The 144,179-nt window shown below is 36.3% G+C and overlaps 2 protein-coding genes and 2 pseudogenes across 4 annotated transcripts in view; 1 reads left to right on the top strand and 3 right to left on the bottom strand.

Annotated features, from left to right (window-relative positions):
- Positions 1–28,171: 28,171 nt before the first annotated feature.
- LOC309822276 (transmembrane protease serine 11F-like) lies at positions 28,172–87,433 on the bottom strand (the record flags this gene model as incomplete). Its single annotated transcript, XM_082654014.1, is given in 7 exon segments — positions 28,172–28,330; positions 32,387–32,529; positions 33,750–33,835; positions 33,837–33,868; positions 33,872–34,007; positions 37,753–37,954; positions 87,370–87,433. Coding segments are annotated over 7 exon segments (822 nt in total).
- Positions 87,434–87,639: 206 nt separating this feature from the next.
- LOC309822275 lies at positions 87,640–88,618 on the bottom strand (annotated as a pseudogene). Its single transcript has one exon. The product of its transcript is annotated as an uncharacterized misc_RNA (transcript).
- A 5,645-nt stretch (positions 88,619–94,263) lies between these two features.
- Positions 94,264–127,651, bottom strand: LOC309822000 (transmembrane protease serine 11E-like; the record flags this gene model as incomplete). The annotated part of the gene is made up of 10 exons (XM_082653590.1): positions 94,264–94,425; positions 100,472–100,614; positions 101,221–101,480; positions 102,334–102,511; positions 103,989–104,027; positions 111,949–112,112; positions 115,585–115,652; positions 117,832–117,950; positions 122,528–122,652; positions 127,569–127,651. The coding sequence occupies 10 exons, from the start codon at positions 127,649–127,651 to the stop codon at positions 94,264–94,266; spliced, it is 1,341 nt and encodes a 446-aa protein (XP_082509716.1).
- A 10,167-nt stretch (positions 127,652–137,818) lies between these two features.
- Positions 137,819–144,179, top strand: part of LOC309822274 (vacuolar protein sorting-associated protein 45-like) — a 13,253-nt pseudogene continuing 6,892 nt past the window's right edge. The window contains exon 1 of the transcript in view: positions 137,819–137,827. The product of the transcript in view is annotated as a vacuolar protein sorting-associated protein 45-like (transcript). The remainder of the gene's footprint in view (positions 137,828–144,179) is intronic.

The raw sequence follows: 144,179 nt of genomic DNA, 5'->3' as shown, positions 1-144,179 counted from the left end.
CCCATAGAATAGCTCCAGAGACAGCATAGTCCCAACAAGAAAGCAATATTTCTTTTTTTGGTATTGACTAATTTTGTTAAAGGAGAAGGAACTGGTTTCAGGGATTTGAATGAGAAATACTTTAAGAATGCACTAGGATTAAGAGTTTAAAGAAGATTATTGGCAGGTATACAAATATCTTAAAGAAACCTTCACATAAAAAGCTCTCAATAAAAACAATTAGATATTCTTAAAACCGAGATTCATAATATGACTCGGGAAATACTCCTTAAATTTTTGTTGAACAACAGCTATCTCCATGTATCAGGGGTATAGTGAGTTTATTAATACATAATCATTTTACTTTTTAAAAATACCTATTTCTCAGAGTACATACAAATAAATTCATATCAAACCAGATTTTTCCCCTAAATGTCTTAATGTAATAAGTGTAATTTAATTTATATAATATATATTTATACATATATATATCTATATTTATATACATATATGTGTGTGTACACACACACACACACAGAGGGGGAGAGAGGGAGAGAGAGATTTATTATAATGAAGAAAATAAAAAGAGAAGATAAGGGAAACAGATAATATTTTCAATTAGACAACATGAATACCAACTCTTTGTGAATATTAAAACATTAGAAATGAGGCTGAAACTCTGTTTGACCATGTCCTTATCATGATTTATTTCCTTCTCCTCAGAAGCAACCATTGTTATTAGGGTCCATCTTTTCATGGAACATACTAAGCATTTACGGGCACAGACACATACACACATATATTCGAGAAAAATATATATGAATGTTAATTAAACAATGTCATGATGCAAACACCCTTGGGCAACCCGCTCTTTCTTTACTTAATATTTAGAAGATCTTTCTGTGTTTGGAGACACAGATCTACCTACCTTATTCTTTTTAACAGCTACATGAAATATGAATATACTTAGTGTTTAGCCTTGATTATAATCTTACAACCCAGTGATACCCATTTAAAGGGAAACACTACTTTAAATAAAGGTTTTCAGCAGTCATTGCTTCTAACACTTAAGGAAATTGCTTCTAACACTATTGAAATAATCTTAGTACCACATAGTGCTTTAAGTGCATAGACTCTAGAATCAGAATGCCAGGGTTCAAATCTTAGCAGTTTCCATGTCTGTAAAATAGGAATAATGCTAGTGAGTACCTTGTAGGGTTTTTTGAAATGTAAATATGTTAATAAATGTAAAATGCTTAGAATAGTGCTTTGTGCAATCACAGCACCACAGAAATATTAAGCATTATTATTATTAGGCCTGTAGTTTATATGCATATATTTTCTTACTATTTAAGAGAGAAACACTTAATGGAGCATATTCTATTGAACTATACAAGGAGTATACAGTTTCATTCATCCCTTTCTTTTCTTTTCCTTTCTTTCCCTTCCTTCTTTTCCCTCCTTTGTTCTTGACAGAGTGCTTCACTTCGGTGAAATGGGGCCTGACTTAAAATGGAATTCTGACACTCTGAAAGTTATGTGGACCTGGACAGCCTACTTAGATCTTTTGAGCATCAGTTTCCTTCTATATGAAATGAGCTGATACCATTTATGTGCAATACTTTTATGAGAATTAAACAACATAATGTGTGTGGAACTGCCTAGCACGATATCTGGTAATAAATCACAGCTTCCATTGTTGGTGGAAGAAGGCCTGGTAGACAGAGCCCAGACTTGGAGGGAGATACACCTGACTAAATCCTGGCTCCCCACATAGCTGCTGCTTAGCTCTTCTGCATCTTAGCTTCCCTGTCTGTACATGACATTAATAACAGCTTTCCAGGCTATTGTAGGAATGAATGTAACAGTACATGTAATATGTCACCCACACTAACTGGCATATATAAGAACTGAACGGAGAAGTGTACTGAGATCAAAAGATGACTACCCTGAATGTCAGCATGGCAGAACATGGCAAGAAGTTTGCTTCGAACTTTTCTATAGGCCCTGACGTCATCTGGCTTCTTAGGTTTCTGGGTCTTTGTTTACCAGTTAGAGGACTAACTGGTTGAATATGAAATACTGAAATATGAATACTAAAAACTATTATAATGCATAAGGATTATATCATGAGACAATAGCAATATACCTTTCTTGAGTGAGATGTAAGATATTTCTCTGAATGATATTTTTTTTCAACTGATATTTTTGTCCTCTCTCTGCTAAGGGGAAATTACAGGACTGATACCAGGTGACAAACAAGTGTTGTCATGTTGGAAATGAACAGATGGAAGGCATCACATAGCTTAGGAGTCATTGTACATAGTAGCTCAGACTCCATTGTGTGATGGTTATTTCAGAGAAGCCTAACACGGTAACGTCATGGCATTCAGTAATTCATTAAATAGATATTTTCCCAGTTCCTATGATGTGCCAGGGTACGTTTTGGGTACTTGGAAATTAGAGCAGTTAAAAAAATTTATTAAAATTACTTCCTTACATACATCGTCAACTCCTTTACTTCTCTTTTACTTTGTACTCTCTTGATGAAAAGATAACCTTGGATAAAGCCAACTTTTTATGATTCCTCACCTGTACCCTTGTGCAGATAAACCGGCCTCTAGAAAAACACACAAACTGATTGATCTAATTTTAAACTCCTGTCCGTGATCCTAAAGTGGGCTCCTGGTGCTGCAGACAGTCATTTTATAGTTCGTAGCCTGTTCCCTTTCCCACACTCCTGGTCAACAATTTCTCACCTCTCCTCTTTTCTCAAACCCCCTCACTTCTCACTCTTAGCTGATGACCTTGCTTCCTACATCATTGTGTTAGGTTCCAGAGGCTGCTGTAACAAATTACCACAAACACAGAAATGTAATCTTTCACAGTTCAGGAGACCAGAAGTCTGAAATTAAGGTGTCATCAGGACTGCACTCCCTCCAAAGGCTCAAGGGAGCCAGGGAGCCCTTCCTTGCCTCTTCTAGTTCTGGTGGCTTCAGGAGTTCCTTGGCTTGTATTTAAAAACTCCAATTTCTGTCTCAGTCTTGACATGAATATCTTCTTTGTTCTCTCTTTGTTCCTTCCTTTTCTGTCTCTCTTTTTTAATGTGATAAAATATACAGATCACAAAATTTACCATCTTAACCATTTTTAAATGTACAGTTCTTTGCCATTAAGAACATTCACATTGCTCTGCAACTATCACCACCATCCATCTCTAGAAATTTTTCATCTTCCCAAACTGAAACTCTGTACACATTACACACTAACTCCCCATTTCCCCCTTCTCCCAGCCTCTGGCAACCACTATTCTACGTTCTGTCTCTATTAATTTGACGACCCTAAGTACTTTATAGGTACTTCATGTAAGTGTAATCATATAGTATGTCTTTTTGTGACTGGCTTATTTCACTTAGCATAATGTCCTCAATGTTCATCCATGTTGTAGCATGTGTCAGGATTTCTTCTTTTTAAAGGTGGAATTATATCCCATTTTATGTACATACATATGACATTTTGTTTATTCATCTGTGAACGGTGAATTTCTTCCACATTTTGGTTATTGAGAATAGTGCTGCTATGAACATGGGTATACAAATATCTGTCCCTTTTTGGAGATAGAAGGTGAAATCATTCATGATTCTAAGGTTGAAATTAATGATGTAGTTGTTTATTGCCCTAGACACTGATGTGTGAGCTATTACTACATTTTAGATAAGAGAAATCTCTACTCCATCACTACTGGAGGTATTACATTGCCTATTCTGTACATTTTCTGTATGAAAATTTTCATGAGAAAGGTTATGTAACTGGTCACTCATTTTGTTTTCCCTTGCTATAAAGGAATGAAAAAAGACTTTGTTAATTTCTTGGCAATATTGCATCATTAGTCCTAGCAAAGTATGGTTTTATGGTTTTCTTACCTTGCATTCCTCCATTATTTTAGTGACCTCATTAATGATTTATTATAAGAAGACAACATGCTTTAATGATAAAATCAAGAGAAAAGAAGACAGGATACTAAATTGCAACTTGATTTCACTGCAGAATGAAGCAAATCCTTTCCTTGTTCCTGCTATCAATTCTCTTCTAGAAGCTATAAGTTCAGTGGTACCAAACTCATCCCCTGCTCAGTTATTCAGCCAGCTGTTCTGGATCACAGCAGAGAGCCAGGCATCTACTTGCTCACTCTGAATCCAAAACACAGTTTGCAAAATCCACACACTGAAGTGTTGTCGTTTTACTAATCAGTGATTCCTTACTCCATGGGTGTGTCTCATGCTTTAAACCCTAATCTAACCAGCTGGGATGTCAGCTCTTCAAGCCTAGAGCAGATTCACAGCCACATATTAGGTGCTTAATAAATAGCTATTGATTCAATAAGCTGAACTGAGAAGAGAGGAAGGGAGAAGGCTGCTGGTTGTAGTAATAGCAATGGTAATAACGAGTAAGAGAAGAGAGAAAAGAAGGTGTAACGGGAAAAAAGTACAGCTACCAGTTTCAAACTCAATAAAGGAAAAGAGTCCTAAACAACCTCCCAACCCTTGAAGGGTCAGTGTTTTAGAGAATATGTAATAATCTGGACACCACAATGAACTTCCTCCATCTTTTATCATAAAGATTTTCTTCAGGGAATATTACTCAGCCATAAAAAAGAATGAAATAACACCATTTGCAGCAACATGGATGGACCTAGAGATTATCATACTAAGTGAAGTCAGTCAGAAAGAGAAATACAAATACCATATGATACCACTTATATGTGGAATCTAAAATATAACACAAATGAACTTATCTATGAAACAAAAACAGACTCACAGACATAGAGAACAGACTTGTGGTTGCCAAGGTGGGGTGGAGGAGGGATGGGTTGGGAGTTTGGGGTTAGCAGGTGCAAACTATTATATATAGAATGGATAAACAGCAAGGTCCTACTGTATAGTACAGGGAACTATATTCAATATCCTCATATAAACCATAATGGAAAATAATATGAAAAAGAATATATATGTATAACTGATTCACATTACTGTACAGCAGAAGTTAACACAACATTGTAAACCAGCTATACTTCAATAAAATAGATTTTTTTTAAAAAAAGAAAAACAAAAAATACCCAAAACAAATATCTGTCCCTGCTTTCAGTTCTTTTGGATATGTACCCAGAAGTAAAATCATTGGTCATATGGTAATTCTATGTTTCACTTTTTTTGAGGAACAACTTGTTATGGACTGAATGTTTGTGTTTTCTCAAAATTCATATGTAGAAATACTAACCCCCAATGTGATGGTATTAAGAGGTAGGGCCTTTGGCAGGTGATGAGGTCATGAGGGTAGAGCCATCATGAATGGGATTAGTACCCTAATAAAAGAGACCCCAGAGAACTCTCTTGCCTCTTCTGCCATGTCAGATCACAACAAGAAGATGGCCATCTAAGAATCAGGAACCAGGCTTTCACCAGTCACGGATTTGCCTGCACTTTGACCTTGAACTTCCCAGCCTCCATACTGTGAGAAATAAATGTTTATTTGTAAGCCACCCAGTCTATGATATTTTTGTTATAGCAACCATAATGGACTAAGACACTTCCATACCATTTTCCATTACAGTTATATCATTTCATATTCCACCAACAGTGCAGAAGTGTTCCAAGTTCTTCACATCTTTGTCAACTTGCTATTTTCTGTTTTTTGTTTTTTGTATCCTGATGGATGTGAAGTGGTATCTCACTGTGGTTTTGATTTGCATTTCCCTAATGATTAGTGATGTTGAGCAACATATCACGTGTCTATTGCCATTTGTGTATCTTCTTTGGAGAAATAGCTGTTTAAGTACTTTGCCCATTTTTGAATTTGAATTTAGTTGTTGAGTTGTAGAGTTTCTTTATATATTTCTGGCTACTAACCCCTTACAGTTATATGACTTTCAAATATTTACTTTCATTCTGCGGGTTGTCTTTTCACTCTGTCAATAGTGTTCACTGATACACAAATTTTTAAATTTTGACGGAGTCCAGTTTATCTGTTTTTTCTTTTGTCACCTGTTCTTTTGGTGTCATGTCCAAGAAGTCATTTCCAAATTCATATCATGAAGTTTATCTTCTGTGCTTTCTAATCCACTGTGACAGATTTAAATATCATATGTGTGCATTTGACCCACAAGTCTTTTTAAATATTTGTTATAATTCTTCTGACTTAAAGTTCTGCCTCCTGGAATAGTCCTATGTGGATCTGTTTCTGATATCTCAAATTCAATATGCCCAAACAAGATATTGTTCTCTAATTCCCCTCCATCCATTCCTGGGTCTCCCACATCCATTGAATTTTTATGACTTGCATTTATTCTCTTCAAAATCACCTTCTCATTTTATAAGAATCTATACTCCAACTCTACTAAGTCACAAAATATAACAAATGTCCTCCTAAAACAAGGAATTACAACGGTTATTGGGGGTGGGGGAGAGAAAGCAGTGGAACTATTTGCTGTAAATGAATTTTATGCTGAAGCTAAATACATGAAACAAATCACACTGAAGCAGTTCTGGTTGAGGTGAGCAGGGCATAACTGGAATCCCACTTACTTAGAATCTCCATCTCCTGAGAGATGGTCCCCATGAAAGCTATTGCCCTAGAGGTTTCAGGAGACTGTTTACCCTGTTCTGTGGAAAGGAAAGGACCTGGCTTAGATTATAATCTAGGAATATCATAGGCATAGATATCATACTGTCTATACTTTGCATTAAGTAGAACAAAAAGAAGAAAATGTGTTAATGTATTTATTTCAATCAATATTGCCAGTTAGTGCAGTTAGTTACAGGTATTAGTTATAAATATGAGAATCTATTTAAATTAAGAGTAATGTATAAAAACCTTTCTCCTTCTACTCCCTGCACCTCTGAGAGATGTAATATATGTCATTTGTTTTGCACAGAATGCTAGGGTCATCCTTTACTGCCTACTCTAACAACCTAGGGAAGTTTATTCTGAGAAAACACTCTCTGTCCTTCAACAATTACATAGAGATGGGTCATCAATTCTGAAGACTGTGAAGGTTGACAGCATCACTTGAGAATGTGTGTTTTTCCTTCTGCTGTAAGTCTCCTATTCTCATAGCTAAACTATTATGAAATGAAAACTTCCTGTGTTTTTGATTTCTGGCTTGCACTTGAAATTATACGGGAAATTAAAACCTTTCCAGCTAATCTGATCTGAAGAAGATGTAGAAGGAAACAATTTGAAATTCACTTTGTGCATGATATGATAGATTATAGAATTTGGGTGTCAGAGGACATGTGTATACATAATTTAACTAAAATTGACTGATAACATCCGTAGTCATGAACGGTGTACATCCTTGCTTGCACTTTGCCATTATTCTACTTGCTTATTAGGTATAAAATGATGCCTTACTTTTGTTTTCATTGTATTTCTCTGAACACTAATTCTTTGAGCATTTGTTTTATATGCTTACTTCTTTTTTAAAAATTGCCCTTTTGTATTATTTTCCCAAATTTCTAATGTGGTTGTTCCTTTCCTTGTTGATTTGCAAGAGTATTTTGTATATTTTGATAAGGTTATCACTACCTTTTCAGTTTTAAATATTTTAAATATCTACTTCCATTCTATCCATACTGTTATTTACCTAACAGAAGCAGTGAACAGTCACATGTATTATTTATTTATTTTTTTGCCTTATAGTTAATATTCCCTGTGTTTAACTTTAACAATCTATTCTTTATCCTAGGTCATAAAGACATTCTCCCTTTTTTTTTGTATTCGTCATTTTTTTTCCCTCTCACTTATGTTTCTACTCCATTTCTGGAGTCTACCTTTGTGCATAGTTTTAGGCAGGGATCCATGGTTGTGGTGATGGTGGAAGTGTGCTTCTTCTGAGATCTCCCATCTAGGAGAATGTAACTGACAGATGGCCCCAGCTTCTGTGCTCTGAGCCCTCCACAGCACTCATACTGAGACCATGCTTCCCACAGGCTTCTCCTGGCCTTGGACCAACACAGCAGGCTTGCTAAGGCAGGAATATTCCTAGGAAATGTGGGTCTTCTCTGATGGGTGACTTTAACTTGAGGACTCCCCATAGGCTTGGCCAAATTTTCTTGGACCTGCACTGCCATGTGAGACTGTTTCTAACTCTTCTCCCTTTCTCCTCTCCTGTACAAGTGTTGGACTTAAACTGCATCCTGAGGGGTCTCTTTGCCTCCTCCAACATGTATCTCATTTTCTTCACAGAAATTTTCCCCAATAAATCTCTTGTACCTCAAATCCAACTTTTGGGTCTGATTGAGTGATCTCAGAAAATTGAGGACCAACAAACTCATTCCCCTGCCTATTGGGTAAAGAGGACATTCTGAGTGGCATGCAGGGCACAGATAATCCCTAGCATAAGGTGACAGCTGAATTGCTAAAGACTTCACCAATGGTGATCTGGGAAAACTTCCTGGTGGAGGGGACCCTGTTGCAGGATGATGGTTCAGGCAATTAAAAGAGATGAGAAGGAAGAATGCCTACAAAAATAGTGGAATTGGCTGGTTACTGCTAAATTGTATTGTTGCCCCACAGAGAGATAAGGAGAAATGAGGATTGTTTAAAATCAGTTAAAGGCTAAGCATGAGAGCCAGTTACAGAGAGACGCTTACCTCCTGCAGAGGAAGAGTATACTAAAGATTTAATAGTTAGTTTCCCAGAGTTTGAATACTTAGTCAAAGCAGATCTGCTCTGCTTAGGTTGGGACTTGGTAGAGAAAAATCTGGGACCTTGAAATGTAAAATGGAGACAGGTGGATAGATATTGGTATTGGTCCTGCAGATTCCTTGAACCTCAGAGTTTGTAGAAGTAGTCCCTTGTTCCTTAGTAAGAGCTAGCCCTTCTCCCATGGTGGAAGATGCTGCAGAGCCCTCTCCCCCACAAGGCAACAGATGCCTCCTCAAGAGATATTCTCTCCTCCTCAATTGACAATCAGGCCAGTAACTCAGCTAGGAATGTGCTGAGCCTTCAAGGTAATACAGGGCAAGTAAGGGTGCTGGGGGACAGAGTAAAACTTAAAAAGCTTTTCCTTCAACTTTACTCTCATTAAATTCTAGGCTTCAGCCACTCACCCTTCCTACATACTCCCATTCAAGATGGCCCCATCTCCCAGTATCTCACTTTTGTTATGATTTCCTGATCTAGAATCCATGTTTACTTCTTTATTCTTAGTTTATATGATTTGATTGATTTGGAGAAGGGAGTAAGTATCCTATGCTAGTTTACCATTTTGGCAGAAACAAAAGCCCAGATATACTCATGTGATTGTGTGTGTATGTGTGTGTGTGTGTGTGTATGCACACTATGTGAGTGTAAAAAATAATGCCATTTTTGAAAAATAAAAAGTGGGTAAGCCCTTTATAAGCAAACAGATATATCTGTTTATGTTTTTATACAGAAGGAACGATATGAAGGGATATATGACATTTTAAACTTGGGTTATTTTAAGAGGAGATTGGAGAGAGGTCGCCAGAGTTTTCTTTATACTACTCTATGTTTAGAAAACAGCTCCTGTAACTTCATCTCCTGAAATGAAATTACAATAAAATATATTTTAAAAATAACATGGGGCTTCCCTGGTGGCGCAGTGGTTGAGAGTCCCCCTGCCGATGTGGGGGACACGGGTTCGTGCCCCGGTCTGGGAGGATCCCACATGCCGCGGAGCGGCTGGGGCCTTGAGCCATGGCCGCTGAGCCTGTGCGTCCGGAGCCTGTGCTCCACAACGGGAGAGGCCACAGCAGTGAGAGGCTCGCGTACCACACAAAAAATAAAAATAAATAAAAATAACATGGACCAGGAGGTGGCAGCATATTAACACCTTTGGCCTAAGTTTCTTAGTGCCTTGCAGCATTTAAATGAACATAGGTGTGGGTCACAGTGATCTGTTGTTTCTGTATTTCTTAGATTCATCTATAATAAATCAATATTAACTGATTGCACAATCCAATCCTTGTTTTCTTTGGGTTGGCTTCTTGCTTAAATTATCATTTGATGTTTTTTACCTTTGTGACTAAGTCACTCTGATACTCCTCCACTATTTGCTACTCTTGTGTTTGGTTGTCATTAACATAGCTTTTGGGGTTACAGGAAATTCCCTGTTGATTTAAAAAGCAACCAGAAACACTCGTTGATTCTTTAATATACCATTACTTGGGGAAGTTCTGGGATCTTTGTCTGAGGGAGATAGAAAAAAACAATTTCTACCTGTGGGTCCCTGGTGGGCCTTCTGTAGCTCATACAGATCCTGTCTCCACTAGTGGACCAGCACCCCCAGAGGAAGGAGAGTTGTAAAGTGGTCATGCTATGCCTGGCTAACCACACTCTCCAAAGGGTCTGCTACTTTTAACAGCAGTTATCAAAAACACTTTTGGCTCTTTATGTAGTCTTGAGAAAGGACTCAGTTTTATACAAAACTGTATACCCATTGTCTAGAATACCCAATGTCTGACACATAGAGGTTTAAGAAATGTTTGTTAGATGAATAGCTGATTATGCAAGTAGTTGTGTAGAATCCTCTGGGTCAGTGATGTCCAATAAAACTTTCTGCGATGATGAAAATAATGTATATCTGTGCTACCCAATATGGTAGCCACTAGCCACATGTAGTTATTTTGTGTTTAAAATGTGATTTGTATGACTGAAAAATAAATTTTTAATTGTATTTAATTTAAATTAATTTATATCTAAATAGCGCCATCTAGCTAGTGGCTACCATATTGGACAGTACAGATTTTAATATACAGTCATGCTACATGATTTTCTATTCTCCACACTGAAATGTTAGTGAATGATGGACTGAGCCATTCTGCCTCAGTTGATTATGTAATACTCTTTCAAATAGTATCTGTTTATGCATTTTGAGGATACTGAATAAATAAACATGAGGCAATTATGCAGGATTTATGTGCTTGACATTTATTTCACTAGCTACATATTTATATAGACATATCTCTACATAATCTCTCTGTATCTCTATATAGATAGATCTCTCTATCTACATCTATATCTATCCATACATACATACATACATACATACATTCATCCATCTAGAGATGAATTATTTGCTTGTAGCAACTCAGTCTTCAAACTGCCTTCTTTCTCCAACAAGGTTCAGTTTCCAAATGATCTTAATTTGGCTAGGATTTTTTAGATATGAGTGTGATCATGATAGATGGCCTTTTAGAGTTCTCAGTGCATCAGCATTACATAAAAGGGGAGAAGAAAGACATTTTCAAACTCATGTAAAGAAATTGTGGGTGCAAGATTTTTAAGAGTGACTCTTTTCCTCTGATTACTGACACGATGGCAGTGGTTCTCAACTTGGGGTGATTTTGCCCCTCAGATGACATTTGACAATGTCTGGATACATTTTTTTTTCTTTTTTGATAGCTTTAGGTTTTTATTGATGCCCTGTATGAGGCTGAAGAAGTTCCTTCCTGTTTCTTTGTTTGTTGAGGAGGTTTTATCCTGAATGTTTTTTTTTTCCTGAGTTGATTACATTTATTGACATAATAAAACTTTGTAGGTATGCATAAAAACATTTATTAAAATCTGAATCAGAAAAGGTATGTCATCATTTTCTAAATTTGTTGACTGTTATGTTTTTTGTTTTTTTTTTGAATTTTAATCTATTTTTTATACAGCAGGTTCTTATTAGTTATCCATTTTACACATATTAGTGTATACATGTCAATCCCAATCTCCAGATTCATCACACCACCACCGCCACCACTTTCCCCCTTGGTGTCCATACATTTGTTCTCTGCATCTGTGTCTCAATTTCTGCCCTGCAAAACGGATCATCTGTACCATTTTTCTAGGTTCCACATATATGCGTTAATAAGACATATTTGTTTTTCTCTTTCTGATTTACTTCACTCTGTATGACAGTCTCTAGATCCATCCACGTCTCTACAAATGACCCAATTTCATTCCTTTTTATGGCTGAGTAATATTCCATTGTATATATGTACCATATCTTCTTTATCCATTCATCTGTCGATGGGCATTTAGGTTGCTTCCAGGTCCTGTCTACTGTAAATAGTGCTGCAATGAACATTGGGATGCATCTGTCTTTTTGAATTATGGATTTCTCTGGGTATATGTCAAGTAGTGGGATTGCTGGGTCATTCTATTTTTAGTTTTTTAAGGAACTTCCATACTGTTCTCCAGAGTGACTGTATCAATTTACATCCCCACAAACAGTGCAAGAGGGTTCCCTTTTCTCCACACCCTCTCCAGCATTTGTTGTTTACAGATTTTCTGATGATGCCCATTCTAACTGGTGTGAGGTGATACCTCATTGTAGTTTTGATTTGCATTTCTCTAATAATTAGTGATGTTGAGCAACTTTTCATGTTCTTCTTGGCCATCTGTATGTCTTCTTTGGAGAAATGTCTATTTAGGTCTTCTGCCCATTTTTGGATTGGGTTGGTTGCTTTTTAATATTGAGCTGCATGAGCTGTTTATATATTTTAGAGATTAATCCTTTGTCCGTTGATTCATTTGCAAATATTTTCTCCCATTCTCAGGGTTGTCTTTTTGTCTCGTTTATAGTTTCTTAGCTGTGCAAAAGCTTTTAAGTTTCATTAGGTCCCATTTGTTTATTTTTGTTTTTATTTCCATTACTCTAGGAGATGGATCCAGAAAGATCTTGCTGTGATTTATGTCAAAGAGTGTTCTTCCTATGTTTTCCTCTAAGAGTTTTATAGTGTCCAGTCTTACATTTAGGTCCCTAATCCATTTTGAGTTTATTTTTGCGTATGGTGTTAGGGTGTGTTCTAATTTCATTCTTTTACATGTAGCCATCCAGTTCTCCCAGCACCACTTAGTGAAGAGTCTGTCTTTTCTCCATTGTATATCCTTGCCTCCTTTGTCATAGATTAGTTGACCATAGGTGTGTGGGTTTATCTCTGGGCTTTCTATCCTGTTCCATTGATTTATATTTCTGTTTTTGTGCCAGTACATATTCTCTTGATTACTGTAGCTTTGTAGTATAGTCTGAAGTCTGGGAGCCTGATTCCTCCAGCTCCATTTTTTCCCCTGAAGACTGCTTTGGCTATTCGGAGTCTTTTGTGTCTCCACACAGATTTTAAGATTTTTTGTTCTAGTTTTGTAAGAAATGCCATTGGTAATTTGATAGGGATTGCATTGAATCTGTAGATTGCTTTGGGTAGTATAGTCATTTTCCCAATATTGATTCTTCCATTCCAAGAACATGGTATATCTCTCCATCTGTTGGTATCATCTTCAATTTCTTTCATCAGTGTCTTATAGTTTTCTGCATACAGGTCTTTTGTCTCCCTAGGTAGGTTTATTCCTAGGTATTTTATTCTTTTTGTTGTAATGGTAAATGAGAGTGTTTTCTTAATTTCTCTTTCATATTTTTCATCATTAGTGTATAGGAATGCAAGATATTTCTGTGTATTAATTTTGTATACTACAACTTTACCAAATTCATTGATTAGCTCTAGTAGTTTTCTGGTGGCATCTTCAGGATTATCTATGTGTAGTATCATGTCATCTGCAAACAGTGACAGTTTTACTTCTTCTTTCCCTATTTGGATTCCTTTTATTTCTTTTTCTTCTCTGATTGCTGTGACTAGGACTTCCAAAACTGTGTTGAATAATATTGGTGAGGGTGGACTTCCTTGTCTCCTTCCTGATCTTAGAGGAAATGCTTTCAGTTTTTCACCATTGAGAATGGTGTTTGCTGTGGGTTTGTCATATATGGCCTTTATTATGTTGAGGTAGGTTCCCTCTATGCCCACTTTCTGGAGAGTTTTTATCATAAATGGGTGTTGACTTTGTCAAAAGCTTTTTCTGCATCTATTGAGATGATCATATGGTTTTTCTTCTTCAATTTGTTAATATGGTGTATCACATTGATTAATTTGCATTTATTGAAGAATCCTTGCATCCCTGGGATAAATCCCACTTGATCATGGTATATGATCATTTTAATGTGTTGTTGGATTCTGTTTGCTTGTATTTTGTTGAGGATTTTTGCATCTATATTCATCAGTGATATTGGTCTGTAATTTTTTTTTTTTTTTTTTTTTTTTTGCGGTACGTGGGCCTCTCACTGTTGTGGCCTCTCCCGTTGTGGAGCACAGGCTCCGGACGCGCAGGCTCAGCGGCCATGGCTCAAGGGCCCAGCCGCTCCGCGGCATGTGGGATCTTCCCGAATCAGGGCACGAACCCGTTTCCCCTGCATCGGCAGGCGGACTCTCAACCACTGCGCCACCAGGGAAGCCCTGTAATTTTTTTTTTTTTTGTAGTATCTTTATCTGGTTTTGGTATCAGGGTGATGGTGGCCTCATAGAATGAGTTTACGAGTGTTCCTTCCCCTGCAATTTTTTGGAGAAGTTTGAGAAGGATGGGTGTTAGCTCTTCTCTAAATGTTTGATAGAATTCACCTGCGAAGCCATTGGGTCCTGGACTTTTGTTTGTTGGAAGATTTTTAATCACAGTTTCAATTTCATTACTTGTGATTGGTCTGTTCATATCTTCTATTTCTTCCTGGTTCAGTCTTGGAAGGTTATACTTTTCTAAGAATTTGTCCATTTCTTCCAGGTTGTCCATTTTATTGGCATAGAGTTGCTTGTAGTAGTCTCTTAGGATGCTTTGTATTTCTGCGGTGTCTGTTGTAACTTCTCCTTTTTCTTTTCTAATTTTATTGATTTGAGTCCTCTCCCTCTTTTTCTTGATGAGTCTGGCTAATGGTTTATCAATTTTGTTTATCTTCTCAAAGAACCAGCTTTTAGTTTTATTGATCTTTGCTATTGTTTCCTTTGTTTCTATTTCATTTACTTCTGCTCTGATCTTTATGATTTCTTTCCTTCTGCTAACTTTGGGTTTTGTTTGTTCTTCTTCTTCTAGTTCTTTTAGGTGTAAGGTTAGATTGTTTATTTGAGATATTTGTTGTTTCTTGAGGTAGGATTTTATTGCTGTAAACTTCCCTCTTAGAACTGCTTTTGCTGCATCCCATAGGTTTTGGATCGTCATGTTTTCATTGTCATTTGTTTCTAGGTATCTTTTGATTTCCTCTTTGATTTCTTCAGTGATCTCTTGGTTATTAAGTAGTGTATTGTTTAGCCTCCATGTATTTGTGTTTTTACGTTTTTCTCCCTGTAATTGATTTCTAATCTCATAGCATTGTGGTTCAGAAAAGATGTTTGATATGATTTCAGTTTTCTTAAATTTACCTAGGCTTGATTTGTGACCCAAGATGTGATCTGTCCTGGAGAATATTCCTTGTGCACTTAAGAAGAAAGTGTAATCTGCTGTTTTCGGATGGAATGTCCTATAAATATCAATTAAATCTACCTGGTCTATTGTGTCATTTAAAGCTTGTGTTTCCTTATTAACTTTCTCTTTGGATGATCTGTCCATTGGTGTAAGTGAGGTGTTAAAGTCCCCCAATATTATTGTGTTACTGTCAATTTCCTCTTTTATAGCTGTTAGCATTTGCCTTATGTATTGAGGTGCTCCTATGTTGGGTGCATATATATGTATAATTGTTATATCTTCTTCTTGGATTGATCCCTTGATCATTTTATAGTGTCCTTCCTTGTCTCTTGTAACATTCTTTATTTTAAAGTCTATTTTATCTGATATGAGTATTGCTACCCCAGCTTTCTTAAATTTCCATTTGCATGGGATATCTTTTTCCATCCCCTCACTTTCAATCTGTATGTGTCCCTAGGTCTGAAGTGGGTCTCTTGTAGACAGCATATATATAGGTCTTCTTTTTGTATCCAGTCAGAGAGCTTGTGTCTTTTGGTTGGAGCATTTAATCCATTCACATTTAAGGTTAATTATTGATATGTATGTTCCTATGACCATTTTCTTAATTGTTTTGGGTTTGTTTTTGTAGGTCTTTTTCTTCTCTTGTGTCTTCCACTTAGAGAAGTTCCTTTAGCATTTGTTGTAGAGCTTGTTTGGTGGTGCTGAATTCTATTAGCTTTTGCTTGTCTGTAAAGCTTTTGATTTCTCCATCGAATCTGAGTGACACCCTTGCCAGGTAGTGTAATCTTGGTTGTAGGTTCTTCCTTTTCATCACTTTAAATATACCGTGCTACTCCCTTCTGACTTGTAGATTTTCTGCTGAGAAATCATCTGTTAACCTTATGGGCGTTCCCTTGTATGTTATTTGTTGTTTTTTCCATGTTGCTTTTAATAATTTTTCTTTGTCTTTAATTTTTGTCAATTTGATTACTGTGTGTCTTGGCATGTTTCTCCTTGGCTTTATCCTGCCTGAGACTCTCTGCCCTTCCTGGACTTGGGTGGCTATTTTCTTTCCCAAGTTAGGGAAGTTTTCAACTATAATCTCTTCAAATATTTTCTCATCTCTTTCTCTCTCTCTTCTCCTTTTGGGACCCCTATAGAGCGAATGTTGGTACATTTAATTTTGTCCCAGAGGTCTCTTAGGCTGTCTTCATTTCTTTTCATTCTTTTTTCTTTATTCTGTTCTGCAGCAATGACTTCTACCATTCCGTCTTGCAGGTCACTTATCCGTTCTTCTGCCTCAGTTATTCTACTATGGATTCCTTCTAGTGTACTGTTCATTTCAGTTATTGTCTTGTTCATCTCTGTTTGTTTGTTCTTTAATTCTTCTAGGTCTTTGTTATACATTTCTTGCATCTACTCAATCTTTGCCTCTATTGTTTTTCCGAGGTCCTGGATCATCTTCACTACAATTATTCTGAATTCTTTTTCTGGAAACTTGCCTATCTCCCTGCATTTAGTTGTTTTTCTGGAGTTTTATGTTGTTCCTTCATCTGGTACATAGTCCTCTGCCTTTTCATTTTGTCTATCTTTCTGTGAATATGTTTTTCATTCCACAGGCTGCAGTGTTGTAGTTCTTCTTGCTTCTGCTGTCTGCCCTCTGGTGGATTAGGCTGTCTAAGAGGCTTGTGCAAGCTTCCTGATGGGAGGGACTGGTGGTAGGTAGAACTGGGTGTTGCTCTGGTGGGCAGAGCTCAATAAAACTTTAATCTGCTTGTCTGCTCTTGGGTGGGGCTGAATCCCATCCTTGTTGGTTGTTTGGCCTGAGGTGACCCAGCACAGGTGGGGCTAATGGTGCACTCCGGGAGGGCTTAGGTCAAGGAGTACTTCCCAGATCTTCTGCTGCCAATGTCCTTGTCCCTGCGGTTAGCCACAGCTGCAACACCCCACCTCTGCAAGAGACTCTCCAACACTAGCAGGGGGGTCTGGATGAGTCTCCTATGGGGTCACTGCTCCTTCCCCCTGGGTCCTGATGTGCACACTACTTTGTGTGTGCCCTCCAGGAGTGGAGTCTCTGTTTCCCCCAGTCCTGTCAAAGTCCTGCAATCAAATCCCGCTAGCCTTCAAAGACTGATTCTCTGGGAATTCCTTCTCTCGTTGCTGCATCCCCAGGTTGGGAAGCCTGACATGGGGTTCAGAACCTTCACTCCAGCAGTTGGACTTCTGTGGTATAATTGTTCTCCAGTTTTTGAGTCACTCACCCAGCAGTTATGGGATTTGGTTTTATTGCTCCTACTGTCTCATTGTGGCTTCTCCTTTGTCCTTGAATGTGGGGTATCTTTTTTGGTGAGTTCCAGTGTCTTCCTGTTGATGATTGTTTAGCAGCTAGTTGTGATTCCAGTGCTCTCGCAAGAGGGAGTGAGTGCACATCCTTCTCTGCCATCTTGAACCAATATCTTTAATATTGTTCTTTAATTTTTTTATTTTAAAAGGCAAAGAATTTCTCAAAGGACATTAAACTCTTATTATTTTTTGATATTTTAATTATATTTATGAATTTCAGAAGGGGGTTAATATATAATACTTCTTATACAACATATATTTTGTTTTCAGTGTATCAACTAAATGCATAATTTAGAAAGATCACAAACAGCCTTATATATTCTAAACTGGGATGAGGGTGAGAAAACACTTTCTTACTTGCTCCATCTTTCCATGCCTGCAAACTTACACAATTTTACCTCAGGCTCTATGTTTTTCCTCCCTTTCTCTGTAATTATGTCATTTTCACATTAAATTTTCCAATTAAAATCCAACATGTTAAACTTTTCAAATCTTAAATAAAAAATTGTTAACATGGTTTCCTGAAATAAAGAATATTAACATTACCAAGTTAATATTTTCTCCAGTGGTAGAGAAAAAAAAACTCTTAAATTCACAACTCAAAATAATTTCTGGAATTGGAAACCACAAATCTGAAACAGATATTTTAAACATGAAATAAAATTAAACTTACTGATACATCACCCACTGTTGAGAATGCACACTCTTCCACCTCTATGCTTCTTTGTGATTTCTCATCAAATGAGTAGCATCTGGACATTCTTTCAGACTTGTAAGGTGACTAAAGCAAGAATATACTTAAGGATTTAAAATAAACTAGTTTAACAAGTTTGGATGGTAAACTTTAACCAATAGTATGGTTTGAGGTGAAGAATCACTTGATAATCTTTGTTTTAGGAAGTAAATATTTCCTGATTCTGGCTAATTAAATGAGAAACAATATAATGTCCAAAACCTAAGCAAAACCCTTGAATACTTGGAGCAGTTTTGTGTTTGTCTTTCAAGAGATGGCACTGTTTGTTCTGAGTCAGTACGTTCTGGTCTTCAGGCTATGCCTTTTCTCCTTTTAGAGGCAAGTGTGAAACAAGATCAGAGATTTTCATAAAAGGTTTGATAGCCCTTGACTTGCTTTTCTTAGTGCAATGGTACCTGTCTGGGTCTGGCGCAATAATTCTTTTGTATCTGCTTAAAGGGGAATCCAGCTTTAAGGTGGGAAAGTGAAAATGTATTTGTGCCAACTGCCATTTTCAAGGACTTCCCCAACTCTCCTTGTGATTTCCTTTGTAGCTACAGCAGTGCCTACTTTTATTGACTTTGAGTTTTCTTTTCTGTCCATCAGATCTTTTTTTTTCCCCACTGTGTCTTTGCCCACATGCCTAGAATATTGTTTTCCTTCTTTGTAATACAGTTCTCAATTAAAAATCCACTTCACTGTAAGATTCAAGACATTTAGTTAGAATCTTATTACACAGAGTCCTGGATGTTTTCCTGTAATTTCCCTACTGTCCAAATAGCCCTTGACCCATGTTTTCCCTTCAAGCAGGAACCTAGTTTTAGTTTTCTTTAGTTTCAAAATATTCCTCCTTTTAGACAGTGGAAGATTTGAGGCCAGAAACTGTGACATCTTTGAATGAATGCACTTATTATCACCTCTGTAAACACTTTGACATTAAATGTTTACTGAATCTTTCTTTTAGTCAATTTGACAATCAACATTTAAATTCATATTTCAATACCTCTTTTGAGAAGAAGTTTTTGGCAAAACAGGCACATAAAATTACAATGGATAAATTAACATATGGGAAAATGTTCAAATTGGCTAATAAATAAAAATTCTATACCTTTGTCAACTTTTTACTAATGTTTGACAAGTTACTACAATCTTAACCACTTAAAATGACAGCCATTTATTATTTGTTTTTATTCTGTTTGTCAGAAGTCCAGGTGGGCCCAACTTTGTTCTCTGCTTAGTGTTTAAAGGCTAAAAGCAAGAAGTGGGCTCAGTTGGGTTTCTATCTGGAGGCTGTGATAAAGAATCACTTGCTAGCATATTTAGTCTGTTGGTAGAATTAAATTCATTTCAGAAGGACTAAGGTCCCTGTTTTTTTGCTCCCTATCATCTTGGGCTTCCCTCAGTTTCTGGAGGCTAACTGAATTCCTTGGTAAATGGTCCCCTTCATTTTCAAGCCAACAGTGGTGCATCTTCTCACACTTGGAATCTCTTTGATTTTTCTACTACCAAGAAGAGAAAATTCTCTGCTTCTAAGGGACTCTCCTTCTAAAGGATTAGACTTAAACCCACCTGGAAAAATCTCCAACTCAAAGTCAGGTGATTAGTAACCTTAATCATATCTACAAAACTCCTTTTGCCATGTAATGTAACATAAGCATGGGTATGATTTCTCATTATATTCACAGTAAGATTAGGGCAGAAGATCTTGGAGGACCATTAAAAAAAAAAAAAGAATTCTGTCTACCACAATACTAAAAAATAAAAAAGATTGTTTTCCCCCTTTTAAACTATATGTTTAATAATGTTAGATATTTAGTAAAAATTCAACATTCACATACTCTGGGGCTATAGTCAGTTGGTACAACTCTTTCAAGAATGGAAACTTATTAAAGTAGTAAGGAGGGAAGAACTTTTATGTGAAGGGATTCATGTGTACATGCAACATTATAGTGTGTTTAGAGCACTAGAATACCTCTTTAAAAAATGAAAATTAAGAATAGCAAAAGGAAAGAAGCCAAGATGAGAGATTAAAATGGAAAATAGGAAGGGGATAATCATGGAAGTTTTGTACATCTAGAAACTATGTTTTGTCTTTACCCTATAGGTTAAGGTCTCATTTCTTTTTATGCCATGTCCATGGTCATCTTTGGCTGTCTGGTGAAGACTATGGACCCCTTCTCATAATAATGTTTTTAGATGCATAAAATAAAATACATAGAATTATACTAAAACCAGTATATGGTGATGTGGTTATCAAAATAGTTTTGAAATTTTTGAATAGAAATAAATATGCTTCTCTTTTAACATATTAAATAACAGGATTTAGCAATGAGTCTAGTAACAATTTCAAAGTTGCAATGAGAATAAATATATTTTGATACATATGCAACAACTATTAAATGAAATTAAAATATCTATGATTTCTCTTGGTGACAAAGTCACTGATACAACTTATGTTACTGGGTTGTTGGGTTTTTTTTTTGCCTATTTTATAATGGAAAGAAAAAGTAAGTTTCTGTTAAAAGTTAGTGAAGATAAAGAAGATTATTTTTTTCCTATCCAAGTTGTGCTCTAGATTAAGTACATCTTCTGTAGGAGTTTTCTAGATTAAGTACATCTTCTGTAGGAGTTGGAGAAATTAGAGGTATTTGAAATTAGAAATGCAGGGACATGGACTATAGGACTTCAGGATTAGAGAAAGAAGATCATTTTGAGGTTCTTCCAACAGTTAGAAGGAGATGATGGAAGTGGAAAAGAAGTTAAGATCATTTGGATTTATGAGTTCAAAGAATTGAGGCTGGGTGTGGATTATCTACTTGGATGTTGAAACTGACAACAATGAAGATAGGAGTCAGATACATAGGTCCATTCTGAGCAGGTGCCTAGTACCTCAGTTAATGTAGGGGGTGTCCAGAGCTTGGAAGTGATTAGGAGGGGCAATATGTGGTACAGTTAGAGGCATGAGCCTATATACTAAAAATAGTTTATATTTTTATACTATTGTGCAGCAGTAATTGTTGGAAGACTACACGAATATTTGGAAGCTTTTAAATGGGTGTTGGAAGAATTTTGACTTAGTATTAGAGCCAGGGAGAAAGAGCAATCACTTGAGAGGGTTACAATGAAAGGGTGTGTTAGATAGGGACATCCAGACTTGAGTAAGAGGTTGAGGGAGCGTTCTGTGAAAGGTTGAAGGTATAGGAACATTCTGATAAAAAAAAAAAAAAAGAAAGAAAGATTAAGTGGAATCAGCTGAGAAAAAGGGTAGTAGTGAGGTGTTAAGCCAGTGGGAAAGACAATGAGCAGTGTGGTGAGAGGGAAAAGAAACCACAGGCATTATGAGAAAGAAGCAAAGCAGAGGTAAGGATACGTGATCACAGTGGTCTTCATTTGGTGCAGTGCAAGAGGGTTCATGGAGTGAGGAAGGGTAAGACACCATACTTTATGATTCATGACCCTGGTGAAAAATTTAGTTGCTAGCAGGCTATCCTAATGTTCTGGGCAAGGTCTATGTGGTGTAACTATTTAATGTATCGACTCAAAGATAGCCATTAGAAGTGATAATAATACCAAACATGTGGTCATTGGAAAATATATAGTGTCAGATGGAGAAATACATAATTTTATATATGCTATTATGTCAATTTTGTCAAATATATGTAGGTATATATACAAGAATAGGAAGGTAAAAAATAAAAATAGTTGTAAGTTGATAAAATTGTGTGCCCTCTCCTTCTAAAAAGTATTAGTTATAATGTTCGCACAGGGGTTTTTTTGTGTGTGTAGTGGGATAAGTAAATCCCATTAATTTCCTTTAATTAAAAAAAAAACTTTTATTCTGTAATGCAACTATGTTTTTCCTACGAAACTTTTATAAAGTGGCTGTGGCTTAATATTTGTCTTTCCAATGGTCTTAACTTTCAGGTTCTATTTATTTCTCCTCTCCACTTTTAAATTATTCTTTTCTTCAAAGTGCCTTTCAGCCTATTCATTCAACTTCCTAATCCTCTTTCCCTAAGGATTATTACTTGTAGGACAAACACTAGAGGATTTAAAAAATTATCCCAAGAATTCAGTAATCTCCACCTAGATCTAAACAGGAAAATATGGGTTTGAGGTTCAGCAGAAAGTACTAGTTTTTAACACAGATGAAGGGTAGCTGAAACCATTAGGAAGGTAATCCTATGCATTTCTGAAATTTCTCCTCCTGAAAACATTTCTTAGGGGGGCATCTGAACATCTTTCATGGAGAGCACTGACATTTGGGAATGGAAAGAGAAGAAAGATCTAACAGGGTGATCGCCTCATCTCCAAAACTAAATTTTAAATAAAAGTTGGGACATAGATTCTGACAATGGAACAAAATGTATAAAAATAGAACTTCACAGGAAACCTATGACATCTGGTTAGCATACTCACAATTACATAGCTCTGTGACTTAAGTTAAAGAATCTTTAATAATTCAGAATGTAGACTAAGATATTGCTAAGCAGAGTCTTTAAAATATACTTTGTTAAATTCTGACTTTGGAATGATTTTGGTATTTTCCATTGTCAGCTATGTAATAGCTTTAACAATGTTCCCGGTTGATTTTTTCTTTTTTTTAATTTTTATTGGAGTATAGTTGATTTACAATGTTGTGTTAGTTTCAGGTGTACAGCAAAGCAAATCAGTTATACATATATATAATATATTATATATAAATATCTCCACTCTTTTTTAGATTCTTTTCCCATATAGGTCATGACAGAGTATTGAGTAGAGTTCCCTATGCTATACAGTGATTGATTATAGAGTTCTCCAACAAGTTGTCATAAAATATGCTGTAAATAAAATGAGTTGGGACTATATTCAGTCTTAAAGCTATCAAGTGAACAACAATTAATTTGATTTGCTTGGTACTTTTCTTTTTGTGATAAGTTAATATTAACCATATGAGCTGTATTATATATTATTTCTCTTCAAGAAAATGCTAAATATAATTTCAACAAAACAGTGGTGTTTGCAAAATACATAAAGCAATACTAATGATAATGCTGACATTGTATAAAAACAATGACAATCTTAGTGCATGTGCAGCATCAGCTGTGCTGATACCAATTTATAATAATATACTTTGCACTTTTCAAACAGTTTGAAACGTTCTCTGAATTTGGACTTTAAGTTATTATTCAAGAGGAAAGCCTCATAACATCGTGAGGAGGTAGATTAAGTTCCATTTAACAGGATAAGGACAGTTGGGAGTAAAGATGTATTTCTCTTCTTAATTGTGTGACAAGATTACAATTTTCTCATTTCTTATTAGCCATAGTTAAAACTTTCAGGCAAGAAAAATACTGAAACCTGTAAAAGAATGTTTATTGTAAGTATTTACAAAATCATCTTAATCAAAACTTTTTAGTTTGCTGCATTTTAGTGTGCTTCCTGTAGTTTTGTTTATAAAACAGATTTTCTAATAAGGCATTAAAAAGAGCAAAGTTCAAAACAAACTTTTGTTGTTTCAGCAGGGTTTGAACTATTTTGCTGCTCCTTATTTTAAAATATGGTATATAATTTACACAACATCAAGTCTTTAAATTACTTCATAAGCTTAGTGTGGAGGGTGAGAAAGGGATGGGGTAAGATATAGATTTGGAGGTTAAACTTTCCATGGAGTGTTCTGACCTGCCAATTTAATTGGCTCTGCAGCTTTGCCTATGTTAAAATCATCCTTCATTTCCTTAGGTATAGTTGGATATAGTTTTAAGTGGTATTATTTGTCTTAACCATAAAACTGGTTTGGTTAAATAATATACTTGCTAATATACATGCTAAACACCATGTGAGTTTAACTTACATTTTTTCCAAGGAGAAACATCTGTTTGGCAACAATCATTTAATCCCAGTGACTTCTAGAACGGCAATATCCCTGGCTAGTGAATGTGCATAACACAGAGTAGTGCAGAGAAGACTGAACTGGATGAAAGAGCTCCTGGATTCTGTTCCTCTACTGGCTATCACCTACTGTATTCTTCGGGGAAATTCTCTTGGCTTTGATTTCACATGAGTCAAAAAAGGAGGTTGATATAGACAGTCTTTTAGGTCTCTCCCAGCTCTAACAGCTATAATTCTGGCATTAACTTCAATAATTTGTAACAAGTTTATTTTTCATTTCCATGATGGCATGAAGGAATGCCTTGCACACATCCCCTCTCTGTCAAATAAATATATGAACAAAGCAATAAGTTCACTGGGTGATTGCTATTAATATATTTTTGTTTTTATTGTTATTGAATCATGAAGATTTAACTGAGAGGTGGTTAAGCATTACAATAAGTTTTGTTCAATTCTTACTCTAGTATTAAAAACTAACCCTTTAGTTCTCATGGCATTCCACAGAGATTATGTGCTGTATCATTTACTGTCAACCTAATGAATTTGACCTGTCTTTTTTTTTTTTTTTTCGGTACACGGGCTTCTCACCGTTGTGGCCTCTCCCGTTGCAGAGCACAGGCTCCGGGACGCACAGGCTCAGCGGCCATGGCCCACGGGCCCAGCCGCTGCGCGGCATGTGGGATCTTCCCAGACCGGGGCACGAACCTGTGTCCCCTGCATTGGCAGGTGGACTCTCAACCACTGCACCACCAGAGAAGCCCTGACCTGTCTTTTAAAACGAGTCAAATTGTAGAGTTTTTTACCTATGAAAAGATATATCATTATAGCATTCACAGCATAAGAGACAAAACCCAGGGGGTTTTTTTGTTGTTTTTTGTTTTCTTTTTGCGGTACGCGGGCCTCTCACTGTTGTGGCTTCTCCCGTTGCGGAGCACAGGCTGCAGACACGCAGGCTCAGGGGCCATGACTCACGGGCCCAGCCGCTCTGCGGCATGTGGGATCTTCCCGGCCCGGGGCATGAAACCGTGTCTCCTGCATCGGCAGGCAGACTCTCAACCACTGCGCCACCAGGGAAACCCCCCAGGTTTTTTTTTTTTAACCACAATATATATGTAAAATTCACCAAGCAATAATACTGATAAATAAAAATGCTAACACTAAAAAACAAAAAAGTCACCTTCTTTATAATCTTAATGCATTTGCAGCATCATCTGTACTGATATCAGTTTGCAATAATATACTTTGCAGTTTTTGAGCAGGTTTTAAATATTTGACTTTTCAACTTTATTATTCAACAGGAAAGCCTCACAACAATACCATGGGGTAAATAGCTTAATGTCCCTTATGGTAGATGGAAAATATGAGTCAAAAGTTATCGCATGATTCCCATAACACCACTCAATAAGTCAGGATCAAACTAGAAATAGGATACATAAATCCTATTTTAAAATCTACTTTTCCATTTCTTAGATTTTCCTGTAGCCTTTTGCATTTCTCATTTGTGTTAAAATGTCATTGAGTTGAATTAAACTAATCATATAATTATTTAAATAAGTATATAGTTTCACAGAGATTTGCAAAAAGTTATCACAGTCTTCTGAAATATAAATAGAGGTACACAAAAGCACATATCCATTCTTATAGAAATTAATTAGTAGAAAATAATTTTTTTGTAGGCAGATTTGTTTTCTTGTTTTTACCAAATGATGCATTAGGCTTTAACATAAAAAAAGATATATCATCAGTCAAACACATCTTGAATATGCTAAATATTCTCCAGAAAGCTTTGGCTTTTTCTCTACGTACAAAAGGAAGCATAAGAATTTAAATTTTTACTCTGTTTTTCCTGTTGATACTTAATTGTTAGTAGTCATCAACTCAGAAATTTGATGACCTTTTCTTTTCAAAAGTGTGTATGATGACCCTTTCATGTTTATTATATCTTAATATTGATATTAAATAATAACTAGGAGTTTTTTAGTTATATTTATCTTGTTTGCATATATTACATATAACACATATACATGTAAATTAAAAGTTTTAGTTATTAAAGAAACTAAGAGGCTAAATTTTTCTCCAGTAAATCAGAGCAACAAGTCTAGTGTTTGAGGTCTTACATTTGAGACCTGGATGTGAAAACAGCTGCATCTGTAGTCACAACCCTGGTGACAGATGACCTTGTATCCTATGACTACTTGTGTATAAGAAGCCTTGGTTCAACTTACATTAATGAGACATAAAAAGTGATTTTGAAAACCTAGTAATTCACCTAATTGTTTTTACAATGTAATTTTAAGTATTCTGAAATCAAGTACATGATTTTAAAGAAGAAAGATACAGTTTTTAAAAAGTATATTGTTTTATTGAGTCCTAAACAAATGAATAATAGTTGATAGCCCCTAGTCTGTATTGAGAGCCTGCTGTGTACAGACACCGTTCCAAGTAATTTACTTGTAAGCATGCATTTAATCCTCATGATGATCTTAGGTAGGTACTATTTTTATTCTCACTGCAGAAATGAAAGAACTAATGCACAGAGATGTTAAGGACACAACTTATACGTGGCAAAGCCAATGTTCAAGCTCAGGCAGCCTGGTGCCAAAGCCTGTGCTCTCCACCCCTAGACTTGGGGCTGGTTTAAGCCCCAACGTCATTCACTCATTTGACAAATTAAGTTTATTTACATTAAAACTCATAGAGACATTCCTTTCCATTATAACAAACCTTTATATAATGTATAATATATGCCAGGCACTATCCTAAGTGCTTTGTACAAATCAACTCTCCTAACCTGACATTCTGGTAGGCATCTGACTTGACAGAGAACTGAAGACTTATAAAAGCACCATATGCTAATGTAGGTATATCTTAATAAATAATTGGATGTCTCATCCCAACAAAAATCTAGAGTGCTTGTTTTTTTTTTTTTTTTTTTTTTTTTTTGCGGTATGCGGGCCTCTCACTGCTGTGGCCTCTCCCATCGCGGAGTACAGGCTCCGGACGCACAGGCTCAGCAGCCATGGCTCACGGGCCCAGCCGCTCCGCGGCATGTGGGATTTTCCCGGACCGGGGCACGAACCTGTGTCACCTGCATCGGCAGGTGGACTCTCAACCACTGCGCCACCAGGGAAGCCCTAGAGTGCTTGTTTTGTTATTAATCATTTGAAACTCAACTCTTCTAGCCTTGGTCCCATTGGTTCCTTTTATCTTCTACCCATGGAAGAGTGTTCCCAAGAGTTGTCTTTATTCTCCTTTTTGGTCTAACTCCAAATGATGCATGGATGGCAAGATGCTGTTAGAGAATAAATCAGAAATGCTTAGTAACAATACAACATGCATCCTGAAGCTAGTGCTTGTGTGTATAACCCAATGTTAACAGCAAGTTCAGATACATTTAAACATCTTCTAAATGGTGACTCTCATGGTTAATGATAATGATCTGTATTACTATTTATAAACCCAGGTTAGAGTTCAAATTATATTACAAATCCCACACTTCTCCATTCTAGCCATTGAATGTCCAGTCATCAGTCCTAGAATGTTGAAGCCCTGAATCCTCAGGGATGATTGCTGTTTGATATTTTGCTATATGAATCCCAAGTGCTCCAAGTAGTGTATGAGGTAAGATTTTGACAGCCCTGGCAGCTCTTCATATCCTGTGGAAAGTGATGTTCCCCATCTTCACTTGGGGGAAACCATTTATAAATATTCATCTGATTAATAAGATCACAGTTTCTCTTGTGAGTGAGGAGTTGGTGCTATTTGTCATTTGCTGTGTCTTCTTTGCTTAGGGTAGAGAAATACTTCTGTCACGTGTATACAAAGTCCACCTCATGATATTAGATTGGTCTGACTCTGAAGGACTTCTTGACATCCAGCACAAGCACTGATTCAAACCACAAGAATATAAATAATACACAATATGCAGGAGTTTTAGCTCTGTGTGCCGTGGATAAAATTCATGGTCAATTCACACTAGATACCAGTCTTTGAGGCAATCCAGCCTCGATACTGACTCACTCTTGTGTAGACCCCAGGTTTTTTGGGAAGAGCACATGATTGTCCCCAACTTACTATACTGACAAGGTACCAGATGTCATGATTATCATAAACCAGAGGTCCACCACAATCTCCCTAGAGAAAAAAATATATTTAAAATTGTTAACATCAATAGAAAGGTCACTGCAGTCATCTCTCTTCCACAGGAAAAATGGAAACTGGTACACAGAACATGCAGCCAAACTAGAGATAGATTATATGATGTTTCTCTCAACTGAGTTAAAATTTTGTGCTAAACTTTAAAGTGAATTGTTTTCTAGAAAGACTAACATTCATTCATATGGAATGGTTACATTATTTCTGGTTCAGCATCCCTAGATTTTTTTGCTAGTTTTATTAGACCCTTTAAGCATGGGGTTTAGTAAGCATTTATCTAAAATATTTAACATGAGGTTGGTATTTGTGCCTAGGTAGAAATTTTCTGTGATCTCTTCTGAATGTCTTAGCTTGACTGTATTTTATGGACCTAATTTTGGTCTCCTTTTCTGTTACTCACCTAGTTCTAATTTATGTTTGCTTTCTGAATTTTATATAGATTAAATCTCTTTTGGATCAAGGAAGATTAAGTAAATAAACAGTTGTAAGTGTAGAGGTTAAAATTGTGGTCTCACTAGTTGAACTGCCCAAGTTTCAGGTCTAGTTCTATTAATTACTGGTTGTGTGACCTGAGGTAAGATACACAGGATAACCTCTCTGTGCCTCTTCCACCTCCTTCATTTATTTTTTCTTTTATCAGCTATTTATTGAATTCCTATTATGTGTCCCAGGCATTCTGATGGACATTGAGGATAAAACGATGACCAAAAATGAACGGTCCCTATGCTCATAGAGCTTGACATTTAGGTTTAAAAAAACACAATATTAAATAAGCCTACAAATATGCAAAATGACAACTGTGATAAGTGCTATGGAAACATACAACGGGGGATTCGACTAGTCAGGGAGGAAAGGGATGTTTGCCTTGATGAGATGTAATTGAGCTGATATCTAAAAGAAGAGGAGTAAATCATGAAAAGAAAGGTGTGGATAAAATGTGTTCTAGACAGAGGGAACAGCATGACAAATGCTCTGGGCATGAAGGAGCCTGGCATATGCAAAGGCCTGTAGAAAGGGGGACTGGAGAGAAGACAGCAACGGGGCAAGTGGTACATAATGAGGCCATAGAGGTAAGGAGAGACTAGTCTATATGTAGCCCTATGGGTCTTTTACAGACGGTTTTGATTTTTATCATAAGATAAAAGCAAAGGTAAACCACTGAAGTTTTAAGTGTTTTAAGGAGGGGGTTGACATGATCAGATTACATCTTGTTAGAAACTGTCCTGGCATTCATTTGACTAATGCACTAAAGGAGCATAAGAATGAATATAAGGGAGATAAACTAGATGGTTAATGTGGTTGGGGGTTGGAGGGAAGGGAAGGGGAGGAGAGAGAGGTTGAGAGAAGAGAGAAAGGCAAGAGATGGTGGAGAGAGATTTTAGGAGGTAAAACCCATGGGATTAGGTAATCAATTGGATATGGGATAAAGAGAGAAATTAGAATGATTTCTAGACTCTGGCTTATTTAACATAATGAAAGGGGATTCCATTCATAGAGATACAAAACATAGGAAGAAGATCAGGTGGGGAGGGGAATAAGAACAGAATCATGTACAACATTTGAATCTGAGATGCCTTTGAAACATCCAACTGGAGCTGCCAAGTAGGAATAGAATATATAAGTCTGGAGATCAAAAAGGAGGTTAGGACTAAAAGTATAAATGTATGAAACATCAACAAAAAGATGATAATTGAAGGTATGAGAGAGAATTAGATTCTCTGGGGAGAAAGTATAGAGTGAAAAAAGAAACAGGCATAGGATAGATTAACATGTATTAGATGGGATTAAGAGAATGAGCCTGAAAAGGAGACAGAGAAGGAGCAGACAGATGTAGGATGAAAATCATTACAAGCCAAGGGAAGACGATATTTCAAGAAAGAGGGAGTGGTAAGCATTATTAAATGCTGTTAAGAGGTTAAAAAAAAAAAAAAGAAGACCAAAAAATTTGTATAACGTCATTAGTGGTTCATTGAAAACATCAGGAAGAGAGATTTTGATGAAGTAATAGGGCAAAAACCATACTGAAATGGTTTGAGGAGTTAGTGGGAGGTGAGGAAATTGAGACCATGGGTAGAGACATTTTCACAAATATTTGGTGGTAAAGAGATAAGATGAGAAGCTAGCTGGAGGCATTATGGGTCAAAAAAGAATTGGCTATTTCTTTTTTTCCCTAACTTAAGAGATCTGAATAGAGAAGGATCTAGTTACAAGAGAAACGTTGAGTCTGAAAAGAGAGAGAGAGGACTTAATTGCCAGTGTAAAGTTCCCCAGAGGCCAGCAAGAAGAAGAAATGGAGCAAAGGAGAAGGGACCAGCCTTAGCGAAGAGGCAGCTCCTCTGTTGTGATCTAAGCTGAAGGTGGATGACAAGGGTCCGGATGAAGGCATGTCTGTATGCTTGGTGCTGGGAAGATGGGAAACTCCCCTCTTTTGACTTATATTTTTCTTTGAAAATTGGGAAACAAAATCATCAGTTGAGAATAAACAGGCAGGAGAAACTGAAAGTTAAGGAAAGTAGAAAATGGCGGAAGAATTCAGAGGAAGGTAGATTTAGAAAAAAACAAACTGACAAAAAGAGTAAGGTTGTCAGTTTTGTTATCTGGAACCTATAGTGGAACCATGGGTTCTCTTGTATTTTTTCCAGGAGCATTTGACTTTCCAGATACAGGCAGAGAGAGAGAGAGACTAAATAATTGAGTTCTTCCAGGTTTGGGACTTTGTCAGACAGAAATACTGGGAAGAGAGAGCATCAGGTGGACTTGGGGTATTAGCAAAAGTGTTTAAAAAATGATCACAGGGACTCCCTGGCGGTCCAGTGGTTAAGACTCCATGCTTCCACTGCAGGGGGCAGGGGTTTGATCCCTGGTGGGGGAACTAAGATCCCACATGCCACAAGGCGTGGCCAAAAAAAAAAAAAGATCACAGTGAAATCTAAATTGGACAAGTGGATGGTAGATGAAAGGAAAGGATTAATGGGATGTGAAATAGCAGAGAAGCTGTGCTCTACAGGTCTCTATGAAATTGAAGGATGATATTCAGCCAACAAATATTTGTGCCAGGCACTGTTTTAGGTGTTGGTAATACAGCAGTAAAATAAAATAGATGCTCTAAAATGTGTGCCTTCATGGAGCTCACATTCTAGGTTAGCGAAAGAGACAGATAATAAGCCAGTTAAATAAAATATATTGTGTGCTGAATGGTACAAGAGCTAAAGATAAAAATAAAACAGAGAAGGGACACAAAGAATATATGTGTAAGTTGTGTATGTTGGGGGGTGAGGGTTGGAAGGTTGGGGTGTAACAGAGTGTGGCCAAAGAAACAGAAGTAGTTGAAAAGCAGGCAGAAGGATGGAGGATTGTTGTTAAATAGGATGACTTGGGGATTTAGTGTTGCTGGAAATGGAATAGTTTTTGGTGACAAAGCTCAAGGTGTGACCCTAAGTATAGGTGACTGAGGAGGAGTGAAGATCACTGGAGATTAGGAGATCTAGGAACTAAGAATCCAGCATTTAAATGAGTTGACGTTAATATTGCAGGCCTTGGGATGGAGACAAAATCTGTTTCAGGTGTCAGTCGTGAAAGAATGAAAGGGACAAAGAGAGATTTGGAGGTGGGGGAATAAAAACAAGATGCATGAGAGATGATGATAGAGCTGAATAAAGTGGTCTTCAGAGGAGAGGTTTCTCTGTCTTTTGATTCCAAATTTGCTTAAGAAAATAACAATAGACCATAAGAGTTATTGTGTGAACCAGAAATTTAGAGCAATAGACTTTAATTTCCTAATTTGTAAAATAGGGATAATTATAGTAATGCTTCAATCTCATTATATTAAATGAACTAATGTATAGAAAGTGCTTAGCATTGTTTTGGCATAGTAAACACTCAGTACAATCATTTTTGTTATCATGTCTATTTAAGCAAACTGTGTCTTTGGTAAAATTCATGTCATTTTTTTCTCCCAGGTAAAGTATATGCCCAAATTAGAAACAGTTAATGGAAACTTTCCTTTTAAAGTTTTGACCTTGACTTTGGACTTACCTTACATGCATCTACTTTTCCATCCATGAATCCAGCACATAACATTCCTGAAGTTATCAGGCCATCATACACATCCTTTCTGTTACACACATCGGTGCTTATGGTTTCCACCCTGGCTTGCTGAAGTCTATTTTGTGTAGGTCCTATTACAAAAACAAATGTAAAAATGAAAAACATGTTCTTTGAATAGAGTTATATCTAAGACTCAGAAGACACATAAATTGTATATTCCTAGGAACAAAAGCATTAAGATTTTTATTATTTAATTATTGCCTAATTTTATTTTCTGTGTCAAAAATGCCTACGTGCAAGGAACAATACACATACATGACCCAATATTATATCATATTTGTGGCTCTTCAAGAGTTATTGGAACCCTCAAAACTACATGCAATATTGTGTGTGTATGCCCTTTTTTTTCATGAGAAGAGGGTTCATCACACTGATCTTGTCCAGCTTCACATTTTTCCATGTAAGGGAATTGAGGCTCAGAGGAGTTCATTGATTTTCCAAAAGCTACTCAAGAAGAAACCAGGGTACAAGCTGCACAGGTCTATTTGTCCTACTCTATGATGTATAGCAGCTGTCCCCAACCTTTTTGGCACCAGGGACCGTTTTCATGGAAGACAGTTTTTCCATGGACCAGTGGGTGTAAGCGTTGGTTCAGTTGGTAATGCGAGCGATGGGGGGCAGCAGATGAAGCTTCTCTCACTTGCCAACTGCTCACCTCCTGCTGTGCGGCCCAGTTCCTAACAGGCTACAGACTGCTACCGGGCCACGGCCTGGGGGTTGGGGACCCCTGCATGTTATTTCAGGTGTTTCAAAACATGAGAAACAAAACAAATGCCCAAGATACAGCAACAATATGACACCAGCAGAGAGTAAGGCCAGTGGTTAGGAGGAGAGAATACTACACAACTGAGTCTAAAAACATTTACAAAACACTTTCATGTTTATGATCATTACATATCCTCATTAAAATTAGGAAGAATTTATACCAAAAAAAGTATATGAAGTATATGCTAGCCGGGAGTGTTTACGTCTGGCAAATATACAATTTGTAATCCTTTACTCCCTTGTACTCCCATAGCATTTTGTTCCTTATAGTATCTAAAACGGTCTGTTCTGTTCATCATGTTATTGACCTCTCCCTTTCCTCACCACTGCTCCAATTAATTGTGAACTCCTCAAGGACAGGTATCTGATTCCTTTTACTTTTTAACCCACAGTACCTTGTTCTTGTCAGAGCCATACACATTAGAAACATCCACATTTTAATGAAGAGTCTAAAGCGGTATCCCCTAGATGCCTCATTAGATCCCAAGATAAAATTGTACTAAGTAAATTATGTTGAACAGCTCACCATCATCTACAATGGATCCAAACCTTGTGACGAATACACTTGTTTTAGACGGCAACTTTATGGATGAATCTGGGAGGCAAACTCTGAACTACATTTGAAAACTCAACTCGGGTAGCAAGCTAAGCCAAAGCAATGTCATTTTCATTTGTTTCTCTATGGTAATTCTCATGAAAGGTAATTTTCCTCACACTTCGTTGCACTGCGGGTGGTGTTATAGTCATGCCAAAAGTAGCAATCCATTGACTTGGGTCTTTATGTCTGCAAAATATAAAGGGTAAAATGTGTGATGCTTAACTGTATCCTTTAAAAAAAGATTGAGACCATATTCTCCCCAACTATTGGAATTATGCTCCTGAAAAATCCCTATGGTGAGAGAATTTGCAGTTGATGACCTTATGGAAAAAAGAGGTTAAAATATTGATACAAATGAGAGTATGAAAGCCCTTAAAATATTTTACATACTCTAAAATTAAAGAGAGTACAGTAACTAAATGGAATTCCATGCTATGTTTGGAATAATAATAGTAATGGCTACTATACAATTAGTTTCTAATATTTTAATTCCTTGTTTATTAGAAACTCTTCAAATTTGATTTCTTCTATAATTTCAGTGAAGTATGTAGAAATTAATTTTGATTTGTTTTGGATATTATGCACCATAAGAGATATTTTCCTTCTATATGAGACACTCCATCCATTCTTATTTTATGACTCACCTGTCAGTTCTTGTTTACTGGGTCTTACCTTGATCTTTGAGATAAAGTGCAATTTGTCTGCTTCACAAACCCTCATATGTACACAGGATTGTTTCTCCACCCAAGGCCCATACCCTGCCCCAATACTCAAGGGCTAAGCAGCCCTATTCAGTGTCATGTTGTTAGTGCTCCCACTGCCTTTGACCTGGCCTAGTCAGTCCCTCTTACTATTTTTGAGGCTCTTCCTTAACACAGATGCTTTTCTCTACCACAAGGTTACATAACAAGCAAATTCTGTCTACTCCTATCATCTCTTTACCTCCCTATTCTAATCTAAAGCCCAGTTCCCTCTTTGTCTAATTATCCCTTTCAAGAATGACTAGAAATATATAGAAACTTGAAATTCTCTATGTAGAAGAAAATTATTTAAAAGCAAATCACACAGAAGAGAATTCAGAAAGGGGAGTTCCTTGTTCATGCAGGATTACTGTGTTGGTGAATCATAACTTTTAAGTATAATGAAAAACCTGAAAGATCAGTAGTTTTCAGAGTACTCTGCACTGCCCCAGGGATGAGCAGGCAGAGCCTAGGGGTGGAGGGATTGGGATATGGGGAGGGCTCCTCTCTCATCTGTTTTTGTTTTTTAATTTCCACTTGGTTATGTATATAATTTGTTTTTTCTTTTTGTCTGCGTTGGGTCTTCATTGCTGCACGTGGGTTTTCTCTAGTTGTGGTGAGCGGGGGCTACCCTTCGCTACAGTGTGCAGGCTTCTCATTGGGGCAGCTTCTCTTGCTGTAGAGCACAGGCTCTAAGCACGCGTGCTTCAGTAGTTGCAGCACATGGACTCAGTAGTTGAGGTCCGCAAGCCCTAGAGCGTGGGGGCTTCAGTAGTTGTGGTGCACAGGCTCTAGGGCATGCAGGCTTCAGTAGTAATGGCGTGTGGGCTCAGTGGTTGTGGCTCGCAAGATCTAGAGTGCAGACTCGGTAGTTGTGGTACATGGGCTTAGTTGCTCCACGGCATATGGGATCTTCCTGGACTAGGGATCGAACCCGTGTCCTCTGTATTGGCAGGCGGATTCTTAACCACTGCGGCACCAGGGAAGTGCCTCTCATGTGTTTTACTTATTTACACTTTAAAGGGAGATTTTATTCAAAGCAGAAATCTTAGGGCTGAAGCATTCATTTGAAAAATAGAATTCTGGAAGCTACAAAGACATATGTTACTTCAGTCCTTAAGGAGCTTGTAAGCTAATGGAGTGGACAAAACAGGAATACCCATCTCTTCATGCATCATCAACCAGAAAGGGAGTCTCCATTCCTAGGCACAGTTCAATATGTTTTGTGGATAAGAACACTAAGACTCACTAAGAAGTTAAATGGCTTGCCAGGTAAGTCACATATCCACCTGGTTACTGTCAGAGAGAGATGGCCTAGGTCTCATGATATCCTGTCAAGAACTTTTTCCCTACACACTCTTGTTTCACAAAGACTGGCATCATTTTTCATGGACATAAAGGTACTAACATTTGTCTTAAACAAAATTTTTTAAAATACACTAATTCTGTAGGAAAAAAACATAAAAAATTTAAAAGTATTTAGATAATTGTGAAATTGTCTTCAAAGAATCTTTATTTTTCCTTCACAACAGTACACTGTATTATGCAGTTACATGAAATTATATCACCTGCGAAATGGAACCCTTTCTCTCCAGGATCATTACCTTTCCCAACTCTTTTATATTATTATTATTACTGGCATAAAATATGCTATTACATTTCTCATATTTTAAAAAAATCCTTCCTTTGAGTCCACAACCACCCCCAACTGTCAAATTTCTCTGCTCCCATTCATTTAAAAACTCCTTGAAAATGGCATCTAAACTCACTACATCCAATCCTTCTCCTTCTTTTCTCTCTTGAATTCATTCCCATTCTCATCATATAATCACAGTTTCTTTTATCAAGGTCACCAGTTATCTCTATTTTTATCAAACTCAATGGCCGATCCCCATGTAGGTCTGCCAACACACAGAGATGGCACTGGACCTGCCGAAAATGTATCTCAGTCATTATAGCTTATATTCTTCACTAAATGCATTGACATTCTGGGCTTATTTATTTTTAATTTATATAAGCAAAGATCAGTTACAAAGCAAAATAGATGACACTCCCAAACACAAGTGTGAAGATTGGAGGAGTCTGTAAACATGAAAAAAAATCAGAAAGCCTTGAAAAATTAGTGAGACTCAAGTTTACCTAAGGCATGATGCTAGTTATTTTCAGGGTTGTGAATTTGTGTGAGTCCCTTTTCTCTTCTTTCATGAGAGAGTGACAATCACCTTAAATTCATTAGGTTATTCTCATTGCACGTCTGCTCCATAAATAAAGGCGTAGGCATCTTGAAACAATTTGGGTGTTACCACAGAAGGATGACCAAGCACCTCCTAGACACACCAAGGATAGTTTCCTCTGAAAGGGTGTGTGAACAGTGCCACTGGCCAGGGCTTTACTCAGAGCTTTTGTGTTTTAAGGGTTTAAAAGGAAAAACTTTCTGTACCCTGATAGTGAAACCTCAGGGAGAAAAGATAGTGTGTCCCTGGTCTTGGGGCAATAGCGTGCCTGTGCATGTCTGTGTATGTGAAGTGATATAGCTGAGTGTTAAGAGCTACAACTGTGAAAGCCCAAGCAGAGAGCTCCTTTTAGATTGTGTGTGATCAGTCTTACATTCTATGAGGGCAGTGATAAAGGCTGGCTGGTCTCTTTCACCATCCACACACCTCTCTGGTCCATAAAAGCCCACACAGTTCTTGGATAATGCAATTGGAAGGGAGAGCTTCAAGAGTGATACCTTTGATTTTTTTCTTTTTTCTTATTTGATGTTTTTCTCATCACTTACTAAAGTGATGGTGGATGTTGATAGTTGGAGGATAGATGGAATAATATTTTTTAAAGTGGCTGAATTTTCTCTTTAAATAGGTAGAAGAGTTTAAATTTGTTACATGTATAATAGTCTTTAAACTAAAATAATTTATGGTATAGTAGAAAAGATCACACTGGTGTCATGATGCTACAAGAGAATATGTTGTAAGAGCCATAAGAATGATGCAAACCAAACATGATAGATACGGAGAGAAGGGTGAGGGGATGAGTATGATTGGGGCATAGAGCAACCATAATGTATTTAGGGGACAGGGTCCATCCAGAATGGAGTAGAGGCTAAGCTGGTGAGATTGAACTCTTCCCAGCACTAAATTGACGGTAATTAATAACTGAGTAAGGAAGACTAGCAACAGCTCTAATAAACTTACTTGCAGAAGCAGTGAGCGGCCGTGAGCAGCCAAGTGTTACTGATAAGGCTAGCTCCGCACTGATGGCCTGCCCCTATGAGCTGGAGGCTGGCCTGCCATGGCCACTCCCCTTCCACAGCTGTTTCACTTCCTTGGACAACCCTTTCAGTAGAAGAGGATGCTGGTAATGGCATGTATGAAGATTTCATCCTTATTCCACAGTCTGTCACAGAAACGTGTTAGTTTGCTTTCATGAAAAGGAGTGGAAGAAAAGCACATCCTGATTTGCACTGTGTGCAGATGGTTAGACAGTCCATTGAACCTGCTATTCTTTAACCCATTCCTAGCACTCAGTCTCTGGGGTTATTCTGTAGGGGTCCTACTAATCCTATTGAGGTTCAGAAGAAATATTTACCAACATTTCAAGGCATCGAAACCAGGAATTAACTTCGGTCTCCATATAAAGCATATACGGATGAATAAACAGGTGGGTAGATAAATTACTGAGCATAAAAATGTATAGATCCTCTGCTAAGGGTTTCAGATACATTTATAGCAAAATACTTTTCAAATGAGAAAACTCGGCTCTGGAGGAGAATGTAAACTACTGGAGGTCACCCAGCTGGTAAATGACAGAGTTGTATATAAAATTAGAAGGATCCACATCAAAGCTTGTATTCTTACTACTGAGAGAGAGCCCAACACTGAATGTCGGTCATGATTCTGCCTTGACATGAATCTGTAGACTGTCTTTGTAAAGCCCTGATATTTAAGTCTTAAATACAATGACTTTTTTGCTTTTCTGAAATTTAAAAGACTAGTTTTAAAAAAAATTCTGATTCCCTGATAGCAAACCCTCAATTGATTAGACTTCAAATCAACCTTAAGTAATACTTGAAAGTATATTAGCATACTTTATTAATGTGCTTTTTAATTATTTATATTTTGTTAAGAATACAAGTGTTTTTTTTTCTTTACAAAAAGGGGTTTTATTCAAAAACAGGTAAAAATAGTTGCCTGAAATCATATTTACAAATTTATCATAAATCCCTTAGTGTTAAATAGCTTTAGCTTAAGGTGACCATAAAATTGAACAAATAGAGTGTCTAGGTTAATATGGTGCCATATCAGTAGTGCCTAATACTTCCTTCCCCAACTTCCCCTTAAAGTAAGCATAAAGATAATAATAATAAAAATAATATCTACTAGTTATGAGCCAGGCCCTGTACATAGTGTTACATATATTTTCCCTAATTTTTATAACAACCCTCTATGTTAGATGTTATTATCCTCATATTGCAGATGAAAAAAATTGAGTCTATGGTATTGTTCAAAGGCAAAAGGAGCAAAATCACCAGAAATTAAGGAAGGATAAGAAAAATTATAAATTCTGGTAGTAATTTTCAGTAACTGCAGTGTTCGGTTGGTTGGTTTAAAAAGCAACTTCTTAGATGACTCAAGCTATATCCCTGAACCAGAATTGTGTGGAGAACCCCAACAATTCCGACAAAGCCACTGCTATTGTGATTCCCTAGCCCAGGGAATAAAGCTAGCCAAATAGAAACTATAGTTTGAACCATCCAGTTGTGACCCATCAAGTCTTTTCTCTCTGTGTGTGTTCAAAAGAAGCCACACTGTCCAGCACACCATCCTATCTAGGGACACAGGAAAGATGAAAAGTTCTATGAAAATGTAGTTATTTTATTAAATGGTCTGAATGTGTACCCCAAAATTTATAGTTGAAATCCTAACCCTTAAAGGTGGTGGTATTAGTAGGTGAAGGTGCTTAAGTCATGAGGATGGAGCTCTCGTGAATGGGATTAGGGCCTTACGGAAGAGTGTGCACAGGGATCCCTAGCCTCTTCCACCATTTGACTATACAGCAAGATGTCTGAGTCAGAAGAGGGCCCTCACCGGACCATACTGGCACCCTGATCTCAGACTTCTAGCCTTCAGAACTGTGAGAAATATATTTCTGCCATTTATAAACTACCCCATCTATGGTATTTTGTTATCACACAAGGAATGGACTAATGAAAAGCAATTTAAACAGAGAAAGAGCACTGGCACCAGTGAATGCTGGAGCTGGTGGTACTCTAAAATGGGTGGTTGATGTAGTTTTCATATACTCTCTTTGTAAGATCAGAAATTAATCCTGCATCTAACTGTATGGCATGGTTAAGGTCCTCTAAATCAGATGATATATAAACTCAGAAGACAGACATATCTCAGAAAGTTTTCTTCAAAAAATTTTAGGACATGTGCTTGGTATCAGCAAAGATATGCAAGAAGACATGATCTTATTAAACAAAAGTAGCCAAACATGGGCTTCCCTGGTGGCGCAGTGGTTGAGAGTCCTCCTGCTGATGCAGGGGACACGGGTTCGTGTCCCGGTCTGGGAAGATCCCTCATGCCGCGGAGCGGCTGCCATGGCCGCTGAGCCTGGGCGTCCGGAGCCTGTTGCTCCACAATGGGAGAGGCCACAGCAGTGAGAGGCCCGCATACCACAAAAAAAAAAAAAAAAAAAAGTAGCCAAACATAAGGGGAAAATATGCTGTGATAAGAGTACACATAACGAAAGAGTTGTCTGTCACTAAAGAAAATTCAAAATATCACAGAAATGTCATAACATATAAAATCCACATAGAAGTAGTAAAAAGAAAAAATGACACCAAATAACAGAGATAAGTGATTTTGGGGAGTATAGATCTGATGAGATCTTTCAGAATGCAGAGGAAAGTAACCTGAGCTGGAACTAGAAATAATGATTGACATGGAGAGCAGAAAATGGACATTCAGGTAATAAATCATTTGTGTTCCTGAGGAAGAAAAAAAAAGAACAATTGGAACAGAATCAATCATCAAATTTATAGAGGAAGAACATTTTTCCAGAATGAGAACATTGAAAATGCTCATAATTTCCCAAAGTTTAGTGCCAAATGTAACCACATCTAGATCTCTTGGCAAAAAAAAAAAAAAAAAAGAAAAAAAGTTAAAGGATAAAGATTTCCTACCTTCATCCAGAAACCAAAAAGGTAACCTATATAAGAATAAAAATCACACCAGCCTTAGACTTCTACTCTATAACAAAAACACTAGAATAAAAGGCAATAATGTATATACAATTATTTGGGAAAGTTTATGGTCCAATAATCCTATAAAATGAGAAAAAGGAAGTAGAAAGAGATTCTGACATGCGAGTTCTCAGAAAATATACCATCTGTATAATTTTCTTGTTTAAAAATAACTTGAATATAGCTGATTCACTTTGTTATAAAGGAGACACTAACACACCATTGTAAAGCAATTATACTCCAATAAAGATGTTTAAAAAAAAAGAAACAGAAAAAAGAAAAAAAATAACTTGAAGATAGAGTTCAGCAAGCAAAAAGGTGAATTTAAATCAAGACTCAAGAATGAGAAATAGTAAAAATATAACAAGAGTCTTTAGTGATGGGTAAATAATTGTAATATTGGGATAAAATGGAACATGATATTTTGAAAAAGAATATTAATAGATTAATAGATTTCCTGGACATTTCACTTCTCTTCATTTAATGAGAGCTATGTATGTGGCAGAAGAAAATATATGTGGTAGAATTTTGGTTATTGAGGATGGTCATAGAATATCATTATTTTGATATTAAAACAACCTTTATAGTAAAAAGTCAGTATACATGACCAAGAAGGCCGAAAAGTGATTTTTAAAAATTGTAAAATAAGAAACTCTACAATTTTAACATTTTTTATGATGGATATTTTACTTTAGCTTATATAATCATGTATTAGGGAAATTATATTATTAGGAATTGAGATTTAGTTTGAGATTGCCATTTACAGAGTGCTGGAAAATGTCATATTTTTCTTTGGAATATAATTGATTAAAAATAAAGGTGGATACCATACTCTTCATCATTTCTAATTACTTCAGGAAGAAGTTGTCACTATTACGTGTGGAGATTCTATCTCAAAATGTATTTAAAGGATTTTCCTGATGTCTAACAATAGAGAAATTCACTTTAGATGATCTGTTTCTTCACTTCATGGCTGCTGGGAGGGGAAAAGATTCTAGGTCCAAAGGACAAGCCTTATTTTTTGGTATTAAGTCAGAAGTAACTACACTTGGAAATACTTAATTGGAAGCAATGAACAGAGCTGGAACACCTAATGCCTGTGAGACGTATACTAGAGTTCAGGGGGAGGAGTAAGAAAATAAAAAGACACAGTCCCTTACCTTGGCACTTACAATCTTATTTGAAACACATTATTTTACTTTCTCTAATTATATGCTGGCATAGAAAAATAGAAATGTCTCTCAGTTTGGTTTCCAACCAGTTGTGAGGTAGTTTTAGTTTCATAACCTTTTGAACTTCATTTTCTTCCACTTTTGGGGGAAAATAAAATGAGAACTTTTCTGAGTTTGTGTTGTGAGGAATCAATGATGAGATGAATAAGAAATTGTTTTAAATTGGAAATAAACTAGAGAACCTCTTTACAGTTCATGTCAATGGTTCTTCCAACAGGGGTCAACCTTCATAAAGGTGTCTGTTTCTTTGATACTATAGAAGCTAACCCCCATAACTGACCAGTAAAGACCTCTGGGAGTCAGAATACCTGTACTTTAATTCTTCCCCCAAGGCTTGCTAGTCCCATGTCTGACATCTTACTTGAGTCTAGCTTCCTTAAAATGGTGGAAATAATACCTACCCTTTCATGTTTTGGAAAAGATCCAACATGATAATACATGGGGGAAATTAAAAACCCATGGCAATGCCCATGAGTCTTCAGCTGAAAAGAAACCAGTGAAAATGATAAGCAAAGAAACAAGCAGCAAAGGAATGAAGAACTCAGCTCAGGGCTCATTTAGCTCTCAAAAAAAAAAAGTTCTTTATCAGTATAACAACTGACACTAGAGCATTTACATAAGGACTATCTGTGATTCAGCAAAGCATAGGAAGGACCATGACTCACAAAGTAATTGAAAAAACACCTCACAGACACAAGGGACAAGAAAAACAGGTTATGTTACTCTGATTCAAACTATTTTACTTTACTTCCTTAGTATGATGTTTTAGTTCTGTTTCCTTCTCTCCCTTAAAAAAATATTATAGACCACAAGAATGGAAATGGTGGGTCATTATGATGAGGAAGAGGTGAGGAGATGATGAGGTGGTGGAGAAGGAGGGAAATGTTCCCGAGTGTGTGGTTTTGTGTGTGTTTGTGTATATGATAGAATAATAACTCAAGGCTGGAGGGGAAGCAAAAATTATATGTTTGAATCTTGAAACATTTTGTTTTATTTTTGTTGAGTAATATTGAACTGCCAACTCTAATCAAAAGATTTGAAAAAATTCATTCCATTGGTTATATTTAGATCTGGTTAGAAAAACAGAGGAAAATCAGAATTAGTCTATCAATGGGGCCTAAGAAGTTAAGTTAACAGATAAAATGTCAGATACCTGATTAAATTTGAAATTCGTATAAACAATAAATAAATTTTTAGTATAAGTATATTTTATGCCATATTTGACATCCTCCCACATTCCACAGCTGCACAGCCCAGGTTTGAAACCCAGCTGAGCCATTTATTTGCAAGGACAAGCAATAGTTGAAATATACTTATACTAAAAAACTATTTTTTGTTTACTGAAATTCAGATTAAACAGAGTGTGATTGATCTGTGAATATATTTCTCTGGATATGTATTGTCATGAGTGTGTGTGTGTGTGTGTGTGTGTGTGTGTGTGTGTGTGCGCTTGTGTGGAGAGAGACAGGGATGAAATGTAGATGACTCCAGGTGGAGTAAGTGTAAGAAATATTATTTTAAGTTTCTAAAATAGAATTTATTTTTCTTTGTATTATAATAATATTGGTATATATGTTACACAAAATTTTGAAAATACATAAGAGTGTAAAGAAAAATTTTAAATCCACAATCTCATCACCTAGAGGTAATCGCTGTTAAAATTTTGAGTTATGCCCGAATTTTTCTTTCTCTTCACTCCTCATACCTACAAATATAAAATTATTATAAAAATTTAAAGATATACAAATGCTAACATTTATTAAGTACTTAAATATATATGCCAGGCAGCTTACTAAGTGCTTCATGGGAATTAACTCACTAAATTCTCAGTGAAAACCCTATGAGGTAGGTATTATTGTTCCTACCATTTTACAGGTGGGAGAAAAAGGCAAAGAGAAATTAAGCAACTTGTCCAAGGTCACCTAGTAAGTTAGTGGCCCCACTGGGATTCAAATCTGATTAGTGCACCCCTGGAGTATGGTTTATATGGTTCCTCCACCACTGTAATTGAAGGAATAAGCCACATCCACAACCATGCATTCATTTTATAACATTTAATCTACTAAAGATGTCAGTACCACAGACCTATTTTTTTAATTTTAATTTTTATTTGGAATTAGGAATAAGACATTACCCTATAGAAAGACAGTGCTACTGCTCCAACAGAATAAGCCATCAGCAGTTTCTGTGACCAACCAGAAGTTTATGACGGAGTGAGCTTTTCTATATGGCTCAGCACGTAACTAAGAATTTAATTTTCGGATTAGATATGTTTGTGTTTAATCCCTAGCTCTGCTGTTTACTAGCTGTATAACCTTGGGCAGGTGACTTTTCAAACCTTAGTTTTCTAATTTTTTTAAACAAGGCTACTAAGAGTCTCTATCCTACTGACAGGTTCATGAGAGTACAACTTGTATAGTCTTACAGGACACTTCCTACCAGAAGGGCTCCCACTTGGTTTAATGTTCTACTGTGCCATCTTGAAATTCTTAGTTATTTTAACTGTGAACATGTGCATGAGCAGAGGCAGTACACTGGGTAACAGTGAGCACATATGATTGTGATCAAGCAGTAGTGCCCACATCTGTAGGCTCAAGTCCCAAGGCACCACGGGCAGCATAGGTGACAAGCTGTGAGCCTCACTGTCTGGAGCACATGTACATGTCTGAGCGGGCTGCCAGAATGGGACCTTGGTTCAGGTTGGTAGTGACAATTGTGGCAGCAGCAATAGAGGTAGCAGTAGCAGTGGTAGTGGCCATTGCACAAGAAAGGTCCTCACATGGACACAGGGATGAGACGGTGGTAGAAGACCAGCTCATCCTTCTGTTCCAGAGCTCTCCCTGCAAAGTCTGCACAAATATTAACTCTCTAGCCTGAGCTTTGTCAGAAGGACTACAAGCATTCAATCAATAAACTTTCCCAGTAAATTATTACAAAATAAAGTCATACACATGGACCTTGCAATAAAGTATATCAGGAAGTTATTAGAATTCTTAAAAAGGTATAGAGTCTCCAATTTTGAAAACTGCTCCACCATTGCAAAACAAATACCTATAGTCTTAGAAATAGAAATTGTCTTTAAAGATCATTTCATTCAATGGAAAAGGAAACTATTGTCACATGGTACTTTGAATGAAGTGATTATTAATGAAAAAAATTTTAGGGGCTTCCCTGGTGGCGCAGTGGTTGAGAGTCTGCCTGCTGATGCAGGGGACACGGGTTCGTGCCCCGGTCCAGGAAGATCCCACATGCCGTGGAGCGGCTAGGCCCGTGAGCCATGGCCACTGAGCCTGGGCGTCCGGAACCTGTGCTCCGCAATGGGAGAGGCCACAACAGTGAGAGGCCCGCGTACTGCAGAAAAAGAAAAACAAACAAACAAACAAAAAAAGTTTTTTTTAATTAAGTTTTCTTTGTATAGACACTTTGAATTATATACAAATCATGATGCCACTTTCAATTTTTTGTATGGCTTCCACAAGTTACAAGAAATGTCTGAAGAAACATTAAAATTTCATTGTATAAATTTGAATTTAAAATTAATTTCAGACTTACTCAGAACTGATTTCTATGAAAAGTTAACTCTTTTTAGAAAAATCTTTTTAGTTATGTGAGAATCATCAGCTCTAGAGATACTAAAACTTATATTTTAAATAATTTATTAGAAATTTATCTAAATGTCAGATTGTATAAAATACTCTTAAGAGGTCAAGTAGCAGTCGCATCAGTGAAAAGAGCTTTCTCAAAATTAAAAATTCTCAAAAATTTTAAGACTAGAAAGATCCATGTGGTAATGTATTAGGTTTAGAGAGATAAGTATGAATTCATGTTTAGTTTAATATGGATACAAATTGCTACACAGAGAGATATTTGTAGACATATATACACTGGATATATATATATACATATACACCCATATATTTACTATGTATACACTATGCTTGTAAATATGTATACATAGTATATAACACATATGTATACAAACATATATTTACTATGTATATACTACGTATGTATATATGTAGGCATATTTCCTCCTTCTTTCAGCTGAGAGGATTTAGAAGCAAGGAAACACAGTAGCCACAAACACACTTCGCTCCCAGATCTTGATTTCTAATACCATTCTCCAATAAAAGTCACCAGGGCTCCATGGAGAAACGGCTGAGTTTAGGACTGGGACAGGAAATACATGAGATGAGCTCACAGTACCTTGTAATTCCAGAAAGAAAGTGCTAACAAACAAACAAAGCCCCCCAAAAAACAAAACAAAAAAACGTGATGGTAGTATGTCACCCAGTTTGGACACAGGAGGCAACTAAAAGAGCTTCTAGGACTTCCCTGGTGGCACAGTGATTAAGAATCCACCTGCCATAGCTAGTGGGAAGCAGCCGCATAACACAGGGAGATCAGCTCGGTGCTTTGTGACCGCCTGGAGGGGTGGGATAGGGAGGGTGGGAGGGAGGGAGACGCAAGATGGAAGAGATATGGGAACATATTTATATGTATAACTGATTCACTTTGTTATAAAGCAGAAACTAACACACCATTGTAAAGCAATTATACTCCAATAAAAATAAAGAAAGAAAGAAAAAAAAAAGAATGTAACAAGGTGGGAGGGAGAACGAAAGAGGGAGGAGATATGGAGATATATGTATATGTATAGCTGATTCACTTTGTTATAAGGAGAAATTAACACACCATTTTAAAGCAATTATACTCCAATAAAGATGTTTAAAAAAAAAAGGAATCCACCTGCCAATGCAGGGGATACGGGTTCAAGCCCTGGTCCAGGAAGATCCCACATGCCGCAGAGCAACTAAGCCTGTGTGCCACAACTACTGAGCCTGCACTCTAGAACCCGCGAGCCACAACTATTGAGCCCACATGCCACAACTACTGAAGCCCGTGTGTCACAACTACCGAGCTTGTGCTCTAGAGCCCATGAGCCGTAACTACTGAGCCCACATGCCACAACTACTGAAGCCCGTGCGCCTACAGCCCGTGCTCCGCAACAAGAGGAGCCACCACAATGAAGCGCCCGTGCACGGCAACAAAGAGTAGACCCCGCTCGCCACAACTAAAGAAAGCCGTTGTGCAGCAAAGAAGACCCAACACAGCCAAAAATAAATAAATTTACTAAAAAAAAAAAAGAGCTTCGAAGGTTAAGTTTGGAACAATTTGAGCAACAAAGTATTGGATTATAACTCAACGTACAAAATAAATATCCATGAGTGTATACTGATATAAGTAAATGCTTGGAAGAAAAAAAGAAGTGAGGGAGAAGAGAGAAATCTCTCATGTAGAAGAATTCCTAATAATTTATGTAGATACTCCATTCTCAAGGAAGTGGAATGTAACTCTCCACTCATTAAGGGAGGCTGCAAAGAGTGACTTCCTTCCAAAGAGTACCCTTTGGGAAGGTGAAGAGGAAGAGTAACTTTACAGTGGAGAAACCACACGATCACTACCTCAGCCAGTTGAACAAGGTCAACATCAACGGTAATAAATCACGTTAGTGGCACATATTGATAATGACATTGTACCTCTGTGGTATCCTTCCCCCAAACCTGTGACCCCAATCTGATCATGAGAAGAACATTAGACAAACCCTAGTTGAGGGACATTCTACAAAATACCTGACCAGTACTCTTCAAAATTATCAAGGTCATCAAAATAAGGTAAGTTTGAGAAACTGTCATAGACAAAATGATCCTAAGGAGACATGATAATTAAATATACTATGGTAGCTGGGATGGGGTCCAAGAACAGAAAAAGGACATTAGGGAAAAAAAACTGAAGTAATATGAGTAAAGTATGGACTTTATTTAATAATAATGTATTAATATTGGTTCAATAATTATAACAAATAAACCATATTAATGTAAGATGGTAACAATAGAACTGTGTGGGGACATGGACACTGCACTTTTCTGTAAACGTACAGCTGTCAAAAATTATGTTTATATAAAATAAACTTTTAACTAAATTGTTTACCTTTTAAAAAAGAAAAAAATTGTGATCTTGCCAAGAGCTACTGACATAAATTTTAATTATACCAGTTGAAAACAAGGTTGATAAAAGTATAAATTTTAATAAGCTAACAAATGAGTTTTTATAAAAGTAAACCCCAAATTTTTATAACAAATATATTACAAAGTGTTGCTATTTATTGTGATAGCAATAATTATATATTTTTCCATTTATTATTTTGTAATGTTACTCACGCAACACCAATATCCCTATTATGTTTCATCAGTAAAAAATGTTTTTAGAGGAAAAAGCTTAAGGGACCTCAAATTTTCACATTTCATTAGGCCTTACAAATTATGTAGCTGACCTGTTTCTACATCATAGGGCTACTAGGAAGTTAAATGAGATTACCTATATTAAGCACTTAGGTTACCACCTGTTACACAAGAAGTGCCCAATAAATAGTTAAGTATTGTTATTGAGGAGTTATTGTCAGTGCCCAGATATTGATGCCTGAGAACAATCATTCTTCAGAGAATGTTTGTAACACCTCAGTTGAATTTTTCACTAATTCACTCATTCAAAGCAAAATAACTAATTCATAGCAAGATCCAACCAATTAATGTCACATAGATGGTGAGAGATACTAGTATACATATTTGCATGTAAACTTAAATATTGGAGAAGAAAAAAATTTGTGACAAAATATAGTTCAGGAGCAGTTTCTGATTTAAACAAGATTTGCTGATTTCCTGTTGCTGTAATGAACATTTTCAGTACTTCGTTTCCTTTAATCCTCACATCACTGTGAAGTGTACAGCACAAAGCTGGAAAGCAAACTGAGATCAGGGAAGTTGAGTAAACTTCTCAAGCCACAATATGAGTAACAGAATTGGGACTGGAATCCAGTTTTTCTTACTTCCAAGTAGTTTTCTTTTCATTACCTCACAGTGCCTCACATTTCCCATGGTGCAGGTACTGTTTTCTTTTTTATTGAGGTATAGTTGACTTACAATATTCTATAAGTTTCAGGTGTACAACATAGTCACAATTTTTAAAGGTTATACTCCATTTATAGTTATTATAAAATATTAGCTATATTCCCTGTGCTTTACAATATATCTTTGTAGCTCATTTATTTTATACATAGTAGTATGTACCTCTCAATCCTCTCAAACTCCTATCTTGCCCCTCCCCTCTTCCCTCTCCTCACTCGTAACCACTAGTTTTTTCTCTATATCTGTCTGTTTTTTTTTTTTTGCTATATGCCCAAGTTTGTTTTATTTTTTAGATTTCACATATAAGTGATATCCTACAGTACTTGTCTTCCTCTGACTTACTTTATTAAGCATAATACCCTTCAAGTCCACCCATGATGTTGCAAATGGCAAAATTTCATTCTTTTTTATGACTGAGTAGTATTCCATCGTGGGTGTGTGTGTGCATGTATGCACGTGTGTGAGTATATTTATATATATATATATATATATATATATATATATATATATATATATATATATATATATATATACCACATCTTCTTTACCCATCCATCTGTTGATGGACACATAGGCTTCTTCCATATCTTGGCTATCATAAATAATATTGTTATAAACATTGGGGTACATATATCCTTCCAAATTAATGTTTTTATTTTTTTTCAGATATATATACCCAGGAGTGGAATTGCTGGATCATATGGTGGTTCTATTTTTTAGTTTTATGAGGAACCTCCATACTGTTTTCCACAGTGGCTGTATCAATTTGCATTCCCACCAGCAGTATACAAGGGTTCCCCTTTCTTCACACCCCCACCAACATTTATTATTTGTGGTCTTTTTGATGATAGCCATTCTGACAGGTGTGAGGTAATATCTCATTGTGGTTTTGATTTGCATTTCTCTTCTGATTAGTGATGCTGAGCATTTTTTCATGTGCCTGTTGGCCATCTGTATGTATTCTTTGGGGTACTACTTGCTTTGGTTTACATTGCCTCATTTTAGTGAATACTGCAAAATCGTTGGATATCTGTAATGAACTTAGTTTGAACAGGTAAGAATTAAGAGTGGCTTATTCCCCTACTTCTTTTATAAGCTTAATTTCCATAAATAGTGGGGTTTTTTCTTATAATGGCCGCAATACTCTTTCATGAACTTACTCCATTCCAGTTCTGTTGGGTTATGACTAGACCCAGTTTTTGTTCAACCTTTGGATTCTAGACCATAGTTTTCTCTGGTTGGTCCTAATAATCCTCCAGATTTCCTGGCACCTACACATTAACATAGACCATAGAAGAGGAATTTCAGACTTTGTTGGAGGAAAGCTTGCTGATGACTTTGTGGTAGGAGCCATGTTTTCATGGTATTCTGCTTGCTTGGCCAGGCAGTCACATTGGGGTGACTGCTCCCAGTCCCTCGTTCATGGGATTCTCAAGCAAGACTGACAACATGTTGTCTCATTCTTTACACTACACCTCATGCTTCCCATTTGGGCTCTTCCTTTGCCTGAGACACACAGGAGGTGCACTGGCTTGCCCAGCTGGGCCTGTGAGATTGAAGCCTATACATGGACAGGTAGGCAGTATCACTGACGTGCTTCTGCTCACTAGCTCACCTCATGCAGTGTGGCTGGTGTTATGAATGCTGTCACTGCTGTCTTGGGATTTAGATTTCCCATGGCTACTGGAAGGACCAGGTGGTACAACCTAAAAGTGTGTCACTGTTGATTCACTATATGGTGAACTTTGTTCAAAGGTAGATAGGAGAAGGTGGATAAACTCATCTTCCTCTCTCTCCCTGGTCAGTCTATGCAGAAACACAGTAACTCATATAGATATTCTGAAGATATTGTATTAGCTTGATATAAAGCTCTAGCCAGACTGGTAATCTTCCTCATTGCATTTGCTTTCCATACCTCCCTGCTCATTGGCCCCTTTCCCTCACTCTTTCTTCCCTAGAATTGCAAGCCCCCCAAAGTAAGGCTTTCTGCTTCAGGCTCTGTTTTCTAAGAAGTCCAGACTAAGATAGTTGGTGATCCTAAGATCCCCTGTGATTAGAGTTTCTGCCTAGAGTCAAGTCCTATTCACCTTATTAAAAAAGATCAGCAATAGTTTTAAATTGCAGAAACAGAATCTTTGTGGACTTACCTAAAGTTAATTTATTGAGAGATAAAAGAGGAACAGAAGAATCATATTTACCGGGCTCCAAGAAAGTAGATGAGATTGTCCTACTAGGAGAACCATGACAAATTTCATAGGTTAACAGATGGTTTGGTGGGTGGAAGGGAGTTATACGTGCAACTATTCAAGTCATTAGCACTGTAAAAAATCTTACTTGATTTGCAAGAGGTAGAGTTTAGGATGTTTTAGGGACAGACATATCAGAAACTCTGATGTAGTAATAGGTGAGTATATAGATAAACAGGTTATCCCATGTGTAATTGTTTATTTGATTACTATTTGATTAATATTAATGCACACCATTCATTTGTGGCCAAATAACCAGAGCAAATTTGCTAATGTAATGTGTTTAAATAATAACAGCCAGACTAGAGAGAAGAAAAGAGCGCAGCATGACCACTATTTTCACATTCTTCTCATAGGAAGACAATGAAGTGAAAACAACCCTGTCAAATTCTTGGGAGAGGAAGCTCAGTAACATAAAATACTTTAATGGAACTATCAACTTTTGCCCTACAATTAGCGGTAATCTAATTATGTCAGAATAAAGGTCAGGGAAATGAATAAACATGACCAGGGAACAATAATATGACATTTTTATTAAAAATTCAGATGCCTCCTGACATAATACTATATATTGAGTACTTTGGATCACACCAAATTTCTCATCAAATGTTCAGTATATCCTTTGATGACCCGCTTGTTTAATATATAATAACAGATCTTGTTTCTATCACGCCTTTAAACAATATCATGACATACGATCATTTTCTTAAGGTGTCTGGGGTTGCAGGACTTCAAAATGTATTGGTAATAGATGACTAGGCATCCAAGTGACAATACATATTACCTAATTTTAAATAATATGGTAGAGGTTTAACCTGTGTGAGGTTAGGGGAAACTCTGATTAATGTCTTTATCGTTTCAACACTGAAATGAATAGTTAGGTCATATACTTATATCTCAAAAGCAATATTCTTTCACATGATTAAGCTGCAGCCTCTTAGAACAAAGATTCATTTCCCTCTTATGTGTGTCATAATTGGGCCAATTCTTCTGTGGCATCTCTTATATTAATAAGAAATCGTCATTTCATGAAAAGGGCTGATGATGACTATAAAGAGGAAGTGAAGAGTCTTCTGCTGCAATTTTACTTTAAATTATTCATTGAGAAGACAAAGATGATGCATATAACATAATTTATCTGCCTTGTAGCGTGCATTTGAATCTAGTATTTTGTAGACTTGTTCATTTATTCAGCAAATATTTACTGGAAGCCCACCATGTAGAGGCATTGTTCTGGGTGCTGGTGTTTTGGTAGTGAATACGACAAAGTCCTTGCCTTCATGGTAGCTTACAAAGAGAGGAGACAGGGAGTAAACAAATAAACACATAATTCCAGGTTGGTTTTGATGCTAAAAAACAAATTAAAGCAAATGAGGGCAGAAAGTGATGAGGACCTGGGCACTATTTCAAGTAGTGGAATGAGGAGAAAAATCTCTGAGGATGTGAGATTTAAGTTGAGACCTGAAGAATGGTGTTCTTTGATAAATGTTAAAATAGCTTTAATTCAACAGTTCTTTTAAGTAAATTTATATTTTATGAATTTCAATAGCATCTATACATATTTGGAAGTGGGAAGTAATACATATTATTCACTTTAAGGCATTGTTTGGAGCACTAATAGATTTGAGGATTCCTTATAATAGCTACACATCCCACTCCCTCCTTTAGGGCTCCAAAGCTGAGAAGCCCTTCTCTAGATTAACCCCATATGCCAGATCCCATCCCTATGCTCCCTAATGTGCATTTCTTTCCTAGTGTGCTCAAATGTACCACCATTGTTGCTTTGTTCAAGTTCATTATTCACCTCACCCAAAATGCCAGCCTTTTCCCACGGTTTCTACCTGTCCAGATTCTCCCTTTCCATCAAGGCCTAAACTTCCCTAAAGCTTCTCTAACAGTAGATCACCATTTGGGGCGGGTGTGTGTGTGTGTGTGTGTGTGTGTGTGTGTGTGTGTGTACACGTATGGTGGGGCACTAGGCACTGTGTTAAATACTCTACATTCGTTATGTTATTTATGAGCCTTGGTACTATTATCATTCCTACTTTGTAGACAAGGACATGGGGACTTGTGGAGCTTAAGAAACTTGCCAAATTCATACAGCTGGGCAGCAGGGACAGAATTCCAGTTCAGGTCTGATGATTCTGACATTCATGCTTTAAATCATTCTGGGACAACTATTCCATCTTGATATGATTTTACCATCTTAGAATGCTGACAGAAAGTACACTTCCCAACTTTGCTCTGCCTTGCTTTGTCCACTAATATTTCATATAGTATTTAGTTTATACTCTCCAAGTTTGTAGGCAACAAACATATTTTGTACTTCTTCAACAGATTCAATAACAATGTTTATGGTTCTGAACAAATATAAATTCAGAAAATACTTGGTGGTAAACCTGCAATGGGGGCAGCAGGCCCTTCCTGCACACGGGTGGGTTAGAGTCTACCAGCACCTGCAGCTGCTCCCTGGCTAGCCAGGCCAGCCAATGCAGCCTGACCATCATCTGGTAGGCCAGGCAGAAGCAGCAGAAGGAGGAGTATTGCACTTACTACATCCACTTGGGCAGGTGCAACTGAGGAGAGAGCACTGCCCCTGCCTCAGGGAATTTGCCGTAACAGCTACTGTCCCTATAGGCACGTCTACGTGTCCCTCAGGCAGAGGTCTGCACGGACATCCTCAAAGATTGCTGTCCCCTGGGCATGAAGTGCAAGAAGAAACACACACCGCTGTGCCATGTCTTCTCCTGCAGGGGCGTCTGCCTCAGGGGTGTCCAGAGATATTAAATGGTATTTAGAGGTCTAAAACTGTCAGTTATTACAGCTATCTTGCATCTGAGTTTGCTGGGTATTTATACTTTATCTTCACTAGATCATGTGTTTTTTAGAACAGAATCCATTACTTAATAGATATATCTTTATTTATCATGGAACTTGATATTGTCCTTTGCAAGAGTGGATTTTAAAAAATGAACTTAACCTGTGCTTCTTCCCAGAACCATTTTTAACCTTCCCTAGATGTGATGACACCCTCATTAAAAACTGTTTGCCCTCTGGGCTGTTAGCTGTCTGTCTCCACACACTTGACGTCTGGCACAAATTGATAAGAATATGCACAAATCACCTCAGCTTATATTCCTCCTTTACCCAAAATAAAGATTTAATTTGTGAAGCATGATGCTTGGGTTGTAGTGCCCTCTGCTGGGAGAAATGATAGAACATAGGTGTTCTCTCCTGTTTGCAAAAGAAAAAAAAAAAAAAAAAGCCCAGATTTCAGAGGTAAAAATTAGATGCTTATTATCCTTTAAGCAAATATGTGTGTGTGTGTGTGTGTGTGTGTGTGTGTGTGTATCTTCTATAGAAAAATAATTCAAAATAATGCATTATTTAAATACCAAGCTATTTTGGTGATTTAAAACATAATTCAGTTTACAGAAATTGGATTAACACAAATTTCAGTAACACCTCTGTGGAGAGCAAGGATGTATGTTAAAATATATATATATACATATGTATATGTATATACACATTATATGTATGTTATGTATATATACATATATGTAAATATGTCCCATTTGCGCTTAAAGAAGAATAATTACAGCTTTTTATTTCTTTGTGGCTATGCAGCCATATGATTTTCCAAGACTGTTTAATGCAAAATTTTCAATCTTGTCAAATTTATATCAAGCCACACATCCCAATTCAAGGTGGGGGAAAGTATGATCACTGTATTAATGAAGATCTCATCTCAATATCAGACCTATTTGTAGAAAATGTTATCATTTAGATTGGCATTTTTAAAATGAAACTTAAGTTTTTCCCTTGGTTACAATGTAAACATGCTCATTATGGAAAATAGAAATATCACCAGAATTAATTGTTGAAATCATCCTGTATTTCCTTTTAGTCTTTTTATGCATATTTTACACAGTAGGGACAAACTACATAGTAGTTTAGTATAACATTTTTTCTATTAGCATTATGATATAAATTTGTGTAATTCTAGACTTCTCTCTACATAGTACCTGTTTCTCTTTCCCTCTTTAACCCATTTAAAGAAAAAAGTTAGCTCTCCAATATCAGAGGGAGATTTTGATCTTTATACCATAAAGAATCTCTCGCTTTTTATCTGATCTCCCGTCCTCTACTTATACTCCTTTTTGGTCTGAAACTGCAGTGTGGATCTTTCTACTAGTCATCATTATGGTTGATTAACAGAGGCCTTAACTCTTTACTCTTAGAAATTATGTGTGCTAGGGATCTCTTTTAAGGAAATAGGTTAAGCCATAGAAATGTAAGGCTCTCCAAATATCCAAGCCCTCTCTCACATTTCTCAGCCTCTTAAAGTTAGAAGCGGCCATTTGAGGGGTTATGGCTAATGGTCTAGGAGCATTAGCGGATATTTGTTCAGTTCTATTAGTGGAGCTATTATTAGCAGCTTTCTCCTCCTCTGCCATGGATTCTGGAGCCACATGTTCACATGGCGTAGCCACAACACAAGCCTGGGCTGCTGATCCAGTTGCCTTAGAGAGTTGTCCTACTGGTAATAGTCAATGAGGGAGAAATAAATTTGATGTGCTAAACTATGGAGATTTAGTTGTGTATTAGCACAATATGATCTAGCCTATCTTGACTAATACACGATGGTATGTCCAGTCACGGTGTTTGACAATATGTTTTCTCTGTTTTGGGTGCCATTCCCAAGCACCTCCACCCCTTTACCAGGAAGTCTTTTCCTGGATTTTTCTTGTTCATCTTCTTGTTCATCTCAGGGGCATGTCCTCTGATAAACCTTTGGTTGCCCTCATCCCCCTTTCTGGGTTAATTGCCTCTTCCACATGCTTCTGTCATACATGAGTATATAGATTAGTGATTTTTGGTTTTGTATGGATTGATAAGATTATTTTGGATATTGGTTATGTACACTTCCCTTGAGAACAATTAGCATAGATCAGTGGTTTTAAACGTGTGGTCTGTTAACCCCTGAGGGTCTCTAAGATCCTTTCAAGAGGTCTGTGAAATTAAACCAATGGTGTGAAAGCAGTAACCGCTAAAACTGCTAGTACTTTAGCAAATCAAGTTAGTGGAATCAAACTATAATAGGAGTCATTGTATCATAGTATTTTTCACTGCCACATATTCACAGGGGAAAATATCAAGTTTCATCAAGAATGCCCTGAATGAAGCATTAAAAATTATAAATTGTATAAAATCTTGACACTGAGTATCTGTCTTTGTAATATTCTAAATGACAAAATGAGAAGTACACATAAGCACTTTTGCTGCATACTAAATTAAAACAGCTATCTTGAGGGACAACACTTGAGCAATTGTACAGTTTATAAGCTGAAGTCACCACTTTTGTAATGCAACAACATTTTATTTGAAAAGAATGACTGAAAACTATGGTTATTTAGAATCAGTATTTGGTAAACATTATCTTGAAAATGTATAAAGTAAACAAGGAAAACAACAGTATTTGTTTACAACAAATACTGTTTACAACAAATTTGTTTACAACAAATACTGTTTACAACAAATTAACAGTATTTGTTGTTAATGATAAAATTTGAGATTTATTGTGAAAAATTAGAATTGTGGTAAATGTATATGTGCCCCTGTGAACTTGACAGCCCCCAGATAATGAAAGACTTTATGATGAGGTTGGTTCTGATATTGATGAATATGATTTTTTTGGTATTATATAATGAAAGCTGTCAATACTTGGAACAGCACCAAACGTTCATTGATAAGGTTAAATTCCACATTGGAAGAAACTACCACTTGTTGAGTAGTATTTTCAATGGAGAATATCTAGAAATATTATTGCCATACTCTTTCCTTTTTCAACTGCATACCTGTGTAAATGTCAGATTTTCTTCATGTACTTTAACCAAAACAAAAAGTTTAATAGAAAAGCAGATATGAGAATCCAGCTGTCTTCTATTAAGCTATATATTAAAGACATTTGCAAAACTATAAAGCAATGCCATTTTTCTCATATTTTTGTCTTGGAAAATCGAGCTATTTTTTAAATAAAAATTCTGTTATATTAACATGTAATGAGTTTATTATTGTTATTTTAAGTGGATTAAATATTTTAAATACTTTTAACTTTTAATATGATAACTATCAGTAGTTATAGCCTATATAAGCAAAAGCTCTTTGGGGTTCTTAATAATTTTGAAGAATATAAATCGATCCTAAGAGCTCACAGTTTGAGAACCACTGCTATAGATAATTTAAGATCAAGGATATGCATCTGGCAAAGCTAACATAGTAGGCTGACTACAAGAGTGCAGACAAAAGAGTTTATAGTAGAGATAAACACCCTCAAGCCCACAGGCCTCATGCAGCTCATTTATAAGTGCCTTTTTTTTTTAACATCTTTATTGGAGTATAATTGCTTTACAGTGGTATGTTACTTTCTGCTTTATAACAAAGTGAATCAGCTATACATAAACATATATCCCCATATCTCCTCCCTCTTGCGTCTCCCTCCCACCCTCCCTATCCCACCCCTCTAAGTGGACACAAAGCACCGAGCTGATCTCCCTGTGCTAGGCGGCTGCTTCCCACTAACTATCTCTTTTACATTTGGTAGTGTATATGTGTCCATGACACTCTCTCACTTTGTCCCAGCTTACCCTTCCCCCTCCCCGTATCCTCGAGTCCATTCTCTAGTAGGTCTGTGTCTTTCTTCCCGTCTTGCCCCTAGGTTCTTCATGACCATTTTTTGTTTTGCTTTTTAGATTCCATATATATAGCATACGGTATTTGTTTTTCTCTTTCTGACTTACTTCACTCTGTATTACAGACTCTAGGTCCATCCACCTCACTACAAATAACTCAATTTCGTTTTTTATTATGGCTGAGTAATATTCCATTGTATATATGTGCCACATTTTCTTTATCCATTCATCTGTTAATGGACACTTAGGTTGCTTCCATGTCCTGGCTATTGTAAATAGAGTTGCAATGAACATTGTGGTACATGACTCTTTTTGAACTATGGTTCTCTCAGGGTATATGCCCAGTAGTGGGATTGCTGGATCGTATGGTAGTTCTATTTTTAGCTTTTTAAGGAACCTCCATACTGTTCTCATAGTGGCTATATCAATTTACATTCCCACCAACAGTGCAAGAGTGTTCCCTTTTCTCCACACCCTCTCCAGCATTTACTGTTAGTAGATTTTTTGATGATGGCCATTCTGACCAGTGTGAGAAGATATCTCATTGTAGTTTTGATTTGCATTTCTCTAATGATTAATGATGTTGAGCATTCTTTCATGTGTTTGTTGGCAATCTGTATATCTTCTTTGGAGAAATGTCTATTTAGGTCTTCTGCCCATTTTTGGATTGGGTTTTTTGTTTTTTTGATATTGAGCTGCATGGGCTGCTTGTAAATTTTGGACATTAATCCTTTGTCAGTTACTTCATTTGCAAATATTTTCTCCCATTCTGAGGGTTGTCTTTTCGTCTTGTTTATGGTTTCCGCTTTGAAGTTTCATTAGGTCCCATTTGTTTATTTTTGTTTTTATTTCCATTTCTCTAGGAGGTGGATCAAAAAGGATCTTGCTGTGATCTATGTCATAGAGTGTTCTTCCTATGTTTTCCTCTAAGAGTTTGATAGTGTCTGGCCTTACATTTAGGTCTTTAATCCATTTTGAGTTTATTTTTGTGTATGGTGTTAGGGAGTGTTCTAATTTCATTCTTTTACATGTAGCTGTCCAGTTTTCCCAGCACCACTTATTGAAGAGGCTGTCTTTTCTCTCCTGTATATTCTTGCCTCCTTTATCAAAGATAAGGTGACCCTATGTGCGTGGGTTAATCTCTGGGCTTTCTATCCTGTTCCATTGATCTATATTTCTGTTTTTGTTCCAGTACCATACTGTCTTGATTACAGTAGCTTTGTAGTATAGTCTGAAGTCCGGGAGCCTGATTCCTTCAGTTCCTTCTTTCTTTCTCAAGATTGCTTTGGCTTTTTGGGGTCTTTTGTGTTTCCATACAAATTGTGAAATTTTTTGTTCTAGTTCTGTGAAAAATGCCAGTGGTAGTTTGATAAGGATTGCATTGAATCTGTAGATTGCTTTGGGTAGTAGAGTCATTTTCACAATGTTGATTCTTCCAATCCAAGAACATGGTATATCTCTCCATCTATTTGTATCATCTTTAGTTTCTTTCATCAATGTCTTATAATTTTCTGCATACAGATCTTTTGTCTGCCTAGGTAGGTTTATTCCTAGGTGTTTTATTCTTTTGTTGCAATGGTAAATGGGAGTGTTTTCTTAATTTCACTTTCAAATTTTTCATCATTAGTGTATAGGAATGCAAGAGATTTCTGTGCATTAATTTTGTATTCTGCTACTTTACCAAATTCATTGATTAGCTCTAGTACTTTTCTGGTAGCATCTTTAGGATTCTCTACATATAGTATCATGTCATCTGCAAAGAGTGACAGCTTTACTTCTTCTTTTCCTAATTGGATTCCTCTTATTTCTTTTTCTTCTCTGATTGCTGTGGCTAAAACTTCCAAAACTATGTTGAATAATAGTGGTGAGAGTGGGCAACCTTGTCTTGTTCCTGATCTTAGTGGAAATGGTTTCAGTTTTTCACCATTGAGGACGACATTGGCTGTGGGTTTGTCATATATGGCCTTTATTATGTTGAGGTAAGGTGCCTCTATGCCTGCTTTCTGGAGGATTTTTATCATAAATGGATGTTGAATTTTGTTAAAAGCTTTCTGTGCATCTATTGAGATGATCATATGGTTTTTCTCCTTCAATTTGTTAATATGGTGTATCACATTGATTGATTTGCATATATTGAAGAATCCTTGCATTCCTGGGATAAACCCCACTTGATCATTGTGTATGATCCTTTTAATGTGCTGTTGGATTCTGTTTGCTAGTATTTTGTTGAGGAATTTTGTATCTATGTTCATCAGTGATATTGGCCAGTAGTTTTCTTTCTTTGTGACATCTTTATCTGGTTTTGGTATCAGGGTGATGGTGGCCTTGTAGAATGAGTTTGGGAGTGTTCCTCCCTCTGATATATTTTGAAAGAGTTTAAGAAGGAAAGGTGTTACCTCTTCTCTAAATGTTTGATAGAATTCTCCTGTGAAGCCATCTGGTCCTAGGCTTTTGTTTGTTGGATAATTTTTAATCACAGTTTCAATTTCAGTGCTTGTGATTGGTCTTTTCATATTTTCTATTTATTCCTGGTTCAGTCTCGGAAGGTTGTGTATTTCTAAGAATTTGTCCATTTCTTCCAGGTTGTCCATTTTCTTGGCATATAGTTGCTTGTAGTAATCTCTCATGATCTTTTGTATTTCTGCAGTGTCAGTTGTTACTTCTTGTTCGTTTCTAATTCTATTGATTTGAGTCTTCTTCCTTTTTTTCTTGGTGAGTCTGGCTAATGGTTTATCAATTTTGTTTATCTTCTCAGAGAACCAGCTTTTAGTTTTATTGATCTTTGCTATAGTTTCCTTCTTTTGTTTTTCATTTATTTCTGCTCTGATCTTTATGATTTATTTCCTTCTGCTAACTTTGGGGTTTTTTTGTTCTTCTTTCTCTAATTGCTTTAGGTGTAAGGTTAGGTTGTTTATTTTAGGTATTTCTTTTTACTTAAGGTAGGATTGTTTTGCTATAAACTTCCCTCTTAGAACCACTTTTGCTGCATCCCATAGGTTTTAGGTGATTGTGTTTTCATTGTCATTTGTTTCTAGGTACTTTTTGATTTCCTCTTTGATTTCTTCAATGATCTCTTGGTTATTAAGTAGTGTATTGTTTAGCCTCCATGTGTTTGTATTTTTTACAGATTTTTTCCTGTAATTAGTATCTAGTGTCATAGCATTGTGGTCAGAAAAGATACTTGATATTATTTCAATTTTCTTAATTTACCAAGGCTTGATTTGTGACCCAAGATATGATCTATCCTGGAGAATGTTCCATGAGCACTTGAGAAGAAATTGTTTTCTGTTGTTTTCGGATGGAATGTCCTATAAATATCAATTAAGTCCATCTTGTTTAATGTATCATTTAAAGCTTGTGTTTCCTTATTTATTTTCATTTTGGATGATCTGTCCACTGGTGAAAGTGGGGTGTTACAGTGCCCTACTATGATTGTGTTACTCTTGTTTTCCCTTTTTGTGGCTGTTAGTGTTTGCCTTATGTACTGAGATGCTTCTATGTTGGGTGCATAAATATTTACAGTTGTTTTATCTTCTTCTTAGATTGACCCCTTGAACATTATGTAGTGTCCTTCTTTGTCTCTTGTAATAGTCTTTGTTTTAAAGTCTATTTTGTCTGATGTGAGAATTGCTACTCCAGCTTTCTTTTGATTTCCATTTGCATGGAATATTTTTTCCATCCCCTCACTTTCAGTCTGTATGTGTCTCTAGGTCTGAAGTGGGTCTCTTGTAGACAGCATATATACAGGTCTTGTTTTTGTATCCATTCAGCCAGTCTATGTCTTTTGGTTGGAGCATTTAATCCATTTACATTTAAGGTAATTATCGATATGTATGTTCCTATTACCATTTTCTTAATTGTTTTGGGTTTGTTATTGTAGGTCTTTTCCTTCTCTTGTGTGTCCTGCCTAGAGAAGTTCCTTTAACATTTGTTGTAAAGCTGGTTTGTTGGTGCTGCATTCTCTTAGCTTTTGCTTGTCTGTAAATGTTTTAATTTCTCCATCAAATCTGAATGAGATCCTTGCTGGGTAGAGTAATCTTGGTTGTAGGTTTTTCCCCTTCATCACTTTAAATATGTCCTGCCACTCCCTTCTGGCTTGCAGAGTTTCTGCTGAAAGGTCAGCTGTTAACCTTATGGGGATTCCCTTGTATGTTATTTGTTGTTTTTCCCTTGCTGCTTTTAATGTTTTTTCTTTGTATTTAATTTTTGATAGTTTGATTAATATGTGTCTTGGCATGGTTCTCCTTGGATTTGTCCTGTATGTGACTCTCTGTGCTTCCTGGACTTGATTAACTATTTCCTTTCACATATTAGGGAAGTTTTCGACTATCTCTTCAAATATTTTCTTGGGTGCTTTCTCTCTCTCTCTTCTCATTCTGGGACCTTATAATGCGAATGTTGTTGTGTTTAATGTTGTCCCAGAGGTCTCTTAGGCTGTCTTCATTTCTTTTCATTCTTTTTTCTTTATTCTGTTCCACAACAGTGAATTCCACCATTCTGTCTTCCAGGTCACTTATCCGTTCTTCTGCCTCAGTTATTTTGCTATTGATTCCTTCTAGTGTAGTTTTCATTTCAGTTATTGTATTGTTCATCTCTGTTTGTTTGTTCTTTAATTCTTCTAGGTCTTTGTTAAACATTTCTTGCATCTTCTCGATCTTTGCCTCCATTCTTTTTCCAAGGTCCTGGATCATCTTCACTATCATTATTCTGAATTCTTTTTCTGGAAGTTTGCCTATCTCCACTTCATTTAGTTGTTTTTCTGGGGTTTTATTTTGTTCATTCATCTAGTACATAGCACTCTGGCTTTTTGTCTTGTCTATCTTTCTGTGAATGTGTTTTTTGATCCACAGGCTGCAGGTTTGCAGTTCTTCTTGCTTCTGCTCTGAGTCAACAATTTATAATAAAGAGAAGATAAAAGTAATGTCACAAACAATTGAAGGAAGATAATTTTTAGTTTGTTTTAGCAGTTTTTAAAATTTTAAGGTACTTGTTTTATTTTTAGGAGAGTTAAAAGGTGAATTATTTACAGAGATTACAAAATCAGCCCTCCATACAATTTCACATGCACTATCAGGAGAGCTACTGCAATAGATGCCACACCATCCTCTCCCCTTGAGGGCCTCACATTATTTTTGCTGCAAGAAAATGCAAACAGATGACAAAAGAAGGACATGAAGAAAATATTATATAAATAATTGCAACTTAAAAATCATTTTTAAATTCCTGACTAATTTTGGATTTAAATTCTATGAGGGAAAATTCATGTGAGGGTTACAACTTATCAGAGAGGCTGAAGAATGACTTCAAGCAAATAATTGTTTTTCTTAGTGTTCCTCACTCTGTAAATTAAGAGACTTGGTCTAACTGAACCTATGTTACCCCTTCTCCATTCCAAGATTATATGATTTTACAAGATACACAAACTATCTCAAATATAAACAAAGTGTGAATGTACATTATTTGCCTTACATATTCCAGTTTAACAAAATGAATTTATAATTTATAGAATTATAAATCTATAAATTTATGATTTATAGAATTAAAAATAATATATTTGGTAGATCCAGCATTCATGTTCTCATACTAACAAAATCTGTATTTTTTTAAATTCTGAAAAATAAATTAAGGTCTATTCCAAATATAAAGGTAAGATAAATCAGAACTAAGCTATGAATAAAAATATTTTGGCCTTTTTCTTTTCTTTCTGTTTACTATATTAGTTAAATAGATAAATAAATGGATAGTGTTTTAGATAAAATAAAACATTAATCAAGACCTTTATGCATTTGTATATAAGAAAATGATTGGTATACCAGCAATCAAAAGAAAAAGATTTTGAAGCAATGGATAAGAATACCCTATAGTTGTCTTTTTGTTCCATTTCGAAGTTACTTCTCTTTCAGAGTGCAGTCTTGGAGGTAATCCATCCATGATAAGCAGTCACTCAAGTATAGACACCTGGTTTATTCTTTTTCCCACATCCTTCACCCCAGCTTACTATTCCAACAAGGTGCCAGATATTCCTAGAGTTGGGATAAGCTAGTGGTCTACCAGAATCATTCTAGAATAAAAAGAGAAAAAAAATGTTTCTTGTCCTGAAACATTTCTTTCTATCTCTCCTCTGGAGTTGTCAACAGCCCCTAGGCAGTGAGACAATCCACCCTCTTTGGGCTTAGAACTGTGGGACTCTTGAATTTCTTCAAAACCCAGGGCAACTACAAACCAGAGTATATTACCTACAGCTGGACTGGAGTGGATTGGGAAGACTAGAAGCTGACTTTTTAATGAGTCCAAACTTAACTCTGGAGAAAGTGACTCAGAAGCTCCATGATGAAGCCTCTGAGGAATGCATGACATGTGCACCTGTAAAGCCTCCTGCTTCATCTCCTGATAAGAGAGAGGCAAGCATTCTAGTTCTGCAGGTTGCCCAGAAAATAGGGCCAAATTTATTTTATTACCTTGTAACTATGGATTCCTAGACTGAAAACTCCATGAGAACAGGGATTGTGTTCACCACTGCATCTCCAGCTTATGAGCTGGGTTCTGGTACATTAATGAGATTAATAAATGTTTGTTATGTGGATTGAAATAAGAAGCTACTCTGTGAAAATCATTAAGACAAAAAAAATTATGGTGATAAAAACTTCCATTGAATTAGTACTTGGGAAAAAATGATTTGATAATGTATCTAGAAGTATTTGACAGGCATCAGCTTCTCCTGACATAAATCCAGCACACAGCATTGTATCAGTTGCCAAGCCAGACAATGCATGTGGAGCATTGCAAACTATGTTATCAGTAATCTTCAAAAAAGCCTGCTGAAGTATCACTGGAAGAGAACCTAAGGGCAATAAATTCTGCATATCATGGAGATCTTAACCTTGTTTTTTGAGACAAAGAACATCTATGGAATAAAGCAGATTCTCTTGGTCACCAAGAGCCAGACCAGTCCCAGGCTAGATTGCTTTCTTTCTAATGTTTATTAGAGCTGGCTGCCTCACACATAAATTCCAAATTTTCCAATTCTTATTCTCAGAGATATTTCAGAAATTGAAGACAACACCATGCCTTTGGTCCCATCATTTGGTTTTCTTTTCAGTATATTTATGGACTGGTTAATTGTGTGAAAGAATGATTGATTGATTGATTAAATAATTATTCTTATGAAGCTATTACATATTTACAGAAAAACTTACCATTTATATAAAGTGTTCCCCATTCTGTAACTACAACCTGTCATTTTCTGAGAGCTTCATTTTGGCTTCAGAAAAACAAATCCTATGAATGTACTTTGTAAAAGAGACTTCTTCAGCAAGCTGCACAAGGGCAATATCATCATGAACCCCAGCTCTGCTATAATTTTCATGAAAAAGAATGTTTTGGACTTTCTGTGTCATATATGGTTTATTTACTATAGTTACAAAGTTGACAGTCCAATCTTCTGAATTATTTTTCCTGGAGGACACAATTTAATTAAAATACACTCAGTTTGGGGGCCAAAACGGTATTCACAGTGATTATCTTATCACTTTAAGGTGTGAGTTTCCCAAACAACACTATAAAGCACTTAAATTCTTATTTTTAAAATGTCTTTGATGTGGGGATGTCATAAATGCTACAGACACATAAAAATAGTGCTAAGGACTATTACAGCTGTCAGCCTTCTTCAAATCCTCCTAACTAGAGTCACTGATGTCTCCTGCTAATTCAGCCCCATCTGGTTTCTATGCATTTGAGTTGGGTAGGAATCATATAAGCAGTCTCAGTGGATGGAGTCCAGAATCACTCATACTGCCATATACCCTGGGCTCCAGGAGCCTGTGGCAGGCTCTGGGCATCTGTCTGCATACATAAACAATTGCAATTTGTTCTCACCCAATCACCCCATTATGTTTACCAAGTCAATGCATCTTGGCTTCTAATTTAGATTTTTCTGACCAGTTTCTCCAGTTCCCCTGAGATTCTTTCTCAGTTTAGGCCCTAAGATCCTATTTAACTATTGTCACTTCCTCAAAATGTCAGGTGCCTTTTTTTTTTTTAAGGTTTCAAGACCTTCATGTAACTGTGACCCTCTTCAGTCCTTCTCTCCTTCTGAAATCTTCAGTGACTCCACACATTCATTAGCTGTGTTTCTCCAGTAAGTGAGCATCTTGTCATTTAGAGGTGTCCCCAATGAATAAAACTACATTTTCTAAGCATATTTTCTAATGTTTCCTTTTATAAATCTTCTCTACTTCAAATAGTTCTTTCTGTTTGCTGTCCATAGAATACAACTTGTGTTGCTCCATCTCAACACATTTGAAGAAGGCTATTTTTCCAACTCAAAATGCATATTATTTTTTTCTGATCTACCTACCCCAATCAATCAAAGCTTATATCTTTAGAGTCTAGATAAAATCTTACAACTGAATACCTCAGCTAGATTGTGTTCTCTTTCTTCACCAAGTTTCCATAGCATGTGCTATCTGTGTTGTACATGTGACACTTACTACACTGTGCTGCCTTATACCTTTAATATATCACGTTTAAATTTCTTCAACTAGATTGTAAACCCCCAGAGGGCAAGACAAATAAGCACTCTGTAACTGGAGTCAGACATACCCAAGTTCACACTCAGTTTCTTTTATTTAAGAGCTGTGTGATCTTGGTCAAGTTACATCACCATTTCTAAACCCTAGTTTCCTCATCTTTAAATAGGTTAAAGTATACCTTTCATATGGAATTATTGTTATGATTAAATAAAATGATGTAAGTAAAGTACTTAACATCAGGCCAAAGCCCCTATTTGGAAAATGTTAATTGCTTCCATTCACTTTTCCCTTAGTTGCCCAATTTAAATGTCTTTGCTGCCCTTCAATTATGTAAGTGGTTGTAAATTTCATATGGTCTTGGCAGAACCTCACACATTTAGGTTAACCCCACAGACCTCCCAAATAGGCCTGCAACCAGAATCCTGCATTTAGTCAGACTTTCAAACTTACTTAGCAAAGCAGTGAGCTGCAGATAGGAGCCACCTACTGCTGATCAGAGGAACACCACAGTGGTGTTGGCCTTTCCACTGCATGCTTGCCTGCCATGGCCAGGCCCCCATCAGGGCATTCTCCCCATTCACAATTCGGTTGCCTGCTGTGATACTATTGGTCAGTCGTCCCCCACAACCTGAAGAAAGGATTTATTTATATAAGAGCATGTATTTTTCATTATATTTTTTAAGAAATATATTTTAAAACATTATTTGAAACCCTTCAATGATTGTCCAGCATCTCCTAATCAATGTTGTTTCTTTCCTGAAATGTACCCTTATCATGATAGCCCATTCCATCCTTGTTTGGGTGACTTTTACTTTTCCTCTTTTCCAGTTTCAAGCATTTTTCAACTACTGATTTTTGTTGTATCTATCTGTTATAACTCTAGTCTCCCCAAGTAGATTGCATAATTCTTGAAGGTGGAGACTTTGCTTCATTAAGGTCTGTATCTTGCATAGCATATGCAATGCTGTCTGTAAAGCCCCATGTAGACAACAGATACTCCATAAATATCCACTGAACGAATGAATACATGTATGCATCACACTGCAGGCCTCATGATACTCTAAAGAGAATTTGCTTAAAAGGTACAGAACTATTATTTACCTTATAATAAATATATTTGATATAGCCTAGTTTTGCATTTTCTTATTATCCTAAGTTGTTCTTTCTTCCTTCACTTTTTTTAAAAAACTAATTCAGACATGATATTCTTCATGGAATATGGAACTGTTTGGAAACAGTTCTCATTTCACCCTTTTGGACAACCCATTATAAATGGTCAGTGTTTTTCAAAAAGAAATGCCAGATAGATATGTGGTATATCCAATAATTTTGAAAAACTACTATAGATTTCCAACATTAAGTACTTCTAGATCCTTTTTAGCAAAATGATGGGGAACTATTTGTGAATGTGTTAAATTTATAATAAAGTTTCTAAACTTACAGTTATTGGTAAGCATTTCAGCATTAGCCTTGCTGATTTCTGAAATTAAAATAAAAACATAAGGTTGATAAAATATCACCAAGCAATTCTCTTCAGCCCGAGGACTAAATTTCCTAACCCAATTACTCCCAACATTCAACTATTCAGACTAGTTCATGTATTGTCTATCTACCCCTCTCACTTCTACTTGTTATATTTTGGCCATCTCTCCGCATCTCTACCAGGTAGTATAGGAAAAGGGAAAAGGAAATAAAAAAGCAAAGCTCTCAGTTTTATGATGGTTGAAGTAAAATATTTAGTGAAGTAAGAAGCTGACACTCTTACTAAAAATGGCACTGGGCATAATCTTTGGATTTTTTTTCCCCTATGATAATTCTCATTACTCTGAAATGTAGTTATCTATATTTTAAAGAAAAAAACCCAATTCAAATTACATTTCATTAGACCTATCCTGCTCTTTAGAAGTCATCTCATTACTAAGACTGAATTACGAAATTTTGAGAATTTAACTTAAATTCAAGTCTCTTTTCTATTGGGAATAGGCTTTAGAGAGAAAGAGAAGAGAGAACTAAAAAAAGACACATCAGAAAGTGCTGACTCTGAATCCCTGGGATACAGAGGGGCAGTAACTTGTACAGCCTTCTTTCCCAATGACTACCCACAAAGGAATCATATCACTCCTTTCAGAACCTCTACCTCAAACTCACTTCTCATGAGTGGCCCATTGGTGACGGACTATGTTCTGAGGCAAAAGAGCTGTAACTGGCAGCTGGCAGCCATCAGAGCTTCTGGATCAACTGTGTCTGGAAGAAGCACAAAACTGGGCTCTGGAAACACAAGCTTATCACCTAATAGACCTTTTAACAATCCAAGTTAACGTTTGAAGAACTTCGTAGGACCTTTGAATGTTTACAAACTTTACTTTCTGTACTGGGGCAAAATCCTATCATTTTCTTCCCTTGTTTTCTAGGGAATTATATCAGACAGATTTTATCTTTAATAGTATTACTTCCATTCTTCCACAAGAAACAATGAGAACCCCCGTCCTCAACTTCACACTGACTTCTGCAGTCTTCACGCTTAATGATCAAGAAAACCCTGTCTGTTTCCTATAATGAGTTCCTGACAAAAGTAGAAGTAGGGAGGAATAATGCTTCAATTATTATTTTTCACCCCCTTTCCATCCATTACAGCCAACCCTTCCAAACTCACAAGCATACCTGTAGCTTAACACTTATTTCTGTCACTGTGCAGACAGATTCTATAGCACTGCCTTCTCCACTACCACCTCAATGGTAGGAGTGCCACAGTTGGGAAGACTAGTTTTTCCTAAGCAAATTCCTGAAACTCTTGGTTCATTTTTTTTTCCAGTACTTTTTTCAATAGTCTAGATAGTTAAGTAGTTGAAAATAAGTGAAATACCTATAAGTTTGATGGAAGTGGGAACTGCATTCCAAGATGCCATGTTGTCCTTCAACATCAGATGTAAGATAGCGTTAATTTTAGTCCTCATGCTATTCTTTTGCTGGAGGAAACTTGAATGTCAACTGTAACTGTACACTTGAACCATTGGGATAAGAACTAGAAGCAACAGAAATGTTCTAGTGTGTTGTTTCTTGATTTTTTAGATGTTTCATGAACACATTGGATTTGCCACATTTTAATTTATTATATTGCCTTCACATACATATTAAAAAAATACACAGATATTGTCCCAGTATAAATAAAGTGCAATGGTCCCTAAAAATTTAACTGGTTAAGAGGTATTGTTCATGAAAGAGGATATGAACCACAAACTAGAAATCAGAATATTTCAAACACATTTGAGAAACTGAGTACTGACCAACAAATAATTGACTTGAGATTTTATAATAATACAGTAAAAACAAAAGTGTTCTTGTACAGATATTTTCTAATAACTTAATTTTAGAGAAAGAGATAAATGAGAACTTAAATGCAGGGCCAGGAAGCATTCAAAAGATATTGTCTGTAGGTAAGTAGATTGGTTGGTTGGTTGGTTGGCTAGCTGGATTTTTTGTTTTGTTTTGTTTGGAGAGTTCAGACTTCCCCAGAATAGATATTGGCAGTTACCAAATTACAGCTGTCTCTTCTTTTATCACTCATCCCCTATGCCCTGTGATACCTGTCTCCCTGCAGCCCTCACCACTACCACTATCAAGCACACTTACAATACATATTTAGACAAATGTTATCTCAAAAGATTCACTTTTGTTCACAGGAATTACAGTGATGGTAATTATTAAAGAGACCAAAAGAGGATTATTTTAGGAAAGATATGGCCAGATGGGTATGGATGGAAGAAGAGGTGGCTAGTATATAGGTAGCAAAACAATCAGATCAGACTCTGTGTTTTGCATAGTTACAGTTATCTTTTATCATAGAAATCAGTTAGGACTGACTGCCACCAAAAACCTTACAATTCTCCTTCAAGTACAGAGATTAAAGATATGTACAGAACACTTCCTACACTGAATAAAAATTTGTTAAATACAGTGATACTTTAATTTATGGGGAGCTCTTTATCCCTTCCCTCCCTCCCTCCCTTCCTCCCTTCTTTCCTTCCTCTCTTCCTTCCTTCCTTCTTCCCTTCTTTCCTCCCTTCCTTCCTTCTCTTTTGCTCCCTCTATCTCTCTTTCTGTTTCTTGCTGTTGTTGTTATTTAAAACTGGAGCTGATATGACATATTACCTACTTCTCATTCCATAAGATCTTTCTTTTTAATTATTTTTTTGTTCCATAAGATCTTGAATGAATTTGTACTTACAGAAGTTTGATGACTTGAGAGTTGATATACTCTGTATACACCAGAATTTTGAAATGCATCAGACATCTGTCAAGAGAAAAAAACAAAGCCACCACATGTTTCAATCAAATTTATAGTAAAATTAGTAAGATAAATCTCTGACTTACCTTAGTCTCAATATATTTTCTCAGATCTGTGCTGACTTGTGAAACTGCTTTTTCACAATTATCATTGTATATGACTCCAGAAATATGAAAATCACCTTGGTAATTGTAAGTCTTTCCTGTGAAATAAAGAAATACTTAGAAAATTTTAAAATAGGAAGTGACCTCAAGTCCCTCCATATCTTTATCTCAAAATTAATATTCAATGGATATACTCAGACAGGGAAATTAATTTACTACCACTTGAATGAGAGATTCCCCTAGCTTTCATCCAACTCTAGTTACTGTCAGTATTAACAAAGATTGTGTTAGCTCCTAAGCCAGAATCCTAGAGTAAACCCATCTTCCAAAATGACTTCAAACAACATTTACAACAGAGTTTGAGTGTCTATTTTTACTTCAAGAAGCCCAGTTCAACTAATTTAACTTCAGGAAATATAAGCTCGTCCAGCCTTATATCTGAAATTGTAGATAGTTGATCATATAGAGAAATTCAAGAGTAAATTCTCATCCACACACTTCCTGCTCAAGCCAGGATGCCTGCAGTTCTCCCTTTTGCATCACTCCTTTCCACTAAATCACTGTTTCCCCAGAAGAAGAAACAATGTTAAATGCAAACTATATTTTGGAAGGATAGCTAATTAAGCTACTGGTCCTCACTAACATGCTGACAGGGCTTCTTTACGAGGGTTTGATTTGGAAAACTCAAGAGCACTATATATAAGGAAATTTTGTGAATAAAGTTATTTTATTTTATTTATTTATTTTTTTTTGCGGTACGTGGGGCTCTCACTGTTGTGGCCTCTCGCGTTGTGGAGCACAGGCTCCGGACGTGCAGGCTCAGTGGCCATGGCTCACGGGCCTGGCCGCTCCGCGGCATGTGGGATCTTCCCAGACTGGGGCACGAACCGGTGTCCCCTGCATCGGCAGGTGGACTCTCAACCACTGCGCCACCAGGGAAGCCCCAATAAAGTTATTTTTTAATGAGTAGAGCCAAGAAGAGGATAGAAAGATTCAGACTACAGAGAGTTCGTGGGTAGACATGGCAAGCAAGAGACTGAACAACCACTATGCTTCTGAAGGATAAGTTTTTAAATTTGAAACTAAGATGGTTGGGGAGAAGCAAAGGAGAAGAGGTTAGTTTGGAAGAGAACTGGAATTTTCATTGAATCAAGCAAAATGTATCCACACTGCATTATTGTATAGGATGATATATTTCAGAGGAGTAAAACAGAAAAATCATGATAAAGTCAATAGAATAATATACTTAAAGTATTAAGATGTGGATTTGTGCTCAGCTATGCCACTGAAAAGCCTGTGATATCTAGGAAGTCACTTGACTTTACTGAGCCTCAGTTTCTTGCATATGAGAATAAGGATGATAGTAAAACCTGCCCTCCCAGGCTCAAAGGATTAGTATGAGGATTAATCAGAATAATGGATATCAAATTTCTTTAAAAACATTAAATGGTTACACAGATTTAAGGGTTTACTTTTCTGAAAGGTAAAAATAAGCTGGAAAAACATGCTTTTCTGGATATAGGGTTATTAAAAATAAGATCAAGTTAGTATGAGCATTCAGCCATTTAACCACTCTTGACCATCCACTATTAGAAGAGTCATTAGTGGATTATCCATTGCTGCTTATCAATTATATCTTAACAACCAATATCGGAAATGAGCCAAGAAGAGTAGGGATCTCCAAAGTTTGAGGTATATTTACTAAAAGATGTACAACTTTGGGCTTCCCTGGTGGTGCAGTGGTTGAGAGTCCTCCTGCCGATGCAGGGGACGCGGGTTCGTGCCCCGGTCTGGGAAGATCCCACGTGCCGCGGAGCGGCTGGGCCCGTGAGCCATGGCCGCTGAGCCTGCGCGTCCAGAGCCTGTGCTCCGCAACGGGAGAGGCCACAACAGTGAGAGGCCTGCATACCGCAAAAAAAAAAAAAAAAAAAAAAAGATGTACAACTTAACTACAAACCTACTATATAAGCACTTTTATTGACAATGAATATTGGCATCAAAGTATTGAGCATTTCATTCTTGCCCATACTCCCATAACTGTTGATATGACTTATAGACTGGATCAAAGAGGCATCTGATTCCAAAATATTATAAACTTTGGTGTCAAATAATATAAAGTTATTATGTTGAAATAAAGTAGTAAGTAGATGAGAAAGTTTCCATAAAGAAATTTAATATTCCTGCTGTTTCTTGTCAATTTCTAAGAGTTAAAAGAGATTTAGTAGTAAGGGTGAAAATTGAAGTGTCAATACTGACCAACTGCCAGAAAATGGACAATGAGACCAAAGTTACTGCCAAGATTGTCATCACTCCAAGAAAAATAAGGATTGTCATCCACAGTGGCCAAGATCTTCTCTGGGAAGATATGTTGTACCTACGATAGGAGGAAAGTGGCTCAAATCAGATGATAAATATTCTAAATCTGTCTCTCTGCCAACTCATACAACACAATCTATAACTTATGCATCAGGTCTTTATATTAGCTTAAAACATAGACGCCTCAAATGTGTCAAAGAGGATAGACCCTAATGCTCATTCATTTAACAAATCATCCTGGGAGTACTATGTTAGCTGCTAGGGATACAACCGTAAGCAAAATAGCATGGTTTGTGTACTCATGTTTATGAGGAGAAATTAATTTGCTTTTTTTATTTATCCAAAGAAAGTTACAAAACATTACATGTGATCTGATTTTATCTTTGCAAACTATAGCCACATCATCTACATGGACATATATAGATTTATAAACACATATATAACATCATTTATATGTTTAATTAAATGTGTAAGAAAACATGATGTCAATTGCAACTTTCCCATGTTATAAGATTATGGGTAGACTTTTTTCTTTTTGTTTACTTTTTCTTTAACTATATTTCCTAATGTTTTGACAATAAACAAGGATTATTTGTATAACATAATTTAACAGATAAGTTTCATCACCAAAACCAATCAATTAGATTAAAAATAATCAGAAAATATTGTGACTTGGCATCATACAGATAGAGTGGTCTAGGGTTAGAGTTAGGTCATATGGCCACCCTTAGTCTAATTTTTATAAGGTTTGGACATTAGTTATTCTTCGTATCTTGAAAGACATGATGTCATGAAATAGTCCATTTGGACAAAGAGCCGTAACACACACACACAAATCTGATTTCAAGTTTCAAAATAGCCTCAACTAGCTCTTCAATCTCTTCAATCTCTGCATTATCCTAAATAAAACTTAAAAAACAGAAGAGTTTGTAAGCAGTGGATATATTTGGCAAATTAGATGTTTCCTATGAGCAGGAGAACATTTTTGTTCTTATCCTTCCAGGACTAATTAACTTTTAGGTAGAGAAGATCCTTTAAAAATGAGTAATAAGGGGCTTCCCTGGTGGCGCAGTGGTTGAGAGTCCGCCTGCCAATGCAGGGGACGCGGGTTCGTGCCCCGGTCCGGGAAGATCCCACATGCCGCGGAGCGGCTGGGCCCATGAATCATGGCCGCCGAGCCTGTGCGTCCGGAGCCTGTGCTCCGCAACGGGAGAGGCCACAACAGTGAGAGGCCCAAGTATAGCAAAAAAAAAAAAAAAAAAAAAAAAAAAAAAAAGCAATGAGTAATAAGTACCTATGCCACACCTGTGCAACTCCACCCAGTCTTATTCCTCTCTGTTCTGTTCTCAGTTCTTAATCCTACTCTTCCTTCTATCTCTTTTGATGACTTGTTAATTAATGTTTCCCTGAGCCAACATTGTCAAAGGTCTTCAAAGAAACTCCCCACATTCCATGTATGCTTTTATACTGGAATTCATTTGTTTAATCTCATCCTCTTATACTAGATAAATCACACTTTAAAAGGAGTATACAATTAAAATAAATAATAACAATATTTATAACCTTATTAATATCTGATCATATGTGTCTTCTAATGAGTAGAAAAATTTACTGTGATAGTGAATTCTCAAATTTGTTTTGGATTAGCTGGTTGTAACTTAGCCTGGTAGCTTAGTCTTTCTGAGACATGAATATTAGTTTGAGGAACTCAAACACTATGTAGCCTAAATTATGTACATAGTACAGAAAGTAGCTGAGATGGTTTCTATACAAATAATCACTATATTACAGTTTATAAAATGCCTTTCTTGGAAGACCCCTTTTAGATGTTCTTGAAAGTTCTAAAGAATACATACTGTTGACTATAGCACTGATATTGTTTTTTCCCCTTCATTGTGAATTTCTTCCTGTCAAAAACAATTAAGGAGATTTTTTATATCTAAAAGATCACAAGAGTTTATGATTTATTCAATTTCTCCTCTAGTAAATAGGATGTATGGACTCTAAAAATTGATTATTATTTTTTAGTAATAGCTGAAATTGTTAAAATCATGTTCTAAATATCCAAAAAAGTCCATTCACGAAACAATTTACTCTCTCATCTATCTTTTTTTTTAATGGTACGCGGGCCTCTCACTGTTGTGGCCTCTCCCGTTGCGGAGCACAGGCTCCTGATGCGCAGGCTCAGCGGCCATGGCTCAGGGGCCCAGCCGCTCCGCGGCATGTGGGATCTTCCCAGACCGGGCACGAACCCGTATCCCCTGCATTGGCAGGCGGACTCTCAACCACTGCGCCACCAGGGAAGCCCCATAATATTTTTTAAAGGTAGGAATTTGAGTTCTTGGATGAACCCCTCTTTTAACAAAGAGAATAGGTTAAAAATTAATCTTCAATGAATTTAACCAACTCTATATGCTTAACTAAACTATACCTGACTCACTTTTGGATTTAATTTACTTCAAAGAAGGGCTCATTGTTATTCTGGTATAATCAACCATTCACCTTAATCAAATTACAATAATGTTAAAAAATGATGGTAACTACATTATTCACAATTTTTTTTTTTTTTCAGTACGCGGGCCTCTCACTGTTGTGGCCTCTCCCGTTGCGGAGCACAGGCTCCGGACGCGCAGGCTCAGTGGCCATGGCTCACGGGCCCAGCCGCTCCGCGGCATGTGGGATCCTCCCAGACCGGGGCACGAACCCGTGTCCCCTGCATCGGCAGGCGGACTTTCAACCACTGTGCCACCAGGGAAGCCCCACAATTTTAAAACATCAATCTCACTGTAATTTATCTCCTACAGCCCATACCAGGTATCATTTCCTAGATTAGAATTCCCTATAGCCACATTCTGATACTGCATTAGCAGTTAAACTGCAAAGTATTACAAACAGTAGTTTTAATTTATTAAAACTTCATTTCCAACCATTTGAATTGGATTAACCTGATTTCTGTTATACAGTGAAAAGTGTTAAAAAAAATTCCAAAACAAAATTCCTCAAATTCTGTAAAGATAAACCTTTTTTTTTTTTTCATAGAGGACTTTAAATTATTAGGGAGAGGCTTGTGAATAAGGAACAAAGAAACTAATGATCAAATGAAGCAAATGGCCTCCACCACCAACTTTCTTCTGGAACTCGAGGAAAGCCAAGAGTCGGTGGAAAGGAACTCACTTGAAAATCTATTAAGTTTTGTGGGCCCACTGCAGTTTGTCAAGTGCTAATTTAGGATCTGTGTTGTAAAGTACATTATTCTAAAAATCTATAATGGCATTCAGGTTTTTAAATTATTTCTAAAAAACATTCAAGCTAGAAAATATGGTTTTAATTACACTATTAGAGAACAAAAATGGTAGTATTCTTATGAGTGATTATTTTTAAAAAGTAAACAAAATTTTGCTGAACTTTGATTATTCTTTTTCCAAATTTCTGAAACTTTCCCAGAGACTTTACAGGGCCTCTAGACCTCAGAAATAATAGCATGGGTCCAGAAATAAAAATCTAAATTATAAAAAGCAACCAATTAACAAAAAACTAGAAAATACTCTGTAGCAACCTGTTAGCTTTTATAGACTTAATCTCCCAAATAAAATCCCATTTACCTGAACATAATGTTCTGATTGTGGTGGTGATGTCAGGGACAAGGGTAGTGATTGATGATGGCAATGATGATAGTGGTAATAAAAATAAGGGCCATCTGGTGTAGATTTTAAGATGATCAGTGTTTCACAGGTTTATGTGCTACATCCAGTGTTGGTTGGTTTGTTTTTATGGGCTGGCTGAAATATAGAGAACAAATAAGATGAAACTTGTCCAATTAGTGTTAATGACTGTCGTATTTCTATGGTTTCAAGATAGGAGTCATCCAGGGGGTGACAAACTTCCTTGACTTGGCTATTTAGAAAAAAGTAATAGCCTAGTCTTGGACTAGTCATTAAAATGCACACCCAAGAAACAGCTTTGTGGTAAATCAGGATAATCCTAACTCTTGTGTTTGACCAATTCCGTCATTCTGGCTTCTTCCTCCTCAACTGAAACCATCTGTAACTATGTAGAAGTTTCTGACAAAAGACTTTCTACAAAGTACCGATTTTAACATAACTAATATTGCCATCATTTTGATATAATGAAATTCTATTTAATTGCAGTTTATATTTTCATTTCCCTAATTACCAGTGAGAATGATCATTGTGATCATTATTTTACATATTTCACTTTTCAGCCATGCTGCAACCCCAATTTTTGTGTTCTGACTCTTAAAGCCAGTGAGACTGTGGCTTTCTGCTTAACTTTTTAGCTCCTCTACATCACCTGGACTGGCCAGTGCCCTCTGGCAAGAAACCATATGTATGTAAATCTTACCCAGTACAGTCCCTTCCCTTCATGAATTGACTCTGAGACAGTTTTTATCAGTTTTTTGTCACTCTGTACTGCCTTCATATGGTTTTTATATTTTTCCCAAAGTTTATAACTATTAACTCTAGAAGGGCTTGATATAAGAAATTTCACCATTGCTGGAAGTGGAACTAGTTATTGGTGACCTTTAAAAAACAGAATTTCTTAATTTTAGTTTAAAATTTGTCAATATTTCCTTTCAAGGTTAGTATTTTATGTGTATATATATGTAGTTTGTTGAAGAATTCCTTGCCTTTTATAAAGATATACTTGTATGTTTTATTTTAAAAACTTTAATGTGTTACCATCTGCATTTAAGTCACCAATTCACATTGCATTCATTTGTGTGTATATTATGAAGTAGGAGTAAAGGTGCATTTTTTTCCATATGACTATTAATTGACCCTGTACATCTTATTGAAATCATGCATGTGCAATTCTTTATCTACTGCCCTGCAAAGTCACCTCTGTTATAAATCAAGTATAAATCAAATGCAGGTCTCTTTCTGAATTTTTTATTGTTTCTTTGATTTTTTTTATTACTGTGCCATATCACACCACCTTAATTATTGAAGTTATAGAATGTCTTGTGTCAACTTAAAGAAAAACACACAACATAAGAGTTGTGAGTTTAAGTTGTATTCAAGGTCTTACTGAGGACTAGCCACTCAGTTAGCTCTGAGGAAACTGCTGCAAAGAGGTAGGGGAGAAACCAGTTTATATATGATTTTTGGCTGGGAAATACATGCAATCAAGCATACATCTTGGTAAAAGTGTACTGCTATCACAAAGAACAGATATCTCGTCAGTGATTTTAGTGCTTTTCTATGTATGGGAAGATGCAGGAATCCGGGGTTATTAAAATTCTTCTGGAGATGTTTATCTAGACAGTCTCATCCTGTCATCCTCTTAATTTCTTCTCAGATTGCAGTAGGTCAGCGAATGTAGTGGGTTATGACTTAATCCTTGTAGAAAACACTTGTTTTTCTCTGTTCACACTTGATATCTGGTATGTAAGCCCATATTTGTTTTCCTTTTTCAAAATTATTTTGGCTATTTTTAGTCCATTGCCTTTACTTATAAATTTTAACATTGACTGATCAATTTCCAAAAAGAAATCTCTAGACTTTTGTTGATATAGCATTGAACCTATAGATCAATTGGGGAAGAATTGACTTCTTAATATATTGAAGCTTCCAATCTGTGAACTTGGTACACTCTTTCATTTATTTAGATTTTCTTTAATTTCTCTCAATAGTGTTTCACAAGTGTCTGAATAGAAGTCTTATACATGTTCTCCTAGGTTCAGTCTCATGTATTTGATTTATTCTATCCTGGTGTAAATGGTATTATTCCTTAAATTTCATGTTATATTTATTGCTGACATATAGAATACAATTGACTTTTGTCTATTGACCTTGTATTGAGAAAACAATTCATTTATTAATTTTATTTTTCTATTTGTATATATATATATTTTTTTAATTTATTTATTTTATTTATTTATTTTTGTATGTGTTGGGTCTTCCTTGCTTCACGTGGGCTTTCTCTAGTTGCGTCGAGCGGGGGCTGCTCTTCGTTGCAGTGTGCGGGCTTCTCATTGCTCTGGCTTCTCTTGTTGCAGAGCATGGGCTCTAGGCCCGTGGGCTTCAGTAGTTGTGGCTCACAGGCTCTAGAGAGCAGGTTCAGTAGTTGTGGCGCACGTGCCCAGTTGCTCCGCGGCATGTGGGATCTTCCCGGACCAGGGCTCAAACCCGTGTCCCCTGCATTGGCAGGCAAATTCTTAACCACTGCACCACCAGGGAAGCCCTCTATTTGTATATTATTTTAGATTTTTAGCATACACCTACATCTTCAAATAAAAACAGTATTATTACTTCCTTTTCATCGATTATATTTTCTTTTTTTTTTGGTTGCTTGGTTGATTGATTGCCTTACATCATAGAACTCTAGTACACTGTTGAATAGAAAGGGTTGATAGCTGGCATCCTTCTCTTGTTCCTAATTTCAGGGAAAAGCTTTCAGTATTTCACCATTAAATAGGATGTTTGCTATCATTTTATCAGATTAAAGAAGTTTTCTTTTACTTTTAGTTTGCTAATTTTTATAATAAATGAATTTTGAATTTGACCAAATGCTTTTTTTGCATTTATTGAGATAATCATATCATTTTTCTACTTTTATCTGACCAATATTGTGAATTACATTGATTGATATTTAAATGTTAAACCAACCTTGTAATTCTAGAGTAACCCCAACTTGATTGCAAATAAAATATGATATATTTTGTGTGTCACTGGGTTTCATATCTTATTTTGTTTAGAATTTTTGCATCCATGCTTCTGAAAAAGAATGACATAATTTTATTGTCTTTTAATGTCATTGTTAAGTTTTGTAATCAAGGTTATGTTGGCCTTATAAAACAAGTTGGAAAGTAACTATTTTATTGCAAATAAAATTTTAAATTTATATCAAGTGAAAAAATTCCTAGGAAAAAATTCAAGTCTCCAAAACTGATGTAATCACCACTCTAAGAAGTGCTACCTGCCCTTCAAGCATACCACCTTTGGACTTTGCACAAAGTCAAAATAAATTAACTCCCTGAGATTCAGAAATTTATTGGGTTGGCCAAAAATTACCTATAGTTTTTAAGTAAAAATAAAAGGCACATTTTAAATTTTCACCAAGAACTTTATTGAACAACATATTCACCCTTTGTTCCACTACCTTCTGCCATTTTTCAGGCAACTTCATAATTCCATCTTCCTAAAACTTCTTATCTTTTTGAGCAAAGAACTGTTCCAGGTGCCTTTTACAGTCTTCCAGGGAATTGAAATTTTTTCCATTAAGAGAATTTTGTAAAGACCAAAATAAAAGGAAATCTGAACGTGCACCAAAATAAATGGAAATCTGAAGGTGCAATGTCTGGTGAATACGGCGGATGAATCAGAACTTCCCACCCAAGCTCTAACTGTTTTTGCCTGGTCATCCAAGAAACATGTGGTCTTGCAATATCCTGATGGAAGATTATGCGTTCTCTGTTGACTAATTCTGGATGCTTTTCGTAGAGTGCTGCTTTCAGTTGGTCTAATTGGAAGCAGTACTTGCTGGAATTAATCATTTGGTTTCCCGGAAGGAGCTCATAATAGAGGACTCCCTTCCAATCCTACCATATACACAACATCACCTTCTTTGGATAAAGACTGGTCTTTGGTGTGGTTGGTGGTGGTTAATTTCGCTTGCCCCATGATCTCTTCCATTCCACATTATTGTACAGTATCCACTTTTCATCACCCGTCACAATTTGCTTTAAAAACGAAATGTTTTCATTACGTTTAAGTAAAGAATCGCATGAGGAAATACGGTCAAGAAGGTTTTTTTCACTTAACTTATGTGGAACCCAAACATCAAAGCGATTAACATAACTGAGCTGGTACAAATGGTTTTCAAGGCTTGATTTGGATGTTTTGAGTATGTCGGCTATCTCCCACATGGTATAATGTTGATTGCTCTCAATTAATGTCTCGATTTGATTGCTATCAACTTCAGCTGGTCTACCTGACCGTGGAGCATTGTCCAGCGAGAAATCTCCAGCACAAAACTTCACAAACCACTTTTGACACATTCGATCAGTCACAGCACCTTCTCCATACACTGCACAAATCTTTTTTTTTGTGTTTTGGTTGTGTTTTTACCTTTCTTGAAATAATAAAGCATAATATGCCGAAAATGTTGCTTTTTTTCTTCCATCTTCAATATTAAAATGGCTACACAAAAATTCACCAATTTTGAAGTCTTTTTTTTAAATGCACGCTGATATGACAGCTGTCACATACAATCTAACAAAACTGTTTTGAATGAAGTTAAAGACAACTAAGTGCTACTAGAGCCATCTTATGGAAAAAACCAAATGAACCTTTTGGCCAACCCAATATTTGTTGAAACAGCTAATAGAAATATGATCCGTGACTCATAGAGATGTTATATTACATTTACTGTCAATTTATCTTTTTAAAACAAGACTTAAAGATTTGAAGCTGATGTATATAAAATATTTATATTAGATATCAATCATTTCATATTCATCTCTTTTTTCTTTTGATTTGCTTCTAATGTCAAAAATAGCAACTACCGAATGACGTGGTTCTTCAACTTTCCACGGATAAACAGTGTTGCTGCTGAAACAGTATAAGCCTTTCTTCCATCTTGAACAAAGCCTAAAATTTCAGTACTTATGCACTTTTTCTCCCCTTGGTCCCATAACCACAAAAGTCCTGTCAATTGTAATGGAAAATCACAATATGTCATGCTATATATTAATGATCTGGTTGAACACATCATAAATGAGCATATTATAGAATGCACATGTGTTCCAATACATTTCCCATAGGCTGCATGTCCCAGTTTCAATTCATTTATGAAGTCTCAGTGTCTTAACAAACTTGGATAAGAATTAATGAAATGCTCTGTAGCAGCTGGAATTATCCATCTCATGACAGCACTTCCTCTTCCTGGGTTTATATTTCCCCCCAAACATTATCATGACATTTGCATCCAAATACATTTCTTTTCAAAATTTTCAAAATCCTTCAAAGCCACCTTAAACCTTTCTACCAAATCTTCTGCAATAGCTCTGGTCCACATTAATTTTAATATTTTCTGTCATAAAATTGCACATACCTCACAACAACTAATTACTATTTATTGTTCTATTTGTGCCATACTTGTTTCCCCAAGAAGATGATAAGATCCTAAAGTGCAGGGTTTATGTATTTTACTAATTTTTCATACATTCCAGGTTCTCAATAAGCACTTACAGTTTCATTGTCTGGAACAGGAAGCAAGTACCTCTTCTCCTTTCTCTTCATTGCTTGTTTATTCCTACATAGTATTTGACTCTTATACTATTTTCTTTTGCATTTACAATAATATTTGGTTTAGCTCGTCTAGTGAGGTAACAGTGGCCTTTTTCAGGACACTGTTTCTTAATAAGCATACTTCTAACAGAACCTGTTTCTCAAAATAGCAAAACCAGAAGCTCAGTTTTATCAATAGTCGATCATGATCCAGATCTAGGGAATTACTTCATATTTATCAAACTCATGGTGTATTTTTTTGACCAAGATGTCATGTAGTTAACTTAGAATGGGAGCTACAGTATTCCCTATCTATAGAATGCATGAGTCCATCACTAGGAAGCTACCTTCATATTCTCAAGTAACCTGGGTAACCTATTAACCTAGTCAATAGGTCTGTTAGTCAATAAGTGATGTAGGACTTCCCTGGTGGTCCAGTGGTTAAGACTCCGTGCCTCCAATGCAAGAGGCGTGGGTTCAATCCCTGGTCAGGGAGCTAAGATCCCACATGCCCTGAAGCATGGCCAAAAATTTTAAAAAAATTAAAAAGTGATGTATATGTATCAAATTCAAATATTCTGATACTTGAGTGCCCGCCCACTTCCTATAAATCCTCTAGATTAAAACACCGTTTCTTGTGCATTGGTAATTTTTTTTGCTAAAACTGTAACTTCATTATATACTCTGTTCAGACTAAGGAAAGTTGAAAGAAGATTGACTTTCCTTGGCAACCCTTGTAACATAGTGAACTGAAGTCTAACATTAATAAAAAGACTGTAAGAGACCAAGCTGCTGTTCAATAGGTTTCAGTCTTTTGTAAGATGAATTACATTCCTAGGTACTAAGAGTACTTACAAATGAAACTGTGTGCAGCATTATAGCTAATGTTTATGAAATTTTGATGAATCATAAGATGAGAGGAATACAAGAGTGGAGATAACACAGTTTATTTTTTTATTGGAGTATAATTGCTTCACAATACTGTGTTAGTTTCTGTTGTACAACAAAGTGAATCAGCCATATGCATACATATATCCCCATATCCCCTCCCTCTTGAGCCTCCCTCCCACCCTCCCTATCCCACCCCTCTAGGTCTTCGCAAAGAGAAAAGTTGTTATTGAAAATCATTTGCCACTGAGTTTGACAAAATTCTGGGTAAAAAAAAAAATCAAGGATAAATTATTAAAAGTATGTCTTGAGCAAATCTAAAAACTGGAAGCAATCATTACTTGAAGACTATATTGATTCACTTAAAATAAATGTTGTGAGATTAACTTTATACCACTTTTAGATTAGGAGAATAGGGCAATGTGGTAGACAGAGGTACTTAGAACTCTTACCGTTTTCATCATCATCTTAATAATTATTATCATCACTAATATAACAAAGATAATAGCTGCCATTCATTGAAGGTATACTATCAGTCTTATATTGCATCTTCCAAGCTTCTATATACCTTTCATATTAATTTTTTCAACAATTCTATTAGATAAATTTTGCCACTCCCATTTTACAAATGAGGAAATTGAACTTCAAGGAGTTTGTTACTTGTCAAAGATCACCCAGATAGTGAGTAGTGAAATCAAGATTAATTTTTTAAAAATATATGGGACTGACATGGAAGCAACCTAAATGTCCATTGACAGAGGAATAGATAAAGAAGATGTGGTACATAGATATAATGGAATATTACTCAGCCATAAAAAAACAAAATAATGCCGTTTGCTGCAACATGGATGAACCTAGAGATTGTAATACTGAGTGAAGTAAATCAGACAGAGAAAGAAATATCATATGATATCACTTATATGTGGAATCTTAAAAAAAAATGGAACAAATGAACTTATTTACAAAACAGAAATGGAGTCACAGAAGTAGAAACCAAATTTATGGTTACTATGGGTGAAGGGGGATGAGGAATAAATTGGGAGATTGAGACTAACATGTACATACTACTATATATAAAATAAATAACTAATAAGGACCTAGTGTACAGCACAGGGAACTCTACTCAATACTCTGTAATGACCTATATGGGAAAATAATCTAAGAAAGAGTGGATATATGTATAACTGATTCACTTTGCTGTACACCTGAAACTAACACAACATTGTAAATCAACTATACTCCAATAAAATTTTTTTTAAAATACATGGGTCTGGGACTTCCCTGACGGTCCAGTAGTTAAGACTTCGCCTTCCAATGCAGGGAGTGCGGGTTCGAGACCTGGTCGGGGAGCTAAGATCCCACATGCCTCGGGGCCAAAAAAACAAAACATAAAACAGAAGCAAACAAATTCAATAAACACTTTAAAAAGAAATACATGGGTCTGGCATTTCCTGTAATGATGGACTAAGGAATTCAGTCCAACACTTCTGATAATTATAGTAGGAAAGATGGGTAAAATAAATAGTTAGAAATTCTGTTGACGAGGTCATAGAGATAACAAGATAAAAATTTCAGGGCCAAGATCTCGGCGAAGATAAACTCAAAGAAGTTGGGTTAGCCTGCCATTTGGAGCTGCTATTTCTGAAAAGTATGCTAAGGCTGAGTAAGGCATCTGACAATATCAGGGCAACAGCATAAAAAATTGGAATCCAGGGCCCACACTGGGTAAGGGTGGTTGATAAACCCAACATGCTTTGAGTTGGGTTCCTGAAAGGCAATTTGCTAAATGAAAGTATATGCCCAATGACTGAATTGGATATCTCTATGAAAAACAATAATGATACTTGGTCCCTTCATGGCATTCTACTATAGGAGGATCATAGATCTTAATGTAAAAGGAAAAATAATAAAGTTTTAGAAGATAATTTAGGAAATAGTCTTAATGATTGTGAAGACAGCAAAGTTTTCACACAATGAAAAAAAAGTATTACCACAAAATACCATACCTTGTGGTATTTTTACATAATAAAACATTCCACAACATTTTAAGTAAAAGAACTTCAGATGCGTGCAGAAACATAGATAATTCTCACAAATGAAAAGTTACAAAATAATATATACCTTATGATTTCATTTCTGTAATATTCAAACACAATTAGATGTAGAGTATAGAGTTAGAAGTCTAGGTTACTGTTTTCTGGGATGCTGGCAGTGTACTATTTCTTGACTAGGTGGTAATTACATGGCTATTCACTCTGTGACAATGTATTGATCTGTACCTTTGTTTCCTGTGTTCTTTTCTGTGTTATATTTCACAGCAAAATTTCTGAAAAATTAATATGTAAGCTATTCAAAAGGAAATTATTTCTGTATGAAAGCAAAATAAAGAGCCTGTCAACAATATGTACTGAAAACTTACTACACTGCCGAGCACCTTGCAAGGTGCTGTGAAGGTAGATATGAAAGATGCTGAAAAGAATGCATCTGCGATCTAAAGAGGTTAGATGTGATAAGAAATTTAATATACCTGAAACATATGTGAATATTGTTATTATAACAACTAAATGACTTTTTCCAAGAAAACTTGTCAAGAGTTACACATTTCAGTGCACTCCATTTTCAGATGGAGTTTTCATAAGAAGAAAATGAGTACCCATTATTTACATAGCTAAATGTGTAAAATTTTAAATATACTGCTGGTATTTAAAACCCCTACTCTCAAATTTTTTTTTTTTAGTTGGAGTATAATTGCTTTACAATGTTGTGTTAGTTTCTGCTGTACAGTGAAGTGAATCAGCTGTATGTATACCTATATCCCCTCCCTCTTGGACCTCCTTGGTCCCCCCATCCCACCCACCTAGGTTGTCACAGAGCACCGAGCTGAGCTTCCTGTGCTTTATAGCATGTTCCCACTAGGTAACTATTTTACACATGGTAGTGTATATATGTCAATCCTAATCTCCCAATTCGCGCCACCCTCTCCTTACCCCACTGTGTCCACATGTCCATTCTCTATGTCTACATCTCTATTCCTGCCCTGCAAATAGGTTCATCTGTACCATTTTTCTAGATTCCACATATATGCGTTAATATACTATACTTGTTTTTCTCTTTCTGGCTTACTTCACTCTGTATGACAGACTCTAGATCCATCCACATCCCTACAAATGACCCAATTTCATTCCATTTTATGGCTGAGTAATATTTCATTGTATATATGTACCACATCTTCTTTATCCATTCATCTGTCATTGGACATTTAGGTTGTTTCCATGTCCTGGCTATTGTAAAATCTTTATAACTATAAATATATTTATGTGATAAATGTGATTTTGTTCGTATAATTAAACATTACAAATTTATCCTTAGCAAATACTTTCCAAATTACTGGGGAAAGAACTACTGAAGTTGTAGATACTACATATTTTCTTATGGTTTGCAAAATATTTTTAGTGTCCTGAAAATACTAATATTTTATACTACTTCACCTGAGTATTTTTAAGAATGCAATCACAAAGAGCAATTGAATTCTTTTATCATAGTTTTTAAGTATAGATATTCTAATTTTCCCCTCAGAATTATTCCACCTGGACCAGTAAGTCTTCTTTCCTGGCTGAAATTCTGATTTGCAGATTAGTAGCACCATCTAGAGTTCTACCTACATATATAGTACTGACTGTACAATAAAAGCCAAAAAACAATGTACACGTTGCCAAGGTAACCTGCACAACCACCATGAATACCAACACAACGGGGGGCTTCTGTGATGACCCGACAGAGATGGCTCTCAGCTTAGCAGTTTCAGAGAGAAAGGGAGACGTGTGTGTGTGTGTGTGTGTGTGTGTGTGTGTGTGTGTGTGTGTGCACGCACATGAGTACACATGGAAAGAACCATTTTGGGTATTTGGCCCTAGAGGTCAGAAGAGGACTCAAGCAGGAGAGCAGGGCCAGGCTCACAGGAACGGCAGTTGCATAAAAGCACACCCTTTCCTGTGGGACCCTGCAGGTCAACAGGTTAGGGCACGAGCAGGCCACCAGATCGGCCCCAGGTCACCTGTGGAACGGGAAAACATGCTCCCAGTCTGGGGCTGTACCACCTCCTGGAGCCCCCGGCTCATCCCTGCTGGCTTTGCCACTAAACTGACTCTCAGGAACTAGAAATGTTGAAGATTTCTAGCCAGAAAACTGGAGGGCATCTTTATAAGCACGACCCCAAACGAACAACATTCCTGCAGCCGGAACTCTGCCGCCAGGGCAATTACTGCCTTCACCTTCGAAGCCTGCCCCTGAGTGAGGAATTTCTTTCCTACCGATCCTCCTTCGGCTAAAAAAATGACAGAAGTGAGTTGGATGCGATACAAGTCACAGGGCAGAGCTTCGGTGGCCCTGCGTATCGGGAGGAGTTGAAGCTGGAGCGGCTCCTGTGACTGCGGCGGCCAGGGGACCTGCGCCGAGGGGAACGCGACCTTCTCCTCATCCGTGGGGGTGACCTGCGCCACATGGGAGGCGGTGGCAGCATTCTCCTGGGAGGGTTGAATCGCCGGGGGGCTGGGGGAGGGGGTTGGCCGAGGCGAGGGGGCCAGCACAGCCGTGGCAGTGATCTCCTGGCCATCGATGTGTCCTCCGTCCACGTCCGTGTGCTTCAGCGCCTTCTCTGCCTCATCTGGATTCTCAAACTACACATATGCGTAGCCTTTAGACAGATGCGGGTGCATCCTTTCTACAGGCACGTCAATCATTTTAATTTTCCCATAGGTGGAGAATATCTCCATGATGTGATCCTTGGTCACATTCCTTGTGAGCCTTCCAATGTGCACTTTGGTAGGTTTAGGCAAAGGGCTCTGCCTTTTCCTTTCCTTTTCATCTCTTTTGGGTGGTTTGGATTTGGAGCGGGAACGCCGCCTCTTGTCCTGCCTGCGCCGAGAAGGACTCGGAGAGCCAGGGGAGCTGCCGGAGCTGGAGCTGCGGGATGAGCTGGAACTTCCTGAGCGGCTCGATGCTGAAGATGAGCTGGAGCCGCTGCTGGGGCCTGTGCTGGTGCTGGAGCCCGAGCTGGAAGTCGAGCTGGACCGAAACCTGGTGCTGCTGCTACCACTGGAAGTGCTGCGCCTCTTTCGAGTTTTATCCCTGCCACGATCCTTCTCGCTCGACTCCTTGGTGGCCCCCTTATCTTTAGAGCGATCCTTGGACTGCTTATCAGAGCGGTCTTTGCATTTGGTAGGAGAAGGAGCGCGAGTGCTGGACTTTTTATTCTTTTCTTTGACTCCTAGCAAGCTCTTCTTTTTCACTCCTGATAAATGCATTCTCCTCTTCTGAGGTGTTCAAAGCAGCAGTGGTGGCCTCACTTATCTGAACTCTCACTTCTAACTTGAGTCTGAGAAACGATCCCTAATCAATTGCAATTTACGCCAAAATGCAGCAAGTCCCCAGTCCAGGCGCCGGGCTGTGAGCACTTCCAGGGTAGGGCTCGGCGTTGCCGTCCTGGGTCTCCCCGGCGAGAGGGCCGCGAGGGCGGAGGCCGAGTCCCCGGCTGCCCCGAATTCCAGGGGGCCTCACTGGGCCTGCTGCAGAGCGGACCTAAAAAAGTACATTTAAAAAAAATTTTATTTTATATTGGACTACAGTTGATTTACAATGTTGTGTTAGTTTCAGGCATACAGCAAAGTGATTCAGTTATACATATATCTATTCTTTTTCAAATTCTTTTCCCATTTAGGTTATTACAGAATACTGAGTTCCCTGTGCCATAGAGCAGGCTCTTGATTGTTAACTATCTTAAATATAGTAGTGTGTATTCACACAATCCCAAACTCCCAATTTATCCCTCCTCCCCACCTTTCCCTTTTAGTAACCATGTTTGTTTTTTCTAAGTCTGTGAGTTTGCTTCTGTTTTGTAAATAAGTTCATTTGTATCATTTTTTTATTCCACATACAAGCAATATCATATAATATTTGTCTTTCTCTGTCTGACTTACTTCACTTAGTATGATAATCTCCAGGTCCATCCATACTGCTGCAAATGACATTATTTCATTATTTTTAATGGGTTAGTAATATTCCATTGTGTATATGTCCCACATCTTCTTTATCCATTCATCTGTCAATGGACATTTAGGTTGCTTCCATGTTTTGGCTATTGTAAACAGCACTGCAATGAATATTGGGGTGCATGTATCCTTTTGAACCATAGTTTTCTCTGGATATATGCCCAGGAGTGGGATTGTTAGATCATATGGTAGCTCTATTTTTAGTTTTTTAAGTAACCTCCCTACTGTTCTCCATAGTAGCTCTACTAATTTACATTCCCACAACAGTGTAAGAGGGTTCCCTTTTCTCCACACCCTCTCCAGCATTTATTGTTTGTAGACTTTTTGATGATGGCCATTCTGACTGGTGTGAAGTGGTATCTCATTGTAGTTTTGATTTGCATTTCTCTAATAATTAGCGATGTTGAGCATCTTTTCATGTGCCTCTTGGCTATCTGTATGTCTTCTTTGGAGTAATGTCTGTTTAGATTTTTAAAAAATCCATTTTTAATGGCACCCTGAGTGCAATTTATTTAATACTGTCCTCATATTTATTTTTAAATATAAAATTACTTTTTAGTGTTAATTATATTAATAATATTGTACATTAAATCTCTAGTACTTATTTGTCTTATAACTGGCACTTTGATCTTGGGCTTCTCAACCTCCAGAACTGCAAGAAACACATTTCTGTTGTTTATTAGTCACCCAATCCATGGTATGGCGGCTTCATTTTGCAGGAAGAAACCTGAACATCAGTAATGTTTGTTAATTTACACCACCAGAGTGCTAGAACTAACAAGAGAAATATTCTAGAGTTAAAAAACATTATTGCTGCACTGGCTTTCTGCTGAAAGTTGTTTCTTTGAAAATGTTTTGTGAATTTATTGAACGTCACAGAATTTAATTATTAAATTCCCTATTTTTACATGAAAAGATATTAAGATAATAACACTATTATTAAGATATAGTCTTATTGTATTTGAACATATAATTGGTCCTGCAAAGTTACTAAGTGTGTAAGTACATAGGATGATGCACCAGGAACAGTGGTAAATGTAAAATTTGTACACCAAAGGAGGTTAGGGTTGACAATTGATGTGTGTTTGCATAGTACTTTATATAAGATTGAGAAAAAAATGGGAAGATACAATGAAAATTAGGTTCACACAAAAACCTACACACCCACATACAAATGTTATAGTAACTTTATTCATAGTAGCCAAAAACTATAAACAACTTGAATGCCCTTCAATGTATGAATGGTTAAACAAACTGCAGTGCTTCCATACTGTGGAATACTACACAGCAATAAAATAAGAATGAATTATTGTGTGTGTGTGGCACGCACAACTTGGATTGATCTCAAGGGAATTATGCTGAGTGAAGAAGCCAACCTCCAAAGTTTACATATCGTATGATTCCATTTATATACCATTCTTGAAATGACAAAATTATACAGATGGAGAACAGATTAATGTTTGCCAGGGGTTAAAGACTGGGAACAGGGGTAGGGATGGAGCCAGATGGCCATGGGTAGCGTGAGGGGTCCTTGTGATCAAACTATTCTGCATTTTGACTGTGGTGGTGGCCCACAAATCCATACATGAGATAAAAAACAACATGGAACTAAATACACACACACATGCAAATAACTGCATGTTTTAAAAACATAAAATGTCAAAAGGTTAATAGATTGTCTCAATGTCAACTTCCTGGTTGTGATATTGTACTATAGCTAAGCAAGATGTTACCTTTGCCAGAAACTGGATAAAGGATACACGGGATCTCTCTGTATTACATTTTACAACTCTGTGTGAGTCTATGATTATCTGAAAATAAAAATGTTATTTTTAAGTGGTAAGAAATTTCAGAAAAAAGAATGTTATCTCCACTTGAGGGAGTCAAGGAAGGCTTCATGGAGGAGGCATCGTTTGAATTAGACTGTAGATCTTCATGTAATCCAGTAACTCTATGGTTAATAAGGTTTATCATTTTTAAAAGTTGAAATGAAAAATTAGAATAACAGAGAACAACTTGACAATCTCTTTTGGAATGATCCTAATAAAACTTCTTTTGTAGAATTAAAATTAAACAAGAAGTCAGTGCATTCTGTTGACCTGCTCATCTCTTCATTTTGAAAATACTTATTCAAGCTATTGTGATCAAGTAGCAATTGTATAAAATAAGACTGTAGTTACAGCAACAGTTATAATAACACTGTTTCTTGAGCACCTACTATGTTCCAAGAACTTTGCTAAGCACTTCGAAATATCTCATTTTGATCTCTACAATGGTGTTTGAGGTAAATATTATTATCCCTGTTTTATAAGTGAGTATACTGAGGCTTAGTGTGTATAAATAACTGGATTAAGTCACACAATGTAAAATCTGGGATTACTTCTTAACACATTATTAACCGGGGGATTTTTGCAGAAACTAACGCCTGTGGCCGTAATATGTCTCCGGTCAAAAATGTGTTAAATCAATGTGTAAATAATAACAAAGCTATATTTTCTGCATAATACAAAAATAAAAGGTCAGTTCAACAACACTTATTGAAAGACTATTATATACAGAGCACTTTATTAGGTACTGTGGGAAGAGAGATAAAAGATGTCGCTGAGAAATGGCCTGCCCTCTTGCACAGTTAATAAGTATTATTTCAGTCATGACTTCTTAACTTTTTCCAACGAGATGGTTAAAACAGACATGTCCAGGAATGCTGAAACCCTTTATAAGTTATCTTTCAAAGAAAGTTATTTTAAAAATATGATACAGTATTATCTATTTCTCTGTGCACATAAAATTTGAACTATTGCTCATATTTTCACTGTGGCCTAACCTCTATTTCTCAAATCTTTTGTAAAAAAAAATATCAGAAATATTTCTCTGAGAAATATGATGCCATTGTGAAATTAAACTTCTAAAATTTCTCCTTAATTTAAATCTCTTCAAGTTTGTTTGCCAAAGAAATTCCTCATTATCACATTATAAAATTTATTTTAATTTGGAAAGTCACGTCCAGAAATCTGGAATATACTACTCATGGTGTCAATTTATATGGATTCATCTTTAAATGCCTTCGCAAAGATGAATTGTATTCTTTCGGTTTTACTACAGTTTTCATTATTACTTGAACATCCCAAGGGCTTGCTTCCCTGGATCTACCTGTGTGCTACCTAGAGGCCCAACTGCAAAACATACTCAAACAAGGGGAACCAATTTTTAACAGAACACTGAGAGAAATTAAGTTTGAAATGTACTTAAGTCTTTGTTTAAAATTCAACATTTTCCTCAATTTTTTTCAAAAGAGTTCATTAAATGAAATATGTTTTTGCAAAATATTTAATGCTGTCAGTTCATATCAGATTTCCTACCTTATTTTAGCCAAGTCCCTAAATTTTATCAGTTCATATACCAGCATTATTTAGGTTGATAAAAATCAATCTTTTTCTACTAATGTTTCTTTCAAAGTGGTTACGGTACAATACAGAACTCACACGAGTAGCTATACACAATGAGGAAAGGGTAATGGAAAGATTCCGTGAAATCTCACCACCAACAGGCCTGTACGCCATGGCACCGATCCTAACTTCACAGTGCCTAGATCACTTGAATGTTGTGTATCTAACAACTCAGTAATAATTTACCAGAGCTGAAATTATGAAGGTGGTTGATATTAGGCTTTTTCTCATCAACTTTATATCTAGGCAGTGAGAAATTCAGTGTCATGCTAGAGGTAGCAGGAGGCAGCTTTCGCGATGATGTCTTCCCCCTGAGCCCAGAAGAGTCTAAGAGGCCCATGGTCCAAGCACTGACTGGAAATGTGGAGGAGGGGGAGGGAGTGGTAAGAAGGGGAATCTGCAGTCATTTCAAAATAGAGGTCTGACCTCTAGCTTCATTTGCACAACTACAGCTACACACTAACACCTGTACCTTATTCCCCTTCAAGGCCTTGCAGTTTGGAAAAGCTTTAAATACAAATACACAAGCACTTGGTGATAATTCCATTTCATTCAGTAGTTTGTACTGATTCTGTTTTTATTTCCTCCTATCCAACCATACAAAAATCTTACCACATAAGGTATGCTGGTTGTTCTTAAGTGAATTTTCATTCTAGCCTCAGACTTTAAAAGAATTTGCAATATATTGATTGGTGACATTTTCCCCATCTTCCCCTTCCTCTTGAATTATTATATTATAATATCAAGCAAATTGATGATATTTATTTTTTATTATTATATATTGACATTCTCAGTAGTGCAATGTTAAATAAATATTATTTGCTTTAACTTAGAATAAGTACATTATATAGTTTGTATAATTATTATAGGCCACAAGAAAACAGAATCTTCCCCACACTTATCTCTTGTTTGCTGGAAATGAAAATAAAGTTGTATTTCGGTTTCTCTTTGTTTCCTTAACTTTAGTTCCCATTCTTTTGCCGTCATGAAGTGTTTGGTATTCCGCTGTCTGTGTGCTTGAACTTTCATAATGATTAAGATCACTTTCCTCATTTCATTAAGAAAAAAAACACCTAATACTTTCCTGTACATAAAAATGTAGCTCTTTCCTTTTCATACTTCCTTTTACTCTTTGTCCTGCACCTTGAAAGTGGAAATTTACCGAGATGAGAGAAACTGGGGAAATGAAGGAGGGGATCGCTTCAGATTGTATGTATGCATGAGAAATTTATGTCAACAAGCCAAAATTTGATGATAGAAAACAAGTGACTGCAAGTTGGGACAGAATCCATCTGGCAGAAGCAGGATGCTAAGTGAAGCAGAGCTAGGAAGGAAATAGCAGATAGTTTAGTTCGATCAGTCACATCCAGGTGATCTGCATGACTTCTGCAATTCTATATCTCTAAGAACGGCCTCTACACAAAAATGTGTTCCATTCTTCTAGGTTGTTCTCTCTCAGACACCAGTTTTGGAAGCGATCCAGTCCCGGAAGGCAGTCACTCTAGCATAAACACCGGGTTTATTGGGATGCCCACAGTCGTCTCCCCAGCTCACTATTCCAGCGAGGTACCAGATATCTCTAGCATCTGGACTAACCAGTGGTCCTCCGGAGTCACCCTAAAGGAGAAGGGAGAGATTGGTAATTAGTATTTCAGTTTTTCACAGAGAAATGTGCTGTTTTTCTAACATGAGTTTAATGAAAGGGGCGGTTTTCAAAAATCTTCAGTGTGCTCAAATGAGAAGCAATGCTTTTTATCTATGCCAGTAATTCACATAAAGGAGGCACTCCCCTACCTGGAGAACAGCTTAGACTCAGGGTTCAGTACACAGAGATTAAAGACTCCACCTCTTGGCAGGACAGTACTAGTCTGATACATCTGACAAAATAACTGCCCATACTCTTTATCAGTTTGACACAGCTCCCAAAAGAAGGGTGAAGAATTTATTACTGATAAAGAATACAGACATTAGGGTCAGACACCTGAGTTTAAATCTCAAGTCTGGCCCTTCGAAGCTAGCTAAGACCTTTAATTTGCTTATTTGTAATGCTCCTAATAATACCTACCTTCAATGATAATTTTGAAGATTATGCAAGACAGTGTATGCAATGTGCTCAGCATAGAGCCTGGCACAAAACAGAACTTAGTAAATATTATATATAACCACAAATTCCAATTGTTTGTGCTTTGTGAAAAACAGCCAGTGGGCTGTTTTTTTATACAGGTCATAAAAACAAGGTGCTGACTGATCTTCCCGAAAAATCCTGGGGTCTCTAGTTACTGACCACCAATTAAGTGTTCGGCACTATATGAAACTATTAATTAATATATTATTTCATTAACCCATGTAATTCTGGCAACAAAACATGGAGTTAGGTTTCATTTTCTCCATTTTAGCAGTGAAGAAACTGAAGCCAACAGAAGTTAAGCAATTTTCCTGATATCACACGCTACTCAATATCCAGAGTGATCTAACTCAGAAGCCTATGCTTTCTTTCCCCTTACATTATACTAACTTCCTTGTGAATTTTCTTTTGTCCACATAAAAATTTTAACTAATAGTAATAATAACTCAATTAGAAATAATGTGTTTGTAATTTTTAAATCAATTAACCAATAAGTATTTACTTATACTCTCATATGTGGTAGGAGATGTAAAAAGAGTATAAACACATGAGCCCTCCTCTCAAGCAGTGTACAATCTGCTTATAGAAATTAAATGTATTATATGAAGCTATTTGATAACAAATCATTTTGATAATTGAAACCCAGGCATATGTGAAGACATAGCAGATTAGGAAAAAGAAATAGAAGATGCCAGAGACAACAAAGCTTAAATTTGTTTAAGAGACAGGAGTGAATGAGTCTGAGAATAAGGTAATTAAGGAAAAAAAGAAAGCAGTGAGTCTAACAGCATTACAAGCTGAAAACTAAGTTAATGCCAGCAAGTATCAAATAGAGAAAGATATAGTGGGTTCTGTTAACCTTAGTTAGCTCACATGCGATTGGTGAATAGGGGAGTTATATCAGGATAAGGTGGAAGTTTTCATGGCTTATATGTGTTTTTGTCTTAGGCAGTGGAGCCAGAATAATGGGAGTAGAATTGCAATCTTCAGAAGAAAAGGCCTCAGCTCAGCTATTGCACAGGCGGAAGCCTTTGAGGCTCTATTTTAAGAAAATGTTAAGAGTGTCTGTGCCGAGGAAGCCCTCTCCCTGCCCAGAGTGGCACAGCCCAGGCTTGCTTAATTCTTGGGTCCTGGCAGGTCGGAGTTCCTCCTCTGCCCAGAGCTATACTCCCATGTGCATTGTCTCAGCCTCAGCAAGTCAGTTATTTCTACTCTATTGTTTCTGTGCATTTTTAACTTCCCTTAAGTCAGCCACCAGCCACCCTGGGCATTCTGTCTACCTACATTGTCTAAGTTATTTTTCAAGGTACAATTATTTTTGTTGTTGTTGATGTTAATTATCTGGTTACAAAGTTGCATAGCCTTTGAGGGGTCTGTTGGTCTGTATCTAACCCTATTTTTACCATAAATTCAGTTATTTTTAGTGAGTGGTTTAGTGAGAAACATAACAGGAAGTTTATTCAAGAATATGTGTATGGGACTTCCCTGGTGGCACAGAGGTTAAGAATCTGCCTGGCAATGCAGGGGTCACAGGTTCCATCCTTGGCCTGGGAAAGTCCCATACGCGGCGGAGCAACTAAGCCCATGCACCACAACTACTGAGCTCTAGGACCCGCGAGCCACAACTACTGAGCCTGCACGCCTAGAGCCCGAGCTCTGCAACAAGAGAAGCCACCACAATGAGAAGTTCGTGAACCACAACGAAGAGTAGCCCCTGCTCGCTGCAACTAGAGAAAGCCAGCTTGCCACAAGGAAGACCCAACACAGCCAAAGAAAAAATAAAAGAATATGTGTATGTATAACTGATATAACTGATTCACTATGCTGTACAGCAGAAACTAACACAACATTGTAAATCAACTATACTCGAATAAAAAAATTTTTAAAAAAGAATATATATATATATCACAACAGAAACTTTTAAAACTAGAAGAAGCCAAACTAGAAACCAATGTTAGTGATCAAGATATGAAGTAATGAAGGAATAGAGTAGGGTCTTTAAAGAAAGAATAAAGACAAAGAGATAAATTTGGAAGGAATAGTAAAGAGGAAAAATATTTCATGACTTAATTGATTACATGTGAAGGAGATTTAAGAGTAAAAGAAGATTCCAAGAATAATGAAAGCCAACCACATAAATGAGAAACTTGAAATGAAAAAACAGGTAACATTTCGTGATGCCTGTTGAGTTTAAGATGGCAATTACATAAATTTTAGTCTTATACTAACAACTTAAAACATATAAATGGAAACGGTTTTGGAGTACATGAAAATGTGAGACTGAATTTGGGCAAGAGGTTAATTTTGAAGATGTAGATTTGGAAGTCATTAAAGTGACAGCTGACTTAAAGAAAAGATAATTTCTTTGAGTGAGTATATAGAGAGGAAAAAAAATGAGTGTTGAGGAACAGCCAGGCTTAGAGGGAGGGAGAGAGGAAGAGAAAGAGAAACCAAAATAAGGAACCAGGAATGAGTTGTTAGAGAAGGAGGGAGGGGAAAATCACCATATTTCAGGATCATAGAACCCAAAGAAAGATCATATTTTAAGAGGAGGTAGCCACATGCCACTGAGATGGGAAGGAGTAGGACACCCAAGTAAAGGTTTTTGCATATAAAGTTATTAATGATTTTTGAGATATTAAAATACAAGGAAGGGGCTTCCCTGGTGGCGCAGTGGTTGAGAGTCCGCCTGCCAATGCAGGGGACACAGGTTCGTGCCCCGGTCCGGGAAGATCCCACATGCCACAGAACAGCTAGGCCTGTGAGCCATGGCCGCTGAGCCTGCACGTCCGGACCTGTGCTCCGCAATGGGAGAGGCCACAACAGTGAGAGGCCGCGTACCGCAAAAAAAAAAAAAAAAAAAAAATACATGGAGGCAGTAAAGTGGCAAAAATTGTGGAGAGTAGACATAAAAGAGGGGGGAAAATGAGTGCCAGGTCCCCCCTGAAATAGAAAAGCAGGATATTATAATCACAAGGCTAAACTTGGTTTCTCCTCTTTAATTCCCCAAATTTATGAGACATTCACATCTAATACTATTATCAAAATGGCATTGTAGAATAGGTGACATATTTTCAAGTGAAATCATATACATCTGTGATTTACTTCAAAATAGATCTAGAGTTTAGGATGGGGAGAAGAAGGTTGGGGGGTTAAAATATATAGGAATGAACTAAGATCGACCATGAGTTGATAATGTTGAAGCTGGGTGATGAGTACACACTCCAGCCTATAACAGAAAAAACTGTGGCCCCATTCCAACCCCCATAAGCAAAGGCCAATTGGGGAGCCTAGACTTCCAGCCTTACCAGGATCTAATGAGGCCCAATCCCCCATCAGACTTATGTCAGAGAAGTCTGAGTGGGGAGCCACTCTTTCATCCCTGCCAGGTGATGATGAAGCCCTCCTCTACCTCCTCTGTGGTGACCAGCTGGGGAGCATGGACTACTGCCCAATGGTAAGGAGGCATAACTTTCTCTCCCAGTAGGGTGATGTCAGAAGAGGCCTAGTGGAGAGCCAAGCAGTGATGAGGCCACTACCCCATGAGGTCAGTGGAGACCACAAGGGGAGCAGTAACAAGATGCCCCCATCCAGAGTGGTATTTTTGTATTGATACTTCATCCTCACTATCTCAGGCTTTACATGTGGAATCCCCTCAATGGAAGGGGTGGGGGGTTTTCTATTCATCCAACAAGTTGGTGAGGATGGGAAAAAGAAAATATTTAAAGAAAACTATATTTAATAAGTTTCCCTAACCTTTAAAAAAAAAAAAAACAAAAAAACAACAACCAAAAAAACCCACGCCTAGTGAAGAGCCTGAAATTCCACCTCCATCCAGCAGTAACAAAGCACTATTCACCACCCTGGTGTCAGAGGACAATGAGTGGGACTAAGATAGCACTTCCCTACCCCCTTTGGTGTCATGTCAGAGGAACCCTGTTAAAACAGAAGATACAGAGACTCATAACATAATACCCAAAATGTCCAGGATATATCTGAAAATCACTCAATACCAAGAACCAGGAATATTTTGACTTGAGTGAGAAAAGGCAATCAATAGACTCTGACACAGAGATGACACAGATGTTGGAGTTATCTGACAAAGATTTTAAAGCAGCCATCACAAAAATATCTTAACGAGCAACTACCACCTGCTTGAAATAAATGAAAAAATTTAGAAGTTTCAGTAAAGAAATAGCATACATAAAGGATCAAATGGAAATCTCAGAACTGAAAAATACTATAATCTACAAAAAAAAAAAAAACCTCACTAGAAGTACTTAACAGAAGAATGGGGATGATGGAAGAAAAAAATCAATGAACTTGAAGACAGAATGATAGAAATTACTCAATTTGAACAGAGAGAAAGAGGAGTGGAAAGAAAAAGAACAGAAGCTTAGAGATCTCTGAGACCATAATGGAAGAGCTAACGTACCTGTTACTAGAGTTCCAGAAAGAGACAAAAAAGAAAGTAAGGCTGAAAAAGTTTTCAAATAAATAATGGCTGAAAATTTCCCAAATTTGTCAAAGGACATAAACCTGCAGATTAAAAAGCTGAGCAAGCCCTAAGCAGTATAACCCAGAGAAATCCATGACAAGATACGTAATCAAACTTCTGAAAACTAAAGACAAAGAAAAAACCTTGAACACAGCAAAAGAGAAATGACACCTCTTCTTTTAGGGAAAAACAATTCTAATAACAGCAGATTCCTCATCAGAGATCACAGAGGCCATGATTTACGTGCTGGGGAAAAAAAATTGTCAATCCTAAATTCTATATCTGGCAAAATTATGATTTAGAAATGAATAGGAAATATAGAATTTTGCAAACAAAGAAAATCTAAGGGAATTTGTCACTAGCAGATCTACACTAAAAGAATGGCTAAAGGAAGTTTCTGAAACAGGAAAGAAATGATATAAAAATAATCTTAGAAAACCAGAGGGAAAGAAAGAACAAATTATGAATAAATAGACTTCCCTTCTCCTCTTGAGTTTTCTAAGTTACATTTGGCACTTGAAGCAGAAACACTGTTTGATGTGGCTCTCAGCATATAGAGAGGAAATATTTAATATTTGTATTTATTAATATTTAATATTATAAATGAGGGAGGGTTAAAGAGACTTAAAGGGACGTACATTTTCTATTCTAAACCCCACTCAAACTAGTAAAATCTCAACGCCAGTAGACTGTGATAAGTTATGTGTGTTTAACTTAGAGGAACCACACAATTTTCTTACAAAGAGAGAGTCTGGTCAAAAACACTAATAAATAAATCAAAGTGGAATTCTAAAAAAAGGTTACTGTATGATGCTACACTCTCAAAATTACAAAATTATAGAGGGCAAACAGATTGGTGATTGCCAGGTGTTAGTGATGATAAAGTGTTGGGGGAGGGAAATAGATGTTATTATAAAGGGAGACAGACCTCTGTGATGATAGAAGATGAGACCCCTCTATACTATCTTTGCAACTTCCTGTAAAGCTGTAATTATTTAAAAATAAAAGGTGAACAAAAAATTATGTAGCAAACCACTTACCTGGCACGCATCTCTGTTTCCTTTCAAGGATCCAGCACATAACATTCTAGGAGTTATGGCATTATTGTAAGCTTTGTGTTCATTACAGATTTTAGTGTCTATGAGATTCACCTGTACTTGCCGAAGGTGATTTTGACTACTTCCTAAAGGAAAAAAATAGACTTCATATTTATAAATCTACATATATTCTATAAACCTGAAGAAAGTCTTTTATAATTAATTATTAGATAAGATGGTGGCATAGAATCTTAGGATATATATTTTTTCAGGTACAGTAAAATTTGGGAAATGAATTCTTTTCTAACTATTTTAAATGAAGTTAGGTGCCTAGGAAAGAAGCTCCAGTTGTTTAAGTAATTTCTCTGTCATTGTTAAGCTTAGAAGATAATTTCAGCAGGGGAGAATGGTGGCTTTATGATTCTCTGATCTTCACAACTGGGTGTATGTATTAATGATCCCTAATCTCTTATGTGGTTAATACCCTAGTAAAAATTTCAGATATATTTACTCTTTCAGACACCTTACCAAGCACAATTACTATAGTGGTAGTGATGTATTTGATAGTAACCTAAGGCCTGAAGGAATTTATGTGTCTTCTAAATGACTTAGTTCACAAGTAGGGCCTGACTTGGCCCCGGTCCATATGACCAACCCACAAACATATTTTGGCATAATGGCATTCCATTTTTTAAATGCCTTAGAATACCAAATTAAATTACTATGATTTGACTTTCTCCTCAGATGCGCACCATCATTTTGCAGTGCTCCAAATCCTGTCACAAACATCTCATCACCAGGGTGGAATTCACGGGATGCATCAGGGAGACAAATTCTGTGTACTGCATTTGTGTAGGAAACAGGGCTAGAAAGCTCTGCAACTGAAATATCATAGTCATGTGATGGATATTTGTATTTTTCATGCACAATTATCCTCCGGAGGCCTTGTTTCATTTTTGGAGGCTCTATTTTTACTCCAAAGGAAGCAGTCCATCTGGCTGGGTCCTTATACCTGAGGAGAAAGTATGAGGAACAAATCCTACTTTACCATTTTTACCAATATAACTATTTATATTAAATAATTTAATGTAAAAGTATCAATGTAAGTTTTCTTTTTAAAATGATGGTTTATATGCATAGATACAAACTCTTTCCAATCTAAGGCTCAGGTGTCAGATCAGGTGGAAATTCCACCTTGGCATGTTTCTTAGGATATGCACGCCACTCAGCATGCTGAGTCACCCACTCCAGATCCTAGGACCTTTTGACATTTCTGGGCATCAGTTGACTCCAGGGGACATATGGAAAGCATATCCTGTACAGAATGAGAGAAGTGAATGTATTCTATGTGCACCATGTTGCCTATCCACACATTTCTCTGAAAATCAAAAATGTTATACAATAATTTAACAAAGCATTACTTATCCTGTATACTGTAGGCATTTTGCATTGGGTTGGAAGATTGAATTGAAATTCCTTGAAATATAACTAGTCGACCTATTCAGTTGTATAATTTGTTACTACCAAATTTCTTCATATTTAATTTTTTCGTACAACGTGGAATTTCCCTATCAGGGTCAAACCTACAATCCACCTAGCCTCTATCTCTGATAGATGACTCTCAAATTCCTGCTTCCTTTGATAAATTATTGTGTAGTTGTCAATGGATAATTTATCTACATGTACTTTGGTACCATTTCCATTTCTAAACTATAAAACCTCTTACTAAGGTTTATGAATTTCCCACTCTCATATGTATATGATCTTTAATTTGTATTAAACTCATCTCTCATGAGGTATTTCCTTCCTCCCAAGCCGCAGTACACTTTGCTTACCCTTAGTCATTCTCAAGGTTCAGGACTTACGTTCTAAAGCAGTGAGCAGCACTCACAAGCCATGTGTCATTAATCAAAGTTGCTCCACAGCGATGGATCCCATCCCATTGCAGACTAGCTTGCCATGGCCATTCACCCTCTTGTACCTCTGTCCCACCAACAATCCTGAGACTCTGTCTTGTAGTTTTGTTCCTTCGTGTCCCGCAGCCTGCAAAAGAGATGATGCGTTAGTTAGCAGTTGTTTTTTAAGTATCAAATTGTGTTACTGCGTCTCAAATTTCTTATACTTTGTGCTCCAACAGTATCAAATATTTTCTCTTGCTCTTACCTTTGCTTAAACTGTAGTGTTCCATTTATTTAACTCCTTTTCATCTTGTAAGATTTAAATCAGTCATGACCTTCTCTAGGATGCCTTCCCTAATAATTCCCTTGCCTCCAGACTGGATTACTTATGACTTTCTTGATGCTTACATCAAAATAATAATAACAATAATAATACTCTGTGTATATATATCTCTCTATATAATAGATTAATATATATTAGTTTATATTATTGTATGTATATATGTCTAATATTAGTATGAGGGATATTGTTTATAACAGGATGTCTCAATCTTGGCACTATTGACACTGTTAGATGGAGAATTCCTTGTGTGGGCAGCCGTCTCATGCATAATAGGATGTTTAAAGGATCCCTGGCCTATATACACTAGTACCAGTAGCATCCCCCCACTACAATCATGATAACCAAAATGCCACAATAGGACAGAGTCACTTGGGGGCCAAATTGCCCCTGTTTGAGAACTATTATTTTAGAACTCTGTTTATGCATTAGTCTCATATATCTAGTCTCATTTGAGTATGAGCTGCCTTAAGCAAGGAGTAAATCTTATCCATTTTATATCCCTGTTGACTAGCACAGCACTAGCACATAGCAAGTTCCCACTAAATATTGGTGACAAAAATATATGCCATTTAGGTAATGGGATTATCCTTTGGTTTTTATGTTTAGTTAAGTTTGTGAATTAACCAACATTCTGAGCTGGTGAATAACACACTTTCTTTCATCTTTTAACATAAATGTATTGTGTACTAATTCTGTTAAATATCAAATGTATTCTCTAAATCATGGCAGGGTACTCTGCTATAGGGGAAAGGAAATACTAAGCCTTGAGTCAGTATTTTTTTAAAATATGGGTGAAGATATTATCTGGGCCTTCAATAATTTCATAAGTCTATACTCCAACCCCGTAATTGTCTGTAATTTTTACAATAGGGATTAATAACATCAAGATTTTATTTAGTGTAGAGTAACACTAAATTTCTGCCTCTAGCTGACAAATAGCAACATACAGATTACTTTTGTATAATCTTTAGAAAATGTTCATGAGAGTATATTGTAGATATCTGCAATCAGAACATTGAGAAGTATTTTTGCCTTTTCTTTAACAACTGTACTATCTTCCACTACACATCTGCCACAAGCCCCATACACCCATTCCAAAGTCCTCCCAGTTTTTATCCTTTTGCAATAAAATGTGCCTCAGAAATAAGATAAAATACCATGAGCTGTGCACAGATCAAACTTTGTTCTGACCCTATAATACCATCAAAGTAAGCCTAAATAATCCAGAGTTAAATTTTTCATTCAGGTAATGCAATTTTAATAAATATATTAAACTTACAATTGTTTAGAAAGTTGTCTGTTTCTGTCTCGTTGATTTCTGAAACACACAGAAATGGTGAATAGAACAGGGTCTGCACATCAGAATTTCATAATGCCTCTGAGTACTTCAAATACTAAAGGTTGCTCAATTCCATTATCGGATAGTATCTCTATGTTGTTAAAAAAAAGCAACACAGGGCTTCCCTGGTGGCGCAGTGGTTGAGAGTCCGCCTGCCGATGCAGGGGACACGGGTTCGTGCCCTGGTCTGGGAGGATCCCACATGCTGTGGAGCGGCTGGGCCCGTGAGCCATGGCCGCTGGGCCTGCGCGTCTGGAGCCTGTGCTCCGCAACGGGAGAGGCCACAGCGGTGAGAGGCCCGCGTAGAGCAAAAAAAAAAAAAAAAGCAACACAGTTAGTTTATCATAGATAGAATACGTTCATTGTCTTGGGGAGAAGGGAGATTTGAACAGTGTTTCTTAAACTTTAGTGTGGCTAAAAGTCACCTAGAGAGCATCTTTATACTGTAAATTCCTGTTCCTCTTCCCAGTGATTCTGACTCAGTAGCTTTGTGCTGAAACCCAGGAATCTGAATTTTATAGCCGGAAATAAGATGCAGGTAGTTCAGCCTTTTGCGTGGGACATACTATTCTAAACCAGAGTATTGATTCCCCAGATGCGATAGTATTGTTATTGACCATTATTTCAGATTTTTTTTTTTTTTTACCAAACTCATAGGCATAGTTCCATCTGTATAACATATTCCAGTGGCCATAAATTTGTCCTTATTCCCATTTAAAAGCAAATGTTATCCTTTTCCAGGTCTTCTTTCTGCTGAAGTTTTAGCAAGACAGTTTGCCCTCAAATTGTCATTCAACTCTAGCCAGTGGCTCCTTAGTTTGTTGACTTGTCAACAATCAGGCCCTAATCCTATCCAAACACTAAACCAACCGACAGATACATAAAACTTTAAGAACTCAAATTTCCTGACTCAGTAGATTTCCAATGGCCCAACCTATTTTCTTAGAACCTGGTAAGATGGGAGTTCTAAATGCAAAAAATTTTAAAGTTAATTTTTCTTTTAGTATTTAATAATATTGATTTACCAAAAAAAAAAAATCTGTATTCTTGAGAGGCTTCTTTCTGACTTTCTCTGTTCTGGCTATATTTGGGGAAAATGACAAAAATGAGGAAGAAGTGACCATTTATTCTCAGTAAATAAAACACCACCACTAGTCTCCCTATTTCAATAACCTGTTCTTTATTTCAAGCTTTTCCTAGAGAAAATTCTGGCTTTGCATTTTTTTTAATTGGAGTATATTTTCTTTACAATGTTGTATTAGTTTCTGCTGTACAGTGACGTGAATCAGCTATATGTATACATATATCCCCTCCCTCTTAGACCTCCCTCACACCCCACTCACCCCACATCCCACCCATCTAGGTCATCACAGAGCACTGAGCTTTCTGTGCTTTATAGCATGTTTCTACTAGCTATTTTACACATGGTAGTGTACATATGTCAATCCTAATCTCTCAGTTCGTCCCACCCTCCCCTTCCCTACCTGTGTCTACATATCTGTTCTGTACATCTATGTTTCTATTCCTGCCCTGCATATAGGTTCATCTGTACCATTTTTCTAGATTCCACATATATACGTTAATATACAATACTTGTTTTTATCTTTCTAGCTTACTTCACTCTGTATGAAAGACTCTAGGTCATCCACATCTCTACAAATGACCCAATTTCATCCCTTTTTATGGCTGAGAAATATTCCATTGTACATATGTACCACACCTTCTTTACCCATTCATCTGTCATTGGACATTTAGGTTGTTTCCATGTCCTGCCTATTGTAAATAGTGCTGCAGTGAACATTGGGGTACATGTGTCTTTTTGCATTATGGTTTTCTCAGGGTATATGCCCAGTACTAGAACTGCTGGGTCATATGGTAGCTCTATTTTTAGTTTTTAAAGGAACCTCCATACTGTTCTCCATAGTGGCTGTATCAATTTACATTCCCATCAACAGTGCAAGAGGGCTCCCTTTTCTCCACACCCTCTCCAGCATTTATTGTTTGTATATTTTGTGATGATGGCCATTGTGACTAGTGTGAGGTGATACCTCATTGTAGTTTTGATTTGCATTTCTCTAATAATTAGTGATGTTGAGCATCTTTTCATGTGCCTCACTGCTATCTGTATGTCTTCTTTGGTGAAATGTCTATTTAGGTCTTCTGCCCATTTTTAGATTGGGTTGTTTGTTTTTTTTGATTTGAGCTCCATGAGCTGTTTGTATATTTGGGAGATTAATCCTTTGTCTGTTGCTTCATTTGCAAATATTTTCTCCCATTCTGAGGGTTGTCTTTTTGTCTTGTTTATGGTTTCCTTTGCTGTGCAAAAGCTTTGAAGTTTCATTAGGTCCCATTTGTTTATTTTTGTTTTTATTTCCATTACTCAAGGAGGTGGTTCAAAAAAGGTCTTGCTGTGGTTTATGTCAAAGAGTGTTTTTCCTATGTTTTCCTCCAAGAGTTTTAGAGTCTCCAGTCTTATATTTAGGTCTTTAATCCATTTTGGGTTTATTTTTGTGTATGGTGTTAAGGAGTGTTCTAATTTCATTCTTTTACATGTAGCTGTCCAGTTTTCCCAACACCACTTATTGAAGAGGCTGTCTTTTCTCCATTGTATGTTCTTGCTTCCTTCATCATAAATTAGATAACTATATGTGCATGGGTCTATCTCTGGGCTTTCTATCCTGTACCATTGATATATATTTCTGTTTTTGTGCCAGTACCATCCTGTCTTGATTACTATAGCTTTGTAGTATAGTTTGAAGTCAGGGAGCCTGATACCTCCAGCTCAGTTTTTCTTTCTCAAGATTGCTTTGGGGTCTTTTGTGCTTCCATACAAATTGTAAAACTTTTTCTTCTAATTCTGTGAAGAATGCCATTGGTAATTTGATATGGATTGCACTGAATCTGTAGATTGCTTTGGGTAGTATAGGTATTTTCACAATATTGATTCTTCCAATCCAAGAACATGGTATATTTCTCCATCTGTTTATGTTATCTTTGATTTCTTTCATCATTGTTTTATAGTTTTCTGAGTACAGACAGGTCTTTTGCCTCCTTAGGTAGGTTTATTTCTAGGTATTTTATTCTTTTTGTTGCAATGGTAAATGAGATTGTTTCTTTAATTTTTCTTTATTATCTTTTGTGGTTCGTGTATAGGAATGCAAGAGATTTCTGTGCATTAATTTTGTGTCCTGTAGCCTTGCCAAATTCATCAATTAGTTCTAGTAGTTTTCTGGTGGCATCTTTAGGATTTTCTATGTATAGTATCATGACGTGCAAACAGTGACAGTTTTACTTCTTCTTTTCTGATTTGGATTCCTTTTATTTCTTTTTCTTCTCTGATTGCCATGGCTAGGACTTCCAAGACTATGTTGAATAATAATGGCAAGAATGGACACCCTTGTCTTCTTCCTGATCTTAGAGGAAATGCTTTCAGTTTTTCACCATTGAGAATATTTGCTGTGGCTTTGTCATATATGGCCTTTATTATGTTGAGGTAGGTTTCTTCTTTGCCCATTCTGGAGAGTTTTTATCATAAATGTGCATTGAATTTTGTCAAAAGCTTTTTCTGCATCTATTGAGATGATTATATGGTTTTTATTCTTCAATTTGTTAATATGGTGTATCACATTGATTGATTTGTGTATCATGAAGAATCCTTGCATCCCTGAGCTAAATCCCACTTGATCATGGTGTATGATCCTTTTAATGTGTTGTTGGATTCTGTTTGCTAGTATTTTCTTGAGGATTTTTACATCTATATTCATCAGTGATATTGGTCTGTAATTTTCTTTTTTTGTAGTATCTTTGTCTGGTTTTGGTATCAGGGTGATGGTGGCCTCATAGAATGAATTTGAGGGTGTTCCTCCCTCTACAACTTTTTGGAAGAGTTTGAGAAGGATGGTGTTATCTCTTCTCTAAATGTTTGATAGAATTCGACTGTAAAGGCATCTGGTCCTGGACTTTTGTTTGTTGGAAGATTTTTAATCACAGTTTCAATTTCATTACTTGTGATAGGTCATTTATATTTTCTAATTCTTCCTGGTTCAGTCTTGGAAAATTGTACCTTTCTAAGAATTTGTCCACCTCTTTGAGGTTGTCCATTTTATTGGCATATAGTTGTTTGTAGTGTTCTCTTATAATCCTTTGTATTTCTGTGGTGTCAGTTGTAATTTCTCCTTTTTCGTTTCTAATTTTATTGATTTGAGTCCTCTCCTTTTTTTTCTTGATGAGTCTGGCTAAAGGTTTATCAATTTTGTTTATCTTCTCAAAGAACTAACTTTTAATTTTATTGATCTTTGCTATTGTTTTATTCATTTCTATTTCATTTATTTCTGCTCTGATCTTTATGATTACTTTCCTTCTACTGTTTGGGTTTTCTTTGTTCTTCTTTCTCTAGTTGCTTTAGGTGTAAGATTAGATTGTTTGTTTGAGATTTTTCTTGTTTCTTGACGTAGCACTGTATAGCTATAAACTTTCCTCTTGCTACATCCCACAGGTTTGGGTCATTGTGTTTTCATTGTCATTTGTTTGTAGGTATTTTTTTATTTCCTCTTTGATTTCTTCAGTGATCTCTTGATTATTTAGTGACATATTTTTTAGCCTCTATGTGTTTGTTTTTTTACAGTTTCTTTTCCAGTAATTGATTTCTAATCTCATAGCATTTTGGTTGGAAAAGGTGCTTGATACAATTTCAATTTTCTTAAATTTTCCACTGCTTGTTTTGTGACCCAAGATGTGATCTATCCTGGAGAATGTTCCATGCGCACTTCAGAAGAAAGAGTATTCTGCCACTTTCGGGTGGAATGTCCTATAAATATCAATTAAATCTATCTGGTCTATTGTATTATTTAACAAGACCCATATATATTCTGTCTACAAGAGACCCATTTCAGACCTAGGGACACATACAGACTGAAAGTGAGGGGATGAAAAAAGATATTCCACGCAAATGGAAATCAAAAGAAAGCTGGAGTAACAATACTCACATCAGATAAAATAGACTTTAAAATAAAGACTGTTACAAGAGATAAGGAAGGACACTACATAATTATCAAGGGATCAATCCAAGAAGAAGATATAACAGTTATAAATATTTATGCATCCAACATAGGGGCACCTCAATACATAAGGCAAATGCTAACAACAATAAAAGGGGAAATTGACAGTAACACAATAATAGTAGGGGACTTTAACACCCCACTTACACTATGGACAGATCATCCAAACAGAAAATAAATATGGAAACACAAGCTTTAAATGGCTTTGCATGTTGATACTGTTAAAAAAAGAAGTAAGGAGACTCAAAATGGAGTGACTTGTTGTAAGTCCTATATCAGCAAACCACCTAATACCTAGCCTAATTGCAGTTTCAGCATGTCTCAGGAATGTGACCTTTAATCAGTCAATCTGGAATTACCTGGTTGGCACCAGTGAAGTAATCTGTCTGATAGACCCCACCTACTCCCAAATGAAGTTGCCATTTCATGACACAGTCCACTCTGTTAGAAAGCTTCCTTGTCTCACCTCCTTCTGGCTATAAAAATCTTCCGTTTTGTACAGCTCCTCAGAGCTCCTATCTATCTGCTAAGGCGGAATGCTGCACAATTTGTGAATCATTAAATAAAGACAATTAGATCTTTAAATTTATTTAGTTGAATTTCTTTTTTTTTTTTATACAATACTACTAACAGGGCTGACTTCATGGGTGTGTGACTTGTGTATCTGCACTGAGTCCTGCTCTCAGCATGACATCTCACTTGGTTTAATGTTCACTGTCTTGAAATTCATAATAATTTTATCTCATAACATGTTTGGAAGTGAATTTTGACAGGATAATAGAGATGTCATGGGCAGAGGAGATATACACAATAGGTGTGCCCATGGATTCTTGCTACCCCATTTGTATATATCATGCACAATATCCTAAGAACTAAGAATTCCAGTGGACCCACAATGTTTAGCATACTCAAAGTGAGTATAAGTGTGTGATGTCTACCACTGTGTAAGCAGAGGGCAGTGACAGTCTCAGGAGGCTGTTTTCTGTTTGAACCAGAACTTGCTTAGAACACAAAAGAAGGCAATGGCATTCTAACAAACATGAATGACTAAGGGACCCTCTCATATCCTTTCTTGCTCCTGTTGTTTCTCCTGTTGTATTAGCCAACAGCTTCAGCTGAAAATAATGACATATAAGGATATTTTGGTTCTTCCTCACATAAGCTGAAGGTAGAGAGCATTGGTAAAATGTGCCTGTATCAAGAAGGGAAATAAAAAATGTTGAGCTAGACTTCTGTAGTGTTTCCATTGCATGGAACCAAAATACATGCATGGATGAGCTATGAAATACAGTTGTATAATTTTCATGATTCCAAATAAAAGTTAAATACTTTTATATTTACATTTGAAATTGACATTTCACAATATAAAGGTGAACAGCAAAACTCATGCTAGTAATTTAAAGTTTGGATTTTTTTCACTTAGAAATCATTAATTAACAAGTAAAAATGCCATGATAAGTCGAGAGAGACCATGAAAGAAAGCAAAGTCTTATATCTTAGTACCTTTAACAGCATTGTTTAATTGCTTTTCAAAGAGTCCTACACTTTCACTTTGCACTGGGCCCGACAAATTACATAGCTGGCCCTGACAAGTGAGCCTCCTTTTCTAAGCAAGTAGAGGGGCTGACCACCAGGTTAGACCTCTAGTTACATCTGTCAGCTTTTATATCAGCACTTGTATTCATTCTTTCTACTTGTCCCCTATTCTGTAGTTTCTAGTGCTGCCATATCCAATATTCTATTCACTAGCCACATGCGCCTAGTGAGCTCTTGAGATGTGACTGAAATGCGCTGTAAATATAAAATATACAATAGATTTCAAAGACTTATTACAAAAAAAAATCTCACGAGTAATATTTACATGGGCTATTTGTCAATACAAATTACATTGTGAATACAATGTAAATTACATTAGCATTTCAACCAGTAGTCAGTTATTGGACTACTTGTTGAAATAGTACTACTTTGGATATATTGGGTTAAATATATAAATTATTTAAATACATTTCACATGTTTACTCTTACTTTTTTAATGTGCCTACTAGAAAGTTTAAGATCCTACATGTGGCTGGCACACTATTTCCACAGACTAGCATTGTTCTATAGCACATGACTTAGCTTTAACCAGTCTTTTATTTTCCCTAAGGATCTCCTATTTTTGTACTTTCTAGTAATGAGGACCTATCACTGTCTATCTTGTCCCCCTGCCCTGACAAAAACAAAAACCTCAGATTTTTCAAATTAGTTGTAAAATATACCAAAAATAATTTATACCAGAAACTAAATTATAAACTTTTCATCAGTAAAGGGCCTAAGTAAAAAAGCTAAAACAAAAACCTCAGATTTTTCAAATTAGTTGTAAAATGTACCAGAAATAATTTATACCAGAAACTAAATTATAAACTTTTCATCAGTAAAGGGCCTAAGTAAAGAAGCTAATGACATTTGAAAGCAAATATGTGGATGGCATGAACCTTTCCATCCATCATACTCAGAACATAAAAAGTAAGCAACAAGAAAAAGAAGAGGAATAAACGCACAAAGCCACTTTCTCCATTTATCATTGGATTCTATAGCTAAAGTGTAAGCCCCAACATAGAAAAAGAACACAGGCTCAGGGGTTAATGACAGACTTGCATGGGTGGTGTAAGTTTAAGGTAATATTAAAAAATTTTAAACTTCATTAGAACCAATTTAGTCCGAAAGAAATATTCTGTTGGTGGCAAGATCCCTACAATGAAAGACATCCAAAAACGTTTTAAAAAATCAGTGCCCAAGACCAAACTTAACATGGAGCTATTCTATGTAAGAGAATTGAACTACATAATAGGAAATAAACTTACTTTTAATTTCAACAAGTTCAGGATGGAATTTAGGGTATCCTACAGCATCTTGCAGCTTTTTATGTAGAACATGTTGAATAATTTTATTTACGGTTTCAGGATCCTCAGAAGAGGGAAATCTAAAAATCAGCAGCATATGAGCCAATACTCCATGTTCCTCTTGACTATGGACCAAAAAGGAAAAAAAAAAAAAAGAGAAAGATGGTTTTTAAAGATAAAGTTCCAAATAAGATTTATGGTAATATCAAACTCTATTTTTTTCTTTATCATTCATTTGAAGCACAAACACAAACACAAAACAAATCCATAAATGCAATTTTAAAAGTTTTAATTTGTTTTCTTCTGTACTCCTATTGCTTGTCATATATAGAACTCCCATCTCAGCCTCTCTGATAAGCAACTAGTATGCTCATGATCTCCCTTACCACCATAGGATCTAGTTAAATACTTGGGTTATTAATATAAAAAATAATTCTCTTGTCAACAATTCAAAATTATCAAATAAAATGTATGGTAAATATGAAATCAACTCTGGCTTTGGCTTTCAGGCTTAATTTCCAGTGGCTTAAGTAAATCCAGTGATTTCTCCTAAGCAGCCTTCAGGCTATCCTAAACAACTCCCAATCCTAAGGACATTAGAAAGCTTGAGCAAGTTGTTTTGACTTCACGTGATTATATTTCCAAGATAGAGTGTTCACTAGCTTTAGCATTATTTGAATGAATTACTACTTTGGAATCATCCTTTATTTATTTTTTTGGAATCATCCTTGACTACACTTTCATTCTCTGTCAGTTACTCTACCCCTTCTTTTCAAATGCAATCAGTTCCCTTTTAGTCTGGGTGCAATAAGCTGCCTCAGTGCTGGGCCCTGGGATGGGTGAGCCTAAGTGCATGGGCCCTTTAAGAGCCATCTCCCAGATGGCTAGTTTTGTGGTTCTCAGAACTCAAGCACTGTTTATTTTCAAAGTTAGATGTTTTGGAGGCTCATCTCTCAGGTGCACATCCTAAAAGTTGAGGTGCCTGATATGGGGTTCGAACCCTTCAGTCACCAGGGAGAATCTCTGGGTTTTGAGTTTTCTTCTGGTGTGGATTGCTCTGCGGGGGTGGAGTTTATGACAAAATTGTGTCCCATTGTCTCCAGCCTGCTTCAATGTGGTTTTCTTCTCATTTGCCCAATGTGTAGTATTTACTCAGCCAACTTTTTTTTTTTTAAGGGAAAATTGTTTCTTATGTAGCTGCAGACTCAGTGTGTCCATGGGAGAAGGTGAGTTTAGTTCTTCCTACTTCACCATCTTGAACCAGAACCCCAAACAATTTTATTCCTCACTGTATACTGCATCAACTCCTATGCTCCCAAACTGTAAGTGTGAATATAAATTAGAATCTCATTTTTGGAAGGCAGTTTATCTGTTATAAATTTGACTATCCATCTTCTTTGATGCAGCATTTCTGCTTTTAGAAGTTTAATTTTCAAACACTCTTTTGTGTGCAAGGAGATACGTACACATATGTTGTCATAACCTTATTTTTAAATCAGAAAAATATGTAACAACCCAAGTGTTCATCAAAAGGGCATTGGCTAAATCAATCTTGACATATACTTGTAGTGAAATACTATACAGCCAGCTAAAGAATGAAATAGATCTATATGCAGTCATTGGGAAAATGTTAAATATAAGTTGTTAACAAAATGTATCATTTCTGGGTGTGAAATTATTGGAGAGGGGGCTTTCGCTTTCTATTTTTTGTAATACTGTGTTATTTGAATTTTATAAAATTTTCTATTGTTTTTGTAATCTGGAAAAAACCAAATAGGACTTTAAAGAGATTATTGTTATATATCTTATCCCATTTCACTGCCTCAGCAACCCTATCATCTATTACTTACTCTTTCTTATTTATCTTAAACTATTCCTATACTGGCTGGCTAATAGAGACAAAAACAAACAAAACTCTCCCTCTACCCCAGCTATACAATTTATCTCACACCTTCATATCACAGAAAACCTTCTTAAATGGGTAAATTACATTCTGCCTCATATTTACTTCATTGCAGTCTGCATCCTCCCCTTCTGTTCCACTGAGTTGTTTCTCTGCTTGAACACTAATGACTTCCTCATTGACATTTCCAATGGATTCTTTCTAGTCACATTACTTGGCGTCTCAGGAGTCTTGTTGATGCTGACCACTCACTCCCTGAAACGTTCTGTTGTTAGCTTCAGTGGTGCCTCTCTTGTTTCTTCATTTTTCCTGCTCCTTCCCTATTTCCTAGGTTCCTATTTTTCTTCTATTTCCTTAAATACTGTCATTCTTCAAGCTTTCTTCATCATCCTTTTTTTTCTTGCATTACTCCTTTTCTGAGAAATTCTGTTGACACCCACACTTTCTAATACTTTGAGTTGATGTTGAGCAAATTTATGTCTTCAGCTCAGTTTCCATTTCCTCCCTTATGTCAGACGCATATTTCAGGCTCGTAAGTTCCCTTAGTACCTCAAATCAACATCTCTAAGACTGACTTTATCTTTCCAACAAATTACACTTCTTCATATTGTAGTAACAGAAGAAAGAATGAGTAGCAAGATTTCTGGGATGAAGGCGTAAACAAAATAGAAAGTTATTTGGAAGACAGAATTGGTAGTTATTCATAAAGTGCAAGGGGCCCAGGAAAGGGAGGAGTGTGGGATGACTTCCAGTTTTCTCATTAGTGTGATTGGGTTTTTCTTGAGTTTAAGAATTTTCTGTGAAACCTCCATGTGGAGGTGTGCGTGGGCAGGCATATAGTTCTAAAAATCAGGACAACAGTTTAGACTGGAAATAGAAACTTGGGTTTCAATAGCACATGAAACCATGTTGTGGGTGGATGAAGTCCCCTTGAGAGAGTGAAAATTTAAGAACTGGAGAAGCAGATCTAAGAAAAAGTAAAAATTCAAACACCAAACAGTATGGAATTTTCAGGAGTGAGCAAACTAACACCTCAGAGATGTCAACTAAGTAATAGACTGAGAAGTAACTTGGAGTTTTTGTCATTGAAATAATGTTGGAAATAGCTCTTGTTTTATTTTGAAAATAAAAATAATTTGTATTAAGACGATACATTACTTAAGATCCTCATATAGTATTTTGCTTAAAATGTTATGTTCTGGATTCTATTTATTGATGGTTGATGATCAGATCTGAGATCTTAAGTATTTGTAGAAAAAATGAGTGTAATGAAAGAAAGGAAAGAAAATTGGTAGGAAGGAGAACCAAGAGGAGGAGAAAAATCTCATCTACTACACTATTTTACATAGGACACTTATTTGCTATTAAACCGAGGGATGTGGCTTAGGTCCCTATTTGTGCTAATTAGGCATTCCAAAAAAACACACAAACAAACAAACAAAAAACAGTTCTATAACATAGCCACCAATAACACTTCTGTCCCTCAAAATCATCTTGCAAATGCCTTGTTTTGAATTTAAAGACTGAGTAAGGCACATTGTAACCCATGACTTATACAGAGCAGGTACCAAATTAACGTCTGTTGAATTGAATTATATCATATCATTAACACTTCAGACAGTATTTATTACTGACCAGGTTAACAGCTTTAGCTTTAAATTATATTCAGAAGTCAGCATTTTAGATCTACATACCTGAACTTGATAATGTGAGCCTTGACAAATGCTTGCCTCAATGAAGATTTATGAAATGCATTATTCACCTGTTCCAAAAATATTCAAAATACGTCAGCAAGGATAATTTTCTGAAATTCTGCAAATTGATTCAAAGCTTAAAAACATTTTTAAAAAACTTAAAAACAAAACACATTGACTGACATTTCACAATGTGCTAAACTTGAGGAATCTCTTTTTGTATTCTACTCAGTGATTTCAACTGAACTCTGCCTTAGGAATTATAGGAACTGGGGAACCATAGTAGGGGGGCCAGGAGTGACATCTTCTATGTTACACTCAGAAAGAGACAAAAGAGAATAAACAGATTGGGTTTTGAAAAGTAAGAGTAAGCATCCACACCGTGAGATACAGATTTTTACAGTAGATAAACAAAGGAAGTGAAAAAGCTCTGTCAAGTGGTAGATCATAAAAATAAGGACAATCTATGGCCACACCACCCTGAACATGCTGGATCTCATCTAATCTCAGAAGCTAAGCAGGGTCGGGCTTGATTAGTACTTGGAAGAGGGAAATGAACGCATAATGGTGTCACATGGTTCTCAAACCTGGTGAAAAAGTTACCAAATATCCTGTCTTAATCTGCACTCAATTCAGCACTCAAGATGCTCTTAGGAAGGCCCAGGTGAACTGGGATACATAGCCTAATACCTCCTATAAGGTTTATTCTAATAGGGTGGAAGAATGTATTTTGTGGAGGTATTTCTTACTACTACAAATAAGAATTCTAGCCAACTTAAATTTTTAAATTAAAAGTCAAGATAAACACAGCAAGTGTTTCTTGTTTTCACTGTATGGATATTTACCAAATACAGATACTACAAGCTGGTAATTGACTGACAGAAACAATGAGCCTTTTTATTCTTTCTTACATTTTGTTTGACTTCTGAGTCTTTGTGCCCAAGGAAAGTTACTTCAATTATGAGACAAATCAGCACAATTCAAATGAGTTCTCTAATGACAGCATTCACTTGGAAATATTTATTTAAAGGTTTATTTTTCATCAAACAATTTCAAAATTATTAATTTTTAAGAGTGTTAGAGTCTTATTTATATTCCTATATATTTAAGTCAGTCTGGATCTTATAAAAATTTTAGTGAATGGCACAAAAAACAAGGAAAATAGTTGCATCTTTACTTGATCTCTTTAGTTCTATTTCCTTTCCTTTAATATATGTTATATTTTAAGCAGATATATATATATATATATATATATATCTCCTAAAATATAGCTCCTTAAAAAGAGCTTATTTGATATTTCGCTGGTTTGGTGTTTACAAGTACAAATACAACCAGGATTTGACCCTCTCCTCAGCAAAGTATCCAAATCCTCAGGCTCCTAGTCTACCAGGCAGTTTCTAGGTGGGCCACTGCCATTCTGTTCTCACTCAGGATATTGGAACTGGAAGACAATTTGGAAATTTTCTAGTCTAGTGCCTTAATTTTCACATAAGAGAATTTTTCCAGAATGATAAAGAGATATGTCAATGACACATCACTGGCTAGTAAATGGTACTAGAACTAGGTGTCCCAACTCCTAGTTTAGGGTGCTTTCCATCACATCATTTCACTAATTACTTCACAGACTACCAGGAAAAGTCTAAATTATTCTCTAAGTAGTCTGACAATGAAGAGAAGTCATCACCCAGGCTCTTGCTCTTTTGGCCTATACTGCTAAATTTTCCACTATTTAAAATATTCAGTTCATTCCTCAGGATGAATGTTGATGCCCTAAGGATAAAGATGAATATCCAAGGATTTCCTATAGACTTATGTACCAAAAACTTGTCCAAGGTTGGATATTTTAAAATACTAAGATACTTCTCAAGTATGGGTCTGAATAGTTTCAATCTTGTGTCCTTTTGCTAAAGGTCTCTTTAGGAAATCAATGATACAACAACTGTATCTTGGGTCACCCTAACATTCTCAGAATTTCTAGACTCTGCTGATCAATACTGTAGCACTAGCTAAGGAAGGGTGAGTAGGAGGTACAAAAAGAAATGGCTAAAAGTCACTAGGTTTAGCCCTGTAAGGCATATTCCTCCAATTCATGTATTGTTAGTTTTGTCATATATCTCTCAGGTAGGGCCTCTTCCCATTTTGCAAGATATACAAGATCAGTTGAATGGATGTTTGAGAAGCTAGGATACTAAAAATTATGGTAAAAAGTGATAGCAAATACCCTAGAAGTGGGAATAAAATGCTTACCATTGATTCAATTTTCTGGCTCATTTCTGTGAAATTTTTAGAAGCCTCTTTTCCAAACTCATATAGTTTGTCACTTGTAAATGACAATGTGCTATAGTAATTGTAGGTTGTCTTTTTATCTGCAAGGATAGAGGAAAAAACTCATCATACTTTTTATCAGATGTGTGTAAAGCATCATCATTTCCCCATTTGGTAGTTGCTAGACAGACTGAGACAGGAAACAGTGTAAAGCATCATCATTTCCCCATTTGGTAGTTGCTAGACAGACTGAGACAGGAAACAATGCTACCCTGGTCAACATCTCCATCATCCTGTTCTGACCTTCATGGTTATCTCAAGATAAAAGACAACAACGTTCATCATCATAAGATTTAGAGTATAAAAGCCATATGAAATGCTTGGTGTTCCTGTAGGCTAATTAGTCATGTGTTATCCATTCCTGAATAAGCCACAAGAAGCAGTAAGTCACACCATCTGAGCATATCAACAGGAATAGATTCGGAAGCTTCCCAAGAGTAAATGCATTTTTATATTTTAAAAGTAGATTTCTTCCAATTCCATAAACTACACATCAATTCTTGCCATAGGGACTCTAGTGTAAGAATATTTATTTTGGATAAGGAGATGAGGGTAGGGATTAAAATGCTAGGAGCTCAGTATATAGAAATTTAAGGAGGTAGAGTTGCCACTGGACATAACCCTCCAGAGACACTACTTAGTTTCACCTGGTTCCCTTGTCACTCTATTTATTTTCTCCCACCAGCCATAGGAATTGGTTTGTCTGTTTCTTTAGCCATTGTCTCCACTTTCTGCATCCAGTTCAAGCAGCCCATGTTTTTGGTCTGCTGAAGAATTAGTGCAACAATTCAAGCTTTTCCTCTACCCTCCTGTACATGAAGCAAGCACAGAGCTCAGAAGATTCATTCCATGAATATTCAGCTGACTATCTTTTCTGTGAGAGACTCTGTGCCAAGCATCTGGAACATGATGGTTGCGTATGGTTATGATAGAAAAATGGAGTGTGCCTCATCAATCTCAGGTGCTCTCTTGCTTCTCATCCTTTCCCTCACTTAAACCCCAGAGGGAAAGGAAACTAACATTAGACACCTGTGTCCCAAGCATATTTGCATATCTCATTCAATTTAAAATAACTCCCATAAGAAAGTAGTATTATCCACATTTAACAGATAAGGTCTACCGTCTCAGAAGTGTAAATAAATTGCCTAACCTTAACATGACTTGGCCGGAAAAGACTGAACTGGGTTTCAAGCTAAGGTCTAATTCCCAAAGCACAAATTTTCATTATATATTGCTTCTTGGAGTGGAAAAAACCAAATACACTCACTGAGGCTATAGGAGAAATCTCTAGTTTTACATGAGAGTTATATAAGAAAAAAAAAAAAAAAACTACCAGTAAATTCCAAAAGAATATTCTAGCCATCCAGAGGATTTGTTGGGACAGAAAGGGAAACCTCTGGTCAGACTCGGACAAGGCCTGGGGAGGGGTTGGTTATGCATAAAGGAGATGGATGACACTGAAAGGTCAGGGTCTCCTGAGCATTAGCCACTTAAGTGAGGGTCTAGGGAGGATTTGCCTTTCTCCCTCTCTTTCACTGAATGACCTTGCCCTTGCCCTGAGGACTGTTTGACCTGAAATGCAAGCAGATCACAATATACACAATTTCAAGTAACATTTTAAATTTATCTAAATATTGACCAATAGTTTACTTTAGGTCTAAAGTTGGGCCCAACATGTATCCGGAGAAAACCATAATTCAAAAAGATACACATACCCCAATGTTCATTGCAGTACTATTTGCAATAGCAATTGTGTTGTATTGTAAATTGTATTGTATTGTAAATTTACTGTTACAATACATGGAAGCAACCTAAATGTCCATTGACAGAGGAATGGATAAAGAAGAGGTGGTACATATACATAGTGGAATAAGAAAGCCATAAAAAAGAATGAAATAATGCCATTGGCAGTGACATGGATGGACCTAGAAATTGTCATACTGAGTGAAGTCAGACAAAGACAAATATCATATGATATTGCTTATATGTGGAATTTTAAATAATGGTACAAGTGAACCTATTTACAAAACAGAAATAGAGTCACAGATGTAGAAAACAAATTTATGGTTACCAAGGGGGAAATGGGGGGAGGGATAAATTGGGAGATTGGGATTGACATATACTCACTACTAGATATAAAATAGATAACTAATAAGAACCTACTGTATAGCACAGGGAACTCTATTCAATACTCTGTAATGACCTGTATGAGAATAGAATTTTAAAAAGTGGATATATGAATATGTATAACTGATTCACTTTGCTGTATGGCAGAAACTACACAACACTGTAAATCAACTATACTCCAATAAAAATTAATTAAAGAAATAAAGTTGGGCCCAAGATTCTGCATTTCTAACAAGCTCCTAGATGAGGCGGATGTTGCTGGTACCTAACCACATGTTGAATAGTAAGGTTCTAAAGAGGAGGAAAACATACTCTTCTACATCCTTAGACCTGTTTCTTTTCAGTTATTAGATTGAATTATTTGAAACTGCCATTTATATAGGTTAAAAATGGTCAAATATCAGCAATTTTATATGCTTCAACCAAATGAACAACTTATCTATAGTCAATATTTTAATTTGCCTGATAGACTCAAATAGGTTGCTAGGTGTCAAAACATATTTCCAGTTACCAGAATTATATGGCATGTGCAGTTGTTGAAAAATATTATTGAGAATATTAACAGAGAAGAAAAATAAGGATGAACATGAGTTTGCTGATAATTTTCTAACAGCTTTGTGATTCTATAACCTACAATGATGTTCATAATAGATTCACCTGCTGTCAGTCAAATCACAAAAGGGACAGAAACGCAGTCCCAAAGGCCACTGGATAAAAACTGAACACACAGTTCTATGCTGTCCTGGGTCTTATGCCAAAATGATGCAGTCTGATCACCTCCATCTTTATCTGCCTGTTTCTACAATAGATTTGTTTGGCTCAGTTTGGTTATCTAGGCATGCCAGCACCTAAATTCTCATGTGTTATATCTACTCTGTTCTTAGGTTATATCTCTAAACAAAAGACAGATCACAAATATGACAGTAACACATATCATAACAATTGCTGTTTATTCAGGTGTGGTGTGTGGGCAGTGAACGTTGTGTGTTCCATATTACTCAGCTTATCATCCCAACAATAGGGTACACAGGAACAGGTTACTGAAATCTTACCAGGTTTTTATTGTATGCATATGAGTAAGATTTGTAAGCCTTATAATACTTGGCTTGGGAAGAGGCAAAGAAGTAGTAAGAACATTTTCTCTCACTGAATTAATAAGATCCCTAACATGACTAGGAATTCCTTGTTAAGTCAGACAAACCAAAATATGCCCCAAGAAAATATCGTAGGTATAATTCATTTATTTTCATCATTCAGTATTCAGTAAACATTAATTATCTAATATGCGCCTAATAAGTTCTTTAATAAGTTCTAGAAATATAAAAATGAGTAAAACATAGGTGTCCATGGAGAGGAATAATGATGCTTACAACATAATGGGACTTAATATATTCAGAATAGAACTGTAGAATTATAAAGTTATTTTAGTTATTCTTTTTATACTAAAAAAACATGCTCCAGAGAAATTATCAAAATGCAGATAGTCCAAATTCAAAGAACTGCATGTGGGCAAATTCTACCCCCCCCCAAAAAAAATCTTTGAATACTTTTTCTTTCAGGAATAATCCACCTTGTTTAGGAAATTGAGATTGGATTTGTGTCTGCTAGTAGAAGATAACCAGTTTACAGATCACCATCTCTCTTTACAAAAAAGCAACTGCTACAAATTCCCAATTCAATTAGAATCCAGTGATTAGCTTCTTTGGTTACAGGGTCTTGAACATCAAAGCATTATCTAGTCACTAAGGGAGATATTAAACAAATAGGTCAAAGTGGAGTCAACTAATTAAAACCTGAGACAGAGTAAGAAGGAAACTTCAGAAGGGCTGTTATGCCCTAGAAGAATAGTTCTGAAGTACCCTGGGGACCTTTCTAATAACATAGCAGTGTTCAGGGTTCATCTAGCAGGGAGGTACCTGATTACCACAGAGTGAACCTCTTTGTAATTAATATTCTCAGCATATCCTATCTCCTTTAATCACTTGCAATATATACCAAGATGATTTTAAAATAACGAATAGGCATTTATTCAACAATATATTACTATAAGCATTTTCCCGACTTACTAGTACAAAATAGAGCCTACTTCCCTATGATCCCTGATTGTACAATTTATTGAGCTGTCGGGATTTCAATAAGTTGGAGTTATTTTAAATCAAGATGATTGTCTTATGACCTCAAACAACCCCAAACATTGGACTGTAGCTTTCCTATGGTTTTCCCTTAATTAAGACTTGATTATTGCTGTTAATGAATATGAAAACTAGCATGCTATTCCCAGCAGGAAGCATTGCTACATCAAAGATAGAAGAAAGAATCCTCCTTGGCTTGTGAGGATTAAATGAGTAACAAGGCTGGTGAAGAGTTCTTTGTACCAGCTATGCAAACAAATTATAGAAATGAATGAATAAGCTTGAGGCAAATCAAAACAGGTATATAATCAGGAAATATTTGAGGTAAATCACTTGATGCCAGGGCAACCCATACTTACTGTATCTCACATAATGGACGATGAGTCCGATGCACACTGCCAGGACAATCAGGGATATAAAGGTGATGAGGCCAATAACCCAGGGCTCCAAACAAGCTCTCCTCCTGGCCCTCACCACAGCTGGCCTGAGAAAGAAAGCAAAGGATGGATTATATTACAGTGCACACCCATACCCACTCCTTAGGTGAAGTAGATATTCCTGGGGAACTAATTCAGGACACTCAGTTAGAAGGAAGAGTACTGTTTTGTTTTAGAACACACCCTAATCCCTGGCTGCTGAAACCATTCCTGGCTCTGGTTGCTTGACCTTAGGCAGGTAATTTGACTTCTCTGTATCTCAGTTTCCTCATTCAAAAAATGAAGATGATAATGATAGTACCAATCTTATAGGATTATTGTAAGAATTAAATGAATTACTGTATGTAAAGTGCCTACAACAGTGCCTCGCATGTAGAAAGTTTGCTGAGCCAGCTATGTGCAAGATACCAAGTCGGGCACTTCCACTGTAGAATCTTAAATGGCCTATTATATATGTTACAGTTTGAACCATATTAGGTTGAGGGCAGAGTTTCTAATTCTATTCTCTTACTATTTTCTGAAACAAACTTAGAAGATACACATAAGAGATAACCAGAGGTCTCTTCTAAAGAACCTGAGTGTTTGAGCTAATATTTACCTCTAAACTTCAGCAATGCTGCAGGAAATCCCTTCTGCATGAAACTTCCTCAACCTCTCCCATTTGTTCTGCCTTCAAAAATACATGTTACTGAAAAATGTTGATCAACCTGATTTTTGTTTGATTAATAAAGTTGCCATTCCCTTGTGTTAAAATAGCTGCTAAACAAACTCAAAAGTTAGGGAAAATGAAATAAGTCAGAGTTGGCCAAGTTGTTTAAATACGATGCTGTTATTTTAAATTTCTTGAGGTATTTAGCACGTTGGTAGAATCAAGGCATGTGTTCTTATCTCCAGAGCAGTCTGGTACAAGAACTGAGGGAAAGGGAAGTGTTATCCTGAAGGAGCACCTGGGGTTGCTTCAGAATAAAGAGAATTCCAAGTCCAGCCCTTTCCTTACCAGCTTGGACAAGTTATTTAGACTCTGAACTAAGTTTGTCCATCTGTCAATAAGAGACAGCCTACCCATTCTGTTTAAAGCACATGGTTGACTGTGGGACCCAGAATGAGATCATGAATGTGAAAACTTCTTGGAAACTGTGAAGCATTTCACAGTAAATAATCGTTGCTTACAGAAATCAAGAGAACTCTGTTTCCTGATAATACAAGACCAGGAAGTGACATAATCATTCTGGTCCCTGGCATACCATCATCCCATCTTGGCTCTGTCTCAATGTCCTGTTTGGTGGGAACACTGTTGCAGAAGTCAACAGTTTCATCACTACATGACTCTGCCCTGCTGAAGTCACTGGAATGTAGTGGAAGGCTCCAGGGACTCTACTTGGTCTCCTCCCTTATTTCTGTGATATCCCCATGGGGCTGTAGCTGAGGAAACTATCTTTCTCTCCCCAATCTCTTCCATCTCCAGTTCTCCCTTGAGTGGGATTCCAAGCACCTGTTCCTACAATGACAATTACTGTAATATAAAAAGACTTCTCCACTTCTCTTCTGCACACTTCTTATGTGAAAACATGCGTAAGAAACTTATAAATTGACTCCTGTTCCTTCATCCCTGAATGCTTGCTATTCATTTCTTGCAGAAGAAAGGAGATGCATATAGCAGACATAAGCAAAAGTTTGGAGGGAATATGGGGAGGGAAGGGCTTCTCAACTAGTTTCAATACATGTCAGATGAAGAATATGAATTTGTAAATGTAGGAAACAATTGATATTGATATAATCATCAAAAGAATATGTAGAACTGTGAAATATAAGACAGAAGCTCTATTTATTCTACAATAACTCTTAATCAAGACAGAAAATTAAAACAATGCAGCCATTAAATTGATGAGGTAGAGCTACCCGTATTAACATGCAAAACGTCAATGATATATTTTAATGAAAAAATATTGCAGAATAATATGCATGCTATGTTCCAGTTTTTGTACATGATAAAGCTATATGTGTAGGTGCATAGTGAAGTATATAGAAAGACACGCAAAATTTTTAACAGTAAGAAGTGGAATAACAGAAGTAAGAGAGCAACTTTAATTTTAATTTAGGTACTTTTTATGTTATGATGGATTTTAAAAAAAATCATGGCTTTCGAATTAAATGAGAGAGAGAGAAAAAGAGAGAGAGAAAGTAACGAGGACGGTTATACATGTCTCTTCATGGAGTTCCTATCACTATCTTGTTTGAGGTACTGCTGTGTCTTCTTTTCCTGTCTCCCACCTTTCAAAACTATTTTAGGGATGCTCTGTCTTTGGTGGCTTTGAGGGAAATAATAGGGATAGTATGGGATAAAGAAAAAAGAGAATCCATCAAAAACACTTTGAATAAACAGTTAAGAGAGTATGTTTCTGATTCTGACCACCAACCTACTGTATAGTGTGGTACCAGCAGATTCACTTCTCTCCCTTATTTTCTCCATATGAAAAACAAGGATAAGAATTCCAGACCCTTCCTAACTTGATGAGCTCTTAGAGATAAAAATGATGAAGTATTTCATTACTTTGAGCTGCCCAGTAGAAAATCATTGTACAAATAGTAAGGACTATTATTATTATCATCATTATTTTAATTATTAATAATAATGGTAATGACCACATTACTGAGATTTTTTCATTTGAAACATTATCTCTTCCTTTCCCAGTCTGTATGAGATTGCTTTTCAAACTGATTCACCCTGTTTCTTAATTACTTTTTTTGTTTGTTCTCTCAGCAAGTGATTCCATACTGAATTGCTCCAAATTAGATGTAGTAGAAGTGTGCTAAAAAAAATTAGTAAAATGGAGGAATAAATCTATTTTACATATCAACAGACACTTGTGTAGCTAACCTCTTCCTGCACATAAACACTTGTCCAATCATTACTGGGGCCTGTTGAAACTTACATGAACCTGCTCTTATAAAACCACCTTCAGACAGACTGGATAAATTCTAATAGCTTCAGTGGTATCAGATTTCTTTCTATGATTTTTCTTTTCAACTGAGGATGTGTAATTAGACGGTGAATGTAGCAGGTGAATATAGCAGTTAAAATATGGTTATATTTTTATAATCTCCAAATTACCAGAAGACAAGTCCAGAGGTGCATTATCATTATCACTTCTTAATGTGTCTTTTTCTAGAATAGTATAAGAAAGAAAAGCAGCAGAAACAACAACAAAAAGAGGAGAGGAAAAAGCATACTACCACAAATAAACCACATGGCAAGCACTGGAGAACCATAAGTCAAGGCTCACAGTGCTTTAGAGGAAAGTTTACCAGAACAAACGCTTTCCTAACACCACCACCATGGACCGATTAATAGTAGATGTCCAACTCATTGCCCATTCTCTGTAATGGTAAGCAGTGCTGATATTCTTAGTTGGAATGTTTCATCAGCTCAGTCCAGCTGAGCTGTTTTGAATGAACACGTGCACAATATCTATAAAGCTGGTGATGCTAATTCATCATTAACTACTTAAGCCAGAGGTCAGCAAAGTTTTCTGTGAAGGTCCAGATAGTAACTATTTTAGATATTCTGGACCACACACTCCCTATTGCAACTAGTCAGCTCTGCCATTGTACTGCAAAAGCAGCTACAGACAATACATATACAAATGAACATGGCTGTGTTCCAATAAAACTTTATTTCTGTACACTGAAATTTGACTTTTGTATAATTTTCACTTGTCATGAAATATTTTTTTAATTTTGATTTGTTTCAACCATTTAGAAAGTATAAAAATCACTCTTAACTCAAGCTCAAAACAGGTCGTGGGCTGAATTTCACCCTTGGGCCATAGTTTACTGATGGCTGACATAAGCAATAGCCTACAAGTCAATGATAATTGTGTTGGGAAGTTAAAATAGTCTTTTCATTTTTTAGTCTCAACTGCATGGCAAATCTAATTTAGTGTGTCTCCAATCCCATTACCGCTAACTTTGTTCTGATAATTGTCACTAAAACTCATCGTCCAGCTCGATGACAGGTTTCTCATCTGCCTCCCCAATCTCTGAATCATTATCCATTACAGTAAGTGCTCTTTCTGGAAGTGATAGAGCCAATGGCTAGGATCACTTGAAACCCAAGTTGGCCTCAGTTAGCCTGGCATTCCCCCTCTTCCCCACGAGCTTTCTAGCTCTTTGCCTTTGTTCCTGCTGCCTCCTATATGGAGTAACTCAGAGTCTGTAATTTGCTTGCATCATAAAAGCCTTTGTGCATTTAAGAGCCAGTTCAGAAAAGTCCCCTTTATTTCAGTAAACTATATTCACCCCTAAGTATCACATCATAATATACATCTTGAACCCCTTGGGGATAATGTCTGTGCCTTACTTATCTCTTTATTCTCTGACCACTCTGATGCTCAATATATATTCACAGAGGGGATTGAACTGAAGTTGATTAAGCCAAATTGAACTGACCATTTGTCAGTACCACAACATGGGTTTCAACCTCTCTCAAAGCACTTCTATTCTGCCTTAGTCTTAGAAAAGAACTTGGAATATTACAAAAAGAAAAGAAAGGTCAGACGTTGTGAAGAATAATTACTATTTAAGTAAAACCTGATTTCCATAAAACACTTTATATAATAATCAAGCTTTGTGGTTGATATGTCTATTTCACCTGTTTAAAATATATAATTTTCCAACTATGATTTTATCTATCTACTGTGAAGTATTATCATAGTTCAGAAAGTGATAAATGAAAATAAGGAGACATTAATTTCAGGAGACACTTCTTATTTGTGGTCATTGAATGTCTGTATATAATTACAATATCCAAACAAAAGCATAAGGAAAGATACCACAATGAAGTAACAGCATAATACCTCATGACATTACTAATTCCCTAAGTCAGTGCTTAAGTTTTAAAATATTAGTTAATAAATATTTATTCAGTTTTTGTTGAGTATTTGGCACTAGCTCATTTCTTTAACTTATAGATTGTGCCTGCTTGTCTTGTTCACACAAACACTTCAGATGCTTTGTGCTTTGTGGAAGAATCATATCAGCTGGCATTGGTGAGATCTTCAATCTTATTAGATTCTTATTTTAGTCTTGAACAAGACTATTAAAATATCCAGGGCAGAACTAAAATATTGAATACATGCTCATGGATCATATGTTTTCATTGCTATGTTTTTAAAAGAAATACAAATAAATTACTACTTATAAAATTACAAATAATACAGAGGGAAGACAGAAGAAGCAAGAAGAACTACAATTCTGCAGCCTGTGGAACAAAAACCACATTCACAGAAAGATAGACAAGATGAAAAGGCAGAGGGCCTTTTGTACCAGATGAAGATGTACCAGATGAAGGAACAAGATAAAACCCCAGAAAAACAACTAAATGAACTGGAGATAGGAAACCTTCCAGAAAAAGAATTCAGAATAATGATAATGAAGATGAGCCAGGACCTCGGAAAAAAAATGGAGGCAAAGATCGAGAAGATGCAAGAAATGTTTAACAAAGACCTAGAACAAACAAACAGAGATGAACAAAACAATAACTGAAATGAAAACTACACTAGAAGGAATCAATAGCAGAATAACTAAAGCAGAAGAACAGATAACTGACCTGGAAAACAAAATGGTGGAATTCACTGCTGTGGAACAGAATAAAGAAGAAAGAATGAAAAGACATGAAGACAGCCTAAGAGACCTCTGGGACAACATTAAACACAACAACATTCGCATTATAGGGGTCCCAGAAGGAGAAGAGAGAGAAAAGGACCAGAAAAAATATTTGAAGAGATTATAGTCGAAAACTTCCCTAACATGGGAAAGGAAATAGCCACCAAAGTCCAGGAAGGACAGAGAGTCCCATACAGGATAAACCCAAGGAGAAAAACACTGACACACATAGTAATCAAATTGGCAAAAATTAAAGAAAAAGAAAAATTATTGAAAGCAGCAAGGGAAAAATGACAAATAACATACAAGGGAATCCCCATAAGGTTAACAGCTGATTTCTCAGCAGAAACTCTACAGGCCAGAAGGGAGTGGCATGATATACTTAAAGTGATGAAAGGGAAGAACCTACAACCAAGATTACTCTACCCGGCAAGGATCTCATTCAGATTCGATGGAGAAATCAAAAGCTTTACAGACAAGCAAAAGCTAAGAGAATTCAGCACCACCAAACCAGCTCTACAACAAATGCTAAAGGAACTTCTCTAAGTGGGAAACACAAGAGAAGAAAATGACCTACAAAAACAAACCCAAAACAATTAAGAAAATGGTCATAGGAACATACATATCAATAATTACCGTAAACGGGAATACATTAAATGCTCCAACCAAAAGACACAGGCTTGCTGAATGGATACAAAAGCAAGACCCATATCTATGCTGTCTACAAGAGACCCACTTCAAACCTAGGGACACACACTGAAAGTGAGGGGATGGAAAAAGATATTCCATGCAAATGGAAATCTAAAGAAAGCTGAAGTAGCAATACTCATATCAGATAAAATAGACTTTAAAATAAAGAATGTTACAAGAGACAAGGAAGGACACTACATAATGATCAAGGGATCAATCCAAGAAGAAGATATAACAAATATTATAAATATATATGCACCCAACATAGGAACACATCAATACATAAGGCAAATGCTAACAGCTATAAAACAGGAAATCAACAGTAACACAGTAATAGTGGGGGACTTTAACACCTCACTTACACCAATGGACAGATCATCCAGACAGAAAATTAATAAGGAAACAGAAGTTTTAAATGACACATTAAACAAGATGGACTTAATTGATATTTATAGGACATTCTATCCAAAAACAGCAGATTACACTTTCTTCTCAAGTGCACATGGAACATTCTCCAGGATAGATCACATCTTGGGTCACAAATCAAGCCTCAGTAAATTTAACAAAATTGAAATCATATCAAGCATCTTTTCTGACCACAAGGCTATGAGATTAGAAATGAATTACAGGGAAAAAAACGTAAAAAACACAAACACATGGAGGCTAAACAATACGTTACTAAACAACCAAGAGATCACTGAAGAAATCAAAGAAGAAATCAAAAAATACCTAGAGACAAATGACAATGAAAACACGATGATCCAAAACCTATGGGATGCAGCAAAAGCAGTTCTAAGAGGGAAGTTTATAGCTATAAAAGCCTACCTCAAGAAACAAGAAAAATCTCAAATAAACAATCTAACCTTACACCTAAAGGAACTAGAGAAAGAAGAACAAACAAAACCCAAAGTTAGCAGAAGGAAAGAAATCATAAAGATCAGAGCAACAATAAATGAAATAGAAACAAAGAAAACAATTGCAAAGATCAATAAAACTAACAGCTGGTTCTTTGAGAAGATAACCAAAATTGATAAACCACTAGCCAGACTCATCAAGAAAAAGAGGGAGAGGACCCAAATAAATAAAATTAGAAATGAAAATGGAACAGTTACAACAGTCACTGCAGAAATACAAAGCATCCTAAGAGACTACTACAAGCAACTCTATGCCAATAAAATGGACAACCTGGAAGAAATGGACAAATTCTTAGAAAGGTATAATCTTCCAATTGTGAATAGACCAATCACAAGTAATGAAATTGAAACTGAGATTAAAAATCTTCCAACAAACAAAAGTCCAGGACCAGACGGCTTCACAGGTGAATTCAATCAAACATTTAGAGAAGAGCTAACACCATTCTTCTCAAACTCTTCCAAAAAATTGCAGAGGAAGGAACACTCCCAAACTCATTCTATGAGACCACCATCACCGTGTTACCAAAACAAGACAAAGATACTACAAAAAAAGAAAACTACAGACCAATATCACTCATGAATATCGATGCAAAAATCGTCAACAAAATACTAGCAAACAGAATCCAACAACACGTTAAAAGGATCATACACCATGATCAAGTGGGATTTATCCCAGAGATGCAAGGATTCTTCAATATATGTAAATCAATCAATGTGATACACCATATTAACAAATTGAATAAAAAAGATATGATCATCTCAATAAATGCAGAAAAAGCTTTTGACAAAATTCAACACCCATTTATAATAAAAACTCTCCAGAGAGTGGGCATAGAGGGAAACTACCTCAATATAATAAAGGCCATATATGACAAACCCACAGCATACATCAGTCTCAATGGTGAAAAACTGAAAGCATTTCCTCTAAGATCAGGAACAAGACAAGGATGTCCACTCTCACCACTATTATTCAACAGAGTTTTGGAAGTGCTAGCCATGGCAATCAGAGAAGAAAAAGAAATAAAAGGAATCCAAACTGGAAAAGAAGAAGTAAAACTGTCACTGTTTGTAGATGACATGATACTATGCATAGAGAATCCTAAAGATGCCACCAAAAAACTACTAGAGCTAATCAATGAATTTGGTAAAGTTGCAGGATACAAAATTAATGCACAGAAATCTCTTGCATTCCTATACACTAATGATGAAAAATCTGAAAGTGAAATTAAGGAAACAATCTCATTTACCATTGCAACAAAAAGAATAAAATACCTAGGAATAAACCTACCTAGGGAGACAAAAGACCTGTATGCAGAAAACTATAAGACACTGATTAAAGAAATTAAAGATGATACCAACAGATGGAGAGATATACCGTGTTCTTGGATTGGAAGAATCAATATTGTGTAAATGACTATACTACCCAAAGCAATCTACAGATTCAGTGCAATCCCTATCAAATTACCAATGGCACTTTTTACAGAACCAGAGCAAAAAATCTTAAAATTTGTAGGGAGACACAAAAGACCCCAAATAACAAAAGCAGTCTTGAGGGAAAAAAATGGAGACGGAGGAATCAGACTCCCTGACTGCAGACTACACTATAAAGCTACAGTAATCAAGAGAATATGGTACTGGCACAAAACCAGAAATATAGATCAATGGAACAAGATAGAAAGCCCAGAGATAAACCCACACACCTATGGTCAGCTAATCTATGACAAAGGAGGCAAGGATATACAATGAAGAAAAGACAGTCTCTTCAATAAATGGTGCTGGGAAAACTGGATAGCTACATGTAAAAGAATGAAATTAGAACACTCCCTAACACCATACACAAAAATAAACTCAAAATGGATTAGAGACCTAAATGTAAGACTGGACACTATAAAACTCTTAGAGGAAAACATAGGAAGAACACTCTTTGACATAAATCACAGCAAGATTTTTTTGGATCCACCTCCTAGTGTAATGGAAATAAAAACGAAAATAAACAAATGGGACCTAATGAAACTTCAAAGCTTTTGCACAGCAAAGGAAACCATAAACAAGATGAAAAGACAACCCTCAGAATGGGAGAAAATATTTGCAAACTAATCAATGGACAAAGGATTAATCTCGAAAATATATAAACAGCTCATGCAGCTCAATATTAAAAAAACAAACAACCCACTGTGATGCTTTTGCAAATATGTTCCTATAATGGGTTTCGTCTTCAAGGAATTCATGGAAAAGACTCTGACAAGTACAGGTTTCTGGTAACTGACTATACTGCTGAACTGAATGAATAAGCATTTTCAGAACTCTAATGGAAAACTGAAGAATTCATAAAAGTGCTAACAAAAGATGAAGATGAAAAAAAAATTACATGGGACTGAGTGAACTGATGAGGATGATTATAATTTTTGTGAATTTCTGTTTGAATAAAACAAAAAAACCCCACCAGGAGTCAGAGGCAAAAAATATACAAATCAATTTTCACTGCAAAGTAAAGGAGCTGTTACAGTGGAGGATTACTGGACTGAATGTCAATATTATGACATAGTTTGAGTGTGTTTTGTGTTTGGTAAATGCAATCATTGTTGCTTTTGTTTTAGTCATCCATTTATAATGCTTGGTGTCAGTTAATTTAGCTCTTGTAAAAATAAAATACAGTGTGTGTGTGTGTGTGTGTGTGTGTGTGTGTGTGTGTGAAAAAAACAACCCAATCCAAAAATGGGCAGAAGACCTAAATAGACATTTCTCCAAAGAAGACATACAGATGGCCAAGAAGCACATGAAAAGCTGTTCAACATCACTAATTATTAGAGAAATGCAAATCAAAACTACAATGAAGTATCACCTCACACCAGTTAGAATAGGCATCACCAGAAAATCTACAAACAACAAATGCTGGAGAGGGTGTGGAGAAAAGGGAACCCTCTTGCACTGTTGGTGGGAATGTAAATTGATACAGCCACTATGGAGAACAGTATGGAGGTTCCTTAAAAAACTAAAAATAGAATTACCATATAATCCAGCAATCCCACTACTGGGCATATACCCAGAGAAAACCATAATTCTAAAAGACACATGCACCCCAATGTTCATTGCAGCACTGTTTACAATAGCCAGGTCATGGAAGCAACCTAAATGCCCATCGACAGATGAATGCATAAAGAAGAGGTGGTACATATATACAATGGAATATTACTCAGCCATAAAAAAGAATGAAATTGGGTCATTTGTTGAGATGTGGATGGATCTAGAGACTGTCATACAGAGTGAAGTAAGTCAGAAAGAGAAAAACAAATATCGTATATTAATGCATATATGTGGAACCTAGAAAAATGGTACAGATGAACCAGTTTGCAGGACAGAAATAGAGACACAGATGTAGAGAACAAATGTATGGACCCCAAGTGGGGAAAGCGGCGGGGGGGGGGGGTGGGGATGGTGTGATGAATTGGGAGATTGGGATTGACATGTATACACTGAAGTGTATAAAATTGATGACTAATAAGAACCTGCTGTATAAAAAAATAAATAAAATACAATTCAAAAAATAAATTACAAATAGCCTACTGCTGCCGTGTCCACTGTTATACAAACATACCTATAAAGTGTCTGATAGCATCAGCCAGGCCCTTGGACTGAATTATGGTTGCATTCCCTACCATAATAACTGTGAATAGTTCTCAAAGAGAAGTTACAATCATAACAAGGTGGTAGTCTAATTACCAGACAACTGTTTCCATTTTCTTTTAATAGCACCAAGACAAATGGTGGGAAACTCATTGTTTTTATTCTAAATGTTTTTATTTATATTCTACCTTGTTCTAGACTGATTTAAGGTAGCTTATAAAGATATATATTTACATTTATATAATTATAAAGTGATATATAGTATTAAATTACATTTACATATATGGTATTAAATTAAACATAGAGATGCAAGAATAAAGCAAAACATAAGTGAAAACACAAAATGAGAAGAGTACTAAAACTACATGTCATAATTCCTATCTAGATATTTCCTTAAGTCAGATGACAAACTTTGTAGCTTTCTAGCAGCGAACTCAAAAGCAAAACTAAACAAAACTAAACAAGAAAACAACTAAACCCTATTCAGTTACATTCTTCATGTCACCCATAAGATTAAAACTGAGCAATTACTTAGCCACAATACAATTCTTTCAGATTCTAATAAAAAGAATACTGTGTAATATCATGGACTCTATTCACCACAATATTCTTAGCATAGAAACAAAAATTAGTTTTATAATACTCTTAGTATGCCCCTCAATACTGGAAAATGGCACCAATGACTATTCAATAAAAACAATTTTATGTGGGGGAAGCAGTGTGAAATTATTTATACCACGCTCTAAGATAATGTTTTTAAATATCTGACAACACTTTGCGAATTATTGAAATGGCTCTGTGTGGCACTTTCACATTATAAAGTACCTAAAAGTTGAATCATAGACATAAAAATATATTATTACTTAGTACCATAATAAGTTTTTAATAAGCATAGTATTACTAAGTGCAATAGTAAGTTTTTAATAAATATGGGAATGAAAGAAAACCCTACCACTAACTGTTAACTTAGGTAAAACCCATAGCTTAACGACTCCTATATTTAACTAACCATAAAACTCAAGTGATAATATGTTTCCTCCCACCTACTTTAAAGGGAATTTGTGATTACAAATATGGTATCATCAGGCTTTTATTGGACATGTGTGTTATATAACTATTAGTGACAATTCAACTGTAATGAATGTCTCTGGTCTCCACTGTGTTATCATCTAGCTCTTTATTAAGTTCCCAGCCAGATATGATGTGTCACAGGAAACTACAAACTGAGATTTAGGTTGGCACTCTGCCTGACGTCTAGAAATTTACAGTCACAGATAGATGGGGTGCAAAAAGTTTAAAGATATTATTAAGTAATTAGGTATGGATCTATAGAATTATAAAGTGAGCTACTTTAACACTTAATTACACTAACATATTTGCTTTATTTTCTTCACACTCTTTGCAGTTCAAGATAATAAGTCAAAATGATCTGAGTCAGCAATTTTAAAAGCAGCAGTTTCCCACAAAAATGTTGACAAGAGACACCGTTGCAGCTAGTCGTAGGGAATCGTATGCATTTTAAAATGTGGAAGGAAAAAAAAAGCATTAACAGAGAGTGTGTGACTATGTTGTGGCTGTTGTGTCAGAAGAAAAAATGGTTGAGAAACCTGAGCTAGAGACACTCTTGAAGCTGCTAATGTATAGCACTCCCTTTCAGAAATTGTTTTGTAACATTAGATATCTTTCTACCAAATCTTTCTCATGACTTTGTCTAGATGCCTCTTATGAAAGTTGGCATGATATGGTGGAAATAACTCTGAACTGGAAGACTAGTGACCTGTGTCTCCATCTTAGAACTTTTATTGAAAGACTAAGTCCTTTCATCTAAGTCCTAAGTTTCTCAGATGAGAAATCTGAGAGCATATTCAACATCACGGAAGTTCCAGCATCCTGTAACCCCCAACTTAAATGATGCAAAGTATGCTCTCATTTTCTTCATTTGTTAGAAAACAATGAGAAGTTTAATTGATCTAGCTGCTCTTTAGTTTCCACCAAAGCTTGCCTTCCATGCCTCAAATAACCTAAAAATGCTCAACATTATTATAATTAAAATTTAGCATTTTTTAAACAATCAACTTTAACATAATTTTTCACATGTTATTTTTCTGATGGCTACATGCCAGATCATTTGGAATGGTCAAATTAAGAGTCTGCAAGTCATTTGAAATAATCCAAGTTTCATATGAGGAAGTCATTAAGTTTCTTGACTACTTGCATCCTAAGCCAGTTTTAAAATTCCTAGACTTGTAAAACTGCATTTTGTGCAAGCCACTGATGGGCCTTAAAATTGGAGTGTGCCAGCTGCAACATGTGCTAGACTGTGTGGTGTCCTCCTGGCTGCTGTTTCCCTGGCAAGTACTGTAAGCCATACACAAAGAATCCCTCAGATAATCTAGAAATTTCTGTATATAATAAAACCCTATCTGAATTAATTTAGCAATGAGAGACAACTGGAAATGTATTGACTCTTGTTAGTGTTTGTATTATTCTTCCAAAAGAGGGATTTCTTGACTAATGAATTTCCTGCCTCAGTTGTTGACCTATAATATAATGGAAGTATTGAGTCTTAACTTTTGGATGGAACACAAATTTGTGAAGTTGATCATTATATATTTACTTAATATAAATATATTTACTTAATTATACTTTAATATATTGGCATTTTAATAATAACATAGTGAAATATGCTCAGATTCATATTAGAATTAGGTAGAATTTACTGTGCAAATACCATAAAATTATAAAAGTATTATTTTATCTAGGGCTTCCCTGGTGGCGCAGTGGTTAAGAATCCGCCTGCCAATGCAGGGGACATGGGTTCGAACCCTGGTCCAGGAAGATCCCACATGACGCGGAGCAACTAAGCCCGTGCGCCACAACTACTGATCCTGCACTCTAGAGCCCATGAGCCACAACTACTGAGCCCATGTGCCGCATCTACTGAGCCCATGTGCCGCATCTACTGAAACCCGTGCGCCTAGAGCCCGTGCTCCGCAACAAGAGAAGTCACCGCAATGAGAAGCCTGCGCACCGCAATGAAGAATAGCCCCCTCTCGCCCCAACTAGAGAAAGCCCGTGAGCAGCAACGAAGACCCAACACAGCCAAAAATAATAAATTTATTTTAAAAAGTATTATTTTATCCAAAAGGGCTAAATATTTTCAGTCACTAATGTCCATGTCTTTAATTCATATCTAAATGCTGATGGCTACCAAATCTATAAATACAGATTATTTGTCTAAACTTCAGACCCATATATTCATCTGCCTACTGTTCATCACAACAGGATATACCTCTCATCATTCGAACTAAGCATGTCTGTGCTACAGACTCATATGTGCCTATCCCAAATATTTTCCTTAATAATAGAATCTTTGATTTTTGGTTGAGCATATGGCCCCCTGGAAAATAGAATAATGTCCTTTATCCATGACTCTCCCTGTGAATATAAGTTCTGACCAATGGAGTCTCTATTCCAGTGGGTAGAATCCTGATGTGCTAGTTGGAGCTCTGGCAACCATACTAAACCATGATTGGGAGGATATATGTTCATGTTGATAGGACAGCACAGCAGTAGAAGCCTAGATTCCTAATTACTTGGTAAACCTCCCTATCAGCCCCTACCTGACTATCTCCAGACTTGTTTTACATTAAACTGAAATAAAATGACATTTTATGTAAGCCACTTTATCCTAAGCTTCCTGTCACTCATATCTAAGCTGATACTATTGCAATATGCAAAACAGATTAGTTGCAATCAAAGTAAATTGTGATTTTTTATGTAATTATCTTTGGGAGAAGAAGACATTCAAGAAATATATTTACTTAATAAAATATTTTTACTTAATATTTTCTAGCTGCACAATTTTGAGATACAAGTAATAAATCTGATGCTAATAAATAAGGAGACCAAGTTTTCATCGACGATCTCATTGTAAAAAGTTCTACGACTTTAAGCAAATGACTTCTATTTTCTTGCTTAGTGGATATAGGTCTGGGCTTTTGCGTCAAACAGCTTGGGTTTCGCCCCGGCTCTACCTCTTACTAGCTAGATGGCTCCAAGCAAGTTACTCACCTTCTCTAAGTCTACATTTCCCCTCCCATAAATGGGGATAATGATAGAACCTAACTATAGGGTTCTTCTAAGGATTAAATGGAATAACGCTTATGGAGCAATTGGCATTATACCAAGTACACAGTACATGCACAGCAAATGTTGGCTTTGTCATTATTCCTCCTTCATAATGAGGAATTAATTTGTTTTCAAAACAGGTTGAAAAATCCCTCAAATTGCCTCATGTGACTAAGGGGATAAGGAGAAGATGGAACAGGTGAGGCTCCCAAGCCTTATTCCCACTCCACCCAGAGCAACACTGCTCCACGCAGCAGGGGTTTGCATTAGCCTTATGTGTGAAAGGGATTCAACTGGTAAAGAAAATGTGTAAAACTACTCATCTTTGGACCTTTTTAGCTCTAAGAATCTATACATCAAGCCAATGGTCAGCCATGACATATACAGTTTTGTGCAAGGATTTAGAACTCTACTTAAGAAGCCCATTGTATATATGTGCCACATCTTCTTTATCCATTCATCTGTTGATGGACACTTAGGTTGCTTCCATGTCCAGGCTATGTAAATAGAGCTGCAATGAACATTTTGGTACATGACTCTTTTTGAATTATGGTTTTCTCAGGGTATATGCCCAGTAGTGGGATTTCTGGGTCATATGGTAATTCTATTTTTAGTTTTTTAAGGAAGCTCCATACTGTTCTCCATAGTGGCTGTATCTATTTACATCCCCACCAACAGTGCAAGAGTGTTCCCTTTTCTCCACATCCTCTCCAGCATTTATTGTTTCTAGATTTTTTGATGATGTCCATTCTGACCGGTGTCAGATGATACAATGGAATATTACTCAGCCATAAAAAGAAACGAAATTGAGTTATTTGTAGTGAGGTGGATGGATCTAGAGTCTGTCATACAGAGTGAAGTAAGTCAGAAAGAGAAAAACAAATACCATATGCTAACACATATATATGTAATCTAAGAAAAAAGAAAAGGTCATGAAGAACCTAGGGGTAAGATGGGAATAAAGACACAGACCTACTAGAGAATGGACTTGAGGATATGGGGAGGGGAAGGGTAAGCTGTGACAAAGCGAGAGAGTGGCATGGACATATATACACTACCAAACATAAGATAGATAGCTGGTGGGAAGCAGCCGCATAGCATAGGGAGATCTGCTCGGTGGTTTGTGACAACCTAGAGGGGTGGGATAGGGAGGGTGGGAGGGAGGGAGATGCAAGAGGGAAGAGATATGGGAACATATGTATATGTATAACTGATTCACTTTGTTATAAAGCAGAAACTAACACACCATTGTAAAGCAATTATACTCCAATAAAGATGTTAAAAAAAAAAAAGGAATCCCAAATCTAGCTTTGCTGTTGAATCCAGTAATATATATCCAAGTGCTTAATTACAACTTGAATGTACTGTAAGGTTTGAAAGATTGGTTTGAAATATTTTAGATGTATTATTTATTATCTTTGGTATTTTCTGGACTAGGAAAGTTGAGACACAAGGGTTAAGCTAATTGTTTAAAGAGAAAGGAAAGTTATCTCTGCTTAACCAAGGGGAACACTTGTGATTCCAGGGATCATGATGTAGTGGAGGCAGCAGGGAGTATTAGAAAGTTCAGGACCAGAGTTAGAAATGTATGGCAAACTCCAGTTCTACCAATCACTTACTCAGAGATTTGGAAATCTCAGTCTTCCTAATCTTTGGTTTTCCTATCTGTAAAATCATGATAATATTAAAATTGTCTGCCTCACAGTTGTTGATAGGTATCAAATAAGAATATATGTTGGAATTATGTGTAAAGAACATATATATGTGTATATACATATATATCCTACTACATGTGCCCTCTCTGAATTTTGCTGTGACCTGCTAAGCTTTTAATGTGCAATAACCAATTTTTAAAAGTCCGTATAATTCTATACAAATTCAAATGGTAATAGTAATAACAATAACAATATTTCCTGGGTCAGGTAGACACCTGTGTTGGTTTAACTCTTCTACTTGACAACATTGGACTTGGTACACAGGTGAACTGGGAGGACAGATTCAAGCTTTAGTATTGACTGACTCAGCCATTCCTGTGACCACATGCAAACTACCTAATCTTTGATTGTGGTATCCCTTAATTTATAGAACACAGAGATGCTTCCTGTCTACAATCCTCAGAGGTCTACTTAGAAGATTATCCATTGAACAATAACATTGTTCCTTGTAAATATAACTTTTATATCTTTTAACACAATAAGACAGTTAAGTCAGCATAGCAGTAGCATCACCTAGGTAGATAAAGGAGGAATTGTGGGGATGGTATAGCATTGTGATTAAGAGCATGGGTTGGAGTCAGATAGACCAGGGTTAATTCCCAGTTCTGCCATTATCACCTCTAGGCAAATACTGTCTGAGCCTCAGTTTCCTCATCTGTGAAATGGGTATAATAATATAACCATTGTTTGTTATAAAGATTAAATGTGCATGCTATTTTAGAACAGTAGTTGGTACACAGTACATGTGAAACAAATGATAGCAATTATTATTTGTTCTGCACTGAATCATAGCTCAACTTTAAACAGAGTGCTAAATCCTTCTGTATTTGCTTTTGCAGCTTCAAAAAAAAGACATCATCTGACATCTTCAGATAAAAGGTTGAAAGACTGCAAGATAGAATTTAATGGTGACTGATACTTTGGATTCCCCTAAACTTAGTTCTATCTTCTCAGAATTACTATTGTAAAATTCTCAGAAATTGCTCAACCATTCAGGCCATATATGTACCTGGGAGAAGGTTCGGCTTGCAGGTTCTGGCATGACCTGGTATGTCTGCAGCGCATTTTTTTTTCCTCAACCTCTTAAAACTTTCCTACCCTCTAATCCACTCATTTCAAACCTATCAAATTATGCTTGAAACTGTGAGAACATTCTCCACAATTCTTATCCACCATCTTTGATGAGAATATGTCCAAAGGAGTGTGCTTTGAGATGTACTTAGTGGAGTTCCTCTAAAATCTAACTCTGATAAAGCCATGAAACGCAGACAGAGCACTCATTTCACCACTGACCATCTTAGAAGACTTGCTCCACAACTGCCTAATAGCCCCATCCTCAGGCACAAAAGCATCAGGCATAATTATAAATCTCAGTGCTGACAAGGAAGCACATGATGTTGCTTTTTTTCTTGAATGTTTCTATTTATTCCCTTATTATATTGAAGCAATTATATTTTTGGAGGAAAGCAGACAATAATGAAAAAATAACAAAGGTTCACTAGACAGTTATAATTATTACAGACTGATGAATTCCTTCCATAAAATGCTGCACTAAGATGAACTTGATTTTCACACAATAGCAAATGTTGCAATCTTTTTTAGAAAACAGTGATGATATAATTGACGTGCTGTACTCTCAGTCACTGATCACCTTTGAGATAGTGCGGAAAGGTTAGGTCATGTTCTTATCTTGTTTAAATACAGAGACAGTTTTAAGAAAATTATATAACGGTAGTCTGTGCATTCTTCAAAACATTTGTAAAGACCTGTCAATCAAAGTAAAATTATACCACCACCCTTCCTTCGTCAGCATATATGTGCATTCTTTCATATTAACCTGTATTGACCTGTTTCTTTGCCTATACATTATATAAACATGTATGCCTACACATACATACACATTTTCTCTGTGTGTGTATATGCATGTGTGCACGTTTTCCATTTCTCTGTTAGAGGGCAAACTTTCCAAAGACTCTTCTTTTAGCTTCCCACACATGATAAGACAGTGTGTTACAGTAGAAAGAACACAGACTTTAAAGCCAGAAATGCCAAGGTCAGGTTCTAGATCCAACACTTACTAACCCTGGACAATCTGAGCTGCAGTTATTTCATCTTTTTAAGGAGAGATAACAATAATGGTTTCTCAAAGTATTGCCAAAATTCAATCAGATAACATTTTACAAAATGTGCAATACATAATAGGTGCTCAACAAAGTTTTCTTCCATACAGAACTTAGTACACAATGAGAACTCAATAAAAGTTGTTACATGGACCAGGACTGATCTTAGCTGAAGAAGTGAGGCACAGCATTAAACGCTTGGAACACTATCATAAAGCAACTCTGGACCTGCACCTCAGTAGAGGGACCCTTCAGTATCATTATCTACTGACTAATTTCAGGGCAAAAAGGAAGAGGTTGCTACAATAGATTAATTTTACATTGAGATTTTTCCCTGTAAACAAATAGATTCTTAATCCAAATAAGACCACACTCCCTGTCTGACACAAACTACCCAAATTATGTCTGTATCCTCCCTTCAGTTTTCCAGACATTCTGAAATTAGCCTCTTTTCCTTAATCATCACTATGTTGCATAAATGACTACTCTTCTCCCTTGGAGGAAAAGGTAAACTGCGAGAGAACACCTCCCATTGAGGTATAATTATACCAGTTTAAATAAAACAAAAAGCTACCACTTCAAAAACTGACCTATTTCATTTCCACTTTAATTTCTTTCTATCTTACAAGTTCCTGTTTTTTATGGCTTTGTACTGTATCAGTTCTTCTCAAACTGTACAGTAAATAAGAATTACCTTGTGTAACTTTTAATACAATTCCCATGCCTCAACCAGAGATTCACGGGAATTTCTTGGATGGGAGCTGGACTTTTCTGTTTTTAATAAGTACCCAGTGAATCTAATGGAGGGGGTCCATGGGTCACATGTTGAGAGATAATGCTTACCCTACGAAGTAAAAATTAAAGTTGTCCATTTTGTTTCATTTGAATATTACTCAGTTTACCTTCATCTATCTAAACGTGTGTAGATATTAATGTCTACAAATTTGGTCTGCTGTCAGTGGTTGCTGGTTGTCAGTGGTTGCTGGTGAATACAGTTGGCAGACATTCCTATCAATAATAAATATATTTAATAAATATATTCTTCTCTTCTCAAATCTCTTCCCTATAAACTTATACCTGAAAAAGTCTTCTTTAACCTTCTGTTGTATGTGTTTTTATAAAATTAATGTGTCGATTTCTTCATATTCAAAGGATAGTATAAAATCAGTTTGGAGAAAATGATAGCATCTGAAGAATAATGTTTACCTGGTCTAACTTTCTTCTAACCTTTAAATTCTAACATAGTGGTTTTCATTTAGAACAGGTGGAGTGAGGAAGGGGCTATCAAAATTTTGGTCAAAGAGGAAGGAACATGCCATTTGATAAAACTCTCCACCTGTTTCTGATATGCCTTCCCAGTTATGAGCAAATGGCTTTAAAAAGAAATTGCCTATATATCTCAATATACCTCTTTTTTCAAAGCATTCTTGTTGGTACACTTATTCCAGCAAATGTGCTAATAAATTTAATCCCTTTTCACTCTAGCCCATTCACTGAACATCTCCTAGGCTGACTCAAACATCGATATGCTCCACTTTGTATACAAGTTTTAGATCAGGAAGGAGTTTTTTGTTTGTTTGTTTTTCCTTGAGAGGTATCTTCCATCTACTCTGAAGCAAGACTGAAAACATCTTTGCTTCAAATTAGAGACTATACTCAGGAAAATTCGTTCCAATACCTCCAAATTATAACTCCCCTACACAAACTCCAGACTCACTCAGATTTAGCATAGACAAAGCCTGAAATCAATTTAGAATCTTGAGTTTGATAGAAATTATATGTTTAAATAAAAGCACTGTTTTCTATAGTAATATTCTTAAAGATAATCTAGGTAAAAAGGCTAGGGTACAAAACCATCATGGATTATAGAGAAGTACTTGCAGAAGGCAGGAAGCCTTGAAAAGTCTGATTTAATTTGTGATGTCTGTCGCTCTTAGTTGATTCATCAACAAATATAGAGAGTATTAAATTTCTCATGAGGACTATGTAGAACTTTCTTCCTATCAACTACAGAGCCTGAGTGTTTTTCACTATTAAGATTCCATTAGAAGCTTTATACTTTTCAAACTGTTTTCTTCTCAAAACAGAAATTAACAAAAAAGAGCATGCCAATATCTCAATCAGAGAAAATGAATTTTTAACATGAAGATAAAATTATTTTCAGAGCCCAAACTGGTACACTGAAATCTTGTTACTGTTTAGTTTCTAACTTTTAAAGAAAACAACCTCAGAATAATTATGACTTTTCTATTAGAGAAGTTGATTTTGACCAGGTACATCACTGGATTTATTTTAAAAATCCAACTATAATAATTTAATCACATTGCCTTCTTAAATTGTTTCTTGTTCTTTTAAAACATATATATATATATTTTAGTTTATACTATTTACTTACAGAAAGAAGTGTAAGTTTGATCTTCATGGTTTTAGATTTTTTTCTCATGTATAATTTTGAGTATTAAATATAATATAATATATAATATAATATAATAAACTTGAGACAAATAAAACCGAAGCTAAAAACACATTCTATTTTTCTCAAAACAAAACAAACTAAAAGACAGTTGTTAAACACCATGTGCCTTTATCTTTTGTTGAGCTCTTCTGAAAGTACATAAACATTTGGGATGGGTCACAAGAGGACAGGGAACACTAGTATAGAAAGAAGAGAAACCTATTTCTTGACATAATTTCATGTTAAATATCAAAAGTATTT

This window comes from Grampus griseus, assembly GCF_964374135.1.
Source record: "Grampus griseus genome assembly, chromosome: 4".
Taxonomy (NCBI): Eukaryota; Metazoa; Chordata; class Mammalia; order Artiodactyla; family Delphinidae; genus Grampus; species Grampus griseus.
This window is presented reverse-complemented; position numbering and strand designations above follow the sequence as displayed.